The sequence below is a fragment of the Amblyomma maculatum genome, chromosome 3 (assembly GCF_055883805.1).
Source record: "Amblyomma maculatum isolate TAMU_Amacu chromosome 3, ASM5588380v1, whole genome shotgun sequence".
NCBI classification, from domain to species: Eukaryota; Metazoa; Arthropoda; class Arachnida; order Ixodida; family Ixodidae; genus Amblyomma; species Amblyomma maculatum.
This window is the reverse complement of record NC_139346.1, coordinates 56,348,192-56,492,370: the sequence shown is the minus strand read 5'-3', so window position 1 is coordinate 56,492,370 and position 144,179 is coordinate 56,348,192. Positions and strand designations below refer to the sequence as shown.

Sequence of the window (144,179 nt, the reverse complement as noted above, 5' to 3'; positions counted from 1 at the left end):
GTTGTTTAATTAAGATTCAGGAAGCACGTCTTTCTTTACTGACTGCAAACTTCTTCATCTGCTTCATCTTTTTTTTTTTTGCCCTCAGAGCTCAGGGAAAACAGAAAGATGAAGCGGATGAAGCAGTTTGAAGTCAGTAAAGAAAGACGTGCTTCTGGAATCTTAATTAAACAACACAATCTGGCTTGATATTCCTGAAAATGAAATAATTTGTAGTCAAGCCAGTTATAACGCAGACAGCGCGACAATAACTATAGGGGTTGAAGTTTGCATCTTCCTTTCGCAAAGTACCTGTTAAACCGTAAACGTTTTCTACATAAAAAACGTCAAATACTGAATCCCCGGCATATAACATTAGGTTTAAATACATTTTATCGTAAATTTATCAAGCTGTTTTAAGCCTTGCTTCTTTCGACCACTTACTGCTACCTGCGTCAGACGAAGAACACGGAGAAGCTATCCGATTTGTTGTGAACCTTCTCCACGAACAGGCAGCAGCACAGAAGCGCACTACCTTTGATGAAGGGATATTGCGGACTGAGGAACACTTATCGAAATAATCAGGTGAAAACTCTCTCAAGTTTTCAGTTAGAAGAAAAAAATCTGCTTTCTCTTATAAATATCCAATATCCGATAAACTTTTTTTACAGATTGAATAACAAAACAAATTACGTAAAAGTCAGCTTCTTGACGCAATTAATGAATTTAGCGATTTATGATAGCATATGGGACTTCCCTTGGAATTGGGTACACTGATTGACATCGGCAGCATCCGAAACCGATAATAAACACGCCGTGAAACACGCAGAAATCAACCCACCCACTTTGCCATTTCTGACCTGTTAGAAAGAAATAGGTGTACTCCATCTCTTGTTTCTTTTTCTTCAAACAACAGCGCTCCCCTGCCCATATTTCTTTAGGCCATATGCAATGGAGTTTGCATATTTACTGACTGAAAAATATTATTTAGAGATTAGGAAGGAGATGTGTGGGTGGGACCTATATAGCTCGAGACTGCAGCGCCTGCAGCCGCTGTTTTCCGTACTGTTTTGACGTCCCAGCGTCCTAATGCCCAGCCTAAAGATGGTAGTAAGCAGTTTTAGAGTCACATCGCACTGTTTATCCACGTCACATGCTTGCGCCTACCGGTGCTAGTAAGCGCGCTCTGTCGAAGCAACGCTTGGCGGTCCTGAGCTATCTATACTTTATCGGGAAAGATGGCAAAGGGTAGCATCGGTCAGAGGCGATCCTACAATTAATGGTCAACGCTTCTAGATAGGGTCAGTTGTAAAACAGCGCGAGCGCGCCGCATAACGGAGTGGGCAGGAACCTTCGCAGGTCAGGAATGGTCCATTTTAGGCACCATAGATCAGGTGCTGTGAAGGTGAGCCGCTGTCACGAAATCGGCGCCCATTTTCATCAAGCCGGTACAGCGCTAGGCGCGCGCGGCGTCGCGTGGAGAGCATGGGGAGAAAAGCCCCTTCCCCGCGCGGGAGAGCGCGTAGCTTTGTACGCGTTGCCGTCACCCTCTTTCCCATTGCCTGGGGAGGACGGTGGTTCATCGGCCAGGAATGTGCCAGGCCTTTCGAGAACTTACTATGGGACCTGGCCAATGACGACGCGCGGCTCAACGGGAGGAGAAGAGGGAGCTATAACCAGCGAAGCTGTGTGTGTGTGCGCGCTAGCTTTGACGCGTGCTAACAAACAGACGCGGCGCGCCCTATTTAAAGAGACCGCGCCGTTTGATGAGTCAGTCAGTCAGTCAGTCAGTTTGTCAAGTGTTTTGCGACGTGCTCGCCTGGTTTCGACTGGACTCCCGGGGATCACCCGCTGCTGGCAAGCCCACGGACTTTCAAGGGAGCGGCGCTCGTCTCGTATGGCGGCCACATCGTGACTCTTGAGGCGTCGGACTGCAACAGTGCCCGGTGAACAATTTGGTGTTTGTTTATGTAGCTCTCTCGTGCTTGATCTGTTGTAAAGTCTGTGTTATTGAATCATACTGTAGTTGCATGCTTAGCGTTTGTATTCTGTGAACCTCTCGTCTATGTATTTCAAGTGATCTTGTGTATTCCTTTGTATCGTCTCTTGCTGTGCATAAATTGTGTTTGGTTTGTTACTTCTGACCCCGATCCTTTCCCTGGTTTGAACCGGCGACCGCTGGGCACCAAACGACCACCCCCTTCTGTCACCACAAGGTAGTTGAATTCCGGCTGAGCTTGCCACGCAGGTCGAGGGCATCTCCTTTGCGACCGGAACAGCTACCCCCACTCACTCAAAGGGTGTTTGGGAGTGTGCGCACCGTTAAGGGCGCATCGTTAATAATACCCCCTAATTATTAACGGGTGACAGCCGCGAACCCATCGTAACGCAACCGCAGCAACCAACGCTACGGATGCGCAACGATGGGCTACTGGCGACAGCTAGGCCCCGCTCTTCACCGCGTTGTTTTCAAAAAGACCCTATTTAAATACGTTGTGTAATGCGCGAAATGCGGTTCCGAGATTTCATTGGCACAACCAGCTAACTGCTGTTTTTAGGCACCAAGAGTAGCAATACAAGGGTCGGCACGGTAGTGCATTAATCAAGCATTTTCGCTCCAGGGAGACTTAACAAGAGAAGAAAAAAAGGCTTCGCTGCAGAGGCGAACTTGCAATTCATTCTTTTAATCAATGAGTTACTGTGCGTGCGTATGTGGCCGCAGAAATGTGCTCACAAGACGCGGCCGAAGAGCTCCACTTGTGGCCAAAGAATAGCGGCACATAAGACAAAAAATTTGCCGACGATTACGTTACGTTAGGAAGCATGCAGAGTGGGTCAGAGAAATAACTCAAGTTTCTGACATTCTAGTAGAAATTAAGAAGAAGAAATGGACATGGGCAGGACATGTAGTGCGAAGAGAGGATAACCGATGGTCGCTGAGGGTAACAAACTGGATTCCAAGGAATGGAAAGCCTAGCATGGGGCGGCAGAACGTTAGATGGGCGGATGAGGTTAAGAAGTTCGCAGGGGCCAAGTGGATGCAGTTAGCACAGAACCGGGTTAATTGGAGAAATATGGGAGAGGCCTTCGCCCTGCAGTAGGTATAGTCAGGCTGATGATGACATTACTTCCTTATGCAAAATTTTAGAGCAGCTCGCATCTGTTCCAACTTTTCAGTGGATTGAGGCAAATAATTAGAGCAAGGCATGTATTATAATTACAGACAAATTTTCATTTTCCACACATATTTCATCAAGAAACACTCCACTAACAGTTCTTGATTGTCATGACAGAAGCTTTGTGGTCGTAGAAATAGATGGATATATGCTCGACTTGCTTCACCAATGCCTGGTTGGGAAAGACTAGGTGTATGCAAGTATTTCCGGAGATTGTCACAGCCATGGGAGGCGTTACGAGCGAGTGGAACGGGATGTTCTCCTGCATAAGTGGTGAAAACTTCCTGGTTGTCTGTACACTTACTTTGAAGTCCCCCACTACTAAACGTGGTGTGGATCGATGGGCGGTTAATGGGAGTCGCAGGAAGTGCACGAAGTCTTTGATCAGCGCGGTAGGGGCGCTGTAGACAGCCACTACCAGTAAGCCGCTGGCAAACTTTGCGGTGCACAGCACGCGAACTTCATCTGACGTGCCGAATATTTCGATCGGTATTGTAGCCACTCCCGCCGCTCTGTTGTGTTTTCTGTGCGCGCCACAGCAAATCTGGTATCTATGATTTCTAGAGGCTTTTCGGGATCCATCTAGATTTCCTCAATGCAAAGTACAGAGGCATGCCGCAGATTGCGATCATTACGTACTTCCTTGGCATGTGGGGGCAAGGGAGCGTACGTTAAGCGCGGAGACCAGCCCCGAGACCAGGCTGTTCAGTCGAACGTTACTAGGTCCAGTCATGGCGAGCTACTTGGCGGTGATGGTTCAGCCTCGCTTGAGGTGAAGTTTAAACTCAAAAGTTTTCGGCGTGCAGGCGATCGCTGGTCGGAGTAGGATACGTCAAATTGGTGACGTCGCGCCAGGCGCATGCGCAGAAGGCGAGAAGCAACGAGGGGAGAGTGTGCGCGTGCGGGATAAAAAAACTAGGAGGGAGATCCGCGGGGAATGGGTGAAATGGAAAGCATCATGGGAAAACTGGCCGTCACGTGACATGGCAAGCGCTAGGCGGTAGCTGGTTTCGGTTGCATTTTCGCGCGCTCCGTTCTGGGGGAATGCATTCGCTACGAGACGCCTGCGCAAGAAACCTGAGGCGCGCTGCGGGCGGACGATGGATGGAACTTTGGACCTATAGACGGGCCGATGCTCTGGGGGTTACCGCCGCCACAGTCCACCCGTGCATTTCTCGACGTGTGGATGGATCTCTTTACCTGCGCCATATGAAATGCTTGCTGGACTCGGCGCACAAAGCACAAGAACAAGAAACACGAGAGGACGAAGCACTGATCATCGCTTCGTCTTGTCGTCCTTCGTGTTCTTGTTACTTGTCTTTGTGCGCTGAGTCCCACAATCATGGAATCAAGCCAACTAGCCAAACAACAAGCACTGCCATATGAAATGTGACTGGCCGGGATGCTAGACCTAGACGGATATATAGTATACTGACCGAGATATCGCTCCAACGGGGAGTATCCAGTTACGCGCAATCCTCGAGAAACGAAACATTTGCTTGTTATTGCATGCGCGCATATTGTTCGAGGCGGAAATCTCTGGTTTCATTCAGGAAATGTCGACCTCAAATACACGTATTGCAGCAGCCAGTTCCCCAGGCATGCAACGTTATTTGGAATCCGTAGCCTTCCTGGCGAACCCGTGGATGAAAAGGCTACCTGCAGTTCCCACCAGTGTGCCTATAAACATAGAGTACAATGTCACATTTGTAAAAAAAAAGTAACTTATGTGTTACGACGAGACGCACAACTTTCAGCAGTTCACTCCAATAGGCTTCTGCTGGGGCATCCAAAGTCACTAATGAATGCCATGTACCCTGCTACTTTTGAGTCTTTCAACTATGTTGGCTAACTTCTCAAAATTCATCGCACGCCGTCAGAGGAAGTTGCCTTACGGAGGCTGCGCAGGCTCGCGACTCGGTGTGGCCCGCGTAAAATCCACCCAGCTGCATTCGGCGCCGGGCGCCGCTGGACCACGCCGGAAACCGCCGAGCGCGCTGGCGTCGAATGCCGCTGGAGTGTAGCAGATCATGTTTTGGGTGACGTGACATCGCCATGTCGCGCGTGCTACGACGGAGTATAACCACGCCTTAAGCTCCTGCTTCGGCGGCACGCACCTTTAGATTCTGGCGCCAATGGCAACAGTGGTGAACGGCTACGGTCATGCGTTTCGGCTTGGGACTGCGGGGAAAATGGCGCCAGGAGCTCGCGCAGCTAGAGCATTGCGTTGCCCCGGCTGCGGAGCTGGTTACGAGGGGCGAAGGCGACACCGACAACGCGAAACAAAGAAACGGGCGCCAAAGAGCTGTGTTTTACAAGAAAAAAAAAGCGTTTGCCAAAAAAGGATACACTACAGAGATCAAATGCCGATAGTGCAACAATTAAATTCCTGCACTATAAATAGCGTACATCTATAAAAATTAGAAAAATCAAAGGCTAGTAAAATTTCATGGTTAAAATAGCACTTCGTCACCACATAAACAAAAACAACGCCAGGTGCCGCAACCGCAAATTGCATCATCATCGTCTTCTTTTCAAGCAGGGGCTTTGATGAAATGGGTAAAGGCTCAAATATTTAAAATAAAATTTTAAAGAACTATGTCTCAGGGGCATTTAAAAAATCAATTGAAATGTTTACCTGCCCATAAACACACTGAACATTATCACACTACTCTCCTTATTTTGAGTCAAGAGTTACCAGCATGCTCCGCTCGGCAACTTTGTCTCGGCTGCCATCACAGCGAGTCGATGCACCCCCGTGTTCGGAGCGGGCATTGCATGATGTCCGAGCCTGTTTCTAACCCGGTGGCGCGTTGACTCGCTCGTCTTTCAACGCGCCCCTCCTTGTTTTGCGATGTAAACCACGCAGATACTTTACAGCGCAAACCAGCAAGGGACGCTTTTAGGCTCTCAGCTGTGCTGCTTGTCTGATAAGGGCTAGCTTGCCTGTAGGGCATGAGGTTGTTTTCGCAAGCACGATTGTTCTGTCTTCAAACGTCTACCATTATGTGTGGTGCCATAATGTGTTCTATTTCGGGACTGCTCACTTATATTTTGTCTCTTTAATTTATTTTCAGGCCGATGTAAGTACAATAACGCATGCACTGCTGTTACAATATTGCAAGCAACTCTGTAATACGCTACAAAATTCCTTTATAAGCAAAAAAGCTTGCTATTCGCACACAAAACGTGCTAGAGGTTGCTGATCAGCCTGCCGGCACCAAGCTTCTTGGACTGGAGCTTCTTGGACTGGAGCTTCTTGGATCTTAGAGTATGCATTGGTACTGGACCGATCATCATCATCATCAGCCTGACTATACCCACTGCAGGGCGAAGGCCTCTCCCATATTTCTCCAATTACCCCGTTCTGTGCTAGCTGCATCCACATGACGCCTCTTAACCTCATTCGCCCACCTAACTTTCTGCCGCCCCCCGCTGCGCTTTCCTTCCCTTACAATCCAGTTTGTTACCCTAAGCGACCATCGGCATGCATGCGTTAATTTTCGCGGACTGTAACAGCCCCATTATTACAATACAGCCGCCTAAAAGGCACTGCTACCATAGAAATCAGTCAGCAATAACCGAAATCGTGTTCCGCTGTACGGAAGTGCTTACTAACGGCCTATACAACCATAATACAGAACAACTCCAGAACTAAAATAATCGGATGCAAGGAGAAAAAGGTGAGTGCCACCGCAATCATCCTCCCGCTTCCCAGACGTCAACGAGCAGCTGGAGCGGCCGCCGCACAGCGTGGTCTGCTACGTTGGCCCCGACCAAGACGTGGGCGCCGTGCCTGAGGCCTGCACCCACGTCGTCTACCGGAGCCTCGTCGTCGACGTCTACACACTCAAACTGGTCGACTCCGGCCTACCTCCGAACCGTGAGTGCTTGTAGCCTGTGCTTCACGTGAACTATAGGCTCCCAAAGCATCACTGAGTGGCGCTGCAGCGCCTGATGTGCAGTGCCATATATGACAGAAAAGCACAAATTGGGACGCTGCCGACACCGCTCGCTGATTTATCCGCGTGCGAGGCGCGCTTTCATTGTACGTGTACGCTCTCGCTCAGGTACATCGCGATGTACCGCCTACATACCTCCTTGGAGATTGACGAGACTGCCGCGGATGCTTATGAAACAAGCTTATTTGATTTGATTTGTAGGGTTTAACGTTTCAAAGCGATTGAAGCTATGAGAGACGCCATAAGGGAGAACTCCGGAAATTTCGACCACCTGGGGCTCTTGAACATGCAATGACATTAAAAAACCCCAGGTGGTCGAAATTAGAGTCATTTAAAAGCAATAAAACAGACGACTGACTAAATCGACCGCGAAATGCATTTTCCACGTGAGCGAAAACATAATATAGCAAATATTGTCGAGTTAAATCCGCTTTGTGATTATATTGTTGTATATAATATATTGAATGGGTAAAACTATTATCAGCACCATGAAATGAAGTGGCTGGCTCGTTGACATTGGTTTTAGGCTACAGCATATTCGATGGATATAGATATTTACAGGGTATTCAGCGCAACACCGACGCACACAAGGGGACACCACGCGTATATAACATTTTTGTTCTTATATTACGATGTTACTAAAGAACTCACAGTCGAAGAATAAAGCCAGCATAGATATTCTGGCAGTGCCTTTAAAGAATCTAGCCAATACTTTGACGCCGAAGCTCCCCCCTAGGTATAGTCAAAGAGATCTGTCTTACATGCGTCCAAGCTGGAAACTGGTACTGGCAAACTTCTTGGATGCAAGTAAAGCAATGTTCATGTATTGCCTTGTGCGTGGCTGTCTCCCCATCCACAGTAGAGCGTTCGCACGAGCGAGCTTGCATCCACTTCGCCTGTTCTGTGGTGGTCGTGATGACATGGTGCACATCTTTGCATAATGTCTTCTCCCAGCAGACCTCCTTCGACGAGTGGCTGACTTGTTCGATATTCTAGGAGTGCCGTAGCAGACTTTAAGGTACCTCAGCCCGTGCCCAGGCATGCAGTGAAGCAGTTCGTGCTCTTGCTTGTTGAGTGCATGTACCAAGTCTGGTCTGCCAGGTGAGCCGCTGCGTATGGACGCAGTGTCCGAGGCCTTCATGAGGTACTCGCACGAGTGCGCAAGGAGGTCTGGTTTCACCTAAGCCGTGAGCAGCGTCCCCTCGGCGAGCAAGAGTTTGTGGACATGTGGAGCAAGCCACCGATTATTTGCACGGTTTCTGTTCATACAATAAGTGTTGATATGAAGCACTTCATTGTTACAGTTGTCCTTCAGGTCATCCGAGGTCCACAGCAGGTCCGGTCTCCCTGTGCTAGGCCTGCTGTCACAGTGGCGACCTTAAACACAGTTGGCATATTGTTAGGTGTAACTGCTAGAGCGCGCCACCACACGACTACCCCGTGCCAGGGTACGGCCGTCATCCCGAAGCAAAAACCTCCGTCCCCCGGACTTCCGGGAGGAGGGGTACTTGCAGGGAATTACGTATGAATGATGACAGGCTGATTGGTTATGTGGGACCTTGAGATGCGGCGCCTGCCGGAGCCAAACCTCCCATCTGACAACGGGCACGAAGTCTAGCAGACTGAAAAGCGTGGGAACGCTACGGACATGCGTGCTCCGTACGCTGCAGGGGACCGAACCGGCTCGCTTGCGCAATGAAGCCGGTGATAAAATGGGCTGTTCCGTGTGATTGGTGTGTAGCCACAGGTACCCCATTGTAATGAGTCTGCGACATATTTCTGTCCTTGGCTACTTTGCGAAAATCTGTAAATAAACTTCTCAGCAAAGGATATTTTAAAACTAAAAAGGCTCGTTCCTCGGTATTTTTCGGTCGTTGTAGAAATGAAAGGCAGCTTGGTGTTCTTTAGGGCACATTCATACACCCATTCATAAAGCCACACAACGTGGTGGGAGAGAGCATAGAAAATTGGCAAAGTAACAGACGGGCAACGAGTGGCAGGAAAATCATCTCGTTCAAACTCTAACCGTGATATTAAACCTTTGCAATATTTCGATATCGTTTCAAGCATTCTTGATCGACTGACAACATTTCTGAGTTTCCGCAGAAGGGGGAACTTGGCTTCTTAGTTTCCACGAAAAAAATGAGACTTCTCAGAACAAGGCTCTTAGATGGAAAAGCCGGTCTTGCGGAGAGGCTGACAAAGAAATCGGCACAGTTTCACACATAAGTCTCGTCCTTGAACATTTCACATGCTGTTGTGGCTGCCCACGACACAACGCCACTTCGCACATCCGTTTTTCTTCGGCGTAAGCGTTTCTGTATCGCCAAAAGCCGCCTGCCGCCACTCGTTCGCCGCGCGTACACAGGAAGCTAGCGGAACGTCTGCTCTGGTGATGTTCAGAAGTTTCACATTTTGCCGCCACGCGAGAAATGCGGCGCTGCTGTGGAACGCGAAGCTTGACCTTTCGTTCCCTATTGGAGGTTCTCACGCCTATCAATCAAAGAGCGCTAGGATGGGACAACAGAATAGCAGTACAAACGAGCAGTGCGGTTTCCAAACGAAAGCCGAATTTCGTTCATATTTAGCTAATCAGAGCCAAAGCTTAATCACAGAACAGCAGAAAATGTGAAAAATCTTATTTAAAAACAAAAAATCTCATTTGACCTTGTCAGTTTTATGGTTTAACCGGAACTCCAGGCATATTTGGGCGATTTTTGCCCTTTAACACTTTGCATGCATTGCAGTTTCTTCTCTCGAGGACTACAGACCATTTTTCGTCACTGTAACATGTTCAAAAGATCAAGAACAGAAGTCGGAACACAACTGGTGTCCAGAGTTAATTTTTCGCTTGACGCAGCGATGAGATCACCTCTGTTCAGCTCTTTGACCATTAATTTCTTTTTAGTTGGCGTAACTTGAACTGCATTGCGATGAAACTTTTTTCGCTGCCTTTCTGGAGCTGCAGCCATTCATTGAGATGCGTTGTTCATAATTCTGACCTTATCCAATGCCCAGGGGTAATTATTGGTGTCGCAGGCGCTTTATTCCAAGCGAGAAATGAAAAATAAAATTTGAATGCAGTTGACGAACGGGGAAGCCATATCGATCACCAATGATGGTATCTCCCTAAAAAGGCTGGCGATGCACCCGTGACCTCGATCGCGCTCCAATCTCTGCAGAGGAGCGCGCCATCCAGGCGGTGGCGCAGCTGAGTGCGCCCAATGTGCGGCCTATGGTGTCGGTGTCCATGGAGCCAGGCTACCTGGCCTCACTGTCTCGGCGAACCGTGTTAAGCGGCCACGCCGGTCGGCTGGCGCGCAACGTGGGTCGATGGCTGCTGCAGCGGGGCTACATCGGCGTTGACCTCGACCTGTGGACGCCCGTCAGCAAGGACGAAGCGAACGCCTCCTACTACGCCGCCATTGTGTCCGTAAGTGCCCGTGTGTGTGTGTGTGTGTGTGTGTGTGTGTGTGTGTGTGTGTGTGTGTGTGTGTGTGTGTGTGTGTGTGTGTGTGTGTGTGTGTGTGTGTGTGTGTGTGTGTGTGTGTGTGTGTGTGTGTGTGTGTGTGTGTGTGTGTGTGTGTGTGTGTGTGTGTGTGTGTGCACGAGCGAGCGCGGCAGGTTTTGAGATTCACTCTAGAGTTGCACTCGGCGGCACAATGTTTTGTACCGTGGCACGGCATACAGCAGCCGCGTTCCAATGAAGTTGAAATGGCAGGTACCCAAGTCCTTTGCGACGGCAATATTCGGAGCCCTCAACTGCGGCGTCCCTCATAAGTTATAACATAGATTGCTTCGAAAAACTAAACTTTATTAACCGACGAATGAGTTCTTCGAACAAAAAGAGGCACACTTCACGACATCAGAAAACTGCATTGCAAGATGATTTCATTGAGGTTGTTTCCGCTCAAGGCAGATAATGCAAAGATAACTCAATATCAAAGAAGACCGTCGCAGAAAATCTGCACAGATTGTGGCCGTGGTTAAAGTCGGACAGGTCTTTGTGTGCTAAGGATATGCTCCCTGTGGCCGTTTGAGCCCCTTTTTAATCTGTCCAAGGAACTCAACTCAATACTTCGTTTACTTGCTTCGGTCATCGTCCCTCTAATCTACCGTGCTTTGTGAGAATAGAGCGCTCAGGTCTGATCCGGATGAGCCTTGTTTACCGGGCTTAAAAACACAAGCATTCATTATCAGAATCCGCCTGCCAGGACCATCGTATTAGGTTGCCCCTAGGTCAGGCAGGCAGGTCTGTATGGCTTGGTCAAATCGGGACTTTATATGTAGTTAGTAGCATACCCTATCGCGTCATACCCCTAAAGCCAGATCTTGAGTCTGCCCCCAATTTTTGATTGCCGGCGTCACCTTGACTACTGTGTCACGTGAGGGGCGACACAGTTCCTTTCGAACGGTTAAAGCTACGCGCAAGTGCTTCTAGCATGCTCGAGACTGCAGTAGGCATTATAGGCGCCGAATATTGAAAGTGCATTGTAGTCTTGAAATGTAACGTCTATAGTGATAACAGCCGATTGCATACTTAGTCCTACCGCCGATGCCAAGCTATTCTTCTATGTGGGCTCATATTAACCCAATAAACAGTTTAATTCATTTATATCCAGTATCCTACATGTAAGGCTGCACCTTATATGGTATAACTGTGAACATTTATGGTGCAAATTATCGTGTCAACTGGTTTAAGAGACTCTTAAGCCTTTCGTCCGCAAGCATTGCATTCTGTGCGTTTCGTTTCGAGCGTTGCGTAGTTTCAGAAAAAGTCCCTAGTCTTTGCTTGTCGACAAGATTTTTATCAAGCCTTCAAGTCGCACGATTTATGAGAAATAAGATATTGAATTCTATGCAAGCAATCTCAAGCATTACCCCACGAAATAGGTAGCTCGTATGCCTAATTTCCGGCACAATAGGACGGCTCGAAAGTCGGAGTAGGTGAAAATATTCCCACCAATAAAATGATGATTCTAAATCTCAATTGAAATCGACTCAGCTCGCCATCTTCATTGAACCCTTAACGATACGTGCCCATCGAGCAGCTGCACAAAAGCTATTTCCCACCAATCACGTACAGAGCGCTTTCTGAGACGTACCAGCTCTGCTACAGAGATAGCTGAAAACAACGAGGCCTACCCTCTTCTTTCTACACGGACGTCCCCCGGATCGTCATTGACAAACTAAAAAAGGCAGTAAGAATATTATTTGGTACGTTATGACTAATCCGCTATGGTACTGTTTCGTATGATACGGTATAGTCTGGTATGGTATGGTATGGTATGGTATGGTATGGTATGGTATGGTATGGTATGGTATGGTATGGTATGGTATGGTATGGTATGGTATGGTATGGCATGGTATGGTTTAATGTAGTAGGATATGACTGGCCCAATATACTATAGCTGGTCTTGTATGTTATTATTGGTTTCGTATGGTATCATGTGGCATTATATGCATTCGTATGCTGTCGTATGGTACGCTATGCGGGGCTCAATATCCGAAAGTGGCACATATGGGCTACGAGGAAGTCTCTAGTCATGTCGACCGCCAGTGATCATTAGGCACACTCCCATCGCAGAGTATACGTGCCCTTTTCGATTCACCTCCATTTAGACGCGGTCACGACGGCCATGATTGCACTCCCGTCTTCAGATTCGGCAGTCCAGAGCACGAGCTACTGAACCACCGTTGCGGAGCGTTATACAATTTTTGCTTATTTTTGTTCACTGAGTTATTTTTCTTTCATTTCTACAACATTGCGGCAGTACTCAGCTCATGTAGTGGTTCCTGATTTATAAATTGAGTGATTCGTTGTCCCATATTATTTGTTCATTGAATTCTTAATTTATTATTTCTGTGGTCAAAATATACCGAAATAGACGGCAGCACTTCCACCCTTCTCACGTGCAGGCGATGAAAAGGACGCTGGACACCGGTCGCCTGCTGCTCAGCACCAACGTGTACCCGATGCCGGGCCTCATGGAAGACATGCAACTCGCCAGGCTCAGGAGGTGAGCTCCGAAATGCAGCTCCTATCCTTTGTCCGCCGGTCCCGTACGCAGATCAATTTATACCAAAAAGTGACCGCTAGGACGATTCTGCGTTTTCAAAACGCAAGCAGCAGACGACCGCTTACTTCGCACAAGACGACCTGGTCGCTTCTGGGAAAGAGAGCAATGGTTAGCCTTGACCGCCTAGTAAAGAGCAGAGACATTAGTCTGCCAACCAAGATCCGTATAACTCGTGCTATGGTCTTTCCAGTTGTGATGTACGGATGCGAGAGTTGGACTGTGAAAAAGGCTGACCGCCGAAGAATTGACGCGTTTGAATTGTGGTGCTGGCGAAGACTCTTGAGAGTTCCTTGGACTGCCAGAAGATCAAATCAGTCGATATTGTCGACCGTAAACCCTGACTGCTCATTGGAGGGTCAAATTATAAAGTTGAAGCTCAGCTACATTGGTCATCTGATGAGAAGAGAGGAGTCGCTGGAGAAAGATTTGATGTTGGGAAAGGTTGAGGGTCGCCGGAGAAGGGGTAGGCAGCGAACGCGATGGTTAGATGGCATCCTCGAGGCACTGCAGATGAAGTTATGTGATGTTAGGAAGATAGTGAGAGACCGGAAAGCGTGGAGTGACATGGTCCATAGGGTCACGAAGAGTCGGACACGACTGAACGACTGAACTGAACTGAACTGAACTGATCATATTTGCAACTAAACGAAATACTCTTTATTCCTGGCCTCCCCGAGTACAGAATCAACACCAACTATATATACGAACGTTCATTTGCATCCTGTATATTTTACGACCTTCGTAAACGCAGTCGAGCGCGCTTACCACTGCACAACCGCGGCGGGGCAACCATTTCATTCTTCTATTGTCCTTGTAGAGAAACTGCACTTCTAAGTGGTAATTTTTGAAAATATTGGAGTCACGAATTTTTCTTGCTATGCTTCGTTTCTCCTGTACTAATCAATCTACGACAGACTGTAGTAGTAGGTACGAAGTGTCTTATAAAAATGTATTTATGAAGTACGAAACTCGCTACAAAAGCATTTAACTCAGTAGAGACCTCGACGGTCATGCAGGCATTGCGAAGTCAGGTTGCAGACGAGCCGTGTGCAAAAGCACTGGAAAACATATTAGCGGCTACCCAGCAAAAATTGTTCTGCATAAAGAAAATGACAAAATTCCGATAACGGCTTATCTTACTGAGCGTTATCAGTGACTGAGTATATTTTGCGGACATTAAAGTAGTCGGCGCATATTCCTTTTGTAATTACCACAAGAACAAAAAAAGGTGAGGACAGGACGGGTGCTAATCACTATAATAAATTATTTGCCGCAGAAATGAGACGTATTTTCTAATGAAAGCTGGGCTCGTATATTTGCATCAATTTTATCTGAGCGTAAAATAACTCGGAGTGCTATTCAGCGGCCAGTTACTTCGAAGCTTTGCGTCTGCGGGCGAAAACGGAGCTCAGCAGGTGGTCCTTCTGGGTTTTGTTTTGTTTTTTCTGACCACATTTTTTTTTTTTTGCTCGCTGCTTTCTACGAGGCGTTCTTTCTCAGCGCGATTTAATATAATGATCTCGAACACGAGTTAATACATTCCTGTGGTACACGGCGAAGAATTTCCACCAGATGAAGGTCACCACAACTTTCAGAAAAGCAATCTACCCGAAAGAAGAAAAATTGCATAATGTTGATAGTCGCTTCCCGTATTGAGCAGCAACGTCTTTTAGTTGACCACTTGAACATATTGCCGCATTTTTTTTTTATTTTTGATCTCAGGAAGAAAGTGTCAGTGCAAAGCGTAGCTTCGATTTTTGAAGGGAATAAGCTGTATTCGAGAACAAGAAAATGAATATGAAAACTGCATTTGCCTTCGTGAAAAGAATATTTCATTGGAACTGAGAAAAACTTCGTCGTGTTACTTCTTTTGGCAAAAGTGCTTTTCCTGCATTCTTGTTGCTGACTTTTTTTCGAGCAACAAGAGCCGCATTTAACTGGAGAAGATAGGATTCAAAAATCTTTCCGCCCATGCATTCAATGCCCGGATGTTCTTGTCGGTACGAGTACGGAACAGTAACCACAGTTTACAAGTGAAAGGGGGTGTATTCGTGCCTCTGCGAATCGTGGCTGAAAATGAAACATGTCGACGCACGGGATGTTCGTTCTTACTCGCAAAACGCACCGGCGGTGTCAACACATATCTCTAGCTAATGGGCTTTTTCTAGCATTTAAAAACCGAGTTTTCCGTGAAAGTCGGCTCTCTGGGGTTTAAAACCAGTACCATATATACGGACAAGTTGTCCTGAAAGTGCCTTTTCAGGCAACACTTCTAAGACCAGTGATTTTTTTTATATTCTTTCTTGTTCCTTTTTTCCTTTATCGTTGGAACTCATTTCTGGACAAGGTTTTGACAAACGTTCTTTCTTCTAAGAGCATTACGATTGAGCGCCGAATCAGTTGGCTGTATAAGAAATGCGGAGGGCCGGTTTTTTTTTAATACCTAATGGGACACCGAAAGCGGACACATCAACTGCAGCGGCGCCTTATCAAACACCGCGTAGTATGCTTTTGGGAAACAGCTTAGTGCGGAACAAGCTTCTCCTTCAAGAGGAGAACGCAATTTGCGACGCCCACCTTTAGTCTAATCGCGTCATTCAGTCGTCGCTACCGGTAGGTAACGCACCTCTCTCGTAATCCGAGTGCCCTGGATTCGATTGCTATTCCTATCTACATTGGTTCAATCTTTCTTTCAGCTTAATGTCCTTCCTTCGGTTGCATGAAGCTCACGGAAGAATTTGACTTTAATTCGACGATCTGTTACCTGTTGATGAATACTATTGTTTCATCGAGATTTTTGCGCACGGCCAACGAGCCGAAGACAACGACAGGTTTTGTTTTGTTTTCTAGGCATGGTGTACGACGCTGTTGAATTAACACGCGTCGTCTGCATCAAATTTGTTCAATCGCTCCTCAAAGAGCGTGATCTGCGCATGCTTTACTGATGCATTTTCAAGCCCCAGGCATTGTTACTGTGGTGTGGTAGACGTAGCCGGTATAACAAGCAAAACTATTTATACATCCGGTAATGGCGCCCGTTTTCGCTCTGCTTGCCGCGGTTGCCCATGCCGGGGTCTCCCCGCGGTCCGCCTGGTTAGCTTTCCGCTTGGGGCGCTGTCGTAAGTGGCGCCCACAACACCCCCCTTTCTTGAAAAGTTTGATCTCAGAGGTCCAGGCGTTCTGGCCGCTTACAAACACGTCCACTTCTTGTGGTGTTCGTGTACTGCAACGGTTGCAGGTGTCTTGCTGTACGTCTTGCTTGTCCTCTGTCGGTTTGTACAACGTAGGACCTTGGTTCTGACGTTGGCTGTGTTACCACGCCGTGTGATGCAGCTCCAGCGAGGATGCGCACCGCTGTGCCTGGTGGTAAGCGCTCTCGGCTCCGTACCTTGTGCCGGGTGTCGTATGATCGTTTTGCACGAGCTCTGTAGGCTTCATTATGTCTGAATTTGCTGTCGTCCCACTTCAGGGCTAGCAGCTTCGAAGTGGTTGGTACTGTGGTGTTCAGACGACGACCCATTAAGAGTTCTCCTGGTGAAAACCCTTCCACGCTGGGTGTGGCCCTGTAGGCAAGCAGCGCTTCGTGTATAATGGAATACTTTCTCAAAAGCTGCTTTGCTGTCTGCACAGCCCTCTCAGCCATACCGTTGCTCTGCGGGTGGTAAGGGCTTGAGGTTGTGTGTGAGGCTCCCCAGTGATGCACTAGTTCTTTGAACTCTGTGGAAGTGAACTGCGGCCCGTTGTCTGTGCGTATTGTCCGTGGAACACCGTACCGTGTGAACATTGGCTCCAAGACTAGGGCTATGTTTTTTGTAGCTGTCCTCGGCAGCTGTTCTAGCTCGAAAAACTGGCAGTAGTAGTCTACTACTACAACATACTCTTTCCCCACAAGCGTGAAGAGATCCATGCCAACTGTTTCCCAAGGGTGTGTTGGCAATGGGGTTTGAAGCAGGGGTTCTGTTTCTGGCTTTCTGTGCATTCTGCAAATTGGACACTTTTCCACGTACTCTTCAATGTACTTGCCTATGCCTGGCCACCATACGCATTCTCTTGCCCTCGCTTGGCTCCTCGTTGTGTCCAAGTGGCCTGCATGGAGTTTTTCCAGAACCTCTACTCTGATGTCTGGCGGGATGATTATTCTGTCGCCTTTGAATAGCAGACCATCTACGAGCGAAATCTCACTAGCCACCTCGACGTACCTTTTCAGGTCAGGTGACAGCCCATGCACAGTTGGCCATGATGTAGTGCAGAAGGTAGCCACCCTGGAAAGTGTTTCGTCTGACTGGATGCTTGCCCTGATTCTGTCCAGCATTTCGTTTGAAGCAGGGAGCTTTTCTAGTGCTAATTCTTCAAACTCGCGCACTGCACTCTCGAGAGTTCTTTCTTTGTCAGCTGGTTTCCCAGATGGCTTCCGGGACAGAAGGTCGGCTGTGTACAGCTTTTTGCCGGGAGTGTGGGACATGGTGTAGTCGTACTCCAAAAGGCGCATCCTGAAACGTTGAAGGCGAGGACTCAGCTCGTCAAGTCGTTTAATCGTCAGCAGCGGTATTAACAGCTTGTGGTCCGTTTTCCACGTGAAAGCTTGATCCCAGCAGGTATTTGCGGAAATGTTCGCAAGCCCATGTGATTGTCAGTGCCTCCTTTTCGATTTGGGCATATCTTTGTTCTGTATCCGTAAGGGAGCGTGATGCATATGCCACAGGTAGGAGCTTTTCATGAGACTGCTGTAGACGTACAGCCCCAAGACCGTATGAGGAAGCATCCACAGACACTGTGTGAGGCGACTGAGCATCGTAGTGAGTAATAATCGGCGTCCTGCTTAAAGCTTGCTTGTGTTTGTCAAAACTCTGCTGCTGAGCTGGGCCCCAGTGCCAGTCGGTGTCTTGGTGGAGCAAGTCTCTGAGAGGCTTCGTAAAGTCTGCTAGCTCTGGAAAAAATTTCGCTAGGTGGTTTGCAGAGCCCAACAAAGACCTGACTTCTGACACATCACATGGTGGGTCGAGCTGGACTACGGCCCTGACTTTTTCCGGGTCGGCGCTGACTCCTTTTGAGTTTACGACGTGTCCTAAGAATGTTACTTCTGTTTGTCGAAAGGAGCAGTTGTCGATGTTGAGGGTAACACCTGCATCTTCCAGCTTCCTCAGCACCAGCAGTAGGTTGGTGTCGTGTTCCTCAGTTGTCTTCCCTGAGACAATGATGCCATCTTGTAGACAACTCACACCATCTAGTCCTTCGAGCACACGGAGCATTTCTCGTCGGTAGACCTCTGGCGCTGTGGAGATTCCAGAGGAGGGCTTCAGGAACTGGAACCTGCCAACTGGTGTGATGAAGGTTGTGTATTCGCGAGAGTCATTGGACAGTGGCACCTGCCAGTACCCTGCTTGTGCATCTAGGCGGCTGAAAACTGTTGCACTTGCTAATTTTGCAAGACACTCGTCCACCGTAGGCATGAGCACATGTTCGCGTATTATTTGTTGGTTGAGTTCACCATAGTCCACGCAGATGCGCAGCTCATTGTTCTTTTTTCGTGCGACAACCATTGGAAAACACCACTCTGTTGCTCGCTCGATCTTCTGGATGCCTCCCAAGTCTTCCATCCTTTCTAGTTCTTTCTTCACAAGTGGAAGCAGTGGAAGAGGCACGCGCCTAGGATAACTGACTGCGTATGGCTCAGCATCCTTTTTGACTTTGATGCGGTACTCAGTCTTCATGACTTCAAGCCCAGACGTTAGCTTTGGGTATGACGCCAAGAAGTTGGGGACGTCAGTGCATTGTGCGAGGGTTTCTTCTAGCTCAAGAGGGCGTTGTAGAATCCCAAGTGATTCTATAGCTGGTCGACTGAGTAGCGGTTCTTTTAATCCTTTGATGATGAAGACTGCTTCTTGGACTTCAGTGTTGCGCCAGGTGACTGTTGCATCGATGTAGCCAACAGTAGCTATCGCTGTCTGACCTGGGCCTATCAACAGCTGTTGCGTTGACTTGATGGGTGCCATGACGGTTTTGTCGTACTGGTCGAGTGCGATTGCAGTCACATCCTCGCCGTTGTCAACCTTGAAGGTAAAAGGCAAGTTGTTCACGGTAGCAGTAATCCTCCACGGCGTGTTCACTCCCATTTTGATTTCGCCTAGATATAGCTCTCCGAGATCTATTGGTCGTTGTCGGATACTCGAGGTCTCGTCCTTCGGCTTAGACATTCAGACGCGGGCGTAGTGGCCTTTTTTCCCTCACTGATTGCACGTCTTGTCTATCGAGGGACGCTGTGTCTTCGTGTGGTCACGCACACCACCACACCACTTGCAGCGTTCGTCTCCCGTCTTGTGTGTACGTTGAGGGCGCGACTTAAAAGGCACCTTCGCTTCGTTCCGGCGAGTTTTGACGTTTGTCTGGCCGCGAACTTCTCCCATGTCGAGAGCTGGCTGTTCGATGGAACGAATTTCCTTGTGTTGAAGTTTCACGCTCTGAATTGCGGGCAGCTGTGATTGCTTTTTCGAGAGTGAGTTCTGCGTAACGCTGCAGGCTCTCGCTGAGTTTTACGTCTCGCAAGCCGACCACGAGCCTGTCCCGAATCAGTTCGTCTTTGAGAGTTCCGTAATCGCATCTTTCGGCCATCTTGAACAGTTCAGTCGCAAATGCGTCGGCGTTTTCACGCTGCTCTTGTTTCCGAGAGTTAAATCGCGCTCTCTCATAGATGACATTCTTTCGAGGTAGGAAATGCTTTTCAAAAGCACTCACCACGGCGGAGTAGGATGCCATCTGTTCGTCTGTCAGTTTCAAAGCAGCGAGCACGTCCTCCGCTTTTTCGCCCATGGCGTAGAGTAATGTGTTGATTTGTGTCGTCTCGTCCTGTCCTGTCAGACCGGAGATGAGTCGGTAGCGTTCCCACCTGCGGTGCCACCGTGTCCAACTTTCAGGCTTGCTGAAATCGAGCTTTGTCGGCAGTTCCACGGCGAGCGGGTTGAACGTCATTCTCGGAGCGCCGCTCGCGCGCTCGTCGTTCGCTCCGCGAGTGTCTGGCATGACACTGCGGCCGCTTTTGTTGGGCTCGCTGTCCTTCTGGGTGTCACGCTGCGTTGGTTATCCCGCCACTGCCACCATGTGGTAGACGTAGCCGGTATAACAAGCAAAACTGTTTATTTATACATCCGGTAATGCGCCCGTTTTCGCTCTGCTTGGCGTGGTCGCCCATGCCGGGGTCTCCCCGCGGTCCGCCTGGTTAGCTTGCCGCTTGAGGCGCTGTCGTCAGTGGCGCCCACAACAGGTACCAGCATCGCTTTGGGGATCACTATCATCACAAGCACTCATCTATTCGTTTTTGTCTCTTTTTTAAACGTCCAGATTATGCATATTATGAAAAACATACAGACGGTTTAACGCAGGTAATAACGAAATATCGTGCAGCAGCAGAACGTTTTGGTGTGATTTTGTTTGTTGTGACATATCAGGCGCTTTTTTGTGGAGTTAATGAGGCGCGGTCATGCCACTTATTGCGTGTCCTTGACAGAGATAATCTTCTTAATGTTTTTATTCGCGATGACGTTGGGTACGAATCACAATTTGCATGCAAACACAATATCGTGGTCAGTGAAGCAGCCTGTAGTGGCCTTAACCTCCACCGCACGAACATCATTTTGAAATACAAAATCTCTGCAAATATTCCATTGCCCTTCTTGTCGATTTCCTCCTGACGTTTCTCAAGTACCTAAATACTGCCTCTGCGCGTCCGCACGTTTCACTCTCTCAGCCGAGACATCGACCTCTGTTCATTTCTACTGCGCTGTCGTCTTGCCCGTTGTTCCCGTCATCGACAGACAAGCAGGACGGGCCCCTAGTTGCCTTCCATGATAAGCCGAGAAGCAGCGCTATGACAGAAAAGTAGCCAAGTGCGCCTATCAGTGAAAGCAAAACAGGGCGACCTCCCATCTGCCCCCAGCGCCAGCTTTGGAGCAGCTGCCTCATCGCTTTTCTTCTGAACCGGTTTCGCCCCCATGTCGAGCATTACCCCACTACCTTTCTTCTCCCTTAGTACGCTTAGCAGCTTCTCCTCTGGTCCCTGCACCACGCAGTATGTTTTGCTCACCAGACCGCAAGCACATGCATGCTCTGCGTCACGGAGCTATGTCCCTCCTTCTTCTGTTCCTCTCACCTACCCGCACTTGGAAAAGTCAAATGTCAAATCGGCTTAAAGGTCGTATTTTCGGGAGAATGCGAGCAGTAGTGCAGCAGCACTAACAGAACCGAACGCGGTTTGAGGGCGAACCTCAGTTGGCAAGACAACTTTTGGGTAAGGCTACTTGCCAAGAGCCCTATTCTCTACAATTCGCCATTTTGTTCATATTGCGACATACGCAGGACGTGTTCAGCAGGGCGGTGTCAGATTACTTAAGCACACAATCCGGTTGCGCATTCTCACAATACAGAAAAAAAGCGACAGGAATGAGAACAGCAGTACCAACCTGGCAAGGGTACCACGGCACAGAAGTCTTGGAAAGCAGGCAACTCATAAAAGAGTTGTGAAATGGTTCGTACGATTAATAAGGTCATAAAAACAATCACGCAGAATGAACAGAGAAAAAATAATGTATGGGTATAGAAACATCAGACGCTATTCGGTCAGTAACAGTAAAACATTCAAAATATTATTCACGCACATCAGTTCAGAACCCGCGTATATCGGAAGGCTAACAACAAATGGCAACCAACCCTTCACCGCGAAGCATCCCTCATCTGAGCAACGGCCAGAACAAGTCCGACTTTTAAAAGGCATGGCTTGGTGGTTTGTCACTGCCTCTCGCCGCCAAGTTCCTTGCAAAGCCACCACACCATAAAGTTCCTCATGTTGTTGCACTCACGAACTGAGTAAACAGAGAATTCGAGAGAATCGCGGTGCCCTCTAAAATACCTCGCCTCGCGCAGCTAGACCGCGTAAGAGGGAGCCGTCGAGCTAGCAGACCGTCGGGGCTGCACTTTGCAACAACCGAGCGGATCGATGATTTCTCTATGAGAGCGAAGTGTTTCTAACGGTGCCCTCTTACGGCTGTAAAACAAGACGTCTCAGCTTACTTCACCACCCAGAGTAATTGTCTGCAAAACTTAGTGAGGCTATTATATTCCACGTCAAATTCGGAGTTTTTACGCGCTCACCTCGATGTGGTTCCAAAAGTGGCGCCGAAATTCTGCCAATTACGGTAATGGCGGCACATGCTTACATCATGAAATATCATTTTACATCACTGTGATGTGTACGCATGACGTATTTCCCGCTACACAAGACTTCGGGAAGAGCCCCTTGACAGTGAGCAATATGCGTTTCACCCCATTTGTAATAGAAACACAAGCGCTTTTCTCTTTATTATCTATACTTTCTTTGCCCTTCACAGTTACTTGTATGGCCACACCACTGATGGCCACACCACTGTCCATCTTCTGGCGCCACCAAGTGGCCGAGCCATGTCTTGGCACGTGGCTGAGAATCGTCCTCGTCTCTCGAGCTTCGTTTCATCAAAAAGGGCCAGCTCGGTATTTCTGCTGCTTGCTACGTGTGTTCGTGAGATTTGGTGGATTGTGCTGGATACGATCCCAAGTACATTGCCCCCGAAGAGGTCAGTGACGCTGCTCATCGACGCGCGGCGCCACTCCCGTCCATAAATCGAGCCGTCGCCTCCGAAATCTATAACCTGAATTTGAACACTGGTCACATCGCTGCGAGCAATGACATTCATGACGGGCAGCCAGACAACTCAGCATTCCAGCAACGCCCCACCGTTCGTCCTTCTCGCACCTCGATCACCGCCATCATTTCATGGTGACCGGTTCGAGAATGTGAAGACTGGTTGGCCAGTTTTATCCTTGTGGCCGCATTCAGCCAATGGGACGATGAGCGGAAGCTAATGAATGTGTACTTCGCATTGCAAGACTCGGCCAAGACGTGGTTTGAGAACCACTAGGCGTCCTTTGTCAACTCGGAATCCTTTCGTAGTGAGTTCCTTACAACAATCAGCTCGATTGCGCGCAAAGAAAACGCAGAGATTGCAATTCGTTCGAGGTCTCAACTGTCAAATGAGAGCGTGGTCATGTTTGTCGAGGACATGACGCGACTTTTCAATCGGGCTGGCCTTACCATGCCCGAGGCAACGAAAGTACGGAACCTCATGCATGGGGTAAAGGAACAGTTGTTTGCTGGCCTCATTCGCGACCCTCCAAGAACTGTCGTAGATTTCTCGAGAAAAGCTGCCAGCATGGAACGTTCACTGCAGGAACGGAGTACCCAATATGGCCGTCAGGCAAACGTAGCGGCCACTCCCTACCACGCGTCCGTGCCAGTAGCCAGGGACGTGGCATTGCGGGAGCTTGTGAAGAGTATTGTCCGCGAAGAGTTGCAGAACCTCCACTTGGATGCTTCACCTGCAATGAATTATTCTGCCAAGGACGTCATTCGTGATGAAATCCGGTGAGCGGTGCAGCCACCCCCAGCACCACAACCAGAGCCATGCATTATGACTTATAGTGATGTCCTACGTCGACCTGCCCCCGAGCCACATCGGTTCCGCCCCGTTGCCGGACCTCCGCCTCGCTGCCTGCGCCCCGTCGAGCAGCAACAAGATCTGCGCCCCGCCGAGCCGCCGCAAGACCAGCGTCCCGCTATCATCAAGGCGCATTTTTGGCGCATGCCGAACAGACGGCCGCTGTTATTATTGCGGCGAGCCTGGCCACATTCTTCGCAATTGCCCATACCGGAGAATAAGTTTAAGAGGATTTCCACCAAACGCGCCTCGAACCCGCTATGGCGAAAGACCACAAGAGATTGAGGAATACCTACTAACAAGATGCACCCGACGTCACCGCAACGGCAGTCGCGATCGTCATCCCCGAGGCGTTTAGCTTCACTCCGCCTCTGGTTCATTCAGAGGCACGTCCCCTCGCCAGGAAAACTAAACACGGCGACCTCCGGGGGTGAGGCCGCCGCTATGTCTCAGATTAAACAGCCTCCACCCGATGATTTGAGCGACGGCCCGAGCGGCAACTACCGGATCCGACGAACTTACCGACGCGCTTCGAACGCATTGTTTCCGGGGACATTTTTGTAAGCGCCGACAGTTGTAATGTGACCGCACTCGCGGATACCTGCGCCGAATTTTCCGTCATGAGCAGCCAGCTAGCCACCTGCACTCCGTAAGGTTCTGGCGCATTGGTCTGGGCCAATGATGCGCACCTGTGGTGCCCATGTGATGAAGCCGATTGGCGTGTGCACTTGCCGCAAAGAGATCTGCGGTTTTCATTTCACTGGAACATTTGCCGTATTATAAGAGCGCTGCAAAGGTCTGATTCTAGGCATGGATTTTCTTCAAAAGTATGGTGCTGCGATAGACCTTCAGGAGCAGCTCATGGTATGGCTTTTGAAACGTCATTACGTTTTTATTAAACTTTTGCTTGGTCAGTGGCCCTATAATTTTTTTATGACAAACTTCACGTGTGAATCCCAACATTTGACGGCGAACATGACGGTCGCTTATTTTGAAGAACCTGGAGAATGAACAGGTCAGTACGCTTTATCCAACACGTCAGACCTCGACAATGCGACGTCTACAGCCATTCAGACTGATGTGAACCCGCACCTCTTGCCCAGTTAGAAACGCTGCATAGAGAATCTTGTCAACTTGTTCCGTGATTGTTTTTTATCAACCTCTAAAGTCCGACAGACGCCAATAACGAAGCTTCGAATTATATTTGCCGACGACCAACGTCCACTATGTCAGCGTCCTTACCGGATGTCTTCAAAAGAACGTGACGCCATCCGTCGACAAGTAACAGAAATGCTCCAGGACGACGTTATCCAACCGTCGACAAGCCCCTGGGCTTTGCCTGCTGTCCTCGTCGCGAAGAAGGATGGAACTTTGAGGTTCTGCGTGGATTACAGACGCCTCAACACTGTCACAAAAAAGGATGTGTACCCCTTGCCGCGCATAGACGACTCCCTCGATCGCCTTCGCCATGCCACTTACTTTTCGTCCCTTGACCTCCGCAGTGGTTATTGGCAAATAGAAATTGACGAGCAAGACCGTGAGAAGACCGCTTCTATTTCGCCGGGTGGTTTTTATGAGTTTAAAGTGCTCCAGTTTGGACTGTGTTCAGCCCCTGCCACATTTCAACGAATGATGGACACCGTACTATTTGGCCTGAAGTGGCAGTCATGCCTCGTATATCTCGACGCGTTGTGATTTTCTCGGACACGTTTGACGAGCACCTGAAACGTTTGCGCTTTGTTTTCGAGGCCATCCGATCCGCTGGTCTCTCTCTAAAACCCGAAAAATGCCACTTTGCTTTTATTGGGCTGAAAATTCTAGGCCACATTGTCACTGCTCGAGGTGCTAGCTCTGACCCAGAAAAGACGGCCGCTGTCGCTTCATTCCCAAAGCCAGCGCATAAACGAAGCTTGCATCGATTCTCGGCCTCTGGGAGTGCTATCGTCGCTTTGTTCATAATGTTTCCAAGATCGCTGAGCCTCTAACCCGCCCGACAAAAGACGCCAAGCCGTTGTTCTGGGGCCCCGACCAAGAAAAAACCTTCACGGAACTCAAGTCCCGTCTCAAATGTACGCCTATACTTGGCCACTTTGACGAAGAGGCCGACACGGAACTGCACACAGATGCCAGTAACGTTGGCCTCGGTGCGGTCCTTGTTCAGTGGACGGTAGAGAACGCGTCATTGCTTACGCCAGTCGCACTTTCTCCCGTTCTGAAGCTAATTATTCAACTACGGAAAAGGAGTGCCTCGCTGTTGTGTGGGCAGTCATGAAATTTCGTCCGTACTAATAGGGTCGTCCGTTTTGTTTCGTGAGCGACCGTCACTCGCTGTGTTGGTTGGCAAACCAGAAAGATTCATCGGGTCGGCTTGCTCGAAGGAGCCTTCGGTTGCTAGAACTTAACGTTACCATCATTCACAAGTCCAGCAAGAAACACAGTGATGCTGACTGTCTGCATGGCCTCCGAGATCACCCCCGCGCGCACGTATCGGCCGGAGAGAGCGTAAGTTGGAAAAGGGCGCGGCGCTCGCCACCTATGCATCAAGTGTTCCGCCACCGCTTGGCGCAAACTATAAAACACGAGTTTCCTCAGCTTGCGTTCGTACCACAGTCCATCTGCCAGCCTTAAAATGCCCCGGGCAAGACGGCAGCCAACAATTTCGCTATCGTTAAAGTACTAATAATATAAGGCCCACATGCTCAAAGTTAGGCAGCGACTACCCGAAGCTGCATGCCTGCCCGAAGGATGCATGCGTGCTCTGGCGCTCTCTGCTGCGGTTCCGCGTCTTTTTTTTTTAATCAGTGAGTATATACACGCCGTACATTTGCAGGTTCATTAACTCGCTAAATACAGTATTTACGAGTGCGGCGACTTACATAAACATCCATCGCACGAATGCAATTCTCTAAATGGTTCCTCAACAGCCACATGATTATTCCTTACTTAGATGCATATCACGATAGCTATTTTTTTTCTCGCACGATTTTAAAGCAGCCTTGGAAGATCGTAAGCACGCAAGTTTGATACATTCATTACGGAAAATAATTTACATGTGTTTTTATAATATGCCTCATGGCAAGCTTGCGTAATAAAAAAAAAGTTCGATAAAGGTGAAGGGTAATCGGGGGACGTTCAGGCACCTCTGCCGTCATATGAGTATATGCGAGGATTTCGGAAGTGATCCCGATAAAAACGGGTCAGCTTATACGATCGAGAGTGAGGAGAAGCTAATACCTCGTTTGTAAACTACGCGGCTAGCCATAGCATAAATGTGCGATATTATCACGCGAGTTTCAGCTTATTTCTTGTTTTCACTTGTTTGCATATGCTACAGACTGGGTGCAGTGCTTTTATTTTTTATTTTTACTCCTATGCCTATACACGCAGAGGGCCAAGCCCAGCAAATGAGTTAATTCAAACGAATTATGATTAGTCTATAAAATGGCACTATCATACACGCCTGCCACACTAGTTAGCAATTTTTCATTAACTTTCAATGATATGCGAAACTTATTAGAACATTTTTGGCTCTAAACCTCCGCCGGTTGTAATGATACTAACCACTTTCTGAACAAAATTACGAGGCAAACACTGTGAGCAATTTAAAAAAGACGTACATGTTTCTTTATTTACAAAACTCATGAGGTGGACAAAGAAAAAACAATATCGTCAAGCACAATCAAGAAGTACACACACACAAACATTTCGTTATTTACAAAGTTCAATCACCACATTATGACTACTTGCGTAGTTTTCTATTGGCAGAAGATAAAACAGGCAGACTAAATACGCAGCTCCTACCTTGCTCAGCAGAATTTCTTTTTCCGGTAAGCTGCTTGATCAATTACTATTTTTCCTGCGTTGATTAGCTGTGGCCTAAGCAACTTTTCTATGATTATTGAAGAGAGCACCTCTCGAAGTAAGCAATATAAGCTAGCGACATGTACGCTACACATGGAATGTAGCGATGTACGCTCCACTGGAATTTGTTATATTTGCAAGCAAGCGCAGAAGACTTAGGATTAAAAAGGGGGGGGGGGGGGGGGGGGGGAAACGAATGTCTCATCAGTTCACCAAACTGCGACAAGACCTTGCAGCTGAGAAACATGCATGCCTTTGACCACTCGAGCATACGCTCATAGCGTTGATTGACTGGCAGCTTCACGAGTGACCGTTAGGCACTCAAAGACTACCACCTACACGCGGTAGTCTTGACGAGTAACTGTTTCACAAGCAAAGAAAACTATCTACACGAGCACAGTGCGCAAATTTCAAGTAGAACGAAACGCATTATGTGAACGCAGCAAGAACATCAACACTCCGCTTCGGTAGTAAACACAACACTTAAATTGTGAAACGTTTCGAACACACCTTGCGGTCAGTTTTTGCTGGAAAACCAGCTAAAACTGAAAGGCTACGTGACACGCTCGTAATAAATTTTTTGTCAATGTACACGCTCAAACAAAACGAGATAACCGCCAGTGGAGATACGCCGCGAGCGGGCTCGACGATGCATCGACGCATAGGCGCGCACTGCCGCCTGGTGGCACCTGGAGGAACTGACAAACTTACAACATTTGGCTGTGGCGCGCGCCGATTGGAACGGCCGGAGAGAAACGCGCGCGAGTGTGATCTCGGAGGCCATGGTGTCTCTCCCGCGCCCCTACTCCCTGCCACACGGATGGCTCCAACGACGATTTCGCTTTCCTCGGTATTATCACGACGTCCACCTTGGCCTGGAAGCAGCGGGCTGACTGAACTTTTTCTCCTCATCGAATACCTCGAAGGAACCGTAGATCAATCAAGGGGAAATGAGGGTGCTCGTTATAATACATGAAGGAAAGAAGCAAAGTTAATGAAAAATGAAAAGAAGGAACCGTGTTATCTTCTCCTCAGCTTTTCAGGTGCGGACTGTCGTCATTTTGCTTGCGCGATGGTGTGCTCTACAAGAAGAATTACGGTCCAACAGAAACCGCTTATCTGCTTGTAGTACCTACAACGCTTTATGACGAAGTTCTTCGTGCGTGCCACGACGCCCTTTCTTCCGGCCATCTCTGTTTTTCTCGCACATTGTCACGAATACCGGCAACATTAATAGGTCTTCTAAAAGTCCGTTTTCAATAGCACATCATTTTTAGGTCACCGCAAAAAGCCATTTCGACAGCTCCTCATTTTGCGCCAGAAATTTGACACACGTGACTATTTTGAGAACCAATCAGAGCAACAATATGGCGCAGAACGATGACCATACGGATCAAGAATAGGCCCCCAGGATGACAAGTGTTCATGCCAAAACGTTGGCTTGGCTTGGGTACTAGGCTTCCACTCAACCCTTGTTTAGTTCTCTTCGACACTATGCACCCTCTCATTACACCATTAAGAATGTACATAATATGTATGTCGCGTCATGAGAGCGTGATGGATACGCAACGCCGCTGGTCGCGCTGGTTCCCCACTGGAACTAAGTTCACTTGTTTTTCCCGAAACGTCAGCAATTGCTAGTGCGCCTCTTGCGGAAACCGTATGCTGCAGTCCGTCGAAGACAGCACTTTTCATGTAGCACATCGTATACTTTCAGAGCGCGTCAGGGGTGCTGTTCACGTAGTAAACGCTCTATTTTGTAGGCGTTCTCGTGAACCGCATGAAGGTGGTTTGGTCTGGTTTGGTTTGATTTCGGTCGGTTTGGTTTGTAGTGTTCAACGTCGCAAAATGATTCAAGCTATGAAGGATACCATAGTAGAGGGCTCCTGAAATTGTTACCGGCTGGAATCCTTTTTCATACACTGACATCGCACAGTACATGGGCACCTTGGCTTTCGCTTGCAAACACCGGCCTCCGTGACTGCCACTGAACCCACTTACTTGAGATCCACAGTCAAGCGCCGTAAACACTGAGCCACCGCGGCGTGGAACCACGTGAAGAGAGTTTACGTAAAGCGTGTCTCGTAGAAAGCGCTTTACTAGTTTTTTTTCTCAAGGTTACTTGCACCTTTCCTATACAGAAGCTTCGCTCCATAAGGCAAGCATTCAAAAATAGATAATTTGTCCCAAAAAGTTACCTGGGCTGTAAAGAAATGGATGGCTGTCACAAGCCCCGCCTTTGCGATCAACAGAGGCGCAGGATCCCCTTTAAGGCTACCCGGCATTCCTCTATGAGGTTTGAGAACACATTTTAAAGTTAGGCCGGTCAACCCTTAAAGTACGTGTGCAGGTCTGCGATTCCGGAATAAGCTCAAAATGTCACTTTCTTTTACAAACAATACAATATTTAGAGCACAATAAAAAATAAAACGCCACGACAAGATATTGATAAAAGACTAGTTCAATGACAAGAGGGAAAACGCGACAATGAACAAAATTCTGCGGTAAAAAGAATACTCTAAAGAAAATAAACCAATTATTCCAGATATAAGAAGTATGGGCAATAGGTTACATAGAAAACACAACGTAAAGATACTAAGTTAGGTAAAAGGAAACAAAGGCGAAAACAATATTCTATTAAACAGTCTGTGGCAAAAAAGAATGCTCACGCCTTTATTGTTAGTTGAGGCGTCGAAAGCTGGGTTGCTCGGTAGCGGCGGGCATACAGATGAAGAGAACGATGCGTCGATCGCGGGCCCGATGAAACACAAGACGCTTTCTCAGAGCGGCCGCGAGAGAGGCCCGGAAGCCTGAATCTTCCCAGAGCGCATTGACGCGGGCATGCTGTGGTATGTCATTTTATACTCTCGGCCAGCTACGCAGTACCCGCGTCAAAGACGCGTGGTCGCCGCCCCGCCGTCATGTCAAAGCATGCTCAGAAGAACGCCGAGGTCTCGTGAGTTTCGCTCTATATCTGAGGTAGAAGATACCGCAACTTCCGTTGTATAGGTTAGGCAGCTTGTGGCAATGGCAACCATTCAAGCCACTCCAAACAGCATCCAAATAGCTTCACTAGGCTAAAATACTCCCTCTTCTTTTTTTAAAACTTCACCTAATTTCATCTAGAACACCCTGTACATGCCACTGCCGTTGGAAACTTACTGGAATGTTGCGACGATTGTCGGAGAAGACCTGCTTAAGATTTTGCGAATAGTAACTGTATGTATAAGAGGCATGGCTGCTTACATATACGCAGGCATTATTGAGAACACAGAGAAGAAAAGTAAGCGCGAAGCTCTCTTTCATTCCTCTTTTCTCTCGTCAACTCTGTCTGTACAAATCCAAGCAGCTCAATTCTCCTACAGCGAATGCCTAACAACCTGATTACAGGTATGTTGAAATGTTGATTTTTTTACTGCAGCATATTAAGTAATAAAAGGCAATTTTTTCTATGTTCTTCTCACATTTAAAACAGTGGAAACATGATTATTCAGTTATATTTCAGCATCCACAGTACGTTTATCGCATCTAAGGAGATAGGCGAACGTGTTCTTCTGACATATTCTTTATCGTATCTGTCGTTTTAAAGTCAGTCTATCATTTGATGATGAAATGTGTTATCGGGCTCAGAGGAACAAAAACTCCTAAGGACATCTAAATAAATTATGGGCTAGGAATGCGATAGCATTAACCGCTAATGGTTCCTTAAAGTCGAGTTCTATGTCGTTATTTCGTTGTTTCTGGGTCCTGCACGCCTGTCTGCGCAAAATGGGACATCACTTGGGTTCATCTTGCTGGTAGTGTGGTGCTTATATGTTTCCTTGAAGCTACCTGCAAGCAACTGCATGGAAGCAATGGAGGTGCACCGAAGCGTTCATTTTAACTTCCGTTGATTTAATGTCGCTTCCTTCAAGCCAGAAGGAATTATTCCGTCTGGTGACGTCACTTCCCTCTAGCCAATAACCAAATTCAGTAACATGACAACACACTTTTTTAAACTTGCGTTTCTATAGCCTATGTCCGTTAACCTCACTAGCACAGGACGTTCCGAGCTGGGACCGATAACCTAAAATAATTTTAATGAAGCTCCTGAAAACGGATTCCAGCACCTCTCTGTTAGCTGAGGCACCGATTAGTTCCTTCAATTATTATCTCTGATGTTGTGGCTGTAGGAAGAAAATGAAAATGCACGAGCCTGCTACTGGCTCTGTAGCTGAGCCACATCCGCTGCCTCGTGCGGACAGAAGAAAGTACCCAAGAAAAAGAAAAGGGAGAGAAAGACGCGTGCCGCAACAGCCGTCGCCCGCCACCTAAGCGGTGGCGGGTGCAACGACGGCCTACAACAGATAAAAATTAGGTGGCTGGCTATTCCCTGCAGCAAGCGGCGCTGACCTACCCGTACCAGCCCAATAGGGCCAGGAATAGCCACCCTTCACGACCTCCTCTTCCTTATTATTTCTATTTGTATCAATTCGGTCCGCGTTTGATGGTGCCTTCCGACGTAGGCGTAGCAGAAATGATAGGACTGCTCTTAATTAAGTCTGCTTAGAGCCGCAAATGACGAAAGCAAATTACAGGACTTTTCATTACCTGCATCGTCATTGTCATCGCTATCATAATCTTCGTCATTACAACTAAATTCGCCCTCATTGTCATCGCTACAATCATCATCGTCATTGAATCATCATTGTTAACAAGCTACACAAGGAAAATTTCGACCTATTTTCTGTGATTCATTTTGTAGGTAGCGCGAAAAACGAAGACCAAGAGTAGAAAGACACAACACGAGCGCTTTTTCACAAGTAAACTTTTTATTGAGAAACACGGAATAAATACCCATCTCACGAAACAAAACATAAAAAAGCAAACGTGATAGCATCAAGTACAGGAAAAGTGAACCAGATTCAACTCGCCCATCTTTCAACCTTACTACTATTTCCTACGAGCCTGAGGGATTTGCGCGTTCGGCTGGGGAACGGAGGGCTAATCGTGCGACGTTTTTTTTTTTTTTTTTTTTTTTTTCAAGTGGCAGTGCGAAGGACGCCACGAGTGAGGCAAGAAAATTTCGCCTTAAAAGGCGCGCCTACATAGCAATATCGAAATGCACGTTTTGAAAATGGAGGTGTTTTAAATTACTGGACTCCTCCATAGCGTCACTCTCACAGTCACTATCCGTTTAGGAGGTTAACCGCCGTATAAGAGACCCCTGTTGATTACCGAATTCCAGAACAGTAATTGCACAAACAAGTATGCCGATCATCCTGAGATGACTTTGTTTCCTTTTTAATCATTTTGCAGCGATGTACACTTGATGGTTCTGAACCCGTGCGTTGGCACCTCGGAACCGTGTCCCCTGAAGGGGTCCCAAAGCTGGGTAAGAAGGATGCGTTTTGAACAGCAATTCTTTTTCTTTTCCTGGCGTCAGGCGCTAAGTGGAATACCTGATCCGCTACATTTGCATGTAATACAAATTGTCTCAGCTAAGCGCGCTTAGCAATTTCAGTACTTGTTAATATTCATCGAAGCTAATTTATTTACTTAGAAATAATATACTAACTAATGCATGGAGCAATGCGTGTGCTATACTACAGCAGAGGAAAATATGAATTTTCAAACGAAACAAAAAGTTTCGACTGCCTTGGATTTGAATAGAAATGCAATACTGGGAGTAATAGAGCACAACCAAACTATCAGGGCAACCGTGACCTGTAATAGCTATATAGAAATACTTCTCAGTGTCGTGGTCAAGACTCTGCATTTCCTGAGCGTACACTTAAAAGCTCTAACGCCAATTATGTTCATCCCCCCTCTGTAACTACACACCGAGGCGTAGACTGATTATCTATGGTAGCGCCAGATATCCCAAAAACAAATGGTCAAAAATAAAAACCACGTCGCCGTCGTTGATAAATGCTGGCGGCAGTTCGTTAACACCGTGTCGCCATATAGGCTATATTACCAGCATCTGATATACAGGCTCTTCTAAGTTGGAAAATATTGCTGGCTCTTATTGGGTATCAGTGAGCTCAAGTGGACCGGAATGGGAGAATTTAACTCCGGCGACCATTATGTCTTTTATTGTGGGCACGAATCCAAGAGAAGGAATGGGGTCGCTCTCATAGTAAACAGAAGAATGGGCAAAGCAGTGCTAGGGTACAACCCCAAAAACGACCGAATGATTTCACTTCGGATCCAAGGTCACCCTTTCAACATAACAGTTATCCAAGTCTATGCACCGACCACTGCTGCTGAAGAAGCTGACGTTGAGAGATTTTATGCGGACCTACAATGCTTTTTAAACCGCACCCCATCATCAGACGTCGTTTTCCTCATAGGAGACTGGAATGCTAAGGTCGGGAGTGAAGAAATATCCGGATTTACAGGCAAGTTCGGCCTTGGTGAGCCAAATGAAGCTGGGCAGAGGCTAGTAGAGTTCTGTCAAGAAAACAACCTGACCATAGCGAATACTCATTTTCAACAGCACAAGAGGCGCCTGTACACATGGATTTCACCGGACGGTCTGTACAAGAATCAGATCGATTATATTATTTGCCGGCAGAGATGGAGAAGCGCTATACAAGCAGTAAAAACAAGGCCTGGGGCCGATTGTGGCACCGATCATCAGCTTCTTGTTGCCAAAATTAAGCTTCGATTGAGGAAAACGCAGAAAACTAGAAGGCCTTTCAGGTATGATCTGGATCAAATTCCATTAGAATATGCTGTGGAAGTGAGGAATCGATTTCAAGAATTAGATCTAGAAGACAAAGAGCCCGAAGAGATGTGGACTGATGTTCGTGATATAATACAAAAAGTTGCTACTAAGGTAGTTGCAAAGCAAAAGAAATGCAAAAAAGCAAACTGGTTATCTGAAGAGGCTTTGCAAATAGCTGAAGAAAGGAGGATGGCAAAAGGTATGGGGGAAAGAGAAAGATACAAGGTTCTCAATGCGGATTTTCAGAAAATAGCAAGGAGAGATAAGAATGCCTTCCTGAACATACAGTGCCAAGCAGTTGAGGACAACAGCCAATTAAGGAACACAGGAGCTCTGTATAAGACAATCAAAGATATCAGAGGAAGCTTCTGTGCTAAGCTGGGCGTGATAAAGGACAAACGAGGCAAGGACCTCACTGAAGCCTCAGAGATAAAGAAGAGGTGGCAGGAATACACAGAAGAACTGTACAGGAAGGACCCGGATGTGCAAACCCAACATAAGACGGTTGTGATTACTGATCTCGAGCCGGGCATCCTGAAGAGTGAAGTTGAATGGGCCTTAGCCAGCCTTGCTAAGAACAAAGCTAGCGGAATTGATGGTATTCCAGCTGAGTTGCTTCAAAACCTCAACCACGACGCTGTTAACACACTGCATACATTATGTCAGAAGATTTGGACAACCCTGCAGTGGCCACAGGATTGGAGGAGGTCAGTTTACATCCCCATTCCAAAGAAAGGCAGTGCCAAAAATTGTTCCAACTACCGCACGATCGCGCTTATTTCGCATGCTAGCAAGGTGATGTTAAAAATCCTGCAAGGTAGGCTGCAGCAGTATGTTGATCGGGAGCTTCCGGACGTGCAAGCTGGGTTTCGCAAGGGCAGAGGAACTAGAGACCAAATTGCCAACCTTCGCTGGATCATGGAAAAAGCAAGAGAGTTGCAGAAACCCATCTACTTCTGCTTTATTGATTATGCGAAAGCGTTTGACTGCGTTGATCACAGCAGATTGTGGCAAGCTCTCCAAGAGATGGGAGTTCCAATTCACCTCATCTGTCTCCTCAGGAACCTGTATGAAGGGCAAGAGGCCACAGTCAGAACTGGGCATGGTCTTACTGATTGGTTTCCGATTGAGAAAGGGGTGAGGCAAGGCTGCATACTGTCGCCCTGCCTATTTAACCTATATGCAGAGTGCATCATGAGGAAGGCCGGTCTGGACGAGCCTTCAGCTGGAATGAAGATTGCTGGAAAACGTATCAACAACCTTAGATATGCGGATGATACCACTTTAATGGCAGAAAGTGAAGTGGACCTCAAGAGACTTCTGATGCGCGTACAAGAAGAGAGTGAGAAGTTTGGGCTTAAACTGAACATTAAAAAGACAAAGATCATGGCGTCTTGCCCTATCAAGTCCTGGAGCATCAATGGACAAGAAGTGGAAGCTGTGACAGATTTTCAGTTCTTGGGCGCCAAGATTACCTCGGAAGGAGACTGCAGCCGTGAAATTAGGAGACGCCTGCTTTTGGGAAAGAGAGCAATGGTTAGCCTTGGCCGCCTAGTAAAGAGCAGAGACATTAGTCTGCCAACCAAGATCCGTATAACTCGTGCTATGGTCTTTCCAGTTGTGATGTATGGATGCGAGAGTTGGACTGTGAAAAAGGCTGACCGCCGAAGAATTGACGCGTTTGAATTGTGGTGCTGGCGAAGACTCTTGAGAGTTCCTTGGACTGCCAGAAGATCAAATCAGTCGATATTGTCAACCATAAACCCTGACTGCTCATTGGAGGGTCAAATTCTAAAGTTAAAGCTCAGCTACTTTGGTCATCTGATGAGAAGAGAGGAGTCGCTGGAGAAAGATTTGATGTTGGGAAAGGTTGAGGGTCGCCGGAGAAGGGGTAGGCAGCGAACGCGATGGTTATATGGCATCCTCGAGGCATTGCAGATGAAGCTATGTGATGTTAAGAAGATAGTGAGAGACCGGAAAGCGTGGTGTGACATGGTCCATAGGGTCACGAAAAGTCGGACACGACTGAACGCCTGAACTGAACTGATTGGGTATACTGGCAATATCTGATATACATTCGTGTATGTTGACAAACACTCGCTCATTTAGGTCGGGCTTCAGCATGGGATATATCTCGCCGCACATTGACCATCGCTGCCCGATCATTTAGGCCACATGATCAACATTACATGTATATTTCATTGGATACATTGTAGATACACTACGTTATTAGATACATGTTACAGTAATTACCAATGCAAATAAGTTTATGAAAAGGGGGGAAAACAGCTGAAGAAGAACAGGTAAATGCAGATTATTTTAATGATGGTGAGAAGATTACGCTGAAAAAACTGGCCACTCGTGTTCATTACTTTTATGAGAGAATAATTATTCATTTTTTGTTTTGGTGTGTCGTGCAGCATTCCGCGCTAGCCACCTTCTACTCAGCCACGGGAAACCTGGCGCACATAGTAATGGCCGTCCAGTTCACCGGCAGCGTAAACTGGACAGTGAGCCACGCCAACGAACTCCTGGAGAAAGTGAGCGCTATATCAGTAGGCGAATATGTCTACTTAGGACAGGTAGTAACCGCAGATCCAGACCATGAAAAGGAAATATCAAGAAGAATAAGATTGGGATGGAGCGCATTTGGCAAGCACTCGCAGATTATGACTAGCAGCTTACCGGTATCGCTCAAGAGGAAAGTGTACAACAGTTGCATCTTGCCTGTACTCACCTATGGGGCTGAAACGTGGAGGCTAACCAAGAGAGTTCTACTTAAGTTGAGGACAACCCAGAGGGCTATGGAACGAAAAATGGTAGGGGTAACATTAAGAGATAGAAAGCGTGCAGAGTGGGTCAGAGAAATAACTAAAGTTAATGACATTCTAGTGGAAATTAAGAAGAAGAAATGGACATGGGCAGGACATGTAGTGCGAAGAGAGGATAACCGATGGTCGCTGAGGGTAACAAACTGGATTCCAAGGGAAGGAAAGCGTAGCAGGGGGAGGCAGAAAGTTAGGTGGGCGGATGAGATTAAGAAGTTCGCAGGGGTCAAGTGGATGCAGCTAGCACAGAACCGGGTTAAGTGGAGAAATATGGGAGAGGCCTTCGCCCTGCAGTGGGTATAATCAGGCTGATGATGATGATGATGATGATATCTCTCTTGTTTATTATATGTAATCTGCATTTTAAGCCGGATTCTAGCGTTACATATAGGACATCGTGTAAGCAACATCCACCATTGGTCCGACCATGCGACGTAATAGCGCATGAGTTGATGATGCGCGATGTGGCACGATGTCGCTACACAACGCACCGGATATCTGCCTCCTGGGACAAATTGGATGAATTATAAAAAGTCATTTACACAGAGGTTAAGCTTGATGGATACGGTAGCAGCGACGGGTCGGATTTTGTGAAATGCGATCCCAACGTGCGTCTTTAATCATTCAGAATGCGACGTCCGGATTGTGGTGCTTCAAGAGACTCAAGGAAGTAGTTTCAGGCACTCAGCGGCACAATAACAGCACCACCTTGATACTAAACTTTGTGTTTCACGATTGGCAAGCGTATGACCATAAGCCTACGTCTAATGGTTCTAACACGCAGAGAGCACTCGCGCATTTATCTGGTGGCACTATTGGGGAGCCTGAAAGTATCTTCCTCGTCCTACTGCAAAACAGCCGAAGTCCAAACAGTCTAGGGCTCTGTTATGACGAACAGCAGCAGAGTTGAAGGCAGCCTTCTCACTTTTCAGGTAAAACGCACGACACACTTCCGCATCCAGCACTTCCTGTAACATCAGCCGCTATTGAGAAAGAAACCTAAAATTACAAGTGCAATGTAACCTGCTCATTTTAAGGCGAAGGTGTTTAACGGCGAATGACTCGGCAGTGTCTACGTGCGTGCGTTAGCAGCGACCATCCGAGAGAAGTGCCCCACTTCGCGAGATTCCGCGGGACACCGCGGGATTGCACATGTCAGTCATCCTGATGCCGTCATCAGAAAAATAATAATCATGTGTCCGCCGGGAATCGAACCTCCATCCCTCGAATCCCCAGCAGAGCTAAAGTTAAATTGGTTCACAGGAAGGGAAAGGCGCAGTAACTGTCACACTTGCTCTGTGGACACCCGAACCGCGCCGTAAGGGAAGGGAGGAAGGTGGGAATGAAAGTGGAAAGAGAGAAATAGGAGCCGTAGTGGAGGGCTACGGAGTAATTTCGACCACCTGGGGATCTTTAACGTGCGCTGACATCGCACAGCACACGACGCCTCTTCGTTTCGCCTCCATCGAAACGCAGCCGCCGAGGTCGGGTTCGAACCCGGGAACTCCGGCACAGTAGTCGGGCGTCTTACCACTGCACCACCCCGACCCCAGCAGAGCGATTGAACCAACTTCGCAAAGCCCGGGAACGTGACGTGCACATAATCCTCCTTGCCTACCGTGAGGATGATAGTAGCGGGACTCCGCGAGTGACAGATACTGCACCTTTCCTTTCCTGTAACCAGTTACAGAACGCCGGAGAACTTTGAGGCGTTGAGCGGAACGCTGGTTGTGTTCGACGACGAGCGCGCACAGGGTACCGTGTGCTGCAGCAACGCTCTGGCTTTCACATTTCTCCACTGCAGGTTCTGCAGTGCTCTCGGAATTTTTATGCATGTATGGCACCATAAATCATGACCGGTTTAATGCAAACTTACCTTCTTTGCTGTTCTGTTCGATCCTTAATTAAAGGCATGACCTATGCAAATCTTATGTCGTTTTTCTAGTGCCCTATATAAAAAAAAAGAAGTTAAAATACAGAAGCAAATATCCTGCTCCATGAAGAGGGTTGAATTCCGTCGACAACCGACTCAATTAGATTAATCCGCCGATCATTACTATTCATAGTTTAATTACGTACTCAGGTCAGGCCAGCGTAGTAGAAGTAGCACTGGTGTCCAACCGGTGTAAACACCCCTCAGCTATTGCTCTCATGATAATAAGGTAGGGAAGTATGGCGGGATGGTTTTTCCTACTTTTTTTTGTTTAGTGCTGCGTTCTGGCATTGTGTGTGTGTGTGTGTGTGTGTGTGTGTGTGTGTGTGTGTGTGTGTGTGTGTGTGTGTGTGTGTGTGTGTGTGTGTGTGTGTGTGTGTGTGTGTGTGTGTGTGTGTGTGTGTGTGTGTGTGTGTGTGTGTGTGTGTGTGTGTGTGTGTGTGTGTGTGTGTGTGTGTGTGTGCGTGTGTGCCGTGCCTGTGCGTGTGTGTGCGTGTCCGTGCGCGTGCGTATGCGCGTGTGTGTGCGATCGTGTGCGTGTGCGTATGTGTTTGTGCGTGTGTGTGTGCGTGTATGTGTGTGCTCGTGTCCGTGCGAGTGTGTGCGATCCCCCGCCCCCCCCCCTTCCCCCTTCAAAAAAAAAAGCCTCCCCGGAAGAAAAGGCTCATCAGGAATCGGGTGCTAGGTAAAAATGTCCACTAAGCAAACAATGTCCGTCCTTAAAAATGAATTTATGAAATTAAGGTCGCAAAAATTCTGCATTTTATTATATTCTTCACTGACCACCATTCGGGTCCTGTGGCCTCTGAACGTGGGCTTGTTTACGGTCACTGCGACAAAACACGTTGAAAAAGCTCACCACAACATGCCATAACGCTAGTTTATTCAGAGATTGCTTCGTCCCCAGTTTCACGCCTCTATAAGCAGTCATTAAAAAATGTCTAATCGGTTGGTAATCCTTGACCAGTGCAGAAAATTGCAACTGGCTCTACACGTGGTAGTTTCGGGCAACCGCTCAAAGCAGAAAGCGTAACAACCATCACACGCTATCCGATGAAAAGGTTCAACTCTTCCCGAGGTGATGGTGTAGAATTCTTGCTACGCTTCCAATGGCGATGGAGATGGTATAGGGAGGGCAGACAGAGCTTAACCGGTCGCTAACCACGATCACCCTATAGCATCGCTCCTAGCATCCGCCTACCAAAACTTCTGGACAGCGCACTCCTTCCCCTGCAAACAGATCGAAAACGAGGCGCTGTCACTCTCTTACCGCTGTTTTTTTTTTTTTACGAACACGCTGCGTTAGTGTGATGTTCTATTACTTCCCAGAAGAAAGGTAGGAGCTATGTAAAATACACAGCTTGCCACGGGGAAACGCAGTCTAGGCTGTAGCGTAAAGACTTCAGCGAGCGGAAATAAAAAACAAAATGTGAAAGCAAAAAAGAAAAATTAAACAAAAGTAATCTACAGGCTAAACCAATAAAACAATATGTAACGTGAAATCAGTAAAGGTCAGTGACACTAAATTCCCCCCTCCCCCACAAATGGGGGCGTAAGGCAAGGCGATAGCCTGTTGTTGAGGCGCGTTTCCACTCATTTGGGGACATATTACTTAATGCGCAAATAAGGACTTTCTTGCTAAGGACGTTTATTTGTGATTTTGGATACCGGGGACGTTTTTACCGGAATCCCGTGCGTGCGTATGGGGGGCGAAGGGGGGGGGGGGGTGAACAAGCGATTTATGCCGTGAGGATCATAGAAGACATCTTTCTTAACTCAGGGAGTGCGCATTGTAATATTACGTGCAACTATAAAATATATATATATATGATTACTCAAGTTTCTCCCGACGATCTATCAACAATTGGTGTAACGTCAAGAGATAGGAAGCGTGCAGAGTGGGTCAGATAAATAACTCAAGTTACTGACATTCTAGTCGAACTCAAGAAGACGTAGGCATTGGCAGGACTTGTAGTGCGTAGACAGGACAACCGATGGTCGCTAGAGTAACAAAATTGAATTCCAAGGGAAGCATAGCATGGGGCGGCAGAAAGTCAAGTGCGTGGATGAGGCCAAGAAGTACGCAGGGGTCAAGTGGATGCAGCTAGCACATGACCGGGTTACTTGCAGGAATATGCAAGAGGCCTTCGCCCTTCGCTTCGCCCTACAGCAGATATAATTTAGTTGATGATGATGATGATGATGCGCATGTACAGCCGCCCTGATTTTTAACAATATAGCGCGAGCATCGACCAAACTGCTGGCCAGCACCTTACAACGGCGATAAGCGTGCAACACGGCGAGAGTTCGTGCATGCGCAAGAATGTGGAACGTCGCAAACAGATATTGGGGCAGGGCGTGTGTCTTTGTGATCCGAACAGCGTTGCAGAAGACACTCTCTCTTCGTGCGCGTGCGCGAACTCTCGCCGTGTTGCACGCTTATCGCCGTTATAAGGCACTGAGTAGCAGTTTGGTCGACGCTCGCGCTATATTGTTAAAAATCAGGGCTGCTGTACCAAGGAACCAATGCATAGTAATGTGGGCCGCGTTGTTATCCTATTTTATGGCTACTCTAACGATTTGGCATTAAGTTAGACATTTTCTCGTCAAATCCGAATGAGTGGTGTTGTACTGCAATCAGCACGCTGCCGAAAGCACCATGAAATTTTGCGCGTAGTTACAACCGGCACCGTAAAAGGAGCTACAAACAACAGCCAGCATTCAGAGCGAAAGAAACATGTTTGTTATCGATTTTATTTGAGGATCTTTTTATTACTACTCATGACGGAGGACCAACTCGCCCGACAAGAAGAGCCGCCAAATGAGAGCCACTAACGCTTTCCCATCATGCACCTATACAAGGACCGAGCTATATGCAATTAAGGCCTGGCCTTCAAAAAACGGGTCCGTGAGTGATGGTCTCGCCCGACAAGTCGTAAAAGCACCGGTTTATTCCGGATAAACGAAAAAGCATTCAATAAAAAGAAACAACATTGGGCACTACTAAGCTGCAAACAGGCTGTTCATGCGCGGGACAGTAGGACACCAAAGATAAAGCAGAAAGAATGACAGGGCTTTACCGCGGCAAGACACAACACACTGCGGAGCGAATAGGCTGATCAATAGGGCCTAAAGCGCTAACGGTGGCACAACAAGCATTCCCCCTCGCGTGGCAGAAACTCACGCAAGTACGCTAAGCCATTCCTCCAGACACTGCTTCCGTCTTCTCGCAAATCTTCGTACCGTCGTCCGTGCACATTCCGCTGGCCCTTGACGCACGCTGGCCGCCCCACGCTGGTCTCCCGCCGAGCAAAAAACCCCGAGCCTTGCTTTCGACGCGCTTATCTACCTTCGTTTCCACACCGATAACATTCCGCCCCCTCGATTGCCAGCTCGATCATGCGCACTCGCGCTAACCGGGCAAACACCAATTCGAGCAGAAAAAAAAGCGCGCGCAGTTTGAAATAGTAAAAAAAGCCGCAGGGCCCCACAGTGTCCATCCTATCTTATTGCGAAAGCAATACTATGACAGCCAAAACGAGACCTTGGGCGGCAGCAGCTACGCCGTGAAGAGGCGTTTAGCTACGGTCTCCTCATAAATACATCAGCCTGCCATGACATTTGAATTGACGTTACCCCTATGCCACTGGCAGGAGCTGCCAACTCGGGTCGCTCTTTTCATATGGGAGGGTGATACCAGAATCAGCCCGCCAGAACCGTTCGCATTCTCGTTACCCCTACGACACGCAGGCACGTCCATACGGCTTGGTTGAAGTGTGACTTTATATGTGGGCTGGGAGCTTACGCTCTCGCGTCATACCCTTAAAAGATGAGCTTAAGTGTCAACAATAATGTAGCACCTTACAATGATATGGCGTGATGGGAGAATAATGTAGCAGGCAAAAGAAGATTCCGTCGTTGTTTCCCCAATTCAACTAGGGTTATCCAGAGCTCAACCAAAACTAATTTTTTTCTCACTGTTAAACGGCAGCAGTGACTTTTCGCCGGAACGTGCCGTACGCACTATAGCTAATTTAGGGTTCTCCATAGTGTTCTGCTCGCAAATATAATTAAATAAATCGGTTATTTACGCCACACACGCCTTCACAGAAAACCTTGCGCGACGATTATGCAATACGCTGTACAGTCCGTACTGCCGGCCAGAGCTAATGCCTCCAGAGAGCCGGGGGTGATGGTGGAAGCAATCCGTTACCGATTTCTGCCACCACTTTCCACAGCGCATGCCCAGATTCCTTGACACCGATAGATGGCATCACATGTTGCAAGTCGGCACATAGACCTGCTGCGTCAGGACTAATCAGCTTGTGCGCAGCAGTCACGTGCGCTACGGCGTCACGGTGATGGATCGCGGATCAAGCTATATACTAAATCTCTCTAATGCTTCGAGACAGCCGGCGGCGATGGCGGAAGCGGAAAGCGCTCCAAAATATATATGAATACCATTTTTTTTTATGCAAGAGCGTACACTGCATGTTCGGTCGAAAAGGCATCGCCGTTGCCGTAACCCAGAATTGAGAAACTGGTGACAAGAAAACAATAGGCGCGTGACTTTGCTTTAACATTGTGGCGCAACCGTTCGTGTAACATTCTGAGAGGTGTCATACTATTTCACTTTCCAGTTAGCTTCCACCCGCTAGTCAACCTGTAGGAATATTTGTGATAGAGTTTCGAACCGATGGCCTATATACCACCAATTATGCCGCTGGTTGTAAGTGCAGTTATATACGGAGATGGACAGACACTGCGCCTTCCTGTCGCCAAAAGGTAAAACAACTAGATACCTTAAAAACTTTGCCAAACTCTGCGCCAATCTCTCCGTTAACAAAATTGGCGGAAAGCAAAGGCAGTGTTAAAGGCACTATTTCTTGTACTCTTAAGCACCAACCTATTTTTGCGATTTTCTTTCCTGTGCCCAACCTTCTCAGTCGGACATTATAAAGGCTTGTCTAATGATCTACCCTCCTTTTGTAACGCAAGAGGTCAAGTGTTAAAGGAGCCATAGAGTGGGATTTGCCATATGGATATGTATATAACGAATCAGTTTTCGAGTTTTTATCGCCTGCTCCTGTCAGAGTAGGAATGTGTGCGTGAATCATGGTCGCTGTTATTTTGTTTCTTACTTTATCATGCCCCAGAGCTCGTCCAGTATCGAAAGTTTAGCTATATTGAAAAGCATGACATCACGTTTTCTGGAAAGAAACTAGTGGAATTCTGTCAAACTATGTCACGAGGCCAAAATTTGGGGTCACGAGCAAAGCAGCAGCTTCCTGCTTCTTTGGTTCAGTTGGTGCAGCGCTAGGCTTGTAGAGATATGCGCATCCCGTCTCAAGACCATGCAGAAGTCTTGCATTACCATGCATCACCTTTCGGTGGAACGCAGGCTCGCTTCGTCCGCTGGGCGAAGCTTCGGGGTGTGGCCCTCAAGGGCTCCTGGACGGCCAACACGTCGACACCGCTTCTACGCTCGCTCGCAGACTACGAGGCGCCCCGCGACGACTTCCTCGACTGGCCGGTCACCTCGGCATCCTAGAGGCGCGCCAGCCATAGCTCGGAGTACACGGCGCAGCAACAAATGTGCCCGGCGTCCGCCTCCATCTTTGTTTATTGTGCCTATTTCAGGCACTTTCATTTTTCCTCAATCTAGAATCGATGACCATCGCGACAAATGCGAATGTATCATCTTCATTAAGAGAAAAAGCTTGCTTTCGATCCCTATATTAATTTTTCTCTGAGCGTTGTTCCTTCGTTCTCGAAGGATATTTTTATTATATTTCCGGCACTTTTTTAACCTACTTCTTTCGCTCTACAAAAAATAGCTAGCATTTTTGTTAGCTTCGTGCTTATTGAAACTAGATGTCCTGATTTGTTTTCCGTTTCAATTGATGGCACTTTAGAATCCTTACTGGGGCTTTTTAGTAACGGTACATGATATGACATCGTTTTAAGCTCGAACCACAGCAGATGTAAACGGGCGACATGAACGCTCAATGCATCCTAATAAACATGAGCAAAAATAGTAATGAATTTATTGAATTTAGAGAAAATATTTTTGATTGAGCTGTCTGCGTTCTTTCCACGTGGATGGAGAAGACTTTGTGAGTAAAACGAACTGATGAGACAGATTCATTTGCAAAAGTGTCCATACGTACGGCTACGCCGATATAAGAAGGCGTCCTCGTCAGCATTATCCTTTTTTTTTTCGTTAGGAAAGAAATAACCGCAGAAGAGACATTATTGCCGAAGATCCTGAAAAGGTGAATGTCACCAGTACACAGCGAGTTTGATATCTTATTGTCAGAATATCTTTCTGCGATACTTGCGATCTAGTCCAGCTGGCATGAGGCTCACTGATAGCAGGAGCCTTCTCGCACTATACAATCAGTGCGGATAAAGGTCTGGAAATAGTTAATGAGGATGATTGAACAATCTCCAGCACTTCCCATTTCCCCCGTTTCAAAACGTGAGGTCCTATATTGCTCATGTCGGCTGATGTACGGTTCTTTGTCGCCTTTCATCCGTTCAGATGCGCGCCAACCAAGTACAGGAAATTGAGTTATCGGCGTTCAATTTGTGTACAAAGCGGCGGGGAGATTCCGTGCGATGAAACTAACTCTGCATAGCAATGGAGTGCAAGTATGGCTTGTCATTTTGACGTACGAATATACTTCTTTAGAAGCGGTGCGCTTCTAAAGAAGTATATTCGTCGCAACAAGATGACTCCTACTGCGTTAAACTAGCAGCTGTATATCTGTTTTTCTTTTTTCACATACAGTGCTGTATTCGATCATCAGTTCACGTATAGTTACTTGAAGCATTCGTGATTTCATGCCAAAAACAGACGACTGCTCTAAACTCGTTTTCTTAAAGAGACGCAATATGGGGGCGATCAACTACTGTTAGCTCCACCATAGAACACTGTACACTCATGCTCCCTTATCTCAGCTGCTTTAGAAAATGATGAAGAAGCTGAATTAATATTTCAAATGCGCAAAAGAGGAATGGCATGTGAGTATGTGACAAATGAGAGAGCGGAGAAACTCTAATGAGAAACTATGCACTGTCCAGGTAACACAATAAAGCTTTTTTTTCGTAATATCATATTTGTTTGTTTGTTTGTTTTATTTTTCGTCATTTGCATCTGCCTGAATCGCAAAGCGTTGTCTGGGGCGTCAAAACGCTCAAAAGCCTTAAGGTGACATCCTGAAATGACTACATGCAGCGGAACCTCGCACCACTGGGCTGTTCCAGCGTCAAATTTTCATAAATCTCCAGATTTTACGTGACACGTGAGTGACTATAGACACAGCTGAAGCCCAGCATTGTGCTTGGAACGTCGCAAGTATGAAGGAAAGCTAGGGTGAGAGGGAGGGAGATGCAAATAGAACGGCAGGTCGCACAGAGGACGAATGCACTCCACCCGAAAACACGTCCCACGGCAAATGAGCAGCAGCTAGCGCTCATCGGCCTCATTACCACGGTGTCCAGATGTTTGCCTCGAGTTCTTTTGTTGTTTTTTTTTCGCTCTCTTCTGAAGCGGGATACGCGTCTACCGTGAACTGAGCTGAACCCGAAGCAGCTTTTGAGAAACACAACTTCAAATTCTCTACACCACTGCAAGGTTCGTGGTGGCGTATAGCAGTTTCGACCGTATTCTTCTGTGGAAGTTAACTGACTTTTTTTTTCTCTCTGTATTGTTCAGTTCTTCAGATTCGGACATTTCTGCAACAGAGCAGCATCCTTCTGCAGTTCCACAGAAGTAATCTAACATCTAACATTAACTCGTCAGACAAGAAGAATAAGCGGCGCTCCACTTGTGCTCTTATATTGGTCATCCTTCAAGGCGCAATTATTTTTATGCGAAACAATACTCTCTCAGTGCCAGGGATTCACGTGAAAAAAAAAAAGAAAGTCCTCTCTGGATGCAGACGAAGCAACGCAGCGTTGTAGTAAAGCAAAAATACTCAACAGATAGGCAAAGATCCTTTTTCGCAATCTTAATTTTAGGTCGACAAGTGGTTTATCATCGAACGCCGGTCCACAGTAATGATATCGAATTTAATTTGGGGCATCTTGCGGAGAAATGAAACTTCAAGCGATGATTGGCCTTCTCTCAAATCTAATCAGACGTTTTCGTTATGACTGGTGTTAAGAACAAAAAAAAAGACTATAGTAAGACTTCGGGAAAGGGACAAGAAGGAGACAACCGGGTACCTCCCGGTCCAAGAAGATCACTTGGCGCTTATTCCCTGGCCAGCGAGGTTCAAGCAGTGGTCGAAGCGAGCACATACGGCACCAGCCCGAACCAAACTCAGCTGCGGAGATGTTTACCAAGGCGCAGGCCCTGGCCGTAACGCAGATGTTGGCAGTGATGTTCTCCAAGCTGCCGGCCCAGGAAGACTACTACGACTTCAGCGAGTTGTCCGACTACTACGACTTCATCATCGGTGAGCGTTCGTGTTTTATGCAGTGCGAAGCATGGGCGGAGGAAAACAGGCAGACGGTGCACGTAAGCTGAGCAGTCAAGTTTTCTTCTCGGAAACAAGAGGGCGTTCCTGTCCATGCATCATTTGAAACGAGTTTCTTTTTCTTTTTTCAGGCTGAACACCGATAATTCGGTGCAAAGACTTAGGGTGTGGAAGTGAAATAGTACTTTCGAAAGTATTGGCGGTAGCAAATATACATAACATGCTCATAAATAAGCTTCCTTATTCCCCACTGTAAGAACTCCTTATTTTTCGAGAGTATAGTTGCAATCGCTTCTCCCTTTGTTCGTTGTCTACAATGAGTTCCGTTAAGTATTAGTTGTTACCTGCTCCATAAAACTGTGTTTTAGTTTGATTGTGCCTTCGGGGCACTGTGGCGTTGTTTTTCTTTGCTGCAATTGATATTGCTGCGGCTCCTCCTTGAAGAAACATTTTCGCATTAAAAACACTTTTGTGGGTTTTTATATTATTTACAACCAGCCCACTGCCGCAGGTGGCATCGCGGTGAGACGTAAACATACCTTTCAACATCTACTTGAGGGCACGGAGGCAAAGGCCGGATGGTGGCTGCAACCAGAACTAACAGAATAAATTGAAGTACTAAAACTCATAATGATAACAATGACACATTGTAACGCATTATCAAAGCGTGATAAATTAAATTCCTATGTTTATTTCGTTTTCTCTCGAGTGTCGAGTAGTAGCATTATTAGCGCCATTTGTCGGACTCAGTCTTCCAGTGCGGCGAAAGTTGCCGCATATACACCATGCACGGAACTGAGTGACCATCGTCTCCTATGATGTTTGTAAATATGAGGACAACCCCTATCCTTCTCTTGGCTTATCGGACTGCTGGCCATGCTCTGGAGAAGCGACGCCGCGCCAGCTGCTAGACACATGCATAATCAATGTCTCCGGAGAATACCGTAGTCAACGGTAACTTATTATAATGACTCAACTCAATCGGCGATCCGGAGCAGCTTTCACAATCTGCACAAGAGCAAGATATCCATCGCAATTTAACGAAAATTGGAGATTTCAATACAAATCGTAGCTTCAAGCCCGCCCTTAGTTTTCCACATCGTCAACAGGTGTACAGATGCACCAAACGTAAACCGTAGCACACGAGCAGAGGCCAGACTGGAAAACACTGTATGCCAGCGCGCTCTCTCAGCAGTGAATGGGCTTCGTCGAAACATCCGAATGACCCACATCGAATGGCCGATGCTCGCCTTATCGCCAGCACGAGCACAGCCGCGCTGATACCACGAATGATAACCAGGACAACGCATACGATATATGCATACTATTCTTTCTTATGCGTTCGCTTGGGCCAAGCAAAATTTTGATGGCTCTTCAGAAAACCATGTACGAGCGTATACGCGACTTAGGGCAAAAACTCGCCGCCAAGTTAAGCTCGAACCACAGCGGTCACGCAGACAAAAATTGTGGTGTCCGTTATGAAGAAGGAAGTGTGCGCCGCCGTAGGCCATTATTTCTGCACGGAATGCCCAAACAATAAATCGTTACATGAAGCACTGAAAGCGCCCTTGGCGAGTAGTGAGCGTGGATTTCCTCGTATAGGCGATAACGCGAGTATCAAGTTGTCGAGATGGGTCAGCCGGATGTGTCGACGTCCCCTCGCTCTCGGCTGCGCATCAGCTGATATAGTACGCTGGCATGCAGTTTTTTTTTTCTAGTTTGGCCAACGCTCACCTGTCCTATTTTACTTTTCGTACACCTGTACGAAAATATTTAGTTTCTAGGTATACGCAGAAATGGTTTTCTTTCCCGCTTTTGATAAGAGTGAAATAGGAACGCAAAGAAAAACTTACCGTCTAAATGACTTCAACTTAATGTCCCAGTGGTATAGTACTTGCGTGCGGGCTAGTTGGTTAGATGGCGCTGAAGTCCTCTGGCGCTGCATAGTTACACACAAGCACAACACACACACACACACACACACACACACACACAAGAGATTACAGCAAGACGTTCACACCGATGATGTGCTCACTACTAAATGGCTGTTATTTGTCATACGAAGAAGACGACAGCATTACAAAAAGACTTAAGGGTACAATAAGAAGAATAAAACAGAATTTTCAGGAAATATGCGATGAAAAATTCTGAAGGAAAAATAAAACAAAAATAATGACAAATTGAGTATATCCTCTTGTCATATTGTCCCTACAAAGCTAAGCGCCACACACGGAACACTAGCGCATTCCTCTCCTTCACCCGAAATTGTCTTAAATGTGAATGTCTTGCTGTAATCTCTTGTGTGTGTGTTGTGTTTGTGTGTAACTATGCACCGCCAGAGCTCTTCAGAGTCCCAGGGGTATCTTGGTTTCGATGGTGGAAATGGCAGACCATATGGTCAGACAGCATGCTAAACGAAGGAAAAAATCGGGGCTGTGCATATATTTAGGAACAGATCATTAGAAAACAATCGGTCTGGTCTGTGCATTGCGTACATGTGGCAACTCTCAACGACAGCGTCGATTCCCGCCGTCATATATCGCACCGATCGAGTGAACATCAGAGGCTCGCGTGATGGTAATAAAAACCAAGAAAGATCCGCGTTCTCTCCGCGTAAAACAGAAGAAATGCATGCAAATCAAAGAAATTTAATTTAGCAACAAATGAACAATTTCGTGGCAAAGTTTCGAGAAGAATGATGCGTTGAGGGCTCTTCATGATTGGCCATAATTACACTTCTCTAGTGCCTTCATTTTACGGCTTCAGTTGCGAAAGAAAATCCAATCGCCGTTACCGGCGTAATCAGACGAATATGTTCTCACAATGATGGCAGTTGGGCTGTGAGGAAGACAGCCAATGATTTCCAAAACTAAAGTAAGAGTGACCTAGACCATTTAGTCTAGAGTCTAGCGCGCAATGCACGATTTTGTTCTTACACGTCTGTGGATAACGATTAAATAATTTGTTTGATGCACATACATGCTCTGCGCGTCACATCGATTGGTATAGGTAGACTTTACATTTCATAGCGAAGTAAAGAGCGAAAGAGAAGTAGTGTCGATTAATATGGCAGCACCTCGGAATTAAATTGATAAATCCGTGTACGTGAAGCCTTGAGCATGAAAAAGTAAGCAATCGAATTTTTTTGCGAATATCAACATCCGTGCAATGAAGGTACAGTACCACTGGGATGCCTAGGGACCAGTTAGTATAAAGGCAGGCGTTAATCAGTCAGTAGAATGGCTACGCGGCGTCAGAGCGACGCTCAATGGCTTCTTTGTGACGGGAGTCACAAAGACGCGGGTATTTAGTTTTACATACCGGGAATACGAGTGTAAACATCGATCTTCAATTTAATGCGACAGTACTCCGTGGTAGCAGCCAACACTGAGTACACCTGGTGACTTCGACCCTTTCGATCTTTACTCACCATTGATGGTGCAGCTCTGACCATGTGTGTTTCAAACACTACATGGATATGTATTATATCAGACGGCTAAATTATCGCGATTGTTTTTCCTAAATTATACATTCCGCGCTGGCGGCTTAACGGGGTGCACATAACATTACAGAACATACAGGGAAGTAAAATCTGTGCTTTATATCACGTAGGAATTGAAAAGAGCGAAGGGAACAAAATATAGACCAGGCTCAAGCTGAAACCATATAAAGATGTAAAGTAAAATTCGTAAAAGCCGGTGATGGTAAAAACAATTATACAGGATAAGTCGTGCACTACAGGATGCGAAACTTGACGTTATACTACGTTTGATTGCACCCATTCGGAGAAAGTGTTCGTCCGAATACGTTTGTACCCGGGACATTTATTCAGGAGCCGCTTTTCTCGGGGATGTGTTTACCGGAACACGAGCTGTCGCGCCATCCGGCAGATCGCTACAAAAGCGAAGACATAATGTGGCTGGAATAGATATTGTTCCATAAAAAAATAAAAATTAGATCAGATTTGGTTGGAATGATTGTACAATTGTAGTCAACGTCTTCATTACATGGGCTTCGAGACAGCCCGCTTGGGGCTAGTATTCCTGCAGCCATCAGATGCTACGGCTCTTCCTTGTACGTGTGAGTCAGTCAGTATGCTCAGTGGTCTCATATGATGTACTTGCACAGTTGGCGGCGGCTCTGCGGGTGCCTTGCTGGCCAACCGTCTGTCGTCGCGACCGTCGCTGCGTGTGCTGCTGCTGGAGGCGGGCGGCGTGGAAGACACTCTGAACGCGGTGCCCCTCATGGCCACGCTGGCGCTGCAGGGGCAGCAGGACTGGGCCTACTGGACCGAACAGCAAAGAAACGCCTGCCTCGCGCTCACTGACCAGGTACCCGTCGGCTATGTTTATTCCTTCGCGACCCTCGCTAATTCGTGTAAGCCAAGCGTCTTCTACAGTCGAGTGGTGCTTGTAGTGCACCCAAGACGATAACGCTTGTTCAGAGAACTTCATAGGGGCTGTGCACAGTAAATAAAGCAAAAATGTGAGTAACTTGCATACATAATACCGACTCTCGCGCGCAGTCGAATGCACTACAGACGCAGAGGAACAGCGTCTAATACAAAGTAGCTGTGATGAAGCTTTGTTTCATTTACTCCGGCTCACACCATCACAGCGCTCTAGGCAAATGTGACTAACTCTGTAGATTCGAGCTAGAAAGAATCGATATCCTAATTTGACATGTACCAAATGAAAAAGTAAGTAATGCAAAATACAAAACTTGGCGAGCTGGTCTGGATTCATACTTAGCAGCGTGAGAAAAAGGACAAAGCAGAGGACAGAAGATGACACAAGCGCTGACTATCAAGCGATTTTTTTTTATTTCCTGGAGGGATAGCTATGTAGCAGCCAGACACAGCAAAAGGCACACAAGGAAAAAAAAGAACACAAAACATACGTCGCGCGTGCACAGAGAAGACGAGCCACGTCATCTTTTTACAGCTTTATAGCCATATTTGTTTTACAGTTGACACCTCTGCTGTCTTCTAGTCCGCACGCAGTAGCCGCGGAAGCTTGCCTCCTTGTCTACCAGGTTGATATAGGGTAAAGGTACATACATGTATGCCTTCTGTCTAATCAGATATGCCTCTCCCATCTCTCCCTGCAAACCTACCGGGTTGATAAAAACGATACTTCTCTAATCCAAATTAGGAAGCTGTCTTTGCACTGTCTGCAATGCAATGCCTGCAATACCTGGTGTGTTATGTCGTACAACCTAGCCTAGCATTGTGTGCTTTGTCGTTCAGTAAAGGTTTACACTAGGCAGCTCAAACACATTAAAAATGCTATACCACGGCTTAGCCAACGTTCTTCTCGTTCTCGTTGGCGTGTCATCGTTACGAGTAAAAACAAAGTGTTTGCAAAAAAAAAAGCTAACAATACCATGCGGTTGTAACACAGACGAAAATGACTTTCAAGTCGCTTCTCACTATAAAATCCCAATTGATATGCTACATGGAACAAATATAGAATGATCAATGGGATTTTGCAGTGAAAAACAAAAACGTCAAGAGAGCCCAAAAGCACAAACTGCCTTTAAGATGACAAGAAACAGTACGGCATTAAATACACTGAAAATAAATAACAAATAACATTCACAAGGTACAACTGTTTCCCTCCTAAATTTTGACAAGTACATACGTAGGCGCACGAAATTGCGTCGACGTGTTGTATGCTAAGAGACAGAGATGGGCCATTCCAGTTATCAGTTACAACAATCTAAATTGCGAAAGCGCACGGTGCCCCTTGAAAATTTTCGCACTTTTATACATCTTTATGCACTGTCTAGTCTCCTGACACGGTTTATTCAAGTCGGCTTTCAGAGGACTTTTTCCGCAAGAAGCGCATGCCTCCTTTAAAATTCACTGCATTGTCATCTTTAATTATTTGTCCTTGAAGTTAAACTCGATACATCTCAAATTGATTAATATAGGAACTCAAAATAATAATTATAAACTTCGCAAATAGCAAATTTAAACGAGAAAGTCGGCTTTTTTGCCATGAAGTATACTCACTAGTAGAAGTTATAGTTTCCGCAGAGCGTTCCGACGCTGTGGCGCAGTGATTAGGCCCCTCGATTGCTCTGCCCAAAGGTGCATAATCGGATCCCGGCCGCGTCGACCACTTGGCGTTCTTTAACGTGCACTGAGAACGCACAGCGTGCGTGCGCCTCGCTTTTCGGTTAAAGCGAAAAGCGAGGCGCACGTATGCTGTGCGTTCTCAGTGCACGTTAAAGAACCCCAAGTGGTCAAAGTTTTCGGAGCCCTCCACTATGGCGTCTGTCGAAGCCTGGGCCGCTTTAGGATGTTAAGCAACACGAACTAAAGCAAACTAAATCAGTTTCCGCAGAGCGAAAGAAAACACTCTTCGGGTGGCATGATAGTTACGATCAGGCATGGACCAGAACAAAAAAAAAAAAAAGGAAATATTATCTCTCCCCTGATGGTCTCAAGAACCATGGAGTTTATAGATTCGCGTCATCGGTTGATCGCAGGACGTCGAATACTCTTATAGTGCACTTCAAGGAATCGAGCCACACGGATTACAGAAGCTGTCCCCGCGCAACGACTAATGCATGCTCCTGTAGAAAAACAGCTCAAACCAAATAGTTCTTGCCGTGTAGATGGTTAGCAAGAAAGACTGATGTTAACGTGGACAATTGAAAAAGAAATAAAATAACGTTTTCCAGCCCGCACTGCCAAAAGCTCAACGGGCTTAAACCAATATAAAATAAAAGGTGGGCAAAAAAGAAAATTTTGCATGCAGAAAAGAAAGAAAACCAACAGAAAATAAAAAGGGGGAGGGGGAATGTACCTCAAAGCTATGGAGGTGTTTGAAGACGGCGAGAAAATTTCTTTTCATTTGCCGTGTACATATTTATCATCTTTCTTTTTTTCATATCTAGGTTGCCTTCCCATTTCTTTATTTTACTATTGCTTGATAGTGTGCCCTTTGTATGTTATGGAAAGATGGAGTGTGATAGATTTAATAGAACAATAATATTTGCATGCAAATTAACTATTACTGATTGGAAGGAGAAGCGATGTTCAATTATATACATGTCATTTTAATATCGCCCTATGGTAAATTGTTTCTTCCTTGTAACTCTATGGAAAGGGGTTCTAAATCGTCAGTCATTACTCAGTGTTATTTGGTATAACTGCCCGAAAGCTGCATGGACGCACAATAAATCATCAACACTCGCCCTCTGTTATCTTCCTATTCCCTCAGTCCAGTGTTTGGCCCACCGCATAGTTTAGGCCTATCGTCATCGTCATTCTCGCCGGAACCCAGCACTTGAACTTCGCACGGTGCTCATTTTTGTCGAATATAGCTATTTCTTTTCAGCCGTACTCATTTCGATGTAAAAGAAACAAAAATTTTTTCGAATGCACGCGTCAAAACTATCGTCTCCCAAGCTCGGCCTGCTGCAATGGTCCCAAAGAAGCTGTTAGATATTTGATGGTCTGTACAGATAAAAACTTCTCCTTGTCACATGCCCGAACCCGGAAAAAATAATTAACAGCGTCTCGCCTACTTTTCACCTCGCAAGCTATGTTTAGTTTTGTTTGAAACGCTCTATATCTAAAGTGTATGTCAAGGGTTTAAATTAGCCTTTTCGGGAAGAAACAGCAAAGAGAGGTTTTCCATGTAATGATGCTAGAAAAGGTATGCTTAGAATTAAAATAAGACAGCTCGAGTACCGTTCTGAATTAAATGTGCGGTGTAGAGATTTTAGCCTGAGAATATATTGCTGCGAATGATATTCAACTCTTTTATTTGTTCTTTTTTGACAGCCGGCGGCATGCGGCCTTATCATTGTGATTCTAGCGCGATGATAGATTCTGTCCTTTGTTTTTGTTCATGCTTGTTGTCGCCAGATAGTGCTTTGACTGAAGATAAAGCGCACGGGAAGACGCACACAAGAGAAGAAGACACAGGACACGACTGGCTGACATTAAGATTATGGGCAGAGGCCGTGACAAGACAGCGCGTGAGCTGTTGGAGGCATTCCATATCGGGAAAAGGGGAGATAGGTGTGTCAGCGATACGTCGGTGCGGCTCTGGAAGGCAGAGATCAGTTTTCTTGATCGGGTTTTGTGATATTCCTTGATAATGTTTTGTAATATTCCTTATATTTTTTTCCTCTGTCTTTATGGGATTTTTATGTACTGCGCATGAACCCTTTTCAGCATATATTTGCTGTTATTGCTGCAATAAACCAGATGTGAGTTAGCGCGTGTCCTGTGTCTTCTTCTCTTGTGTGCGTCTTCCCGTGCGCTTTATCTTCAGTCAAATTACAATGCACCATCTAGCCCAACTTCAAGTTTTGTTAAGATAGTGCTTTATCATTTTCTTTGTCGCGCAAGATGCGTCGAGAGGAATCTAGAAGATTCCTGACACTCGCGTGTATTTCGGCGATGTTTAAGATTACGCTAGTCCCGGTCTGCGGCTTTATCTCGGCGTTTCCTTGCCGCCTTTACATTGAGCGTTGGTGCGTGCTACAAGCGTGCGACGACCGACGAGCACGTTTGTTGTTATCGCCGTCGACGATCCAGTTATTTTGCGGGCGCAAGTCAGCCCATTAAAGAGTTTCTTCAGTGAGCTCCCAGGCTCTTCATTTGTTGTCATCGGCCTTGTCACCACCACGGGACAATATGACGGCCACCAGGTCTATGCGGAATCGAGATTAAGAGGGCTCTCGAGCAACTTGTACGTTGCCCGCGACATTATCGCGTTCGCCATTCCTCCATAAATCAGTTGGCTTTGGTGAAAGCATGTCTCCTTATCTACTGATATCATCCAGGAAGAGGGCTTTGTCGGGCTGGTTGATTCATGTTGAACGGAAGGAAGAAACGACTGAAACGGACGAGACGTGTATAAAGGCGAGACAGCTCATGTGTCTGTCTCGCCTTTCTACCCGTCTCGTCCGTTTCAGCTGTTTCTTCCTTCCGTTCAATATCATTCAGATTCGTAACAATAGGCCAGTTGACACGCCGGCACACTTGCGCTCGCTGCACTACATGCGCAGCGTTAAGTGAGGCTCTCTCTCTCAGCTCTCGCGAATACCGTAGAGTGCGAGAGTTGCATCGCAGGCAAAAGTGTTGACCATTTCAAACTTATGGTAATGGTTGTTGTGCCTCAAAAAGGTGTCTGTGTGTACACAAGTTCATGAGTAAATGCTCGTTAAGAAATTTGTGTGTAATGCTTCAGTTACGGTCGCGGTGGCAGCACCCGCCACCGTCGTGACAGAAGTCACTGATCTGTTCAACCAACGCCGCAGCGAAGTCCATGGCCCCGCGGCAAGGCACTGGGAGGCTGTTCAGTCATCAACTTCATGCTGTACGTGCGCGGTCACCCTGACGACTACGATCGCTGGAGCCGCAACCACGGGGCTACGGGCTGGGAGTGGGAGAACGTACTGCCCTTCTTCAAGAAGTTCGAAGACCAGACGGACATCCGCCTCGCCGCATCCGGTATTCTTCAACCTGCATCCGTGTTGTTTCCTTTTTTGGGCTCCAAACGCCCCACAGCTCTTTTGTAAATGAAGCAAGCTTTTGCTAGAACTGTTGTCCTTTGAATTAACTGAAACTTAATCGAAGTGCAGAGTAAAACTACGACGGGACGGAAAGGCTATATAATTAACGATCGTAAATCACAGTGGTAGAACAAGATATCTGTTATTTACTGTTTAATCTAGAGCTGACTTTGACGGTTTACGATCACAAAATGAAAACTGTCCTTCAATAAACAGCACTGGTAATGCCAGGTTCTAGAGTTTTCAAGACAGGACTCGATAAGCAAGCGCTCATTTCATGTGAACTGCGCTTGCGTGTGCACTTAAAAACTATTGTGGTATTTAGAGAAGCTTGTTGTCGCGATGTCAGACACACAAGCCTGGCATCATGCATAGATGTGTTACCTCAGAGTATTGGTTCTCCAACGAGTTTCTCTAAAGCGGCGTCCTCGCTCAGCTGGCGAATGTAGTGTGCCCGTCCTCGTGTTCCACGCCCTCTCGCGGTGTGCAGGCATGTACGGAGTGGGTGGCGGAATGACCCTGTCCAGTCCGGCCTCCAACACTCCTCTGGCCAGAGCGTTCCTGGATGCCGGAAAGGAACTGGGATACGATATCATCGACTACAATGCGGGCAACATGATCGGTGAGGGCACCTGCTAGAAACGTGTATCCTGTTTTGTGCTTTCTAGCTTGTTTTATTGGTTACAAGACCGTCATTGAGGGTATAGCTGTGAATGGTATAACTAAGCATTCGCGCATAGTATCCCAACTCTATTTGCGCATATTTTCTGGTCAGCGATGTGAACGTGGCCGTTTCTAATTGTTCGCGACTTCTCAGACGGCCAACCTGGCACAAGCATTATTCCTGACGCTGTCTGGGTACATTCAAAGCTTATGCCGTGGCTACGCCACATTTTTTATTCCCCCTTTTAGTTTACCTGCAAATGCGTGGACGCGGTAGCGATAAAAAAAAAAAGAAACTTCTAACAGCACTGCAGAATCTGCACTGCAGAAATGCGAAAGCCTGAGCGTTGCTGCCACACGCGGTAAATCCGCTCCCTCTGCAGAATTTTTGTTAGCAATGCCATGCTCCGTATTCCGTGTTTGTGTCGTTATTGAAAGTGTGCCTATCTTCACGACCTCGAATGACATGATTGGTGGAAACCCTGGAACCGGAAGTGTCTACTACTATTGGTTCCTGCGCTAATACTAATCATATGACTCGAAGTAGGGAGACAGCGACACTTTGGATAACGACGACAGTTCGGAATACGGACCCAGGGCTTGTGCGGCAAAGTGGAAATTCCTTTCCTTGGCCGCGTGTTCTTTGCAGTGCTCCATGTAAGTGTGGGATTGGTGGCACGTCGTCGCTCGTCGTTGCGCTCCTCACGTTGCCATGGAGACGACAGGAACGCTAGACAAGGAGAGCATACCTCGTGGAATCTCGCGGACAGATTTCTCGAACAAATCTCGCGCACGCGAGATTTCTACCATAAGCCAAGACAGGTTTTCGCCTTTTAAAACTCGAGAAGCAGTGACGGACAAAGGTTTCTAACCGTTATCTACGCATTAAGCACTGCATTTGGGTTATCTTGCTTTCCGGCAATGGCCAATGCAAGAAAGCTCGCTTTTACCTATGGGATAAGCCTGTTTTACAACTATCTTCACCGCTGGTGCCATTAATTTGAGATTATATCCAAGTGCGCCGTTCGCTTAGCGCTCAGCTTTCGCACCGGGTATTTTAAAATCCATACATCAATTTTATTATCTACTTCTTGTTCCTTTAACTCTCGGGAAGACAGCGTGGCCCATAAGAATTTACCGCTGTTTACGGACGAGCAAGAGTTTATCGTGATATTTTAGAACAAGCGAGTTTCTAGCTGGGCTGACCCTAGCAGCCGTCCTTCGTCAATCGCTCCTATACTGGGCGAATCGAGGCGCACCATCCGGGTCTGAATCTCCGTATAGCCCACTAGCTAAAATCTCCCGAGATTATGTTCAAACAGCCCAACATTAGGGAGGCGCTTGAACTCCGGCGGTAAAAGTATTACGTGATAGTTTTTTTCGCGTACACGGATGTTTTTCAATTTTTGGTTATTTCTCTCTTTTTTTAAGTTTTCGGGGTACTTTTAAATTCCATAGCAAATTAGCAAATATTTATTTTCCATTTTGAGTAGTTTGACAATTTGAATCCATTTTTTTTTGTTTTTCAATTGCTCCAAATAATCAGTTCATCAATTACAGGCTGTATTTTTTAATTAGAAACATCAATCATTGACTTATTACTGTAAGCATTCCGACGCCCATTAACCTCTTTTTCTAATTCTTACCTAATTAAATCAAGTATTCAACTAATTACAATGGTTTATTAACTCTTCATCTCTTATCATACATCAATCATCAATTTTTTACTCAGCACCCGAATGTTTTCCACACACGGTGCCGAGTAGTAACGTCAAACGAGCCGCATAAGCTCTCGAAGCGGAAAACTTAAGGGGACACTCAATTATCATTACGAGTGACAATGGGACAGCGTACTGCCTCTCTTAGGCAGTTACTTGGTGGGCACTTTCCACAGCCTGTGATGGCCTTGCTTCTGGCTCCATGACAGCTGAGAGCTTGGCACAACCCCGCCGCGGAGCTGTTGCGAGATTCGGCCAATAACGTGATGCGATCGTGTTTCCTCTGGCCATGTAATGTGCCCTGTGACATCACAATCTGCGCCAATGAGGATTCTGTGCGGCGCCAGCGGACAACGCTTTAGATGGTGCCGGGTTTCCCTCCCCATGTTTCTTATTAGCAGTCCCTAACATGTGGCGCACATTGTGCGCTGGTTCATCCTCAGGCTTCTCGGCCTTCCAGACCACCATACGAAATGGGTCACGTTGGAGCACGGCCAGTGCCTTCGTGCGACCCGTGTCCGGTCCCGCCGGCAGGAAGAACCTGCACGTCTCGCTGCACTCCACTGCCCACAGGGTGCGTCATGCCTACGTGATTCTCGGGCTTCTCTAAGTAGCCTATATGAAATTATAATGGCTTCGTACTAAACCAGTACATGCATAGCTTTTACAATGTGAGATTTCATGAAATAGTCATTAAGTGGTTGGCTGTGTAGTTCAGGGTACTAGACAGTGTTTAATGCGTTTTATACGGGATCAAGCTATTTTGTTCTAATAAAGGACCTATGAGCCCGCTTCTTTAGCAAGCACCAGTGTCACTGAAAGCCTGATTTTGGATCGCGGCTCTTACGCACCAGTTCGGTAGTTGCGCCGCTTCGCCCTTACCGCTGTTAACCGAGCGGAAGAAAGTCCCAAGCCGATAAATAGTCACGAAACAAAGAAAAATTTTCAGAAGAAGAGGAAAAAGAGACACGAGCTCTGAGCCGTTCACTCGTGGATCTTCTTCTTCTTGTCAGAAATTCTCTTTGATTCGCGCGAAAAATCGAGAGTACATTGTACAGCACATACATGCAAGAATTTCTCAGATTCTTCGCTCCAATATATCGCAAAAATTATTACATAGCTGTACTGAAATTTCGCACTGGTATTATCCCCTTTAGAATGTCTTTAAACCTTTCAAGAACTGTCAGTGGAGAGCTTATTTAGGGCGTAGTGTTTTTTCGCGTGAACCGTAAGCTTTGGTTGAATTAAGTGAGGTTAACTGGGCTAAGAGCATCGGCTACTGGTTTATCTAGGGCTGTGAATTTCACCAGCGCGCCGTTGCTATTACGTCACATGCATAGATGGCGCAACCGGCGACGATGTCGCATGGGCTTTTTATGAACTTGTGCATGTTCTGCACAAAACAGAGCTATGTGCAACAATATGAGCATGCTACCTTGCTCTGTGCGTGCTCGGTAGGGATACGAAGCAGAATTGAACTAATCATTGTTCGTTCTGCAGTATATTTTGCAGAAGGCGCTTACGGTTGCTCAAATGATTCTCGTTGTTTATAAATCATTCATGAGATATGGAAGCATGATGCAGTTTTCTTTATTTACTTGTTTATGCCATTTCGGGGGAAGAAAAAAAATGTACCTAAAATAGTCCTATTTTGATATTTGTCATCCTTGATTGTTGCAGAATTAGTGCGTTTCACTGGGAATTTCAAGCTTTTATGACTGGATACGTAGAGAACTGTGTGTAAGCTGCAGGACCCCCCTTAAAGTATTTTTCTGACCATGGTGCTACTGGTGGCCTGCAGATTCTGTTCGACGGCAAGAGAGCCATAGGCGTCGAATTCTTAAAGGAGGGCCGCAAACTCACCGCCTTCGCCACCCGAGAGGTCATCCTCTCTGCCGGAGTCATCGAGTCTCCCCATCTGCTCCTCCTTTCCGGCATAGGGCCCCGGGAGCAGCTTGAGAAGTTCGACGTAAGTTACTGCGGGCATCGTGCGAACTGAACGCATTTAACACGCATGCCGCTGTAGAACCGAGAATGCACATTTTGTGCTTTGCATTTTCTTACAGCGTGTTGCCACTGGGAACGTTGTACTTTTCGGCGCGATCGTCGAAACGCATGCTCTAAAAAATAGTATGATCCTTCATATGTATCGTGGTCACACACTATATGGTGAGTATTTGCACACTGCGATATTATAAAGATTAAAAACGATTTTGCTTTCCGAAAAAAAAAAGCATTTACTAGCCGGCTCGCAAAACCTTTTCTACCGAACAAGAAAATATTGATCAGCAATTGGTGAAGAGCCTGCGGGGTCTAACGGGGATCTGAATTTCGATAAAGTATTCCCGTGGCTCATTTATTGCTGCATGGATTTCAAACATCAGCACCGAGTGTAGTAAAAACTGTCTGTTTCGAAATTACACTATCCGCCTCGGCACTATTTTCTAGTGAACTTGAGATATCAAGTTACAGGCAAGCGAATGTACAGAATTACATTTGTGGGCTCCGTCAGTTGGCCCGTCCTTCCTAATGGCTCTACCACAGTGGATCGGCGTTAGGACAAAACTTAGTATGGGGCAAAGAAAAGGAAATGAAAATAACGTGTCCTGTCTAGTGCCGCTAGGCACAAAGGTTTTTCAGACAGGAGTAGATTTGGGCATTGTGAAAAAAGACCACGAAAAAAGCGCGCAACTGCAGGGCTTGCAAGGGTATAATTTTCTTGTCAACGCTGATTGCAGCAAGGGCGCCGGTACCAGTTGATACTGACAATATAAAAAGTACAAACTATTTCAATTAACCTTTTATTAGCTACTAGCGCGTCTACTGTAGAGATATTTATAAATCGCTACACCCGTATTGCTGCGAAAATGATGTTTTTGTGGCAAAAAAAGAAACAAAATGAATTCTTCTTTGTAACCACAGATCCCGGTGATCGCCGAACTTCCGGGCGTTGGTGAAAACCTCGCCGAGCACGTCTATCCTGGAGGGCTGAGCGCCACCATCACGCGAAAGATGGACATCGACATAACGCCGTTTGCCGGACCTCTGCTCTACTACACCCAGAACAAAGGTGATCCTGCACAGCAGACCGCGAAACCGCCGAGCGTACGTTCTTCGCGGGTGTTCATTAGCGGATACCAACGCAAAAGTCCTCCCTCCCCACCATATTGCTTCATTATCTTGAAACTCCTTTGCAAAATGTGTGTACCAACACGTGTCATAACCCGTAGATAAGTTTTGCTTCTCAGAAACGGCATTCGACAGTGATCACCACCCCCTTTACGCAGTGAAAGCTTCGTAGTCTATGTCAAAAGGGCAATCTGCCGAATAATCGAGTTGCCAGCTGTAGCTCGATGTGTGGTGCGGTATGTGCACTGGACGTCATCAGTAGCAGCAAAATCCCTCAGACGCTCTTTATGAAAGGCGAAAAAAAGACAGAGGAGAAAAGAGGAGAGAGAAGGAGAGCGATTTGGCATTTTTGTGCGTGTCTTCCGCATCTGTTCTAGGTGGCCGTCAGTTGAAATCATTGACGACCTCTTGCGCTCTTGTCATGACATTTGACTGTACGTCCTGGTCGGGGTTTAAGGGAGCAGCTTCCCACGCTCCCTGAGGGAGCTACAACCAAGTCTCGTGGAGGCGCGTCCTCCACTCTATTCCATATTATGCAATCCGGCACTGCCGGCTTATCACGAAACAGGCAGTAAGGATTTACCAGATAATTAAAAACGTTCGTATACACCCACGCATTCGGCTCCAACCATTGCAGTCGCATTCACGTAGTGGCTTCATTTCGGACGAGCGACGAATGCGGAGGAGGCAGACTCACCCTAGGATTTCTGCAATAAATAATAACGGTGTGGGAGATGTCCACCGTCTCCCTTTGCAAGGCTTCGGCGTCGACGTCTTACTCACCATGCTCGGCTAATAAAATTTCGAGCATATTATAGTGAGCAGCCTCGTTCTCGGGGAGCCCTTGTTGAGCCGGGACCTAAAACAGGTCAGTTATTTCCCTGCCTTTTAGCATCGTCCGGGTAATTCTGTACGCTGTGGTGAAGATCCATCCTCTGGCAATGATCAGAGTAAGTTTCCAGGGAGACGGCGGTGCAGCTAGTACAGGGCAGATTTAACTCCTCCTCCGAGATCAGATTAAGGGACACTTAATCTGCAGTGAGCACGGAATTATGATGGCGACATGGGGAATTGGACAGCGTGCGTTATCCGTCCGCGTATTGTGTCTGCAGGACCTTGGACCATTCCTGGAGGCGTTGAGACTGTGGCGTTCGTACAGACCGAGCCGCCGGCCAACGGCACGGCCGCAGACGTGCCCGACGTCGAAATCATTCTCTTCTCCATGTCACCGGCCTCCCAGGAGGGCGAGCGCTTCATGTTGGATATTGGCCTGGACTCTGAGGTACACGCCCATAGTGCCAAGTGCACCTCTTATGTCTATCGGGTATAGCCGTGCTGTCTCCGTATGTACAGTTTACGTTATTTGTGCTATACATAGTCTGACCATTCAGTGAATCTCAAATGGGGTTTATATTCTGCGTATTCCAAACGAAATGTGTCATGATTCGCCAATATATCACTCTTTCACGATCGTGTCAAGTAACGGTACCGCTCCGATATGCAAGAGCTTGAACCATTAGAAACAAACAACGCTTTAGGCAGCGATTTATTCATGAGAAAGCATTACTTCGCTATGTTCACAGATTTCTCTCTACAGGCCGCGTCCATACACCGCGTCCACAGAACTGTCCGCAAATTCGTGTCCGCAGCAGCTGTGAGTCATTGAGAAGTGGTAGAGGTTAATGAGTGGTGTCAATCGATAGAGGGTGACGTATTGTTGTGTCCAAACTAATTAGGCTAATAAATTAATTAGGTAAATAATTAGAGGCAAAAATGTATAAGTAAATTAGGTGAAAATGGTCTCATTAGGCAATGGCTGCCGCCACATTTGCATATATAAAATACTAAAATAGTTAAGTCAGTCACTTAGGCCGCCGTCATGAGTGTAACGTCACGCAACCAGAAGTAGAGCCGAAAAAGGGCATAGGAAGGGATTGGCACGCAATATGAATGTACCAAAGACTAGAATGGGTAAACAAGAAATGAATCAAGCAAGCAGAAGCAACCAACATCAGCATCTGTGCTTTCGCATTACTCCAATTCAAATTTTGCACTGATCTTTATTTTTTTTTTTTTACATAAAGACATTCACTTTTACAAACCTGTAGAAGATACCTCGGTGCGGTCTGTGCTCGTGAGTTGCGCAACCAGACAGACATTAGGTACGTACGTAACTATACAAACAGTAAACAACTGCCTAATTAACTTCTTTATTCTGACAGCCAATATTATATCGTAAAATTGGACCCCGTCAACCTTGACTGTGAGCCTACTTTCCATATTTCGGAACTGGTAATACACTCATCAATATGAAACGAAAAAACTACCAATTTCAAAGTAAGAAGTATGTTTTCGAGAGTCGAGTGTATATAAAATAGGGTTTTGGTAGCGTGGCGTTCCTGAAACAAGTTACCACAAATACACAAACGATGGCTCTATTTAATGCACACAAAATTGCGAGGTGCCGTTTTATAATTATCAATGCAGTAAAAATAATTGAACGAGCTTTATAAAGCCCATTTTGGCGTTGAAAATTTCCCACCATGTTCTTAAGCAATTGTAATAACAGGGCGCCACCTTACATGTAGCAACTCAAATGCGCAAAATATTTATGCTCAGTAATTACAACTAATTTATTTTATTTAAATAACGGTCTGAATATTCAGCTACCCAGCTCACTGATGTATCTCGCACAACCATTAACTTAAAATCCTGACATCTTAAAAATATAACCTTGTAAAGCAATGTGAGCTTTTATGTAAAACTGTTTCATTGCTCCGCGCAGTCTTTTCAAACTGTACAGAATAAAATGGCATGCTCTGTCAACTTCATCGGCGCCATGCAGCGTGGCGTAGTGGCAACGTGAAAGTGAAACCACCTAACTTGTAAAAATGTGTATTCTCTATTTTTGTTAAATAAATCAAACGCATTAAGGCTACAGCTGCAATATCAGAATATTAAATATTATTCAGAAGGCAAAAAATAAAGGGCGACGGAAATCGTAGCTCCTCACCTAAGCTCTATCACGCGTGTGGCGAAAGAAAAAAAGTCGGGTACTTATAGTCAAGCAAAAGATCGAACCTGAATTTTTTTCAAGCGCTTACATTCACGGCTCCTGCACTTTGCTCCGATGCAATAGCTAGCCTTTGCTTTAGGCAAAGAATTTAACCATATAACTGCGCTCCTTCCGTGACAAAGAAAGGCTATTATTTCTACGGTCTTCTCTATAGTGGCCATGCCGTACAAGTATGAGTAACTGCAATAGCAGTTGCTCATACTTGAAGACTACAGGAAACAAAAAGCAAGGAAGAAAAAAGGCTTTAAACGTGGAGAACATAACTGGTCACAATTGTGGTCACAGCCAGCGCAACGTTATGCAACCGCATCCAGACACGCGGGAACAAAAGTGACATTTGTAATTTCACTTGTTAGGTCGAAATATACCGTTCAGCACTGCTACTTTGCTACCCTTTCCTTTTTTACAATAGCGCTGGAGGAAATTTTTTCCGCAACCACATCACTTTTCTCAAGGAGTTATTGCGTAAAAGCCAAAGCAAATTAGTGAATCGTGACAACAATTTCCGCACAATATATTATACTTGGACGAAACAAAAAAAAAGAGGATAAATCGAGCAGGGCCGAGCGCTTTTTCTCTAGAGCTGCTCTTAAATCAGTTCTAGTACCATGCTTTTTGAGAGCGTATTTCTCTATGCTTATTTTCAAAGCGGTACTCCCTGGTTCCGTACATCCTCAATCTATACATGGTTTTAACGAACGATTGCTGCTCTGGCTCTGTGCAAAATGAATTAAACACGCGTCACCTGCGTCCGCGCTACCACGGTGCTTTTGTAGCCGTCATCATCATCAGTCGGACTGTACACCCCCTGCAGAGCAAAGGCCTCTGCCATATTACTCCGCTTTTCCCGGTCCTCTGCTAGTTGCATCCACTTGACTGCTTCGAAGCTCTTAATCTCATCCTCACACCTAACTTACCTTCGCAACCTGCTAAGCTTTTCTTCCCAGAGAATCCAGTTTGTGACTCTAAGCGAACGTCGGTTATCCTTCTTCGCACTACATACCCTGCTCATGTTTCTTCCTTCTTGATTTCGACTAGAATGTACGTCATTAATTCAAGTTTGTTACCTAACCCGCTCTGAGCCCTTCCCATATATTAACGTTACACTTACACCTACAATTTTTCGTTCCCTGGATCTCTGCGTGGTCGTCAATTTAGGTAGAATCTTTTCATTTAGCCTCCCCGTTTCTGTCTCATAGGTGAGTACCGTTAAGCTGTTATGTGCATTTTAAACAGCGCGTCATTGATACCTTAAACGCCGCAGAGCTAATAAGCACGCATCGTTTATACAGATCCGAAAATGTGTATTTCGATAAACTGTCATTCCGCCTGCTGAACCTACAAGCTTGCCTCGCCTTTCTTCCCTTTCTTCTTGGGTCTTCTCATCCCGACCTGTATGCATTAACAGAGGTTGTTTACGCTTCATCCTGATTTTTCAACTCACAACTATTTCACCAATTCTTTAGTTTATTTTTAATTACATTAGCCAATTTCATTCACTAAACCGTGTAGCTACAATTTTCGATGCTGGTCTGCTATTTGTACAAATGGTACAAATATTGAATGAAACTAATATTTCAACTCGTCTCGTTTCCATTGCTCCCTTCGCAGGCGTACAACAGCTACTACCTCCCTCTTCGTGGAAGCCACGGCTACAACCTGGCTCCCATCCTGCTTCACCCAAAGTCCCGCGGTGTGGTCCGCCTCCAGAGTGCCGACCCTAGCATGCCGCCGGCCATCGACCCCCGATACCTGTCGCACCCGGACGACCTCGGGGTCATCGTCAAAGGTAAGCAGGAACGCCCTCGCTCCCAGCGCACGCGTGGGCGCGGTTCCCTTATCGCATGCGCCAGCATAACTGCCACCGCCTACTACGTATGCCTTTCCTTTGAAGCCGTCTGTCACCCTTACCGACCATCGATTAGTTTGCTTTTGCAATACATGTCCTGTCAATGCTCATTTGTTACGGATTTCGGAACTAGAATGCCATTAACCCACGTTTGTTCCTTGACTAACTCCTCTCGCTTTCTGTCTCTCCACGTCATACCTATCATTACCTCTTTAGTGTCTTGCTGCGCTGTCCTCAATTAGCTTTCAAGCCATTTGGCTAGCCTCCGAGTTTCGGGCCGAATATACTGGAAACACGTAATTAGTGTATGCAGTAATTACGAAACAGCCTGCACCCAGTTCGTAACCCCCTCCTCCCTTTTTTTTGCTAGAAACAACAGCGATAAAAACTCCAGCAGCAGATAGACTACTTTTACTCAGTACATGTAACCAAATTCGGTCGTGGACACTGCCTCTGTTGATTAAAAATAAAATTTAGTATGATCACATCAAAGAATGTTTCGTAAAGCATTTTTATTACTCAGTACATGTAACTAAATTCGGTCGTGGACACTGCCTCTGTTGATTAAAAATAAACTTTAGTATGATCACATGAAAGAATGTTTCGTAAAGCATTTTTATTTACTTTGAGACATGCAGGAGCCACAATCTCTGTATCCGCATTTACGGTACTTTGCGTTTGAAAAGTGTCGGCAAGTTGCTAAACTCTAGCCCGTCTCTGATTCATACCACTCTATTGTTTTCTCGTCAATAAATCATGAGCTAACGGTTCTTTTCCTCCCATCTGCATACCCTACAGCTCTACTTTATAATTTGTGGTCCCCAATCTGTCGCTGCGACTCCAGCGCTCAATAACTTGGCACTGCGATGATGCAGGTGAACAGGAGGTTCCTACCGTAAGCTCTGTTTACATTTCAATAAAAACTCGTGCGTCGAGAAAAGGTCGAGAATGAGAACAACACCCGGTTGTTCTGTCTGTTCATTCAAAATGTTTCATTCATCTAATGTTTCATCCTACCAACTAGCCCACCAGTCAGCGCTACTGAGCTCTGTTTGCGACTGCATGTGAATTTTAATTTTCTATGGAACTTGATCTTTTAGTACTTATCTCAACATACTTCTCATACTAGTGTATAGGTGCGCTTAAACGAGTACACTAACGACAGCACAAAGTTTTTGTATTGTCGCTAGTGTACTCGTTTAATAGCACCTATATGCCAGTATGAACGCCCCACTAGCCCAATTTAAAGCTTTGCTAACATATTTCTCATTTGCGTGCCTGCTGTAGTAAACTATGCCGTAGTTTTATTAATGCCTGCATTTCGGAACTTTCATGAAATAACCAGCACAATGCTACAGCGTCACGAGTTAGCCTTCAGAAATATCGGCGCACGCTGAACAAGACGCTTCGTTGCGGAAGCGATTCGACGACGCTTTCAGATGTAACTGCAAAAGCGACTACGGAAATTTACTCTCGGATTGCTATCAAATGGATGTTTTCATTATTGAGGGACAGAAGAAAATTCGTTACGTTAGTGTTCTGGTGCCACTAAATACACAGCAAAAATAGCAAAATTCCTGGAAGGCATTTGGATCGCTCTTTAGTGCGGTAAGGCGAAAGCCTTTCCTGTGACTTTTTACATTCATTTATTTACAATACTGCCGGTCTTCTTCCAAGACCACAGTAGAGGGCTTTTAGTACATTTCGAGCAGAGCATATGTATATATCTTTCACGGAAAGCACAACAGGACATAAAAGTACACGTACGCGAAAAGAGGAAACATTACATGGGCTAAAATTACGTACAGAGCAAAAGGATCAGCAATAAAAAAAAAACTTCACAATGCAGTGCACATCGCGTAAATCGCAAAATTGTACGCGTGACCGTATTCCTATCAACAGGTAGCAGGTACGGCTCTTGCAACGCTATCATGAATTTGTTAAATGATCTACTTCTGATATGAATGAAGATAGAGATTGCACGCTAGTAATGCGATGATCTAAGCGATTCCATTCACTGATAGCGAGAGGAAAGAAGGAATGCTTTAATGTGTCATTGTGACAGATATACTCTGTTAGTGTGTACGAATGTTTTTGCCGAGATGGTCGCGATTCAGAAAAGGTTATGCATTTTTCCCAGTCTATTTTATAGTGGTTATGTAATAACTGAACCAGAAACTTCAAGCGCGCTTGTTTTGCCCTCGATGATAAGGTAGGAAGGCCGCATGAATCTGCAAGCAAAGACGGAGAATGGGTTTGATTCTTTTTCGCACGTCTTCTGCATATTTTTACGTATTTTGTACAATTCCGACGTCCGTGGCTCTAATTAAATACCTAATTACTCCACATCAAGGTAATTTTACACGTATTTGCTCACCTTCTACTTCATACAACCATTAGTTTACTCATAAATCAGTTCATTTATTTACAATGATGGTGTAACATCCTCCGTGGACGCACAAATTCTGTTCCCACTCATAAGCCTATAAAGGCTTTCGCCTTAGAACTGTCATCCCACTGGTGAGCGCTTGCAGTGCCATGACGCTGTACTTAACAGCAGGTACCGAGCCTACAAAAGATTCCTCGAACTAGACGTGCCGTCTATAAGTGCGACGCCATTTGTTAACTAGCGGGCACATTTGAAGTGAAGATATTTTACTGTATACGTGTGACTGACTCTAATTACGGGCTTTGTATAGTGCTACGTTATTCACAGAAAGCAGGTCTGTGCAATCTGTTGTTCACTATTCGTTTGCCCAGTCGGGAAACAAGACAATATGGCACACACTTAGCTGGCATTGTAGGCGAATAAGAGGGAATTATTCTAAAAATTCTTCTACATCAGAAGGGGGGCGAAAAAGGGCTGGTTTGTACATGATCAAGGGGAGCGCGCGCAAGAGCACACGTGTTCACGTGGTACCGGAAACTCAAACTATTCAGCAGTCTCAGTGGCGGATATACCACTCTGACGTTGCTCCGGTCCCTTCTTTCCGCCACATCTCGTTGAAGTTAGGTGGACGCACTACGGAGAGCATCTCAAGGAAACAACTTGCGGAATACAAGCGGACTATGTTCACAGGATCACTCAGCGTATATTGCTCCACTAATGGCAGAGCGGCAAGCCGGCACGTGATCACCTGAAACGAACCCCACGCTTTAGGTGACTCCTCATACTCTAGGCGGTGAGTGAAAAACAGTGGGAGTCGGGATGTTTTATCTCATTACAACAGCAAAATCCGCCACACAGGACCATAATTTTGAGATTATAAGAATGCTCAGCGCGTCTAAACGGAGTTTTCGCAAGTAAAAGACGCCCTCAAAGTTATGTTTAGCGCATTTTAAGGGAATAATTATCAATTACTATAGTGCGGTGCAAATGCTTAAAGAAAGTGATTAAGCACGTGCAGTTAGGCGACAGTGTAATTGTAACTGTCGTCATACGCGTTCAAAGACAGGCCACTGGCCAATTGCTCTGCAGATAAAATGGCGACCAAGACAACTCATTGTGTTCTTACCTGTGTTCACAAATTTTCTATCTTCCGCTAATTGCGCTCGGCTAAGACCAAAATTCAAAAGGAAACTTTTTTGACAATACCAAAGGTAGTGGCTGACTTTTTGAGGGGTGCTTGGCAACGAAATGCTACCGGCAAAAATTTGACAACACAGATGATATTTGCTGCTGATGCAAGCAAAGCATGGAAACGATAGAACATGTTATTATAGAATGTCGGGCACTTCAACCACCCGACGGCCAGGCAGGGATTCGAGAAGCACTGCGGTTTCGGGACATCCATGGCAGCCTAAATTATGAAGCAGTGAAATCAAGTAAGAGACTACTTAAAGATTGGTGGAAAAGGTCAAGGGAATAGTGTTGAATAGCGTAGAGAAATAATCAATTCACATAGAAAAATATTGAGCACTCGACGTATTAGGAGCTAGGTGACACTTTTTACCACCCCATTAAAAGGGGGATGCTAATAATTATTTATCTATCGATGTACAGTTTGCAGTTCGGATATGCGCGCCACGCACAGCTCGTAAGGATTAATGGTACCTAAAGGTACAGGCACCACATTTTTAACAAACTCGTGGTACTTTAAGCAGATATGTTCCGGATGTTTTTTTTTGGCCCAGCACACATAAAGCACGGTAGAACATGGTTGTACAATTTTTGAGGTTCCTGCAGGACGGTTTTATATGCGGCAAACGACGCTATGCCAGACGACGCATGTGTTGCTAACGAAGACGACTGTTATTCGCCTGGCCAATAACCGATTTGATGGAGCTATCGACTGACTGAGAGGGCCGCGCCCTCGAAAGCGAGATAATCACTTCATTTAATGGCAACAAACTGACCTTCTAACGACCTTGGGCATTAATAAGAGGTGTACGTAATACTTTATAAATTATTATCGTTAATAATTACGTTCACTTATAATTTTGTACTGCATTGACTACTTTCTGGAACGCGTAACGTTGCCAGTAACCCGATTAGTTTTCTTCTGTGATCGATTACCAAGCATCGTTTCCATCGTATTCGAGAAACTACTTGTAGCCACCAATTTAAGCGTTTATGCTTAAACGTTTAAAAGCTGAATTTTTATGGTAAACCCTAGCACTATAGAGTGCAATATTCGCCGTGGTACAGAGACGATGGCTAAGGTGAGCAAACGCAGCGCGCGCAAATAAGCCGAGATACCCATGTCCGAGCTGCCGGAATTCGGCTAGCCCCGTGTTGCGCGGTTAAAATTTCGAGAGTACCGTAGCATCCATAGTGCAGAAATGCGAAAGCCTAAGCGTTGCTGGTGCACACGGTGCATCATGTTTGCTCATTACCATTATCAAGTAAATGCACCCTCATTATTATTACTAATGTCATCATTGTCATTATCACTAATTACAGCCTCACTGCCATCGAAACTATCATCCTCACGGCAGGCAAGGAGAATTATGATGTGCGTTTCACGATCTCGGGTGTGGCACAGTTGGCTAAAGCGCTCGGCTGTTGATTCAAGTGGCGGAGGTTCTATTCTTGTTGGAGACAGGATTTATTTATTTATGTTTAACTATCGTCCTCGCGGTAGACTGGCAAGTGACGTCACCAGATGATGGTGTCACATTCTCGCGGTATCCCGCGGAATCTCGCGAAGGGTTACACTTCTCGTGGCCGGACGGACAGGGTGAGGCCGCGAGTATCAGCCATTAAATTCTTTCGCCTTAATACATTTTTTTTTTCACAAAGGTCCAATATAACGTCATGTGTGAACTTCAGTTTTGTCCCCTCATAGTGCGAACAAGAAGCCGCAATCATTTGGTTAGCCATGCGCCGGGTTTTTGTTTTCTAACCATAGGTGCATGAGTGTATAATGACTTCTTGGTCGCTTCTTCGGTTGGAGGGTGGACTGGAAGGTTCATTTCAGCAAAAATGGGATCATCGCTATGTTTTTTCTCTTCTTCCGCACCTCTACGAGGTGCTCGCCGACTTGGAGGGCGACATGTAGTTCACACATACAGTCATCATCATCATCATCATCTATTGACTCTTAAAGACCCCTACGAGGGATATTACATAAGGGGGGGGGGGGAAGACATCGCGCAACAAGATATGACATTTTAGGTCAAAGCAAACAAAATGGGTGAAACACTGGTTATAAGGCAGGCTTCAAGAGTGAGACGAAGAGCGACGAATCGGCATAACAAAACGAAACTCAGCTTTATATAACAATAAAAACATGAAGTACAGAACGCTATTTACAAGGCGACTCAAAACTAAGCGCAGCTCCACGAGCTGGGACGCTAACTGGAACATGAGCTCATGGCTCTCCTTTCATGACTTCGTCTAAGCGTGGCCTGCCCACAACCGTTACCGTAACTTCGTCGAGAACCAGCGATCGCCGCGCAGCGCGTTCTCAAATAACCTGCGCTAGGGGCGCGCACATCGAGGCACCCTAACCGCCGCCGAAAGTTCGAGACGCGAAGGAGCGCGAACAACGCCGCGCTCACAAAGCTATGCTGCTATCCTCCGGCTGGCTAGAGAAGCCTGGAATTCTCGTGAAGCCATTGCTGTACGCTCGGGCTTCTCAAATACACGAAGTAAGGAGGACCGGGTTCGCACTGTGGGATGTATGCGTGGGTCAGCGTGCCTTTTCGCCCGTGTCGACGGGGGCGAGGAGGCGCAGCGCGGTGGTCGGGATTGTGCAATCGGCAGCGCTTGGAGATTTCTGACAATTTCTATCTGCGCCGCTTTCCTCAGCGTGCGTGCCGTAATATTTGAAAGCGGACCACCGCGGCTTTACGCCTTCTGAAAGTTAATAATCATCTTCAAGGACGACACCACAGCTGACGCACCTCTCAAAAGCTACCGGAACGTCACTTTATATAGGAGCAGTTGCAGTTAGGAGAGCCCCTACCTGCCCCTACTATCGCACCACCATTTTTCAATTGTAGCTTATTGCTCCCCTTTCGCTTCATTTTTTTACGTCTGTCCAGGCATGAAGGCTGCCGCGCGCATTGTGGAGACCTCGGCGTTCCAGCGCATGGGCTCCCGCCTCTGGCCACGCCACTTCCCAGGGTGCGAGATGCACCAGCTGTGGACCGACCCGTACCTGGAATGTGTGGCACGGCACTACACCGCCGCTCTGTGGCACCCGTCCGGCACCTGCAAGATGGGCACCGGAGACGACGCAGTCGTCGACCCCCAGCTCAGGTAAAGAGCGTAGAAGGGGTTCTTATTTGCTCAGTTGCCTGTCTCATGAGCAGCAACCGAATGACGCTCGTTCCCGGAGAACGGATCCAATTTACTTTACCTAGCTCGAAGTAGCCCTTTTCTGTGTTCTACTGTAAGTGCTTTTCTGACGCTCTTTCCTATAGTGTTCCACTTTGTAGCTGCGTGAACCATATTCCTAATCACATGAAAAAAAATTACAAGGGTTCAACGCTGCTGAACCAAATATTGAGCGAAAGCATTAGGTGCGGGTGACCGAGCGTTCTTCTTCTCTTTTTCTTTTTCCTCAACTCACATATAAAGCCCCACTTTAAACAGGCCGTGAGAACGTGTCTTAGTGGTCTATGGGCGTAACGTTAATTCAGGGGTCCTAGCAGGCTGATTCTGACATAACCGTCCCATGTGAAAGGAGAGACCCAAGTTGGCAGCTCCTGCCAGCTTGGGGTCGTCTACGGGGGTCGTCTAAAGGTCAAAGGTCAATGGTGGTCACCGCCGTTCCACGCTGAAGGCTCAAGCTGCGAGCAGTATTGCTTTCGCAATAAAAGAAACTATCCATAATACACAAGGTAATTGCAATAATTTTGCGCGCTATTTATCAACGCTAAAGCTGCGCCATGGATTACAGAGGAGCAATATAATTAAACCTTTCGAATTACTTGGACTAGTGTGGGTTAAGAACATGCTGGAAAATTCGATTGCACCGATGTTTCTGTTCATCCACTGCTGGAAGGTTGTACAGTGCTATTCAATTGGTCCTGGAGATGGGAGCATGGCCTGAATTGCTTTCTTCTTGCGCGGTATGTTGTGACCGCTGATCCAGCTCTTCGGGAAGGTTGCATTTTTGTAAGCAAAGGCGAAAGTACACAGGCAGTTGATTTCGTGACGAAGACAACTGACTCTTTTTAGACCACAGCTGTTAGCTGATCATTACCGACGCAACGTGAGTAGGCGTAAGTACGGTAGGGTAGTTGGCAGGTTACATGGCCAAGCACTGATTGGTGGGCGGGTTGCGTGGCGTAACGACATTACATAGCATGGCAGGCGCTGCCAACTTGGGGTCCTCCTTTGAAATGCGAGAGGGAGATTGGAATCGAACATATCGGGCCAGATTTTGGGTGACACGCAACTTGTAGGCCACGCGAGCACGGTAGTACGCCTTGGTTAAGACAGGGCTGGGTCGGGTGGCCTTTCATGCGCTGGGATGGCTTATGATGTATATACACGAGTACGTGTGGCGTAATATAGGCTCAAATTAAGGCATTAGTGATTGAGCGAGCAGTACAGTGCACGTACAGGTGCGAACATATGTAAACGAAGCACGCTTGTACGTTCTTATTAAAATCACGCATTCTGCATTGGAGATTAGAAAACAATGTTTGTACAAGTGAAAGGGCACTTGCATCTACTGCCGGTACGCACTTACCATGACAGCCAGTTGCAATTATGCAAAGCATGAAAATTTTTAGAAGGAAATATCGTGCTCCGTTTACTATTGCCCACAACGGTACGCCAACGAGAATCCATAAGGCAAGCCGCAGAAGGGCGCCATTACTCTATCGTATACCCTTGAAAGCGAAACAAATGTTCCTCCAGTTTTCCGTTCCACTTATTTTAGAGCTACTTCAAACTTGTTTGAGAGCATGTAGCTGCAGTTGATTGGATGGCATCAGTTAGAATTGAAGAGGCAAACTAACGAAAAAGAGCTTACCATTCCATGCTACAAGTTACATGTGTGTGGTCTTACGCACTGTGAACAAAGGGTGGGAATCCCGAATATGGTCGCGGCGAGAGGTAACCGCACGCTCTGACAAAGTTTTTTGCCAGCTGCCAAATAGTTATTCCTAGTGAAAGAAGCAAATCCCGCACGGTAGGTCCAGTTTATATCAAGCGAATTCGTCCTTGCATTGGTCCAAGACTGAAGACTGGCTCACATGCAATCGACTGAGCGAACTCGGCCGTGAGCGGCAGAGACAGAGCGAGAATTTTTCAGTGTTTTGAAACTGCGTCGCTCTCCCCACTCAAGACGCCGCGACAGCTGAAAAAGGGTGTTTGTGTCGCCGCGGTAGAAGTCGCTGGCGTTTTTGCTTGCATGTGGAACAGTCTTACATGTCTCTGGCAGATGGCGCGGCCAAGCTCGAAAACCATGCGTCGCTGTCAGCACTCCCGACCGGCTAGTATCCTCTTCCACCGTTGGCACTTGAAATAAATTGAAGCTGCTGCTATTGACAAGCACGGACTTCGTCTGTTCAACGATCAAATCCTAAAGAATAAGGTTATAAGACACTGCTTGACCGTGATTTTGTCACTATATTTGTAGCAAATATGCTTTCACTTCATTCTCAGAATCATCTCTCCAAAGTTCCTCGCTTTTTTTTTTTCGGTGGATCAAAAATACTTTGAGAACAACTATTTATTTGCAAATGGAATCTGCACTTTTTAATTTTCCGTTCTAGACCTTCTAAACGGAACCAGAAAATATGGCCACTTTTGCAATGACCGGCTTCCGATTTCAGTACCTTTCTATTTGCAACGAGGGCAGGAGGCATTCTGACGCTGAACGTGGCCCATAGCGTATGCTCATGTTCCCATAGTTTTAGTAGAAATGTTCCGAGGACAAGTTATTAGTCTGTTTCTTAGGCCTCCTCGCTTTTCGAATCGGGAAAGTTGCATATGAGAACTCACTGTTGGGAATACCTGTAAATATATTTGCTCTTCGATGCGAGTAATGAGTTCGGGTGGTGTTCCGTAGTATCCATTACATGACGACGGACAAAGATCAAGAATGCAGTGTCTCTGCTCCTCAGGAGAGGCCCTTCGGCCAGTGTCATCTAGCAGTTCTTATTGCGTCATTATTCAATCACTATCGTGACACTGCAGGTGAATGGGAGGTGCGTCGGTTAAATCAAATCAACCCAGATGTCAACACCCCAGGATGGCGCCGTTGAGTAAAGGGGCCCTTTTGAGGGACATTTGCGGCTGCGTTTTTGAGTTTTATCCGCAGTTAGCATTTCATTCCTGTGCAATTTTCCCAGTGGCCGTGGTACAGTCTCGCTTGCTCATCAGCTCCAGTTTCTTATTCTTCCCAGGTTTTCAGCTTTTGTAGTCACTGGGTAGCTCCACAAGGCTCTCCACGCTAAAGAAGTCCTTCAAATTCGCCATGCTTCCCTAAGCAGTTCAACAAGTAATTATTTACTGTCTGGGAAGGACGTGTACTCGAAGATAACAAAACCGACTTAACCCGGTGTCACCCGTTAATAATTATGGGGGTATTATTAACGATGCGCCCTTAACGGTGCGCACACTCCCAGACACCCTTAGAGTGAGTGGGGGTAGCTGTTCCGATCGCAAAGGAGATGCCCTCGACCTGCGTGGCAAGCTCAGCCGGAATTCAACTACCTTGTGGTGACAGAAGGGGGTGGTCGTTTGGTGCCCAGCGGTCGCCGGTTCAAACCAGAGAAAGGATCGGAGTCAGAAGTAACAAACAAAACACAATTTATGCACAGCAAGAGACGATACAAAGGAATACACAAGATCACTTGAAATATAACAGACGAGAGGTTCACAGAATACAAACGCTAAGCATGCAACTACAGAATGATTCAATAACACAGGCTTTACAACAGATCAAACACGAGAGAGTTACATAAACAAACACCAAATTGTTCACCGGGCACTGTTGCAGTCCGACGCCTCAAGAGTCACGATGTGGCCGCCATACGAGACGAGCGCCGCTCCCTTGAAAGTCCTTGGGCTTGCCAGCAGCGGGTGATCCCCGGGAGTCCAGCCGAATCACAGGCGAGCACGTCGCAAAACACTGACGAACTGACTGACTGACTGACTGACTGACTGACTGACTGACTCAACAAGCGGCGCGGTCGCTTTAAATAGGGCGCGCCGCGTCTGTTTGTTAACACGCGCCAAAGCTAGCGCGCACACACACATAGCTTCGCTGGTTATAGCTCCCTCTTCTCCTCCCGTCGAGCCGCGCGTCGTCATTGGCTAGGTCCCATAGAAGATGCTCGATTTTTCTGGCGCATTCCAGGCCGATGAACCACCGTCTTCCCCGGGCAAGGGGAAAGAGGGTGACAACAACGCGGCCTCGCGCCGTACCGGCTTGATGAAAATGGGCGCCGATTTCGTGACACCCGGCCGAGTTGCCGTAATAGGAATTACTCATACATTTATTTTAACCCTTCAGATGCCTCACCCAAACAGAAAAAACAACGTAAGTTGCTGTAGTGAGAACAGTGAAGAGTGTTCAGTATGAAAAATATATATATTCTATTTCACTTAAGAGTGCGTTGCATAACAGATGTGCAGGATGATCCACTTCCAGCTATAACACGGCCACTGCTTTCAAAGCATCATTGCATCCGACCCGCCCACTCCATAAAGCTAGGCGGCAGGCCATGCGAAGCATCACCTCCGCGTCCCACTGTGCATACATCGCTTTGCTTTGATAAGCGCCTGCATCGGGCGCAATGCTGCTTTGAGAGCAGTGACCGTGTTATAGCTAGAAGTGGATCTCCCTGTACACCGCTTCCTAATAGAACAACCCTTTTCTAGACTGCGTCACGCTTGGCTAAACCACTGAATAGCTTTATTAGTCTGTCATAGGGCCCCGATTATTCTCGTAAATAATTATTTAATGCTATTGCAAGTAGGCTTTTTTAGATCTGTTCATGACAGCAGGGGCAATTTATGCGATGATGTAAGTGTGGTAGCAGTCTGAAAACGTACTGATAATACTTCCTACGGGTATTTTTTCGTCCTGCGCTGCATTACAATCCGATGAGTCTTGGTCTTGACGTCTATACACCTTCGTATGTTCTGTTCAGTGAGCAGTTCCTCTTGTTTTCATGTACCGTCTTTGCCAAAAGTAACCAGGCTGCGTGTTCCGCTTCTCAGACGTGTAGTAGAGAATTCGTATCACTTCTGAGCTTGTAAATCTGCGCAAAGTAAAGGCGAGCTCCTGTCCTCACTTATTAACAAGTTTTGACACTCTGCGAATTCATGTTGCCTTTAAAATACAAGCTACAAGCAAAACTTGCAGCCTGGTTACTTTTGGCAAAGACGGTACGTACACGTTGAAGTTGACACGTCTGCATACAGTCAAAATTTCATTCAGCGTATCCTTGAAATCTGGAACATGCGAATATCATACCTCTCACTGACACATTCTCAAGGTTCACAGTAATTTACTTACGATGAAAAGCAGAGAGCATGACTTGACAGACAATTATCTGGTCTTGTACCGACTCCTTATTAAAAGCCTGCTTCTTCCCGCGAACTGATTCGCGGTTGCGTGCGCCCTTTTCCTGCGCAGGGTTCTAGGTGGCGTGAAAGCCCTGCGGGTGGTTGATGCATCCGTGATGCCCGAGCCTCTGTCGGCCCATCTCAACGGCCCCGCCATGATGATCGCCGAGAAAGCGGCGCACATGATACTACAGGACGTGGGCACGGACGTGGATCGCCTGGTGCCCGACGCGGCGGCTGTCGTATGAAGCCCATCGCAACAGCGTCTGCGCGCCGCCTCGCAAAGCACATCTTCAAGCTCACCAATGGCCTGCTTGCGCTTTCAGGGGAGGCAAAAGAGCATCGCGCTGTGTCGCCGATGCCGTGATGATGCACGGCGCAAGGAACCCACTGCACTGTTTTTCTTCACGTTTCCGATGACCGCCAGTGCAAGCAGTTTGTTCGTGTCTTTGGCGCCCAGGCAGTGCTTTTGTTTTCACGTGGCAACGCGTCGCGTGCGGAGGAGAGGCCGTTGTGCAGCCGAATGAGAATTATCGTGGGTATTATGGGCATGCTTCTTGCCCGTGTGACGAGGCAACTTTAGCGGCACGGACGTGTGCTTTTCGCACGGAGTATGCTTTCTCGTGCAAAAACCAGTCCATGCTAGCCAGTGTTTTCAGTGTACCAACGCAACCGTTTTGCTATCGCCTTTGCATCAGCAAGAGGCAAACTCTGCATGGCAGGGAACTCGGACTGCGGGACAGCTCCGGAGGAGTGCAATAAATTCTGCTGTTGATATATGGCAGATGGCTACGTGTGGATCATGTCAACACCTACACTTAACACCAAAGCAACCTAATAAATGGAGGCCAGCGCAAAGGAGGCAGTTTCGTTGAAATGCATACCAACCTTATCATAAGTAAAATTCTAGATCTGTGCTGTGACTATGCATAATAGGTTGGGCTTTTTGTCGTATTTAACGTTCCAAAGTAACTCGGGCTATGAGAGATGCCGTAGTGGAAGGCTCCAGAAATTTCGACCACCTGGGGTTCTTTAACGTGCACTAACACCGCACAGCACACTGCCGAAAAGCGGCTGCCGAGGCCGGGATTCGATCCGGTATCCTTGGGCACAGTAGTCGAGCGCCATAACCACTACGCCACCCCGGCAGGGTACTCCGCATAATAGGGTACTGCTGCTTGCTGATAAATTGTCATCCTTTAAAATGCTCGAGCATTATATGTCTCCAATTTGCGGCTTTCTTCCTCCATAATTTGGAAATTTCATGTATCAGCAAGGGTACAGTCGTGAGCAAACGTGGTATACAACATCTAAATGCCATATAGCGACAGCGACACGGACAGCGACATATTGATGTCGATAAATAGGGGCATCACCATGATTGCCCCTATTCCAGACAGCTGATGCTAGATGGCCTTGCAATGGAGGTTTCCTGAGCTCCGACATCGGCTAAGTGTTGTATGTCATTTTTGCAATACTGTACATGAAGAAAATACCTGGCTTGTTGCTGTGAAACCTTTGTGATCGAAGTCTGCATCCTTCAGAAGCACGACCAGCCAGTCACTGTTCCACCCTACACTAGCTATTATAGGGGCGGTTCACCTACTTGCCCACTCCCTCAAATCAATTGTGCCCTCCAACCTACTTCAAACCTAAACAAAATACGTCCAAGTGTTTGAGTCTCGGCCTAAAGAACAAATCCGGTATAGAACAATATTTTAATGCAGCTTTCTCGCACCAGGTTTCATGATCATCGTGTCATTTTTTATTTTCATTTTCTACTCAAGGTTTATAACAACACATCTTGAGTTTGTGATTTTCACAACGCCAGAGCCAATCATGCGTACCTGAAGCCAACAAAAATTGGGGTTTCTGCTAGCTGCACACTATATATACTCCAATTTGTAACTACTAGGGCGCAGATGATGAGCCTGTAGGCCTTGCAAACTGACAATATGACTGAACACAGAACATTGTCATGCCGATGCAATTTGTGAGCACCTCAATAGGTCCAAACAAGATATCTTCAGAGTTACTGCCCACCTACGTGTGGGTGTGGCTTGTTGTTCTCGTCGTTTTACAGAAACCAAGCGCCTGCTCGTATCCGGCTGTGGCATGATAGCAATAAATTTTAATGCTCAAGCACGTGTTGTCCAATCGCGGTAAGCAGTAGGCCTTGGTGAATATAAGGGTTGTGTGCAATGCCCGGCGATTTTAGCAAGGAAATCAATATACTTTGAAGTTGTGTTCTGATCCGTAACGAAGCGAACAGATAGCTTCTCTTGAGTGTCTTAGGCCACTTGGACATCTCCATAGCCTTTCCTTTCCTTTCTTGTAGCGAAAGTTACATTGGGTACAAACTTGCGATTTCGCTGTGAGCGCACTCCAAGAAGGCACAGAGCCGTTACCTAGCAACCGCCGCAGCTTGATGGCGCCGCGCCATCTGGCAGTCAAGAAGCAACAAGAAGATGTTTAGTTTTTAATGCAACAACAAAATAACTAGAAAACCAGACTAACCAGGACTTATGCTGGGCCGGTCTCTTCGTCAAAACAAAAATGGTCTCCACCGTGAACCGAACGCCCGGGATTTTTTTGCAGTAACAAAAAACCTTTATTTACATATATATGTATGTACAAAGCTGCATGCAACTCAGCCAATAGCCGAGAACATTGATTGCTTCTCGCGTTAACGTCGCCCTTAAGAACCATGAGAGGAGATTAAAGCACAATAGAGAATTATATCGAGAGGTCTGGTAAGAAAGGATCAGCGAAAATTAGACCTATTAGCCCGGAATGCGCACCAAAAGGCAAAGTAAAAAACCTCAGATAAGACAAAACAAAAACACTCGGGCAACGCTGCGTGTAGCATTAGCGGCACCCAAACCGTTCGTACTGGCGTGTCTTGAAGACAACCACAGCGCGGCAGCCCCGCAGTAGGTCCTCGTGCAGGCTGTCCTTGGAGCCAGACGACTCGAGAGCGCTCACTGTCCACTCTGTTTTGTCACCAGGTGCCGCCACGCTGGTTTCGGCCAACGCACACACGCCACTACATCCACGCGCGCACGCCTGAGGGCATGCAACGCAAGCACTATCACAATGTCTCGAAGCTCTGGGCAATCACAAGGCGCGTCGAGACACAAGAGGCCCGGCCTTGTGATATCAACATCTATGTCGAAAAATCCCCGTACTTCGTCCCAGAATATGTGCGCCGTGTTGCATTCCATAAAGATATGTTGAGCGGTCTCCCGCCGGCCACACAGGAGACAGTTTGCGCCCCATGGTAGGTAGAAACCCCGCTCTTCCTGACGGGCTTTCACAGGCAAAACTCCTGTGTCGTGAGTATCGGATCTTAATTATTGACCCACCTGCTCACTATACGTCTTCTCAGCAGCGTTCATACGCAAACGCGGCTCACCCTTGTGGATCAAATGATACACAAACACGGCCAGTGTACAAATCACATGTGGATCCCACAGGTGTGGATCCCACAGAAGTCGATAGTCGTGGCGTTTCGGCATGTCGTTTCATCATACGCCTATTCCATAGACTGAACAGTTGAATAAGAGACCGATGGCTGTCTTCCATACCGCGACACGATGGTAACCCGTATTCCGACGGGCCTCAGTTTCCGTATCTACAGGAAAACCGGCGCATTGTGGAAGATACTTAGATTTTTAATTCAGTGCACCCAGTCAGTCATAAGCGGTCAGTGGTAGAATCTCTAATCAACCGTGCCAGGGAAGTACGCAGTGAATACTCAGCTCTAAATTATGAAATGAACTTTCCTTCCGCTTTGCTTCATCCGGAACTCGAAGGAAGACAGGCTCCATGGACGCAGCCTGCTGCCAAGGAAAGCAAACGTAGTGACGCAACAAAAAAGGAGCGAGCCTCTGTCGTGTGTGGATCAGAGGCGCTTGCACAGATGTTATAGAAGCAGGGCAGACACCAGAACGCCCCTAACACTGCATTCAATCTCGGGCGGAGGTTTCGGCACTAAAACTTATAGAAGGAGGGCATACACCAGGACGCCTCTGAACACGTTTAATACCCGACTGTCCCCTAGATTCTCAATCTGCCAACATGACGCTCAGTCTCTTCCACGAGTGCTCAAGACCCAAACCTCGTCTTCGTCCTCTTCGTTCTGTTTGCAGATTCCCTCACGAATCTGCAACACGCTCCGCTCCCTGAAGTTAGACGGCTCGAAGCTGGGACAGTGTCGCATCAATGGTCTTTGATGACCATGATGAAGTCAATGATAACATAATATACTCCACGAAGGCCGGCTTCCAGATTGCAGTACGTCTGGCCCAAAGGTGTTTCCCACTGCATGGTAGCCGTTGCTCTGCGAATGCTAACATTGCACTGGGACCACTTAAAATCACTCTCCTCAATTAATTCCACAACAGGACACCAACTATGCAGAATAAGATTGATTCGTAGGGCGTTACAGTGGAATCCAAATCGTACACCGCAGCCCACACTCTATCTAGCTTTTTCCTAACATCATTCTGCTGTACGCCCCCCAGCCAACTGCACTGATTCGTTGGCGTTGAGTGACCACGATACATTGTTGATTGCTCTCGTCTGTCGGTTTCGCGTAGTGGTCCACTTGATAGTTGTAACAGTTCGATATCATCGCTGATAAACCTCACACACACACACTCTAGCACAACACAGCACTTTGACAAAATGCTGAGGGTTTCCCCTGTGTTCTTTTTCTGCGCATTAATCTTGCTTTCTGTGCCTGTGAAACCCTTACCACGATTTTACCAGGCTGTTCGGCGATTCGTTGTTTTTCTTCCTCCTCCTTACGCACTGCATAAGTGCTTGTGGCATTTCCCCGACCTCGTACTTTCGTTTGTGCAATAACACTGGAGACAAGATTTTCGTTTGCCACCTCGGCCTCTTTCGCAAGCTGTACAAACGTCGGCGTGTCTGCTAGGATCGCTGCCGAGGTGTCTATCTTCCGCACGTTATTTTCAAAAGTTCCCCTTCTGAGTTCTTCGAGGGAGGCTCTCTGTTCGCTTTCTTTGTCTTGCACAGAGCCAGTGGATGGACTTCCGTCTTCTGTTATTTGCTTCTGGATTCTTTTGAATTCTCGCTCGAACGGTATGTCATCAGGCATAGGATCAAGACGCTGCGCTCTTTCAAAGTCTTCTTCCGTTGGCAATCCGAAAACACTTTCACTTGTAAACTGCGCAGAATCGTCCGCCCGCTGTTCAATGGGTGCAGCTGGCTCGATGCTTTCTTTGCTCTCTCAGATCCCCGCCTGTATTGGTTCGTAATTGTAATACGTCTCATCCAAAGGTCTTTCGCACAGTACAACAGGCGCTCCTTTGTGAGTGCTGACATACCTCTGGGCCGTAAAATCATTACTCCTATCGATGAATTCCAGCGATGCCTCGTTGTACTGTGCTTCTACCGTAGGTGCCTTTGAGGTTGACTGGAATAAACGAAAATCGGGCACTGCTGTGAAAACGGTGGCACTTACGAGTTGCCTCTCTTTATGCTCAATGGTAGGATCGGCAGTTAAGTCGAAATTTGGTTAGGTGAAAATTGCCGTTAAAGCTACGTTCGCAGACGATGCTGCTGCTGCAAGAGCTCATCTGCTGGGCTCGTAAAATGACGGCTGTCGGCAGCATGAGTAGGCGCCTGAAGCCCTCGATGTGGCTGTTGAGGAGTCTCATCATGCACTTTCTCATTCAGAACACGCAGACCGTTTTTGCAGTATTTTAGTCTGGCGTGAATAAGCATTAGGTCAATAATAGTCCGCTCGTTCGATTTTAGTAGATTACTTGCCTCATGGCAGAGCCAGGTCTGAAATCCTCATTGAATCACACGCTTCCTCATGATGCGGTCCATGGCGTATCGTTGAAGCCCTCTTCTTCCCTCTCCGGTGGGGATCGATGGCGGAGCTCCTGTTATCTTCCTGAAGGGCCGTTGTCGTTCCTCTTGCAACCTTCAGGAAGGATCGATGGAGGAGCTTAGACTACCCTCCCGGGTTTTGGCACCAAAAATCATAGAAGGAGGGCATACACCAGGACGCCTCTGAATACGTTTAATCTCGACTGTCCCCGAGATTCTCAATCTGCCAGCATGGCGCTCAACCTCTTCCACGCGTGCCCAAGTCCCAAACCTCGTCTTCGTCCTCTTCATTCTATTTGAAGATTCCCTCATGAATCTGCAACAGTTTTGCCGCAAGCACGGCGTTCATGTTGCCAGGATATAAAATGAGCTTATATGCGTGGAATACCAGCTCCCTCGTGGCAAGTTTTATGGCGTGGTTTACAAACTTGCCTGCGTCGATTGTTCATCAGTTACGTAGACAAAAATATTCTGCGAGACGCCTGATCGAAGGATCATCAGTACGACGTACTGAAGAAAATGTGACAGCGAGCATTACTGCGGAGAGCGAAGAAAGCTGGAAACGAAATTGGCAGGGACGAAGCAGAGATAGTGATAACGGGAAGGAATGTATCAGCACGCCACACGCTCGAGTAGCTCATCATCCAGACTACGCCTAATACAATAAGCAAGAATAAGTACACGTTGCACTCTATCTATGCGAAATTTCTAAAAACGATATTAAGTGCTACAAAAGCAGTCAGTCCCTCAGAAGTGCAGCCAGTTCATCATTGTGAACAAGGAAGCCGTACCACTTCTGAACCGTAATTTTTTCTCCACCATGGCCAGTGACAGTGAACATCAAGTGCGATCAACACTAAAGACCACAGAGCACGACACCAGTTTTCCTCAACAGGTAAAAATGTCATCTGTGTGGCAAGATTTCAATGCAATTTGTAAGTTTTAATGCTTCAATATGTCCCAAAATATAATTTAGGCACTATAGACCCCTTAAGAGCGATAAGGCGAAAACCCTTGGGGTTGGTTCTACTACAGGGTTAATTTCAGAAAACCCCAGCAATAACCCAGTGCAGGACAGCGCCTTCTTCCATGCCGGATCCGAGGCGAGTAGCTCCACTCGGCGTGGCTAATGATGTGTGCTCATTTCGCATTCGGTCTTCAGAGCTGGTTTGAAAGGCTTCACGTCCCAAAGCGACTCAGGTTATGTGAGAAGCCATAGTGGAGGGTTACGGAAATTTCGACCAGCTGATGTTCTGTAACGCGTGTGGCATCACGCTACACACGGACACCTTGCATTTCACCTTCATCGAAAAGCGGCTGCCGTGGTCGGGATTCGATTCAATAAAAAAAAAAAAGTCTGTCAAGGTTGTGAATCGAACCACTTAGCATACTAACAGGCTCTAAACTATAACTCGCACCTGTAGGTCCCTCTGAAATCGGCGCCACTTGACCGTCCCAAAGACGCGTGGCCTGTGCGTGGACACTGGGCCAGCAGCATCTCATGTGATAGCCCTCTTTAAATACCAGCAAAAAAAATATGCATATATTGAGTGCATTTTGTTACAAACATCGTAGCTAGCTATTTTTCAACAGTAATCATAACTTTTGAGTGTACAATTTGTTCATCAAGTGAGTAAAAATAAAAGGTCTGCTAATGCACCTCGATGGAAGCGAAAAACACTGGACGCCAATATACTGAGCGATGTAAGTGCACGTGAAAAAAATTCCGTTGTTCGAAATTTCCGGGATCCCTCCACTGCAGCGTCCCTCATAGCCGCTGCGAAAGATTTGAACCTGTGCGCAAACCAAAGCAATCCTAAATTGGGAACGTTGAAGAATGAAATATACTAAGATTACGCCTTACTAATCAGCTGTCAGCTGTTTTACTGGGGCTAGGGCACTCCGTCTTTTTGCAAGATTGGTCCCATATTTATGGGACGTCTTTCGGCTATTCCAGGTCATCGGCGCTTACATGCTAACGTGTTCATATCTATATTAACCACGTATGCCGGCAATTTCTTTTTCACACATGTCCTATTATTTGTTGTCGTAGGTTCAGACAGCAAGAGGTGAGACCACAGATGCTCAGGAGTACAGTGATTTGTTTGTCTTCGACAAATTAGCCTCAAAAAATTTCCTAAGACAACGACACTATAATTTCACGCCTATTCAGGCACGCGTAAAAAGTTGAAAGTTGTTCGAACACGGCCACACAGACTATATTTGCCGGCTGGGATATACAAACTTGGTTTCGCCCCTAGAAGTGCAAAGAAGAGTTGTAAAGCCTCCTCCATGCGGCATCCCTAATACTTCCGGGCGCCAGGCCAAGGACGGCTGTACACATTCTTAGCCGGCGTTTGGTTTCGAACCAACCATTTGTCACACCTTACGCAGGCACCTGTCGCCTCACAAACATGAATTATTATTATGGTATCCCCAAGACCTAAGTGGTCCCATGATGGGCCACTTCTTGTACTTGTCCGAAGTGAAGTATCCTTTCATATTCGGCAGCTCTTCAAACCTCTTGAGGTACTCGCAGATCGCAGGGTATTTCTCCACGGCCCCCGGCTTGAACTCGCGGTGCCAGTCGAGTCCCTCGTAGAGCAAAAAGTCCACATATGTGAGGCGATCTTGCAGTACCCACTTCCTGCCGGCCAAATGTTTCTCCCAGGGCTCCAGCGTGTCCTTCAGGTTCTCGGAGTACGATTTAAGCCCACCCCGGTAGCGCGGCTGCGGTATCGCCTCGTAGGCGAGGATTAAACACAGATCCTGTGCCTGCTGCTCCAGCACGTCCAGCTCTGTGGCCTCTTCTTCGCTCCTGCGCCATGACCATGAGGAAATACGAGTATAAACACAACAGCAAGCACGGACAAGGAAAATAACTGAGGCTTATAAATAAATAGATAATGGTGCCTCTACTGTGTCAGTGGTGTATAACAGGCTTCCAGCCAATGGCTGCTAAATATGGACGCCCTGGGCGAACAAAGGAGTTTTATGGCGAAAGCCCTCATAAGCTCGCGAGTGCGGGCAAAAATACCCGTCCACAGAGAGTGCCACACCGCCCATGTCGAAGAATGACACGATTTATGAGTAAAAGAATGGTTGTATGTATTATAAGGTGGAAACATATCTCTAATTGCAAACTTTCGTGGATGTGGAGTAATTAGTTAATTAAAGCCAAAAATATCAATTCTATGCCAAAATAGCCATTGACATCGATATAGTGTGCAGACTTCAAAACAGCCACGGACTTCAAAATCGCGCAAAATACGTCAAGACTGTGCAAAAACGTTACACAGATTTAAAGGAGTATAGACACGTACATTTTCTGTTCCGATATTTTTGCATTAATCGATCCACAGTGGTCCAAAACAGAGGGACTGCGACCCAAAAAGCCCCAGCACAAATCAATTAATTTATTACCAGTGCATTTATCAGGGCCAGTTTCAATTTCGCTCTCTCCGGACACGAGCGCGCGATGACGTCAAAGATATGAGAACGCCACACGAGCGCGCCCTACCGGCAAGGTTGGTGATCGCGTAAACACAAAATCTGATGACGCATTCGGGTCGCGTTTTTCGTCTGCTTGCTGTCGCACGTGCAAGAAAATATCGTCGTCGAGCAGCGCTTCAGCGTAGCATATTTATTACTGTGACGTTGTTTCTCCCAATACCGTGGTTGGTACTAACATTGCCGGGCACTTTAATCCCGACCCGCTCGCCTTCGACTCAAGCAACGAAGCAGGAATCAGGAGCAGCCACGAAAGCTTGGTGGGTTGACGCGCAGGAAATGTCAACTGGTAGGAATGTTGAACAAAGGAACCGTGAAGATGCTGCTTTATCAGTCCGGTTGGCCAGCGCTGTGAGCCAAGCTGTTCTAAAAAAATGTTTTAGTAATGACGCGATCAGCCACCGTAGCCCATAAGCTCTCCCAATGGCTCCCGTCCTCACGCCTGTTCACGCGCTGATTGGTCCCGACGAGGCAGGCCTGCGTGCCGCCGTCCAAGCATGTGGCGCCATCTTGCGCAATCAATGCAGTCTGGGTGCGTAAAGCCGTAGCCGCCGCGTTCTGCTCGCAAGTTATAGCTGCCTCATAGCATCCGCTATCGGTAATCATAGCTATCGCGGATCGCTGTTCATTCGCTTACATAACTATTTGTACAAAGGACTATCAGTCACGAATAAACTGCGCGGATTATTCGGCCAATACGGAGGTCCTGGTAGAAATTACAGTGATACAAGCGAACTTTTTTTTCCTACAGCTGCTGCCCGGTGCGATGCAGCTGATGTCTGCTAGCTCCGCTGCTGAGGGCGTCGCGCAAAGTTAAGTTAAATTGGTTCACAGGAAGGGAAAGGCGCAGTAACTGTCACACTTGCTCTGTGGACACCCGAACCGCGCCGTAAGGGAAGGGAGGAAGGTGGGAGTGAAAGTGGAAAGAGAGAAAGGGGAGCCGTAGTGGAGGGCTACGGAGTAATTTCGACCACCTGGGGATCTTTAACGTGCGCTGACATCGCACAGCACACGGACGCCACTTCGTTTCGCCTCCATCGAAACGCAGCCGCCGTGGTCGGGTTCGAACCCGGGAACTCCGGCACAGTAGTCGGGCGTCTTACCACTGCACCACCCCGGCGGGGCCGCGCAAAGCAAGAAAATATTTCGATGTAAAACCAGCTAGGGCTAGCGACGTAGGCGGGGTGCGCCGCTCCCCGCCTACGTCGCTAGCCCTAGCTGGTTTTACATCGAAGCGCCAGCGAAAGGCGCTTCGGAACGGGCTAACAATGTAATAAACGTCGGAGTTTAGCGCCGCTTTACTGGCAAGCCCATCGCGCAAAGCAAGAAAATATTTTACGAGATGGGCTTGCCAGTAAAGCGGCGCTAAACTCCGACGTTTATTACATTGTTAGCCCGTTCCGAAGCGCCTTTCTCTGGCGCTTCGATGTAAAACCAGCTAGGGCTAGCGACGTAGGCGGGGAGCGGCGCAGTATGTTACCGGCGCGCCATCGTGAGGCACCGTTGCCGTAAGCCCTGCACTTGTGCAGGCAGGCTGTTGGGGCCTGAGTTTAGCAGTCAGTCTCCATACGGACACCGGTTAGGTAATTGTAACATGCACCAACGAAGAAGCCACCGAGTAAACCCAGCAGAAGCGTAGTTCTTTCTCACGACGACACATGGCCGGACTCGGGCCATGTGTCGTCACTGCTCTTTGCTTTGTCGACTCCTCGTCACAGTTTTTCTATTACGTCATGTTGTTTACCTATGTACGCGTTTTCGTCACAGAGATGTCGATGCCAATGGGTTTTGAAAAACGGAGTACTTGCCTGGCTTGTTTGTAAAATCAAATTAAAATATCTTCGCGGAAACGTGCGAGGTTGGGATTGCTTGGGGAGCATCTCTGTATAACCAGGAAAGCAATCGTATTCCTTCCGACGCTTCAAAAAATGGTGTCTATACTCCTTTAATGTCTGGCCTCGTCATTGCGTTACAACATCAAAAAACGTCAGTCAAGAGTAAAAGAGAAAAAATGGTTAAAGAGAAAGAACAGTAAAAACCGTAAATTAGACAAACCCAGCACAAAAAGGAAAAAGCAGAAAGAGTAAGAAGAAAAAGAGTAAAATGAGCAAAAAGAAGAAAGAGAAAAGAAAGAAACAAATGAGTGAAAAATGGCAATTGAGCACAAAGAATTGCAAGAAAGGCTTTAGACTTACCGAACTTGAGAGAGATCTAAGTGCCTCCCATAAATTTTCACTCACCCGAAGGCAGAACCAGATTTGGGGGACGCTTAGTTCAGGCCTTTCAAGGTATGAGGCAACAGCGTTAAGGTCTCCCATCTGTGCCTCTCACTGCGGGCCCTCGTTTGCATACATACACTCTACTTCTGGCTATATATCCTTTAAAAAAGTTGAATGCATAATCTCTGAATACTTTTTATAGACTCTGTAACCATCCTTCAGACTTTTTTTTGTCTATAGACAGATGTCTATAACTGCCCTAATGTATATTTGTTTAGACAATTCATACACTATCAATAGATAAAATTCTACAACGGAAATATTTCTTTACAACTATAGGGAGTTCGCATACAGTCTATAGCCAAAAGTCTATAACGGCATTAATTTCGTTTTGGCCAAACGCAATCTTGACTGTCTACAGATTAAAGTTCCCTAATAGGTATAGACACCCAAATGTGATGGCATGTTTCATCTTGTTACTGATACGTCAGACATTCCTGTATATGGATCACACGTGCTTTTCGTCTATGACCCCCGTAAATATTGTAACATAGATACACGCACACAAAGGGTAGATGTATTCACAAATATTTACAGAGGGGTAGCATACCACAGCATAGACGAACAACTTAGGCCAGCGGCGCCCGGCACGAACCACACACACTTCGTCTTCCCCGCGTTCCACCCATGAGCACAGCACTTTGTCCTGGTCATTGTCCCTTGACAATATTTTAATTGAATTTAATTTTCTCACCACTTTCGGTTCTGGCTTCAGCAGCTGAGACTGTGACATCACAATTCAGTCTAGGCAATGCGCAGCATGAAAAAAAAAAACAGCGAAATAGCGATGTAACCGCTGACTCTTCATTTGTTGTAGTTCCTGTATATGAGACAAGTCGGCTTTGGCGTCGCAGTAAGTTCAAACGACAGAGCAATGATAAATATCGCTGTCTTTTTCATCCCTCACGTGATCTAGACTTGACTTCGACGTCACAGGAATTACTTGGTTGTTAAGCGTTGTTAAGCGTTGTTAAGGTCGTTAAATTGGAGTTAAGCATCAGTGACGGCTGAACAAGCTGCGCTTTCGGTTCCCCGACAAAATAAAGTAACAATGTACGGACATGTACGTCATGCATGTGTACCTCCATTTTTTTCTGTTTGTCCCTCCTCTTTTTCCGAGTTTATATCTATGTCGCTAAGCATCAGTTGCGTCAGCAACAAGCACGGATGGAAAGCGGTAGTAAATTGCAATTCACAGAAATGGCAGAATATCGATACTGCAAATTTCTCCTGTCCGATGATATTGTGCTTCCTTTCTTTCTTTTCTGTATGTATCTACGTTCTATATTACGTACATGTCATTATAAATAATGAGTCAGAGCCATATTTTACCACTAATGAGGGCTTTCAAGTTTTACTTCAATGTTTCCATTTCCTTTGCATTGTGGAGTGTTTTTTGCGCCATGCTGTAGCCATTGTTAAGAATCTTGGACCTAGTTAAAATGTCTCTGCGCAGATTCAGATTCTTTTTTACTCATAGCACAATGTCGAACTGCAATCGAACATCAATTGTTGAAGTATATTTGCCGCTTCTCCCTGCCCGTTATTCAATTACAGAAGCAAATATTTGTAACAGATGTAAACTTCTCTTAGGATTCCAAAAGTTTCGAAATCTCAATCCTGAGATTCAAACTACTACAGAGCACTACCATAGATACACATAGAATTTCTGTTAATACATCGCGTTAAAGCGCTTGAAGGATATAAAGCTAAAATTTTAACCAATTGCAAAACGTACATGGTTCTGCCTGTTACATTATTTCTACGTGGACTTCTTTTCGGAAGTAACTGAGTTAACTTCATGCCGTCCGTTCCTCATGGCAAGCAAAATACTAAAAAAAAAAAAACAATCTTCGTTGCATCGCTAATTCAGTTCACACGTTTTATTTTAATAACATTACTCTGCGATTCCAGGCAATATTATTGTGAAGTGGGAACACTACCCAAGATTTATGCTACTATTTACATTACTCCCGCCGTGATGACTCAGTGGTTAGGACGGTCTCAACCCAAGGACGCGGGGACAATGCCAGTCGCAACGGCAGCTTTCGACGAACACGAAATGCAAAACCGCCCATGTGCTGTCAGGGCATGTTAACGAGTCCGATGTGTAAAAATATAATCTCCTAGGCGCACATCATAGCTTGAGTAGCTTCGGGACGTTAAACCCTATAAACCAAACCAAACCTAACTGTACTCCAGATTTGCTCTATGTTGTTTTCTTTGGATTGGTACAAGAGTCATCCGAACCAGCTAAGCGACTGCTATGTGAAACCAATTTTTTTTTTCTCTTTTCAAGCGTTCAGAAAGGCGCTCCCAGTACGGTTACCTGAGCGTTAGCAAATATATAGGTGAAGACAGAGCCAACCCCATACCTAGCAGTCATGCCATACTTCCTGCCCAGGTGACGAAGAATGGCCACGCTCTGGGTGATCCTGATGTCACCATCGATGTAGTACGGCAAGTTTGGAAACTTGAGGCCCAGAGCAAACTTCTCCCTGAGCCACTGATCGCGACCGTAGTCCGGCGGCGTACCGTGATCGTAGCGCTTTTCCTTGAACACCACGCCCTTGTAGACGAGCAGGTTCCGGATGGCCTGCGCAAAACCTCGCACGTCCCAGTAGCCGAGGACAGGAGCCATGCCTTCCGAATTGTGACGCTCTTCAAACAAGGCCAGCCCGACCTGCAACTAAAGCAAGGTGCATGTAGCAGCGTAATTTGCGAAGTGATCACTGCATTAAATTTGGATAAAATACGAGCAACACCGCTGTGACGGCACTGACCACCCGATATACGGCTGTATCTCATTTGAGGATGCATCACGAACTAGTTGCTGCGGAAAAGATATCCACTAGCAGCGCATCAAAAGAGCAACGCAGTCAACGCCGACCTGTTGTTTCTGATTTATTTATAGGAAGGGAAAGGCGCGGTAACTGTCTCACTTGTTTTCTGTGGACACCGCAACCGCGCCGTAAGGGAAGGGAGTGAAAGTGGAAAGAGAGAAAGAGGAGCCGTAGTGGAGGGCTACGCAGTAATTTCGACCACCTGGGGATCTTTAACGTGCGCTGACATCGCACAGCACACGACGCCTCTTCGTTTCGCCTCCATCGAAACGCAGCCGCCGAGGTCGGGTTCGAACCCGGGTACTCCGGCACAGTAGTCGGGCGTCTTACCACTGCACCACCCCGGCGGGGCGACCTGTTGTTTTGGTCGTGATATGTAAGAACCATTTTGAGAGGGAGTTGGGGCTTCATATCTATACTGATTTTACAGACTTACCGACAGCGCGTCCTTTGGCGGAGGTTGCTTTTCCTGGGCTTCAGTGTGGAGCGTTTCGAGAAGAGCGCGCACGTGTGTACTCAAGGGGAACGGCAGTAAGGCAGCGTAGGCCGGCACAGAACTCCTACCAGATCATGACGTTTGTAGTTTTTTTCAAGGGTCTCTGGAGAATACCTTAACGCATCCAAAGTGCAAGAAAAAACTGTTGACAGCAAACAAGCCTCAGCCAGCATATTTATGCGTATGTACAAACAAACAAAGCTTTCTACCAGAAACGCTGATAACAATGGGAAAACAGAGTCCGGCTTGCGTATACCTGAATGAAGCTCGCATGCATCAGTTTCCAGATATATATGTTGATTTAAGCGTACTTAATATAAATCAGCATGCTCATCGTCATCCGTAAAACATGCACAGCCACTGATGGAAGGTGCGGTTATGACTATTTTTGCCTCTGGTATTCTTTCCAGTAGTAAAAGCGACGCCTTTTCCCTCATTTTCCAAAGTCATAAATTTGCGTAGCTACATGCTTGTTTTTGCTTTTGTGTTTACTTCAGGTCTTCTTAAACTTTGCAAAGCAGATGGGCAACGCGGGAATTTAATTAGGCATAGGATGCTGAACGGAGTGCTAGCGTGACCAACAAGTGAAGTGGAGGCAGTGGCCGAGATAAAAAGTGGTGTAAGAGACCTCCGCTAAGTAGGACTTCGCACCAGCCTCATGGCTCCCCATGTGTCAAAAGCGCTGAGTTGCAGAAGATTCACATAAAGTGCAACAATATTGCCTTCACGTGAGACCAAATAATGTTCGTCTCCTGGTCGCTTGCAACAGGCTCGACGGGAAAACTGGATAAAAGACCCGTTCTGGTCTTCGTCCCAAGTGTGAACGACGCACCGCTATGTTGATGCAGTAAACAGCCTGCAGCCTCTCGAAATCGAAAGGCCAGGGCTTCCCTAGAGGACTCGTGAAAGAAAGTTGCACAGTTATCACCGCCGTGGTGATATAACTCCGAGCTAGAGCCGCACCTACCACTGCCACCTCCTTCTATGGTAAAAGCTTCTCCTGGTCGCAAGAGGTAGAGGGAAACGAGCGTGCACACGTCGCGCCATACCATACATCTTCTGGATTAACCCTCATCACCCCATTCACCTGATCACCTCCAGCCCCTCACCCCATACGAGATACTCCAATACATTCATTTAGCGAGAAAAACGTTCCTAGGACCTGCTAATGGAGTGGATAAATCGAAAGAGTGTCACATCAGTCGTTTATAGAAACACTGTCTCAACCTGGACTACACGCATTTAGTCCAGATTCCTTTTGAGCTGAATGCACATTTTTTTCGGCTAGAATGCAGACATTTACCATATCGCACACACTTGTCAAGAAAACTGGGCCGTACTATAGTGCTCTAGAAGATTGGGCAGTGTGTCGACCGCGCCGCGAAATACATGGGAGCGAGGGGCCGCTTTTGCGATGACGGAGGCGCCGCAGCGCAGAGGGCGCCACCAGCAACTGGTGTGTCAGCCGTCCGGGCGCCCGCGTATGCGCGCTGTGCAGTAGAGTGGATACCGCGCGCACTGTACGCTCTTGTTTGCTTGTGCGTCGTCTCGAGCTGTTCGCGACAAGATTTTACAAATATGCCGGTTACCGGTGCTCAGTACTGTTAGCAACCACCTAATTTATTTTCCATTTTGGCCGTCGGTAACACCTCGGGGAAGTAACATGACAGGCGTTGGCTCCGAAGAAAACAGCTTGGAGAGGGCCGGCGTACGACTCGCACAGCACGCTTCACTCGCCGTACAGCTTGCTTTAGCACTCCTAAAGCACCTAATTCACGTCCAGAAATGTAGTCGTTTTGAAAAGAGGGCTGTGTGGAGGCAGGATGTATGAAGAAGTGAAACTTACAACACGTGCGTTCGAGCGCTGACTAAAACTGGTCACAGTAACCCCATTATCAAAACAGTAAAAAATGGTATATTCCGTTGTTTTTCACGCCAACTATGCCGACTACAGTACGTCACTGAAGCCACAAGAGAGGTCGGTATTCAGTTGGAATGAAATAAATGTGGACTACCCCGCATGGAGGTAGATATATAGTAAAGTAAGGACATGAAAAACGAACGACACCACGCCAACTGGCCACTGAATAACGGAACACAGTGGGTCAGGAAAGGTGGAAGAACTGGGAGGTAAAGGTTTCACAGGAAAATAAAAAGAAACGTGTCGCCTACCAGGGAGGGAGAAAGGGGTTGGTGGAAGGCACGCAGCGCCGTGAAAAGAGCGACCGCGAATGTGAATAAAAGTTCAGAATTTTCGTGCGGCACGGCAAACGCATGACGAAGAAAACAGGCAGCTAAAGACGAAGAAAAATGGAGATATATTAAAAACAATAAAAAGAGAGGAAACAACCGAGCATAAGAACCAAATGAAGGCCCGGGAAGAGGAAAGCAGTGCACAAACAGGCTGCAATCGAACGTGTATATAAAGATATAAGCGTCGAAATTTAAGAGACAACAATTTGTGAAACTGTACACTAATCTAAGAACACACCATTTTCTTTTCTCTCCATAGTCTGAAACATTGTTGTAACGGGTAGCTTTATAAATACCCAGAGATGTGCGCTATACTTAAAACATTTAATCTCAATGCATTATAGTTTAACAGTGAAGTAATTGTTCCAGAAAATGTTTCCATTCTAGGGTGCGCAAGCCACCGATAATATGCAAGTCATTGCCTCCAGAAGGTCGCTCTAATCCTGTTTTATGTACATACAAAATAAAAAAAATTAATAGCTTTGAAAAAGAAATAACGACGGAAAATAGAGGACGCAGAGGCTATAGGGTACGCTTAATTCGCTTCCGCTAGATCATCCTTCTGCGAAAGAGAGGTTGTGAGGCCGGCACGGTTTCTCACCACGAACAAATAATAGCGCCATAGGTTCGAAGCTAGGTCGCAATTTACTCAAAAATTTGGCTCGGATGCACGGTCCTTTTCGACCGCTTCGCACTTCAGATTTTGCAAACTTCCTGTAAAATGTGAAGATTCAAAAAGTTTACCTACTTGGAGCACCAGAAAAGTTCCCACTTGAAGCAATGAAATTTAATGGGTTTTTGCGGCTTCGCTCTTGCGAAGTAAGCGAATCACGACAAGAGTTCCCAAAGGGAAAATAATTAAATTCCTTTGAAAGTATTTCACGTGTAGTATCAACCTTGTTAACAATTATAGTCTGGTTAGTACTGCAAAGAGCACCCGCGACAAGTAGCCCGATTATATATAGTCCGGTAAGCAGTAGTTGCAAGTATATCCAGTCGATTACTCATATTTCCATACCACACACTCAAAGAATAAACACGCATTATGTCCGCATTTGATTTCGCATTATATTAATTGCTTGCGTATTAGGTGCTCGTCATCTTTTTCGCATTTTTCCACTTTCTCTCGGTGCGCGCCAAGAACTGCATCATGCCTGCCAATTCGACGCTCAATTATAAGTGCTTTTATTTTTGTTTTTTGTTTGTTTGCTCTGGTACCATTTGATGCCAGTAACTGAGCGTCCGCACTGAAGTGCCCACTATGAACGTATTACGTATGTGACGGTTTTAATTTTTCATATTTTATTTGAAGTAATGCCCTAGCTGTACTTGACATTCTGGTTTTTTTTTTTTTGTTTTTTTTTTGTTCGCCCTTTGGTTAGTGGCACGCAAACAAATGTCCGCGATATACGTAATTGTTAATCACGAACAAAGAATAAATGCTTGAGTCGTGTATACCTTGTTTATTTTTTTTTTTGCCGGTAAATACCACAGTGCTTTAAATTAATACGGTAGTGAATAAATGTGTTTTGCTCGCACACTGTATTTGTAATTTCTATAAGCGGTGATTAGGGCGCATAAAGAACACCGATTAAAGAGATATATTACAGATTACTGATGATTTAAGATAAACGTTGTTATGTATTAATAAGCGCAAGCTGCAAAATGTAAACAGGTGTTCGCAAATAAAGTTTGTAAAAAATAGGTGTTCCTAAAGAGGCCTTACGAGGCACAAGCTTTGATTCGCATGTGCACTGTTTTTCTCCGCGTGTCAATAGCGCTCCTGGCAGCAGCCTTTATTCCCTTAAGAGAAGAACGAATGCAAAACACCACGCTTCATTGCAAACGTTAAGTACAAATTGCTCATCTGGACGATTTGTAACTGTCCGCAGGAAGAAATGTCGAGTTTCAGATAGCGATTCAAACATTGCGCGCTGCTCCGAAGGACTACCCAAGCGTGCACGATGTCTCCCGGTAGACGTAAAAGAATGGCAGGGATCAGTTTAAGCACCTGGAATAAGTAGCCCCTTTATTAATTATCACACTAATTGCGTAGCGTCTGAAAATCGTTCCAAAGAGAACCGCAACCCTCCTCTGTACCCCCGCTATCCCGCGGACGCTACGCGCCGAGCGGCGAACGTGGCACCCCTGTTGCACTTCGCGCCCTCTCGCGGGAGTCGGTTCTTGTCATCGCAAAAGCGGCCCGCTGTCCGCCGCCGGTCGTCACACTGCCCAATATTCTAGAGCACTATAGCCGTACTCCACAAAGAAAACTCAACGTGGGCTGGTTTGGAGGTTGCCCTGTCCAGCTCGAGCTGGCCGCGCGGCACGAAGTTCCTTGGCTGCGAGAGCTCGGCCAGCGTCGACAGCTAATGTTGTTTGCGGAGTGAGGACCCGAACAAACCTGACACTAAACCCTAAACTATTTTCTCAAAATAAATGTTTCACTTACTACTATTATATGTTCTAGCTAAATGCAACCAAGGTTTCAAAAAATACGGTTGACCCCAGCCCAGTGACACCATTTCAGAACTCCTATGCTAATCTGCGGTATTTTTTCTGTCGCCAAAGTTGATCAACTAGTAAAGACTAATTACCCATTTTTAATTACTGCCTTGAGAGAAAAAGTGCAAATGCGAAAGTTGTAGATGATCTCGAAAACCTGCTTACCACATTGTTTTCCTCACGCAGAGACTTGTGCAGTTCTATTTATAGGCCTTCAAAAAGTGCTGAACGTGCCCAGCTGTTATCTTAACTAAAGGGCTGAAAAATATATATAGAGGGTGCACAGCAACCATAGTTCTGCATAAAGAAACTAACAAAATTCCCATAAAGAAAGGTATTAGGCAAAGAGACACGATCTCCTCAGTGCTATTCACAGCTTACTTAGAAGAAGTATTTAGAAACTTGAAATGGGAGCAGTTAGGGATAAGGGTAGAGAGCCCTGCAGAGAAAAGCGGATTTGTTATCTGGGACGCGCCTCGGGGCTTTAAAGAAGGAGCATTTTATTATTATTATTATTATTATTATTATTTATTCAGCCAGGCATCGTTTTCGGCTGGTAAAAAAAAATTAAGTAAATTTTAGTTTGATAAAAACAACGCAGCTAGGCGTTTTTCGAGCAGGTCTACAACTTTTGTTGGGGCAATTTTTCTCTCAAGGCAATAATTACAAAATAGCTCATTAGTTTTTACTAATCAACTTTGGTGAACGAAACAAACTGAAAATACTTAGCATAAGTGACACAGAAGAACAGCTCTTATTTGGTTTGAGTGGTCTGGGGCTCACGGCATACTTTAAAAGATTGGGCACATTTAGCTGGAACACCCGGTATATATCGCATATGCATAACTAAGGCTCCTGGCGATATTTCGGGGCTTCCGGCCCACCTCCGCTGCCACATGCAAACGACCATTTTGTCAAACCTTTCGGCTGTTTACCGCGTGTTGCAGCACAGGCTGCTTTCTTTATGAGAAAAAGGCTAAAGAGGGGGGGGGGGGGGGGGGGGCGGACGCAGGTGGAACCCGACGGGAGGGCTTTCGTCCTGTGCAGGTTTCGCCGTGCAACGCTATCTAAGTAGCGAAATAGCTGCGACTGAGCCATAGGTTCAGACGTCTCGCGTGGAGACCTCGCTGCCACAAGGGGGAAATCAGCTGGAGAGGAGGATCAGATAACTACAGATTTGGTAAAGGACGATGGGTGGGGGGGGGGGGGGGGGTATCGTGCTAGAAAAACTGGCCACCCTGTATACGCAGTGCCTGGTGTCATCGACGGTACCGAAACCATGGAAAAATGCGAACATTATCCTCATTCATAAGGGAGGGGACTCTAGGGACCTTAAAAAGTACAGATCAATCAACTTACTGTCTGTTACGTATAAGGTATTTACTAAGGTAATCGCTAATAAAATCAGGACAACCTTAAACTGCAATCAAGCAAATGATCAAGCAGGTTTTCGGAAATGGTACTCTACTATCGATCATATCTATACCATCACCCAGGTGATAGAAAAATCGCTAATAGAATCAGGACAACCTTAGACTGCAATCAAGCAAAGGATCAAGCAGGTTTTCGGAAACGGTACTCTACTATCGATCATGTCCATACCATCAACCAGGTGATAGAAAAATCGCTAATAGAATCAGGACAACCTTAGACTGCAAGCAAGCAAAGGATCAAGCAGGTTTGCGGAAACGGTACTCTACTATCGATCATATCCATACCATCGACCAAGTGATAGAAAAATGCTCGGAATATAACCAGCCCTTATACATAGCTTCATTGATTACGAAAATGCATTTGACTCAGTTGAAACCTCGGCGGTGATGCAGGCCTTGCGAAATCAGGGGGTGGACGAGCCGTATGTGAAAGGGCTGAAAAATATATATAGAGGGTGCACAGCAACCATAGTTCTGCATAAAGAAACTAACAAAATTCCCATGAAGAAAGGTATTATGCAAGGAGACACGATCTCCTCAGTACTATTCACAGCTTGCTTAGAAGAAGTATTTAGAAACTTGAAATGGGAGCAGTTAGGGATAAGGGTAGATGGAGAATACCTCAGTAATCTGCGATTTGCTGATGACATTGCCTTGCTAAGTAACTCGAAGGATGAACTGCAAATAATGATTGATGACCTAGACAGGAAAAGTAGAAAGGTAGGCTTAAAAATCAATATGCAGAAGACTAAGGTAATATTCAACAGCCTCGGGAAGGAACAGCAGTTTACGTTAGGTAGCGAGGTACTGGAATTAGTAGGCGAATATGTCTACTTAGGACAGGTAGTAACCGCAGATCCGGACCATGAAAAGGAAATAACAAGAAGAATAAGATTGGGATGGACCGCATTTGGCAAGCACTCGCAGATTATGACTAGCAGTTTACCGGTATCGCTCAAGAGGAAAGTATACAACAGTTGCATCTTACCTGTACTCACCTATGGGGCTGAAACGTGGAGGCTAACCAAGAGCGTTCTATCTAAGCTGAGGATAACTCACAGGGCTATGGAACGAAAAATGGTAGGGGTAACATTAAGAGATGGGAAGCGGGTCAGAGAAATAACTCAAGTTACTGACATTCTAGTGAAAATTAAGATGAAGAAATGGGCATGGGCAGGACATGTAGTGCGAAGAGAGGATAACCGATGGTCGCTTAAGGTAACAAACTGGATGCCAAGGAAAGGAAAGCGTAGCAGGGGGCGGCAGAAAGTTGGGTGGACGAATGGGGTTAAGAAGTTAGCAGGGGTCAAGTGGATGCAGCTAGCACAGAACCGGGTTAAGTGGAGAAATAGGGGAGAGGCCTTTGCCCTGCAGTGGGTATAGTCAGGCTGATGATGATTATGATAAAGAATCGCATCAGTCCGCGGAGAAAGCAAACCCTAAGACATACTTGGACAAGCAAACACTAACAAATACTTGGACGCGCAAATGTTGAATTTCAGCTTAATGGGGTTATGCATGTAGGAAGGCAAATGCACGTGAGGTGCACTACGAGATGTCAGAGCACATTAATAAACGCCAGGAAAAATTTATTCCTGGCTAGCTTTTCGATAGCTTAACTGTAGTTTTGGGACGTTTACCACTACGCCCAGAAAACTCAACAATTCCAGCCTTAATATCCCCAAATGTGAACACGACACAATTCACGCAAAGCATGAGCAGGGCACATGTAAAATCGTAGCAGGTTACGCACGGTCGTGACGTCAACAGTGGTACTGTGGTCCAGATCGGAACCTGATCGACGCCTGATATAGTATGTAGCGATATCTACCGCACTATCACTTTGGTGCCGCTTCCTATCTTAGCATGTGGGGAGGGCTGAAGAATTTTTTTTCCTTCGATTTCTAGTTCTCTTTTCCGGCCCTCCCAGCGGTTAAAGCAGCTGATGGCAAAGGGAAGGCGAAGCGCATCACACGCACTACAGCTGAAAAAAAAAAAAAAAAGAAATTCTTAGTAGTTTTGTGAACACGCAGATTATGGCCCGTTTATTCATTGGTTTGGATTGTAGGGTTCAACGTTCCAAACCGACTCAGGCTGTCATAGTGGAGGGCGCCGAAAGTTTGATCACCTGGGGTTGTTTAATGTGCACTGACATCGCACAGGGCGCGGGCGCCTTGCTTTTCGCCACCATCAAAAAGCGGTCGCCCCGGCGCGGATACGATTTCAGTATTGCAGCACCGTAAGCAATGAGCCAACCCGGCGGTGACCGTTTATCGTGAGGGTAAGTTTAATGTGAGATGTTGCCATGCTCAACCAGATACCGTTTGCATTCAGCCACACAGAGAACGCTGTTGTCCTAAAGATCACCTCTGTTCTGTAAACTTCTGTCTTCTCATTAAGGCAGCTTGCTGCTAATGGGATACCCCAGTGTCTGCAGTGGTCCCCTTAATGTTTCATACGCCGCTGAAGTGTGGCCATCACGATCGGTACGGCGGATACTTGTGCGAGGATGCGCATTAGCATGAAACCGGCCCTCAGATCAGAACCAGCATACATGATGAAATCCAACTTTTTGTCAGTTTTATGTGGGTAGCACGTAAACAAATACGGCACTAGAACAGACAGCAGGCTAGATACAACTTTTCCGATCATTTTTCAGGCAAAGCCTGAAGGACAAGCCGCCTCGTAATTATTAGATGAAGTTAGCGTTGCACAAAGGACCACGCGTCAATATCCTTTTTTTTTTTTTCCCTCGCAAAACGTGCAGATGCACTCACTCAAAACGAAAGGGCTTGTGTCCGAATCCTTCAATGTGCAATTACAAAACAGCCACCCACCTCTCTCGCAGGTTTGCCTCGCGGAAGCGGCGAACGATCCGCTGACTGCGCTGCTGTATATCCTCAGTGCGTATATAAATAAGCGAGGCTCAATGCCGTAACATGTCCTCCACACGCGACATAAGCGCCGCTGTCGTTAACGCCAGCTTATCAGCCAAATTACGCAGACATATTTACCTTCGCTGTCAAGAGGAAGATGGACCCCTTCTTTCCCGTCTGCTATTATCACAAGACCTTTCTGGAGCAATAAACGTCTTTCCTATCCTAACCTTACAACATTCGCCCATTTTCATTATCCACGGTTACCTCGAGAGTGGCAATGAAGAGAACACGTGCGCAGAGAGCAGCTGCAGTGAAGTGCTGGCATGCCTTCCTGTAAACGTTTATACTCTGTGTCGCAAACTATTCGCATTATAGGCAGCTTTCTGTGGCAGTGCAATAAGAAGTGCATCAATTCGACGCGATGTCTCCGCAAAATAAGTGCTTAGCACATAGGCAGCGGCTGTACTTCTCGGCTTCCATTGCTTCCGTGAGAATTCGTATGCCCCATCAGCATAAAAGCCGGTTTTGTTGGCGTTGTTCCAGCGGACAGGGGCACCAAATTCACAAAACTTTATCGTATATCTATATAAGTTACTGGGGCTGCCAGCTGCGTTACCGCTACGGAGAGGGCTGCAAAGGTAGCACGCCCCCGGCTGTGCGAGATGTCATGCGATGGGCGAGGGTTTCGCCAGAATGTGGAAGCTCTTTCTCCTCTCTTTCTTCACACACACACACACACACACACACACACACACACACACACACACACACACACACACACACACACACACACACACACACACACACACACACACACACACACACACACACACACACACACACACACACACACACACACACACACACACACACACACACACACACACACACACACACACACACACACACACACACACACACACACACACACACACACACACACACACACACACACACACACACACACACACACACGCGCGCACGCACGCACGCACGCACGCACGCACACACACGCACGCACGCACGCACGCACACACACACACACACACGCACGCACGCACGCACACACACACACACGCACGCACGCACGCACACACACACACACACGCACGCACGCACGCACACACACACACACACACACACACGCACACACGCACGCGCGCGCACGCACAAGTCTACTTTCTCTCCCGAAAAGGAACTATAGTTACACTACGGTGTAAAAAAGCAACATAATTATAACACCTCGATGTTACCTGGACAGATGATACGCTTCGTGTACAGAAGCCTGAGTGCACATGTGTTTCGTCACCCACATCACAGCCCGATATTCGCTTCCTGTTTCCAGCTATTTCTTGGCATGATAATGCATCTCAAGGGCACACACGAAGAGGTCGGCCGCACAGTGAAGCAGTGGCGTCGAAAACAGCCGTTGTAAAATAATAAAGCGCAGTAAAGCATGTAGGGGTAGCCAGGTTGGCGCACGCGTCTTTGTGTTCTCGTTTTCTGCCCTTCGTGCATGCTTATCTTTCAACCTGCTATCATCACTGGATTTAGAGGCTATAGTCCGCGCACACAGGTTGAGAAATCCGATATATGGATTCTTAAAATTCCAACCTATACGTCACTTCTCAAATAGGAACACAGGTCACACCAGGAGCCGCAGATCACACAGGTACCGCACCAGACAAACCAGGCACCTAAAGGATTACTCCGGAGGTTTTTCGACATTCGCATATTCTGGTAAAAGGTTTAGTGTAGGTTGTCCTCTCCACCATGACCCATTCTACCGAATTTGGACGCATTGCGATAATTTATTCACGCGCAACTCGCTTTTAAAATATGCCCTTTTCGTAGCCTCAGTTAAGACAATTATGAAGAGAACAATGTGTCTGTGACGTCACCAACATTATAACCCTGGGGCCCTCCTCTACAATTCGCCATTTTGTTCAAATTGTGACGTAGGCGTGACGTGTGCATCAGGACGGTGCCAGGTTACGCAAGCACACAATCGGGTTACACATTCGGAAGGAAAAGGGAAATAAATTGACAGAGAAAGCGCGCTGTCGTCTGCTACTATATATTGGCGCCAAGTATAAAAAACGACGGTGCTCCTGCAGGAACCGATACTCTACGGTGCATTCCGTGATTCAGAAGCCTCGGGTTGCAGTGAGATGAGTGAAGTATCTTGTGGCGTTGCGGTATTACTGTGTCATAACATACTTGCGGTCGAACATTCGGCATCAGCTACGCACGGAACGGCTGCGCGAGTTTCAGAAGAGCAAGAACGGCAATGGAATATTCGTAGTTGGTTGATGCAAGCGCCGATGACCTCTCACGTTCACATGTCAGCGGCTTTTAAATGCAGGAACTAAAACGTTTAAGCACTTGGTCGTAAACAGAAGGAATCGACAGATTTCTAAAAACTCCAGCACTGACGAAGAGGCGCCATGCAGCGCAGCCGGTAATTTCCATCTCTGAGGACAACGCTCGCAGTCTCAAAGTATCAATGACTGTTAGATACTGGCTGTGCTATCCACCTGTTTCGAAAAGCCGCGTTATGAGCTACCGTCAGATCACCAAGTCTGCTTAAGTTTTTAACATATTGTGTCGGCTTGAGTTGTGTAGAGCGCGGAAAGCAGCGCAGAGAAAGAGATGGAGGGAGAGAGAGAGAAAGGATTCCACGCACGCACGCACACACGCACACACGCACACGCGCGCGCGCGCGCGCGCACACACACACACGAAGTGAAAGGCGTACGCTGAGCCTTACACCTAGTCGGTTAATTTCCATGCGCTGGCGTGCGATAAGCTCTTGCGAAACGCAAAAGATGTCCGAGAAAGATAAAGAAACAGAAGAGCAGAAGAGCAGGAAGGTTAATTATGCGATTCTCAGTTACCGTACACGTGCAGAGGGGGATAAACGGACAATAAGGAAAGAAAGCGAAATATGACTTAGGAAATCATGGTATGAAGCGAGGGCGGCGCCGCGCGCGCGTATTCTTTACAGTCGAAACGGTAAAATGCAAACCAATGAAGAGAGTTTATTTTCAGGCTATATTAAAAAAAAAGGAATCAACACAAAATGTCACTTAACTACATCATATGATTAGAGCTCTCCGTCATAACGTGCTCCAGAGTACTTAAATTCTTTTTTCTAAATATAAGCAAATGGTGAGCCCGCGTGCCTATTAAAAGAAAACTTTATATATAAAACACATCACATGTGGCAAGCAAACATGTGCCATGTACATGAAACATACATTCCTTTATTAAAATAGAGGCTGTGAGCATTTTTGCTTGCTTTGCCCATCGTGGAAAGGCTGTTCAATTCATTCACATTGCACTGAGTGCATAGTGAAAGGCAAAAGAGGCAGTGTTCAGGGCCGACATTTAAGAAAGTCCTTGGTGGTCCCTCGCTGCATTTCGCGCGAAGTTCTTGCACAACCATCGAATCACATGACCCCTCAAGTTGTACTCACATAAACGATCAGACAGATAATTAGAAAGCATCGCGGTGCTCTCTGAAATTAATGATTTGGTGGAGACAAAGGGAAGAAAACACGGGACTGCTGCCTTTATTTCTCTTTTCTTTGTCTCTGTGTTAAAGAGCGCCCTCGAAGTCATCATGAACAACCTACAACTCGCCCAAATTCCCCTTCTGTTGCTCTCTGAAATGCCTCGTCACGCGCAGATCAAGCACTTGAGTTAGCGGGCCGCATTGCTGCGCTTGGCAACGACGGCGCAGATCGATGGTTTTTTCGTGAGAGCAAAGCATTTGCAACGAGAGGGTAGCTACGACCCTCATGCGGCTGCAAATCTGCGTCTCTATTATTAATCCTCTAAAAGATGACGCAGCTGAAAAGTTCCCTTATGACGTCGTTTCTGTGCTTTCTGCAATTACAAGATGTGTCAGCTTACTTCACCACCCGCCAAACTCTCTACCAAACTGCGGTGAGCTAATAGCCGCCTACACTGCACGTCGAATTAGCCATGTTTTTTTCGCGGCCGCCTCAAGTTACAGTGGCCACTGTACTAAACTGTACTCAAGTGGTTCAAAATGAGACGCCCAACTTTGGCCCCTTACAGCAATGGCAGATCATCTGTGTAATGAAACGTCATTTTGACGTCATCATTAAATGTTTATGCATGGCGTATTTCCCGCCACACAACGTCAGCCAATCAAATTTCAGGAGTCGGCTCTTGACAGTGGGCGGTTCATTCCAGCCCATTCGTAATACAAGCATAAGTGCTTCCCTCTCTATCATATATACCTCTGTTTTTTCTCCGCAGTTACTTATATATAAGCTCCATGCATTATGAATACCTCTGCTAAAAATTAGTTTTCACGCTTAGGTAATTTTTACGTCACCGCAAAAAGCCATTTCGACACATCGAAATTTCGAGCCAAAAATTTGAAACACGGGACTGTTCTGAGAACCAGTCAGAGAACGGCGTCATCTCCGACAGGAGCGCGGCTTTCCATTGTGCTTCCAAACTGCGCCAAAGCATAACTCGCGCTTCATGGAGTCATTACCTACGCTTTCTTAGTTTACTGACTTGTGTCCCGCGCCAGTAAGGACGATTGCTGCGAAGAAAAGTGGAAAAAAGGTGCTCATCTGCGATAACTATTCGCTTTAGATAGAACGCCCATATACATGTACAGCCTTTGTCAAAAATGTGGAGCCCAGGGGATCTGCTTTTGAGCCATTTCGTGCAGCCTGTAATGCGTTTCGAGTTTTCCGAATATCTTGGTGATAAGATATTTTGCCCTACCCTCTACAATGGGAAGGACTTCCACCAACGCTAAATTAGCGCCACTACACGGCTCAGAAGCAGACCCTGTGGCCTCTGCACTTTTGACAAAGGCTGTACGTGTATATGTGCGCAGGCTGCCGGGGATTATCGGGACGGGGACTGCCTCATGCTGTAACACTTAAGTGTAATTTAATCTTGCCAGCCGCATGAGATTTTAGGTGATAGCTTATAATGTGAGGTGACAGCACCTCTCGGCCGCTCCGATTCTGCTTGCCAAACTACCCGGCAGGTGGCCATAGGGGAGAAAACCTGGGCCAGGGGGCGCTGCGCCGCTCTGTGCGTCAGCGCCCTCCATGGAGATCCCGTCAAAACCTACGCGCAGTGCGGCCGCGTCGTCTGCTCCCCGCCGCATAGAAAAGCATGCTGTCGTCTGCTCCGCGCTGCTCTCCAGCACGTGTTTGCGCGCGCGCGCTCGGTTGTTTCTCTCCTCCTCCGGTCGCCGTCGCGCTCCAACAAAGGGGGCAAGAAAAAAAAACCGAAATGAAAAAGTGACGGCGCGCTTTTTCGCAAAACTCGTGAAAGTGTTTTTCTCTCTTCTCTCTTTCGTGTTGAAACGATGGTTGTCGGCTTTTTTTTTTAGGTATCTCGTACCGCTCGTATATCGCACCGCTGTTTGTAACTGGCGGTGCCGCAGCAGCCATCGCAGAACCAAGTCGGCCTCAAGAAACAAATATATGTCATTAATGCCATCACTCGGCGCTTATAAAGGAAAAACGCATACGTTAATCGTCCTATCCTCATACGCGATCCTGCTTCGGGAGCTCAAAACTGCGCATTCGCTAGAGGAGATAACTGAACTAGGGATTGAACAGCATAGCTGTGGAATTAAGAAGACAAAGGTTTACTTGGAGAGATGTCTCCGCCTGCATGAAAAGTCGTCAGGCATTTCCTCACTCTTCGTCTCACGGAGAGAGGAAACCGCCGAAAGAATGGCATGCCTCGGCTTCTCGTCAGTGATCCAGGTCGTTAAGAAACCTCTCATCGTTAAAGGTAGATAAGTCATTGATTTCGGATCGCAGCGCCACAGCAGCGAACTCCCCCTGACCGCTGTCAGCAGGAACCAAAGGGTAAGGCAGCATGCTTTGTGCCTTTGTAGGGAACGCGTCCTAAATGCGCCGAAAGCAGGCACCACGGCGCCGGCAGCATCGCCTAAAACGTTTGTCCCCAAAGAGTTGAATAGGCCCCTTTCAAGTGAGCAGTCATAAATGGAAAGGAAGCTCCCCAACCAGCGCCCGGAGCACTCGTCGCTGTGTACACGCGTATCAATTCTCAACGAGAAGGCTGGACCCTTCATTCTCTGAACAACATGGAAGAGACATCAAGAGGTGCCGCCTCAAGTCCTTCAAAATACCTGTCGCTTGCCTCTGCCTTCGAGTACCGAATTCGCGTTCATGTTTGTTTTTTTTTTGTCTGAGCCTGCCAACAAGCGCTCTTTGAAAACAATGTCCGCGGCGATCAATTAATCATAATTTACCACTTTCGAAAGCACCGATAAAAAGCGTGCCTCCAGCCAGCCTCTATGTCAGCCGGGGCACAGAAAAAAGCAAAAATAAGAAACACCACTGGCAAAGAGCGCCGGCTTTGCGCGCACAGACGCACGACCATCCCCCCTCGTCCTCACTCTCCTTCTCCCGCTCCGCGTGCACGTGCGACTGCCTGTAGCACGCGCTCCCGAGCGAGCGGGCTGCGCAGACTCCGCAGACAGCCGCGCGCAGCGCGGGCGCGGATGCGCGTAGGTTTTGTAGTTCCTCTCCGCTCCGCTGGAAACCGAGCGCTGGCGCCGCGGAGCAAACTCCAGCTTTGGTTCCCTATAGCGGTCCTCCAGTCCTGCGCTCGAGTCGAGCCTCGACCAGCTGACAAAGTCCGAGTATATCATCATCCCTTCCCCGGGACGACGCCTCCAAAGATACTTTATGACATCGACCTCCAGGTGCAAGGAAACCCGATTCCTCGAACAGATAACATCAGGATCTTGGGCTTGTACCTGCAGGCTAATGGCAGCAACAACATCATGCTCCAACGCATCGACCAGTATGTGGTACAGATCGGACGCCTCCTTAAGCGAATCTCCAATAAACATCATGGCATGCGAGAGTACAACCTCCTGCGCCTCGTTCAAGCTTTCATCTGCTCCCGCCTCCCTTACATCTGGACGTCTCACTCGTGCCGAAAGCGGACGGCTAGAGGCATCACTTCGAAAAGCATACAAGACGGCCCTAGGTGTTCCCATGTCCACAGCTACCCATAAGCTCATGGCTCTCGGAATCTCCAATACCGTGAGCGAACTGATCGAAGCAACCCTCACCGCCCAGTATGAGCGGCTCTTACTCATACACGGTGGCCGAGCGGTACTGCGGCAAGTTGGGATCACCCCACCGAGATCGCCCCAAAGTTACGCTGAACTTACACCGGAACATCGCCTAACGCATTTCTCCCATTCCCAAACGGATGCACCCAGAACACCATGCCGAGAGACGGACCGACCGGGCTCGTCAATTCGAGAAACGATTCAGCGGACGTCCGGACGTCACATATACGGACGCCTCTTACCATCCATCGAGGCCAGCGATGGTGGCGGTAGCTCTCGCCCCTCATCGCAGCTGGTACATACTCTGCAGCATTCGCAATGCAGAAACAATCACCGCAACTGAGGAGGTTGCCATTGCGCTAGCGCTAGCCGACCCTAATACCAAAGTCGTCATCGGTGATTCTCAACAGGCTATTCGCAACTACGATGCTGGCCGTATCTCTTGCCAGGCGTTACACATTCTACGTTCTACAGCACCCTCTTCAACATCTCGCTTACTTCTTTAGGCTCCAGTCCACGAGTCGATCAGCGAAAACGCCCAGACGCACACTCTCGCTCGAGATCTCAGCTGCCGAGCCGAGAGTATGATCAGCCACCCTGCTTCCGCTGACACTAATATATCACGCGCTTGTCTATACTCACCACTTACACGGACATACTCCAGCACTACCGACTCCAAAGATGCACATATCCTCCCGCACACCGCGATCTAACAAGACGCGAGGCCGTCCAATGGCGCAAACTACAAACTGGCAGCTTCCCACACCTCATCTTATACAGCAGGATCTTTCCGGAACAGATAGCCCCCATGTGTAAACACTGCTCAACTCCGGCCACTCTCATACACATGGCGTGGACTTGTACACACTACAACAGAGACACCCCACAGACTTGGAAGTCCCTCCTGCGTACTTCTGAGCCATCAGACCAACGCTGGCTTATCCAGCGCGCGGTGGAGGCCGCGGCATCCCAAGGGATCCCCGCCGACCTCCTATAAGCCAGCTCAACCGGTCCTGTGACTGGTCCCGTTTTTGGGCGCAATAAAATAATTCACCACCACGGTACCACCACCGCCAGCCGTAACGTCAAGCAGTTGCATGTTGTAGCTGCGCTCTGCATGCCTTTGTACAGTCCCTTATTTAAAATGTGAGCCACTTCTATTCCACTTTTGTGCCCTGACTCATTCTTGAAGTTCTAGCTCAGCCCTCACAATGCAGCTCGTTCGGTCGAAAAGGCGTCGGTAGTTGCCACCGCGTGACAGGAATAATCGGAGTTGGTATAAAAAACTCGTAGCATGTAATTTGTGATTCTAGTGATTCATGAACGATTGGTTTGTGGTAGGCGATGAGAAGTTGTTGAAATCATTTTAATTGATGAACAAAAGAAATGAAAAAAGATTTCGAAAATGGGGTTCAAAGGTGTCAAATTGCTCAGAATAAGATGGCTTTGATTGATGGTGCTAATAAGAATATTTATAGTGTAAATGATTAATTAAATAATTGCGAAACATTGGCTGTGGGTTAGCTCTGGTTAAACCTGGTAGTGTGGCGAGAGCTAGATACCCCTGCCTACGCTTAGGTTTCACTGAAAGACACACTGTTTACGTAACAGCTTGAACTTTATTTTTAAATCAATGAGATCGCTGCGGCGGTCAGTAAAGTAGTGAGTCTTTATTTCCACTTTGTCGATAGCGTGGTTTGAATCAGCAGAGTTTCGCTGAAGCACTAAGTATAGACTGCTTCCATAGTGCGTGGTGGTAGCCCATTGTAGTTTGCTCAACTCCAGTTGAAATCGTTCTCCGGTGGCTTGAAGAAACGTCGGATCTCCCTTGGGGTCTTTGTTGATATCGCCCGTGATGAACACCAACCCCTGTTGGGTACAGCTAAACAGCCCGTTTGCCACGTCTAGGGCGGTTTCGGTGGTGGCCTGTGGATATATGTACACATCGGTTATGATGCTTCCACTTTCACAGAGTTTGACACATGCAATTTCTCCATGTTCACCGAGTACGTGAGGAAAGTGACTCAAGGCCCGAACGCTGTCCGTCATAAACGCAAACCCTGGCGTTTCGCACCTGGTCTACTCTCCTGGCTGCAGGAACGAGTTTAAAGCCCGGAATCAACGGTTCCCCATCTTCAGCGACTCCCGTCTCGGTGAAGACAAGCACTTGATCCCATTGATCACACCACCTGCGGCATAGAGGAAGGAAAGAACTTAGGAGAGGCCCTGACGTCATTTTTTGAAGCCGGCGCGGCCGCGCCGCGACCGGACGCTGCAACGTCTCTCCTCCTCCTTTACCCTCCGCATTCTCTTTCTCCGCGACGCTCACGTACCTAGGGCCCTTAGCAACGCTGTTGCTAGTGGCCCGAGTTTTCATAGCAACAGCGTCGCCGTTGCTAATGACCCGACTTCGCTAACCCTAAATTTTGACGTCACTTCCACCACACTTTTTCCAATGCATTGGGAATGGCAAGGACCTTTCCTAAGTTGTTTCCTTCCTCCATGACCTGCGGGCTATGACGTCACTACGCGCATGCGCACAGCTGGCGGAGCTGTGGTGCCACAGCTTAGCGCGCAATCAGCCATGCTGACCTCGCGAGACGGCTGGCGCAGTGTAGCTTTCGCTACAAAATGAAAACTGCGTTCAAGGGTGTCAAACTGCTCCCAATGGAAAGCCAACGTTTGTAAATGCTAATATCGGCATTAAAAAATGTATATAATAAAAATGAATTTAAAAAGTGAAAACATCGTGTGCGAGAAACGCCACAGCATCATACACTTAACGGCGGAGCTTATAAGTTTCCATCTAAATTTTTAGTTGTCCGAAATGATCTAGCCTCCACCCCACCCTCCCCCACCGCCCTGTAGGGACACAACAGAAAGTGCGATCAGCCATCATCAAAGCAAAACCCTTCCACCTGAAAGGCTTGTGCACTGGTTCTTTTGCAGCGACTGCTGCTTAGGTGCACGGATGGAAAGTGGAACATGCGGGACTTAGGCGCCCACACCTGGCACAGTAAGTCCTAATCGGAGGGATATGGAAGAGGTAGTGGGCACGTCAGGCATGGTGATTACGCCGACGATGAAAACTGCAGCGACGCAGATTTCTGTGTTCATTAGGTTCACAAAAACGTGATTATACGTACGGGGCCGACACTGTGTATTTCTTTGAAGAATTTCTCTGCGCCGGAGTTTGCGCGACAAAATTTGCTCGCCGGCGGACACCTTCACCACAAAGCAGATAGGCGGCCCGTTGAAAGATGGCGCGCAGAGAAGTGCGAGTAGGGAAGACGCATTGCCAAATGGCAAACCTTGCGCGGCAACCTCACCTGACTCATAGCACGACGTGCTCACGTCGAGCCGTGTGCAGAGGCGAGGTCGGACAACCAAGGGTCTACGATGGGCTCTATTTCAAATTCAGTTTCTAAAATTGCCGCGCCGCTTTTAGGAAGCGCCTACGCCTTCAAGACAGGTTAGAATGTAACTATATTTATATACAGAGGCACGCTGGAACGTTCCCTCCGATCCGTGGTAACCCGGGATGACAAAAACCCCAAAGGATGCCGTATGAGCAGTGGACCACGATGAGTGGCAGACACCAATTTTGCAACCAATAGAATATGACTGCCGCAATATCGTTTGCACTTTAACTGAACGCCGTTGCCACTCATCCAGCCATCACTGGACGTCGCCTTTGTGTCAAGCTTTCTGTACATTTCTTGCATTCCGAATTCGTGCAAAAAAAGCGCTGGAATTTGTGCGCAGTAACGCTCTAAAAAACGAGCTTTTCTTCATTAAAAAAAACTTTTGTGACATTGCTTTAATCACGGCTTCCGAATCCCCATTAAGACTAACCACAGGTAAAAAGTTAATTCACATGCAAGCGACTGAGCGAACTAAGCGGCAAGCGGCAACAACAGAGCGAAAAGTTTCCAAAGTGTTGAAACTGCGTTGATCGCGCCACCGCGAAAGCTGAAAACAGGTTTTTGCGTCGCCGCGCCAGAAATCGCTAACGATGAAGCGCTTCGCGCTTTTAGTCGCGTGTCTACGTCCGAGTGTTTGGACTACAACAAGCTCCAGCAGGTACTCATGATTCACTCCCGTATGACAGAGGAAGGGTTCAGAGAAAAATTCATGTCTGCTATCCTCGGAACGAGGAAACGTGTTCACAATTCATGACGCGTCTACAGAACTTCCTAGACAGATGGATAGAGCTGTCGTACACAAAAAAATAGTATGCAGATCTCTCTGACCCGATTCTAAGGAAACAGTTCCTAACTGCGCCACTGCGCTACAAATGTTTTTGAAAGAAAAGAAGGGCACATCCTTCGCGGAAACAGTAGCAAGGGTAGAAAAGTATGTAAATACCCATGGCTGGTCGAACTTCGGAAAGCAAAGCACCCCGAAGACTAAGGCAGAAAACGCCATCTCCGAGACTACGAAAAGAAAGGAAAATTTGCTTCAATCATCGGACGAGAAGAGTCACGATGAAAAGAAATGTTTTATTTGTTCGCGCACGGGACACCGCCCCGAAAATTGCCGGGCTGCCACCTCCGACGAATCGGGACCGCCCAAGAAATGACACAAATGTGGCAAGACAGGTCATCCAAACTGGAGATGCTAGACAAATGGGGCACCAAAACAGAACAAAATCGGGAGTCCGCTACATTGAAAATGGATACCTAGAACTTAAGGATGGAGGGAAGTTCCCCGTCATTACCGCTGGTTTCACCAGTACAGAATACGCAGCCAGGGAATGCTTACATGTCGTAGCCAGCATGATAGGGGGCCAGATAGTTCGAGTCCTGAGAGACGCAGGCTGCAACACGGTGATGGTAAGGAAGGACTTGGTACGGAAGGAAGGTATCACCGATACGAAGTCTCCAGTTCACTTACTTAACCACTCAGTCCTAATGCTCCCAGAAGCTTATGTCGATGTTGACACCCCATACTTTAAGGGACAACTTTGCTCTAAGTGCATGGAGAATCCCTTGTACGATTTGGTGCTGGAAAACGTGGAAGGTGCTAGGCCAGCAGACGACCCCGATCCAAACTGGCACAAGACAACAGAAAGTAAGACTAAGAAGTAGACTGAAATAAAAATTGAAGAATTAGCGCCTGACGGCGAGAGAACCGCACGCATTTCAGAAGCCACTGAAGCTTGTCCGGTAGTGACTAGAGCGCAGGCACACAAGCATGAAATGCTGAAAAAGCTTAAAGTCCTGCAAGGCCTCACTAATGTATGCCGCGAAGAGTTGGTTCAAGAGCAAGGGAATGACGCGACCCTACTCTCGTGCTTCGATCGTGTGGGCGGGCCACAAGCGAACAAGGGAAAGGGTAGCCACCAGTTTTTCCTTTTCACTGCCAACGGCCTCCTTCAAAGGAAATATGTCGCTGAGTCCGGCGGGGAGTACATTCAGGTTGTTGTACCCCAAAAGTACAGATCAGCTATTCTCAAGCTGGCACATGATGGGTTGATGGGAGGCTACCAAGGCACGAAAAAAACCCTGCTGAAGCTTGAGACAAAATTCTTCTGACCCACAATGCAGGCTGCCGCTAAGCGATTTGTTGCCTCTTGCGATCTATGTCAATGCACAACTCCAAAGGGTCACACCACACGAGCACCTTTTGTCCGAGTGCCCGTCATTGAGAACCTGTTTCAGAGAGTGGCGATCAACATTGTTGGCCTACTCAACCCGAAGAACGCTCAAGACAATCGGTACATCCTGACCATGGTGGACTATGCAACTCGGTACCTTGATGTAGTCACGCTCCCTAGCTTCGAGACCGAAAAGGTAACCGAAGCTCGTCGAAATGTTTCCCTGCATAGGAGTGCACAGAGAGGTCCTCAGTAACAGGGGCACTCACTTTACGTCTGAAGTAATGAAAGAGATTAGCAGTCTGTTGTCAGTAAAACAGTTGCACACCTCTCCCTACCACCCGATAGCGACGGCCTAGTCGAACGGTTTAACGCACATTTAAACAAATGCTGAAGCTCATGTGTCAGGAGAGTCCGACCGATTGGGATCGCTACCTGGCTCCACTCCTGTTTGCATACAGAGAAGTACCCCAAGAAAACCTCGGCTTTTCCCCATTCGGACTCTTATATAGGCGAAATGTGCGTGGGCCTCTGGCTGTACTTAGAGAGCTTTGAACTAATGCAACCATCTCTGATGAGTTGCAAACTACGTACGAGCACGTGCTTGCTCTACGGGACAGACTGGAGAATACCTGTAAACTTGCCCACGAAGAGCTAGAGCGCGCAGGAGAGCGTTACAGCCGCTGCTACAACATCAAGAGCCGCAAACACTCACTCAAACTGGGAGAAAAGGTTCTTATTCTTCTTCCCAGAGCATAATAAACTGCTCATGCAATGGAAGGGTCCTTTCTCGGTCACCAGCTGCAGGGGCGATGTCGACTATGAAGTGGATTTGGGCCATGCCACAAAAATATTCCACATCAACATGCTCAAGAAATACCAGCAAAGGAAAGAAGACATCATCATGCCAACTGTCGGTGCAGTAATTTCCGCAGCAGGAGACACAGACGCTGGAGAGATTGAGCTTCCTAAGCCCTCACCAAAACCCTACAGAAGATACAAGAAGCTTCACGTCCGACAACAAAGAGGCTTTAGCACTCGTTTGGGAATTGAGAAGTTTCAAGTCTACCTTTACGGGAGGTTTCTCGTTCAGATGAACCACCAGCCTTTGAAGTTTGTAAAAGAAACAAAGTCTACAAACAGCCGCGTTCTTTGCTGGAGTATTAAGCTTCAAGAATACAACTTCCGTGTCAAGTATATTAAAGGCAGCGAGAACGTGGGAGCAGATTACATGAGCCGGCTGGAATAGTTATTCAGCTTGCACTACTACCTAGCTGCATTGTGCTGATTGTGTAATGAAACTCGTACACAATGTGCCTGTCATTTCTGCTCGCTTGATTGTTATCAGTAATCCGTGAATTGTGCATGTGCTCAAGACATGACTAACTACAGTGTTGTGGTGCTGTGCGGGTTCTGATCAGTGCATATATGGTGCACGCCATGAACCGTAGTGAATGACGAATGATCTTCAGTGCATTGGACGAACCCAATCTACTGCACCCTTTTGCGGGGCGCAATAACGCCGTTCTCGACGCTTGTGGATGTCAAGAATATTCCGACGCAACACTCTTTAGTGGTAGTTTAACAAAAGTTGAAGTTGGGCTAGATGGTGCATTGTAATTTGACTGAAGATAAAGCGCACGGGAAGACACACACAAGAGAAGAAGACAGTGGTCATATTTAGCGCGTGTCCTGTGTCTTCTTCTCTTGTGTGTGTCTTCTCGTGCGCTTTATCTTCAGTCAAATTCTTTAGTGGGGAGCAGTGTCACAAGCTGCCTCACCTATACATATTCTATGTTGAGGCAGACAAAAGTAAAGAAAAATAAAGTGCCTCTGCCTGTGCCACTTAGTATAACGGGCACCTATACAGTGGAAGTTGCAGGATTTTCTGCCTCAGATATAGAGCAAAGCTCACTGGACCTCGCAGCTCCTCTAAGCAGGCTTCGACATGACGGCGGGGCAGCGACCGTGCGTCCTTGACGCGAGCACTGCGTAGCCAGCTGAGCATATAAGAACGCATACCGCAGCACGCCCGCAGCAGTGCGCTCTGGGAAGATTCAGTCTTCCAGGCCTCTCTCACGACCACTCTGGAAAAGCTTCGTGTTTCACCGGGCCCGCGATCGACGCATCGTTCTCCTCATCTGTACGGCCGCCACTACCGATCAACTCAGCCTTCGACGCCTCAACTAACAAGAAAGTCGCAAGAATTCCTTTTTGCCACAGACTGTCGTTTAATCGAACATTGTTTTTACCTTTGTTAACCTTTACCTCACTTAACTTTTTACGCTGTTTTCTATGTAACCCTTGCCCATACTTATATCTGGAATACTTGCTTTATTATCTTCATGTCTTCTTTTTATCAATGTGTTTTGTTCATTGTCGGGTTTTTTTCTTTTCTCATTTACCCAGTCGTCTTTTATCACTATCTTGTCGTGGTGCTTTATTTTTTTATTGTACTCTATTATGGAGTGTAATTTGGACTACTATCTATAAATATTCAATTGTTTGTAAAGAACAGTGACTTCCTTGAACTTATTCCTCAATCACACACCGACACACATACTTCAAGGTTGACTGGCCTAACGTTTAACTGTGTTCTCAAACCTCATAGAGGGACGACGGGTAACCGTAAAGGGGATCCCGCGCCTCTGTTGACCATGAAGGCGGGGGTTTGAGACAGTCTGAACTAATGTTTTGATGCTAATGAAAGCATTTTTTGGATACAAGGTTGACCACTGGGCGAGTTGGTAAGCATTCATTTGTTTTCTTTCCTTCAATAAATCTTCAGTTGTGAGCCCAGCCCTGTATTGTTCGCTTCTATTCTGCATCTTGTCTTTTGGCTCGCTTAAAATGAAGTTTTTTGGACACCATTTGAAGATTTTTGTTGGCCGTTAGTGCTTCATTTTCGTGTAATTTTTGTCTTCAACTTTGGGAACTCAGACAGAGGCTGGTTTGCGTATCAGCTGTAACCAACCGAGTGCTGAACGAAAGAAACTAAAACAACAAGTATGTGACCTGAGCACAGCGAACAGGAGGCTGAGACATCAAAAGGCAAAAAGTTCAGATATGCTGGCAATGACTGAAGCCAAGGTTACATTTTACACTGGTATATGAATGGTTACTCCCCCTTCTGCATTCCAAAGTGACAGCTTGAACATTGGCATAGAATGAGTCCAGGTACATTTAGCCACTCAATATAGTGGTGTTCTTAGGTCATATTATGTGGAAGCACAACTTTCATTATGGGTTTCAATTTTAACCAGAATTCACTGATATTTATTTTATTTTCTTTCCAGGTCTGCTGAAAGCTTTTTTTTTTTCCCCTTCTCATGTTAGTTGTTGCAAGCCTGCCCTGCAGTCAAATTATGGTGCCCCAAGGAACACAGTTTTTATCACTGATGCATCTGAGGCACGCTTTTTCTCGAAGGGACCTGGCATACTGCTTCTTTTTGTCACGTAGCACTGTTACGGCTATTTTGAAGCTTTGGCTGGAGCCTATGAAAGCTTTGTGCAAGCAGCTAATACGATTTCTGGATCCGGCTTTTGCCCAGTCCTGGTTGACGACAAAGGGCAGCCACTTCTTTCTGAAGCTGTGTTGCATCATTGACTGCACAGAAGTGCCAATGTCAGCATTGTGAGTGCAGCAAGGTTTATACAATACTGTATAGAAGCTTATTTCCGTACCCAATCTGGAAACAATTTTTTTTTGCTTACAGACCTATCAATTTAAGCACGCAGCAAGAAGTATGAAGCAATTATAAATATGACTCAACATTGAGGTTTCTTGTGTGCGTCAACCCACATGGCGCAGTGATGTTTATTCCCCAGTGTATAGAGGCAGAGCTACAAACAAGCAGATCACATTAGAAAGTGGTATGTTTATTTATTGGTACGTATTTTCACTCTTCATATTTTAATGTTAGCATTATGAAAAGCTTCACTTCAAACAACAGCTGTTTTCACCTTTATTTGTACAGGATTGAAAAAAATCCTATGCAGTGAAGCCCTAACGAAATCAGCTCTTAACATTGATTACGAACTGAACATCCCCATTACAAACAAGTACTGTCATCAAGGGTTTACATGCATTGCATGCTTGTGAAATGTGTATTGCAGAAATGAGGTTTCAGATTTTCCCTTTTAAGGTCTACTGAACTTGGTCGATGGTGACCAGGTTCTGGCCTCAATCAAAGCAGAAAGCTGGTATTGTTGATGTGTCATCATTAATAGAAACTGTCTTCTATGTCTGTGCCCTTGTTAAATGTGCTAGTCTTATTAATGAAGGTGCTGGCTGATAGAGGTTTCCTCCTTCACAAAGACGATATTTTTTTTTTTTTTTTTTACAGGAGCGCACCTCATCACACCTGCTTTCATGAAAGGAAGGCAGCAGCTCCTGGAGATGGAGGTGGTGAAGTCCAGGTATGTGTCTTCATCTAGGATCATCGTTGAGAGGCCACTGGTCACCTCAAGAAATAGAAGGTGCTGCAAAGAACTGTTCCTTACAATCTTGTCCTAAATTTGAAGACCACCTGACTATTATTGCTAAGCTCACAAACATGACCCCATCCTGGACGCGAATGTACACATACATTTGCTATAGATTTGAACAGGTGCACAAAAAGCAAAACAGAGCATGCAAGAGAAAAACTGCATGCCAGCACTCTTATCAGCAGATGTGCAGCAGAGAGTGAGGGGGTGTTGGCCTATTTTTGCAAATGCAGAGATTCACGCTGTGCTCAGCGGCGATTGTTGCTTTGTAAGTACAAAAAGTATAATGCTCGCCAATTGATTGGGTGAGTGCGGTCAGGATTAAACCACGGTGGTCATGAATATTGAAAGTGGTGGCATTTGTGATGAAGCAGAAAGTGCCATGCAGCCGAGTCACCGAGGCCTCGCACAGACAGCCAATAAAGCAAGCATCATAACAAGGAGATGGGTAAGTTGGATGCGCCGTGCACTCTGGCTCTCTGCTGCACATCTGCTGATATAGCGCAATGGCATTTAGTTTCAACCTGCTCGGCCATCGCTCACATGCTGTTTTACTTTTAGTGCACCTGTATATATGCCTGGCCGCTATAAACTGCACAGCCTAGGCAGAATAATTTTACCAAACAATCTTTTAAGTGCCTGGATGTGCCTGCCCATGAAGCTCCCTTCTATTTGCACCTAAATCAAAATTCCTCCCTTATTCACATGCAGATAATGGTAGCAGACTACACTTTAAGAGATTCAACCGTAGCTGTGCCTCAGTTTGGTAATAGTACTTGTGAGTTACTTTCAGAGCACCTGCAGCATCCAAGCAAAAGTCTGCTTTGGTTTGCTCTTCCTTAAAAATGTCATCAGGGTCCACATCCTGAAGGCTATACAAACACTTCACTTCAAGAAGCGATGGTAAGTGGCATTTACAATGAAAAACCCCATCTGGGTTGCACCCAAGATGGATTTTGAGGTGGTACCATGAATCCACACTCCTCTAACCTGGCATCTATGTGCTGCATTTTAAAGGCATTGAGGGCTCTTTCCTTGACAAGTGGCTCAAATTCAATGCTGTAGTGAATGGCAGGGCTGAAAATCTGCGTAGGGTGCAGTAATCTATTAATTTAAGAAGTGCATCTGACCCGTTTAGAACAGCACACATCTTTAAAAATGGAAGCAGTAATCCGTCATTTACGGTGGAGGAACCACACAGCATTAATTCTTTGCTGTCTTGTAGCAATTTCAATTTCTAAACCCGTAGCCGTGGTGATTGAAATCATTTCGATTGCTGCTTGGTAATTTTTTTTGTAACTCTTGCTTTGGAGGTTTGAACTCGCAGAGTGGTCTGTTAACTCTTATTTCATACACTGCTCCCTGTTCTTCCGCCTCACTCGGGGTTGGCCTCATTGCGCCCTTTTGCATTCTTGTCTACAAGAGTGAAGTATCTTGCCGTCCAACGACTCTGCAGAGCGAATTTTTTAAATGTGATTAATCCAAATCATGAACATGAGATGAAGCACAAAAATCTGAATATAACCTAGACAGATTTAATGAGTTTGGTATTGAGAAATGAGGAGCCAGATGGTTTCAGAAACTGTGCCACTACTAGCAACGCATCATGACTGCATTTTTAAAAGGGCCATATAATGTGATGCTTATGTAAACATTAAAGGAGTAACCTAATTCCTCAAGTTCTTCGGCATACGTGCTATGAAAGAGGATGATAAAGCTGAAACCCATAGAAAATGCTGAAACCATCTCAGACCTCTTTCCTGTGGTAGAAAAAGGATGTGCATCAAGATTTCTGTGCCCTCTACTCCATAATGTGAATTAACTGCCCAATATATCATCTTGCACACTTATCTCCACTGCACCACAGGGTGGTGCAGCGGTAAGATGCCCTACTACTGTGCCGGAGTTCCCGATTTCGAACCCGACCACGGCGGCTGCGTTTCGATGGAGGCGAAACGAAGGGGCGTCCGTGTGATGTGCAATGTCAGCGCACGTTAAAGATCCCCAGGTGATCGAAATTATTCCGTAGCCCTCCACTACGGCTCCCCTTTCTTTCTTTCCACCTTCACTCCAACTTTCCTCCCTTCCCTTATGGCGTGGTTCAGGTGTCCACAAAGCAAGTGCGACAGATAGTGCGCCTTTCCCTTCTTGTGAACCAATCATTATTATTATTAAGCACAGACAGCCAATATGAAATATCACTTTTACAAGGGTTTCCAATTAACAGCTATGCTAACAAATAAATTTGTCACTTTCGCAGTTTTGCAATAAAAGTGCCAAGTGCAGATGCAACTTGCGCTTGCTCTTCTTAGTGCTCTGTTCTTGCACTACCTGGCTCTTCATGCCTCTTGTGGTGCCTGTATCGCAGCTGTGCAGCAAGCTTTGGCTCCACCTGTACCATGCAATGGGCTTGGCATTAGGATAATAATGTCAAGTGCTGTGTTTGAACCTATGCACAAGCAGTGCAAAAGCTGCACATATGTGAATATTTATACATGAACATACTTTTACCTTTTTCAGCCAAGGCACCAACCACTGGCACAGGACGTCTCTAGGTGCAAGGGTGGGATGCTCGTTGTCCCTTGACCACGCCTCCAGCTCACAGCGGCACAATGGTTGCAGGCCCGCCCCTGTCTTGAGTGGAAGCAAGATTGGCACACACATTTATCTTAGTTCATGGTTTAACGTCCCAAGTGGCTCAAGCTACGAGTGACACTGTAGCGGAGGACTCCAGAAATTTCAACCACGTGTTGTGGTTCACATTCCTAGGGCTCACTCCACAACATTCTGTCCCAATATGGAACAGTTCAGAAAGCAGGTTTGTCTCAAAATCATGTACGGCCGTGACCTTCACAAGGCATTGAAAAAATTGCAACTGGTTTTGTAACATCTCTGCTGCTTCCTGTTTGTCCTCTGTGCACGAGATGATTGAAGTGGAAGAAGAAAGTGAAGTTCTTTAACCCATGAACTTGCGAACTTGTTTGTCATTGAAAATGACATGTTATACAAGAAAATTTGTACCTTAAGTTGATGGCACCATTTCTTCCATATTCAGTGAGTGAAAATCTGGTTGACAAGTGCACATCAGGAGTTCCATGAGAGTGCAGCTATTGCAATATGTGCACCCCAGCTGCTCATACATTTTTATCAAGCCTCAATACTTACCACATTGCATGCAATTCCTTCTTCTTCAAACAACAGTTTATGCGCACACTGCATAACACCCAGTCTTCAACCTAAAATGTTAGCGGTACATACATTATAAATTAGGACTATTCTTTTAACGCTCACATTTACTGATGTGATTGTTCATTTTCGTATTAAACAGTGTGTGTCTTATGTAATGCTGGGAAAGTGCAGCTTGTTATGGTAGTAAACTGTGACTGTTAGCAAGTGTTAATGGCTTGATTTGATTTCAGTGCAGATCTCTTTCATGAACATTAGGCACTGATTGTGGTGTTTCATGTGAAATAGAGGCAGCTTTTTGCAGTGGCAGCAAGAATTGAACCTAGTGGTTCTGCCAGTGGTTGAATCAGAGCATTGGAAGGAAAAAAAGCTTAAACGAAGGCTCATGGTTATGCAGTGTAAGATGAGGAAAGGTAAACTAGTAAAAAGGGTAACGAACAGAAACACTGAAAACATGTTAAATATGAAGACCAAGGATGAATATGAAGCATTTGGGAAGACATCGAAAATTCAGCACAAGAAAGAACCAAGCAAGGGATATAAGAAGCAGATGATGTGGCATTGATGTGATGTATTCGGTGGCCTTCACCATCTCCCATTGAAGGCCGAATGACAGCATGGACACCACCAGCTACAGCTCTGGTCCAGTTGTCCGTGTACAAGCCTCGTCAGTGCCTCCAGGATGAAGCATGTTGCTCCAGCTATTATGAATAAGTACTATTAAAAATACCCACTTGTGATTTATGGCCTTAGGGGCGACTGGTTAATTAATGTGGAGTGTGCATGTGTTGCGGCTATCCTATAAAGTGCTTTGTTGCATAACAAACCACCTAGGTCATCTCTGCTGCTACCCTGTAAGCACTGCAGGCTTCATAGAACAATTTCTTGAATTGTTTATTTGTGACTGTATTGTGACATAAAATGTTTAAGATGACAAAATGAGCCACACAGCTCATCTTTGCTGGTCCCCTGTAGAGCACTAGCTTCTTCATGGAACAATTTAAATTTCTTAAAATGTTTATTTGTAACTGTACTACTCAATCCTTTGTCAATATTACCCCATCAAACGTACCCTCTAGTCAACATTTTCAAGTTTCATACATCTTGGTGCAAAAACTGCCTGGAGTGCTCAGACGAGGCTCGAAGGAGTACACTTGTGTCATTTATCAGTTGTTTAGGCCTTGAAACCTGGCCTTATTGTGCAGCACATCTTCATAAATATTTAACTCTCGTCTTAAGAGTTGCATCGGGACCGCCAGGCATAGCAACTGCCACGAACACATAAGTGCGTCCTTCGAGTGCTCTGGGCAGCTCCGCGGTTGACTGTAGAGCCCTGTTTAGAAAAAACTGCTTGTATGCAAGGCAGTTTTACTTTCTACAGTTCTGTAAATGTAATTCCACAACACTGCTTGAAACGAAGTTCCTTCTAGACACTCCAGCAATGCGTTTGCTGTTAAAGGGAGATTCTGAAACCTGTAAAACCTCAAGTTACACGCCTGATGTCTGAGGCAGTCTGAAACTCTTCAGGTACCTTCCTTAATTGTACTCGAAGAGCTCTCCTTTGCATGTCTGAACAACATTCTTTTCACCTGTATTCTGCCACTGCAGCTACGTCAGCCAGTCCAATGCCTTGATGCAAATTATTATAGCATTTCAGCCTTATGAATGCAGTGCATGCTTTCGGGGCAGAATTCATGTATGTGCAGTATACCTTAAAACTGCATATGTTTGTCAGTTGTACCTTTGTACAGCAGCCAAACCAAAATTCAGTTGCTTGCAACATTTTTTTTATATTCTAGAAACTTGAAAATAAATGAAGTCGGGTGGGCTGACCCCCCCCCCCCCCCTTCAAAACTGTTCTAAAAAAAATAAAATATTGTGTGTCTTGTATACACTGCCAAGTCACTCACCCTGTCATGCCCGTGTAAAAAACATCTTCAATTTCTCCATTCATAGCCACCCAGCACTGATATGTAAACCCAGATCTTTGGGAGGGGCTCAGTGAACCATTCAGGATTACATGGCCCAATTTTGGGACGGCACCTAGGATTGTGAGCACCTTGCCTGTAGGAAATGAGAGACGAGTTACTGTTAAGCAAGAAAGCCTCGCAGTTAACATCTCACGAAGGCTAATAGTTAAAAAAAAAAACATACCTACCTGCTTGGACATACAGGTAGCCTCTAGCGATTTGTAGGCCTTCAGCTCCTCGCCGTCGCAGCCTTTCTACAAAGTATGCAACAATGTTTTCACATGTAACGTGTAGCCACAGTTGATGACATTCCCAGTACTTAACATCTTCCAAGTCCGATGCCGCCAGGAAAGGTGTGCTGTAACATATTTTACAAATGCATGTAACAGCCACACAAAGAACAACAGGCAAACATTCTAGTGAGTGACAAAGCAAAGTGAACTGCAACAGACGGACTGCACACATGCACAGAGCTCTAAAACTTTTTAATCATGAATACGCTACTGTAAATTTGAACGTATTGCTCGTAAAACACTTACCGACCTTTCTGGTGCCCGTGTATAGGCTGTTTGAGCCATGAACAAACAAAATATTGCATAGTTTCGCCTCACTTCAAATACCGCGCTGTATACCCACGGCTCCCAAAACGACCCGGAAGTCGAAGTATCTAGCATGCCTTGTGGCTCGTTCAGATTGGGCGCCACCTATTGGCCTTGTCTAGTGTGAGGTTGGAGAGTATTGAGGGCACTGAACAAATAAAATTGTTTCAAAAAGAATAAAAAATGAATACATAAATAAAAGTCAAGTTCGACAATTAACATTTTAAGATATAAAAAATGAAAAACAAACTCCTTGCACTTACCTTTCCCACTGGCACTTGTTCAGTGTGTACTATTTTTCCCAGGCGGGGCACAAAAATGAACTGTAGTAGAACGGCAGTTCAGGCGAGTTGGTTATGCAGTTTTGTATAAAATAGCACCAAGATACGAGACGAAGAAGAAGGAAAAGACACACGGCGCTGAACTTGCAACTGCGTTGATAGGAAAAAAAGCACTCCTATAAGGCAAACATCAAGCATGCGCGAATGCACCTTGTGAGACATGCTCTTGCAACGTAATTGAAATTAGTCATATCTGCATGTGCGATTATCGTCGTTCCCCCCTTATTAACATATCCATTTCCTTATACGAGATAAGGCTACTGATTCCTGGCTGACACGATTTCCCTTCCCCACGATATGGTATGCCTCCGCCATTTTTCTTGTGACACGATCATTATGAACAAACAGGAATTCAGTGTCGACGAGGAACGGAGTGCACTGACTCTCTAGATAATGCTTAGCTAAATTTGTTCAACATTTACCTAAAAACTTTTGGTGCTCCGAAAGCTGTACATTGAGGCACTGACCTGTCTGGCCCATGTATGTGCGGCCACAGGACATAGGAATCTGGTATACCACAGCAACCTTACGCGGGACGAACTTGATTTTATGATTAATTTTACAACCGCTTCTCTCGCCAATTCGATCTTTCTTTCTTTGTACCGGTGCTCCAACCTTGTCGACCTTATTATTACCCAAAAACACAACACTGGCACCATTATTCCCCCCCCCCCCTTTCTTAATACTGTGCGAAAGGTTATGAGCGTATGGCATCACACCTATATTTTTCCTTTTAGTATCATCAGGACTGGAGCGCTGCTGCGAGTCACTTTCAGGGGGGTTTCAGTTTTTTTAGGATCTTTCCTGCACAAGAAATTTGTAAGGTCTCAAAAACAAAGTGAAAGATGCTGAGCTAGGTGTTCTTGAAGTCTTTTTTGCGGCCAAGACACATAAGCCTGAGATCCCTTTCAGGGAAATGGTATCCGAACACCTCTACAGGCAGATGGTTGTCTCCACGTATCTGAATAAACAACTCTCAACACTGCAGGTGAATGACCCGTTGTTCCCAATTCAAAGGAAGTTGTTAAGTTCCTGCTTTATGACAACCCTGGAGGCTGTTCTGGTTTTAGCGTTAATGTCGAAGATCTTTTCTTTTGTCTACTGCATGGTCTTCTCCTACAATATGCACAGCAATCCATTGAAGATCAAGATGGTGAGCACGCTTTTCAAGATAGATGAGAGATTTCTACCGCCTCCTTTCTGACACTCCTTTCTATCTCAAGAATACATACGTCGCATGGAAGAACCAAACATTCTTACAAAACTCCGGTGCACCTGTGCTCAGTAGCATCTTCCTTAGCCAAGTCGATAAGAGAGTGGCGAAGGATTTGGCTGGTGACAGTGTACGCATTTTTAGGTATGTTAATGATTATCTTTTGATCACAAAGTCCCTTCAACCAGAGATTGTGACCTATGTTTTAGATTCTTTTGGAAAAGAATCTAAAACATCTTTAAACTCGTTAAACATCTTTTATGTTGATGTTTAACGTTGATGTTTTGTTTTTAGAATAGTTACAAGATGAACCCTGTACCATGTATTTCTGTTTTATATTATTGTATTATCGACCAATGTATTATGTCACGGTTGTTCCCCCCCTTATGTAATGCCCTAACAAAAGGGCCCTTAAGGGTAAATAAATGATGATGATGATGATGATGATGAAAACAGGTCCGGGCTTAAATTTAGCATGAAATTCCTCAGAGTAACACACTGCAGTATTTAGACCTACAGCTGGCCTTTGAAACATCCCATGTGTAGTGGCAATATTCCCCTCGGAGCGAGAAGCCCCTGCAGAACTACAAATCTTGTCACTTGAAATTAGTTAAGGGATAGTAACCGGATGCATGAATATGCCCTTAAGAAGTCTTGCTTTCACAGAATGAGCGAAAGCCTCATTGCCCAGGTACACCACTGCAGGCAGACTGGTTTCTCTGACTATCTTCTTGTGTCTTGTGCAGGAAAGATACTAAAAAAACTCAGACCCTCTGAAAGTGACTCGCAGCAGCGCCCCAGTCCTGATGATAGAAGGAAAAATATAGTTGTGATACCATACGTTCGTAACCTTTCACACACATTTAAGAAAGTGGGGGCAAAATATGGTGTCAACGTTGCGTTTTCGGCTCCTGATGAGGTCTGAAAGGTTGGAGCAGCAGTACAAAGGAAGAAAGATGAAATTGGTGAGAGTAGCAGTTGTAAAATAAATCATAAAAACAAGTTTGTCCTGTGTAAGGTTGCTGTGGTATACCAGATTCCTATGTCCCGTGGCCTCAAATACATTGGCCAGACAGGCCGGTGCCTCAATGTACGGCTTTAGGAGCACCAAAATTCTTTAGGTAAATGTTCAACAAATTTAGCTAAGCATTGTCTAGAGTCAGTGCGCTCTGTTCCTCGTCGACCCCAAAGTCCTGTTCGTTCATAATGATTGTGTCACAAGGGAAATAGTCTAGGCTTACCATATCGTGAGGAAGGGAAATCGTTGTGTCAGCCAGGAATCAGTAGCCCTATCTCATAAGGAAATGGATATATGTTAAACAGGGGGGAACGATGATAATCGCACGTGCGGATATGACTCGTTTTAATTATGGTATAAGAGCATGTCTGACAAGGCCCATTCACGCATGCTTGATGTTTGCCTTTATAAGACAGTGTTCTTTCCGATAAATGCAGTTGCAAGTTCAGCGCCGTGTGTTTTTTCCTCCTTCTTCATCCCGTGTATTTGTGCTGTTTTATACGAAAACAAAAAAATGAGTATGTTATGAATTTCGCACTGTAGCCGGGTGAGTCACAGCGTCTGTCACCAAAGAGCTCCACATCACCGTATGCCCGAGATGCCAGCAATTTTTTTTTTATGTTCATCCCAAACCTATGGAGAATGCAATAATTTGCTTGAGTTTAAAAGACTATTTTTTGTTCACATAATAGTAGCAAAACAAAAGAATTGGCATAGAGTTCATGGCAGTTGTGACAACAGGATTTCAGCTGACGCACAGCGATTCAGTAGATGTGTTTGAATTTTGTACAGGCCTGAGAAATAATGAGACACTAGTGTTGGTCAGCAGAGAGAGTTGCATCTCGTCACCCAGTAAAATTAGCCCTACTAGCAGTTACTGAAGCTCATTTAAGTGTCCCCCAGGGCTATTCTCTTTTCCAGTTTGCCAATCTCATCTATCCTGACACGTGCAGTGGTCTGCGAGGTGGTTAACTCGTGTCTACATCTATACTTTACACTACACAAACTCCAGCATGAGCAAAGCTGACGTCCTGTTTCTGATTAGTTGGTCACACCTGTTGAGAATACCAGACACAGCTGCTGTTGTGAAGCAAGTAGTCATTTTTAAATAATGTGTGACCTTTACCAAAAGTAACACCGCTATTCTTATTGATTCGACATATTTTCCCCACAATTATGACCAAAAGAACGGCTTGCAATGCCACAGCTTCACATCATGCAGGTTATCCACACAGCCAACAAGATAGGCTTATCGACAGCAACTGCTTCGACACTTGCCGACTTTGCCCATAGCCCTGGCAGTCAAGAAGCCTTTGTATTAAAGGGACAGAACATTAGCCAAAACATGTCTTGAGGTTGCGGTGGAGGTGAAAAGGCCTTGCCTCATATAGTACAGATTGAACAATAAATACACTATCAAAGAAAAGAGGATTTACAGTTTTAATTTTCCACTGAATATCGCATAAAAACAGCTGAGGCGCTATCTAGCAGAGAAACCCTATTACTTTCTCTGTAGTACCCCATGTGACTACGTGTCAGCAAAATGTTGCTGATTTTCGTAAGTGCACACCGTTCTTTTTTTCTTCTAGGAGTGCTTGTCATAATTTGTTATATTTTACACTCTCTCCACTGCATCCTAAAATAAAACCCACCCCTCCTTTCGCACCGTGAGAGGCATGCTTTTAGATTTTGCCACTAGATGGCACCACAGTGTTTGGAATTCCGTGAATGAAGCGACGATAGTGCCTACTAAAACTTTCGTTGACAAGGCATGCGTTATTGTGCCGTAACAGGAGTGTGAAACTGAAAAGGACGTTAATCTAAGCAAAAAATTCCCAATTACTGTTTGATGAGTGACATTTTCTGTGTGTCTTTTTTGTCGACCATCAGTCACCATCGTGGTAGCTGCTCATGGCTTCCAGCGTCGGACTACATAAAAACAGACGCATGCACTGGTAGAAAAATTTTTGGTAAAAATTTTCTACCCTGTTTCTATTAAAACCACCATGGGATAGAACATTTTAGACCAATTTTTTGCACTGCGGTGAAAAAAATTTGAGACCTAAATTCCAGTGTTCTGTCCCTTTAAGAGATCATCTGAAAGGGGAATTCAGAGCAGTTCACATTATATGTAGTGACCTAATCCTGAGGAGGAACTTGACACAATCTTTTTCTTGCCACTGAATGTGATGAAATTAGGCAATTGACAATATAACTAAAGTAAAGCATTGACAGTAAAGTAGCATAAGTTTGAAATCAGAAGTAGTCCTGCATTTCGCCATAAGTTCAATGTTTTCCTTTGGCTTTCTTCGAAATAGTGGTTGAATGGACAATGAGTGCATGTGAATGTTGGGGCTTTGTTTTTGCAGTGATGCAAGTACCTAAATAACTGGTTTTACTCTGCAGAGGCAGTGCAGGCAGGTGAGGCAGATTTTCAGGACCCCCATGAAGCCTGCGTGAACGACGTAGCAGCTGCCATCCTCCATGTCTCCATCGTTATCGCCATCCGTGTAAAATGAGGTGGTTTTTGTAAATTCTGTAGGTTTTGCTGTAAAGTACCTACTCAAATACTTCTTTATGCTAGTTTGCATAGAATTCTTTGTACTGTTAACACTGACAACTTGCCCACAGCATCTATCCCCTTACAGCATTTCAAAGTGAAACAGCAGATTGCTTTGTCATCCAGAAACTGCAAAATACGAGTTGTCTAAACGTGATGGCCATTTTCATAAAGTCCGCTGTACTTACTCATCTTTGACTGCGTATGTCCATGTCGAATCGTCGGTTCATACATATCGTCGTCCCCTTGGATATGTACCAATGTAACATCATATCATACAAACAGCTGGACTCCGGATCTTCCTAGCGGGGCCATTTCACAGGTGTTGATGCAGACTTTTGAAAAGCAGTTTGAACTGCCTGGTTCCTTGTTTCTTTGATAAGAGTGTTCACCTGAACTTCTGAAATATAGAAAAATTAAGTACTGCAGTTAAGACTATGTAATATCTCTGTAGCAACTGTCACATCAATTAGCGTGGCAGTTCATATACTGTTGCTCAAATATTGAGCAGATAGGCATTACAAGTCAGTGTAAACATTTATTTTGTGACTTCAAAACTAATTTTCTGCATAAGCATGAGCTATAACAGAATGAAAAATTACAAAAACTTGTAACTAGTATTCAGTTACTGTAATTAACAAGCCTTTCCCGTTTATCCTTCTGTTCTTTCCTTTCCATTCAGCATTATCAAGTACAGTCTTTATCAAGAGTATACTGCCCAAGGCCTTCTAAGTCCCATAAAATGACTCACTGGACCACTTGTGAGGTATGTACCTAAGCCCAAAAAGCATGAAGATGTTTTTTCTTAACACCTGTGAGATTGCAAATGCTAAAGATGTGCACTGAGCCTCGTTATGGGAACCGTGCAGAAATCCAGGGGGTAGCATTCCCGGTGAACAGGCAGCACCACGAGTGGGCGCCGGAGGATTTTTGCAGTGGCCGGCACGGCAGCAACAGGCGGCCGTGGAAATATAATCAGAGTTTGCGCAGCAAAATGGCGGCAGTTTCGACCAGCTAGAGTGATGTACAGGTGCAAACAGAACTAAACGGAGTGCCCAGCCCAAGAAAAAACTGAGAGTCAGCGCTGCCTAGACGAGCCAACCGAAAGCAGAAATTCGTTGTGCGCATCTGTGCTCCCCTTGCCGGCGCGACCCTCCTTTTGTTCCGCATGCCTTGTCACTATCCCGGCGTCCAGTCGCGATAATAATGATCATGATTGGATAGATGCGCTCTTCAAAGCGAGCGGGCATTTTAGATGCGGAGACCGCTGCCTTCATATAGCACAGTCCGCGGGGGCGTCGCTACAGTTAAGCTGCTTTGTTAAGGAAGCGGTAGATGCAATTCCGCTGCAGATGGCCCATGTGTTTTGAACTCTTGTTGGCGCCGGGACTCATTTGTATCTATCTGTCCAGCTGCTCAAAATACTCGAGCTGCGGCCACAAACTGGATTCGTTCAATACAATTACCGTTAATGTTTGGACATTAATACACTCATGGGGTGGAAGGTCTGCAGAATATTTTCGCAGAAGGTGTCTGCATACCATTAACACTGATAGACTCAACTGGCAACTACTAACTGCCCTATTAATTATTAGATACGGCCAATGCCATGATGACTTCCAAGAGGTGGCCACTTCGAAAATTTGGCTAACTGGAGCCTCAAAATTTGACATGGTCCGAACTTCACCACTGTGCTGTCCAACACGATTTGACAATGACAAAATCAGTGGTGCCCTCATAGTTTAAGAGGCTACCCACAAATATAGTCAGACGTTCCCTCAAATTTTGACATCTGAATTTGATGACAGTTTGTATGCAACATAATGTGACTTCACGTTACATTCCTTCACCCGAATGGTAGATGATCTGCTGCTTCCTATCTTCTGGGATCTGAGGTTGCATATCGAAATCTCGTGCAAAGCCTCAATATGGTTGAAATGAAATGAGCGCGGACTTCAGGACTCCACGTGCTATAGCGGCATATCGCAATTTATTCGAAAGAGCCCTCAGCCAAATGCACGCGCCGAGACAGCCTTGTTCTTGAGAGTGACTGGTCGAACGCTTTAACATGCCAGACTGGAATGACGTTGCTGTTCATAGTTCGCAAATATGCCATACACTTCGACACGCAGCAAGTCCGTGGCTGGCGTGACCAGTTGCCAGAAGTCACATTTCATAGCTTCCGTTTTCTTTCGTTTTATCTGACTGGTCGTCAACATGAATTGCGGGAGCTGCCAGTCACAGAAATCGCAAGATAACGGGCCCTGCCGTAGGTCTAATCATCGAGACTTGCCACATCACACCGGCCATACTGCTGGCTGCGTCATGCAGCCAAATTTTAGAAGCAGTCGGTGGTATGTGAACGGTCGGGTTGCTTCCCCCGGACGTTAGAAATCAACGGCTTCGTCACCCAACCAGTGATCAAGGACAAATAACCAAACGGATACTAAACCAAATTTTGAAAATTGAACCTCATTGGAAAGCGGGCCGCGATTTTCATTCTTGCATTGGTCTCGGTGCGTGTGGCTGTGCATCCACTGACTACACTAACTGGTCACGATCGCACAACCCAGAGCCTCATAGTGTGTATAGATTTCTGGAAGAAAGGTTGCCTTGCGGAGATTATTTGCTTTTCACTCAGTATTTCGGAAGACACCTTCTTGAGTTACAGAGAATAAAATAGGCTGATCAGGAGCTGCCCACGGACGATATGTCAACACCGGAAATTCCACTCTCTTGCATATTTTACAGACTCTGTCAAAATTCCCACGTCCAATCTTCGCCTGAAGTCAGTGTGAAATTTGGGGGTCATGTAGTCCACATTTGGGAGCAGCCCACTTAAACATTGAGGGCACCCCTGACCTTGACATTGTCAAATCAGGTGGGATACCAAAATTGGCAAAGTTCCAACCATGATAAATTTTGGGGCTTCAGCTTGCCAAATTCTAGGAAAACACATGAATTTTGGAGTCATCACTGATATGATCACAGCTAAGAATTAATATACAATTTATTAGTTGTCGATTAACTACCTATCGATCTTACTGGTATGTGGGCACCTTCTGCGAAAATATTTTGTAGACAGGTATTTTCTGTCCCATGGTCGTATTAATGTTGAAACATTAACAGTAACTGTATTAAACGAACCTGTGTCTGCGTCGGCACATCGAATTCGAGCACAATTGGTCCGCAGCGAAATACAAATTAATCCCGGTGCCAACAAAGTTCAAAACATAAACTATGCAGGCATCTCCGACGGAACTGCGCCTACTTCTGCCTAAATGAAGCAGCTTAAATGTAGCACCACCCACGTGGGCTTTGCTATCAAGGCAACGGTCCGTGCATCTGAAATGCCCGCTCGTTTCAAAGAATGCGACCATCCGATCATGATTATCATTATCGCATCAGGGACGCCGGGACAGTGACAGCGCATAAATAGTAAAGGAAGGGTCGCGCCGGCAGGGAGAGTGCAAATGCACATCACGATTTCCTAATTTCGGCCGGCTCGGCTAGGCGGCGCTGACGTTCAGTTTTTTCTTGCACTGGGTGCTCTGTTTACTTCTGTCTGCAGGTGTACAGAGGCATGAACAATGCGGGAGCTACATGACACAAGACAGAGAGACACGGACGAGCATTGGCTGCCTGCTTGGCATTTATTTCTAGGCTGGAAACACGAGAAACGGAAGACGACAGAAGAAGCGCGCGCAGTTGGAAAAGGCTGAGCAAAAAACGAAGAAGGAGGTTGGGGGGGGGGGGGGGGGGGGTCAAAAACACAGTAAAATGTGTACAGCATCACACAAAGCCCACATGTGGTACAGCATCACACAAAGCCAGCCTCCAACGCTCCAATTGGGACTGGCTGAGAAAAAAAACGAACAGCTGCAGGGAATTAAGCGGCGGAGAAGGATGGAACGAGTATGGGGAGAAGAATACAAATGAATGAAGCTGGAGCCAAAGAGGAGAAAAAAGCCTGAAAAAAAAAATGCGAAAAGCCTGAAAACTCAAGAATGACTACTGGAGCTTGACAATGCCGCAGGCACTTCTATTAAGCCGAAGACTTTTGAAAAGCTTTGGCTATCTTTCTGGTGAGGCAGTTGCCACTTTTCTCGATGATAAAGGAAAGGATGGCAGATTCACACTGATCGCTCTGTCCACATGGTGTTCACACACACGGCTGCTGATACAGCGACACAGCTATGAAAATGGAAAACTCCATTGCAGCATGCACAATTAAGCGATCTACGCCTTCTAATACACATGCACATTTTCCTCTCTGTCAGGCATGTAGGGATTGTAGCATGCCTACTTCTCTCTTTTGTTGAAAAAACGTCCTGCCTCAAATCTCGACTTGAACGCGTTTTTTTGTTTTTTGTAATAATACTTATTGCCTTTTTAACGGCACTTTCAAGTCCTCTGCCACAAAATTAGGTTGGGACAGGGAAAGGTAACAGGTGGCAACCAGTCGCTCAGCCACTTATTTGGAGCAGGATGGCGTGTAATGAATGCAAGATCTGTTCAAAGCGTCCACGAATAAGTAAAAAAAAAAGTTACGTTTACCAATGCTACTAGTCTGGATTGCTCAGTATGGTACGAGAAACAGTTCATCATTTGGGGTTCAACAGCTCGGTAGACATTGAAATGTCATTAACATAACTAAATAAATAAAGTGTATGGAATGGCAGACAGGGACTTTATGAACCACATCAACAGAGGAGGGCAAAGCGGACAGCTAGTACTTCGACGTCAGATGGGAAAGTTTTTTTTCTTACACGTTTTTGTTTGGTTTGCATTACAAAAGCAATGAAGACTGCGGGAGAGCAGGCAAAAGTTGTAACGACACCTGACGAAGGCCCATCCACCCAGTAAGAAGGCTGTTTACAGCAATAACCTAAAAAATCGCATAAAGTCATACAACATGAAACACAGAATTATACAATAGAAAACAAGTTATATGACAGCATATCGATGAGAAACATTAGACAGGACATTATCACATTACTCCAAGAAAAAAAAATAGTACGGGTATAGAAGGAATACATATACGACTATAAGGCATTACAAGGTCACACGTCTGAAAAATACAGTCTAGCGATCCAAACTTAGCGTCGCTTCGCTTCGTAAAGCTCATTCGGGGACGCGAAAAATATTTTATCAGGCCAGTGAAAAGTAGTGCAACCCAGCGACTTGTGGAAAACCAGTTTCCTCCCCCTTCGCCGCTACCGGTCACCACCACTCCGCCGAGCGTAGTGGCAGCGCCGGCTGGGAGAGGAGGTAAATACCTCCCCTTGGGGGAAAGAGACCAGCGATGGGTGCGCCACCAAGACGTCTACGCGGGTTCCCGCGAGAAGACGAGAGGAAGCTTCTGGATCCAGCCGGCAACGAGAGCGGTCGTCTTCCGCCGCCTCTCCCGGCAAATGCCGGGGGATAGCGGGCACGGCGTACGCAGCGCACACGGGAGGACCCGTCATGCACGACCGCCCATCTTCTGGTTCCCAACAGCGAAGCGACTGGTAAATACCGCACGCTCTCGCCGCCTCCCGCGGCAAACACTGTGGTATAGCTTCGTCCGAAGAATGCGGCGTGCACGGGAGATCCCGGCCGCCATATGCACGGCACGTGCAAATGTCCGCCGCCGAAATCGCGCCCTCATTTCCCAGCCGGTGAGTCAAAAGCCCTTCTTACGTAGCCTTGCCCTTCCAAGGAAAACCTTGTTGATGTATAGCTAGCCGGCATGCTCTGTATTATTTGCAAGTGCAATAAATAGCATTCGAGTAGTAACACTGTGTCGCCCCCGTCCTTGTCCCTTTGTTCCCCTCCGCGGGTCGCTAGCGAGAATGTTGCACCTGTGGAGTAGGAGCGGGGTGGAAGACCGTCCCCCTTTAAACACCACAATGGCGCCTCAACGTGGTTCTCTCGTGCAGAAGCACTTGAGCTAGTTACCCCTCCCTAGGGACAAAGGACGATAGCCGGTTCGCGGCGTGGACTGCCTGCCCGGACGTTTAACATTAGGCCTGAACCGACATAGCTATGCTAGCAAGGCTAATATGCTTTCTTGACGGCGAGGTGAGAGGAGTTGCAGCGAGAACAAATGGTCGTGCATGTGTGTATGTGTGTGTGTGGAGCATTTTTATTTGTGTGTGTGTGTTTGTGTGTGCAGACTCCCGAGACCTTTGAGAGGTACAGCCACGAGGTCCATATATGGAGCACGAGACCGAGCCGTCCACGGAGAACAGCACACCGGAAGCGAGTGAGTGCCTCTACCGGGACGGTGGCCCTACTTTTCTTGTATATAGTTGTAAATATTTCCTCTTCTGTCTCTTTGGCTCTGGGAGCCAGGTGCCGCAATCGGCCGACTGGTATTGCAGCCGTGATTGCCGGAAAGCACCGGGGCGCTCTGACACCGCTGGACGCGGTGGGCGCCGTTCGCTGAGAAGTTGCCTTTGAACGGCAGCGAGCGAGTAGGGCCACCCTGGGTTCCTTGGCGGAGTGAATATCCTCGCGGCGCTGCGTTCTAGCTATTGTCCTTAGCGCTAGAGCGAGTAGGCTTAAGGCTCTTTTGGGAAGCTAGGCCTGTCGCACGTCGGAGGACAGTCTAATTGTGGCATACAGCACGCGCAAATGCGTTTTGCTTGTTATATATTAACCTCACTGTAGCCGAACATCTCGCTGAATAGAGAAAGCTAACTTCGTTCAAATGAACTTGGTATTTTGGGGCTGAGAAGGCGAATCGGAAATTTTGTAGAACCAGATTATTATGCCGGCAAACGAACCGCGGATGCCCGTGCTTCGTTCGGATTAACGGAACGCAGTGCAGTGCCGGATAAAATTGTTTGGCACTCGCATTGGCCCGCATTTTACCAAATGGTCATTTTGCTCAATTTATTCAACCTTTTTGGAGATCCGGAGGGTTGTGCAGATATCAAGTGAAGCCGCCTGGACCTGCTGCCATTGTTTACGTTCCTGCCTGCTGCCCTGCGGCCGTGAATCACCGAAGCTCGGAGTCTCAGGGAACCAGTCCGGCTTAACGGGAGGGGAGCCAACCCCCTGCCTGCCAACAAAGGTGCGTCAGCGGGAACAACACCCTCCCGTCACGGTGGCTTCTGGAACCTGCCGATGGACAGCGGGGGCCCCTTCACCTTGCTGCTCGTCGGATAACACCAACGTTTGGATTGCACTAGTGTCTTGCCTGTGCGAGCTGCCCTGCGGTCGTCATTGCAAGCCGCGTGTGGACCCAGCGGATGGCATCCAAGGAGCAGCTTTTAACAACCATAGGTGAACATTTAAGGAGGGAGAGATGTGGAAAACCAGTTTCCTCCCCCTTCGCCGCGACCGGTCACCACCACTCCGCCGAGCGTCGTGGCAGCGCCGGCTGGGAGAGGAGGTAAATACCTCCCCTTGGGGGAAAGAGACCAGCGATGGGTGCGCGACGAAGACGTCTACGCGGGTTCCCGCGAGAAGACGAGAGAAAGATTCTGGATCCAGCCGGCAACGAGAGCGGTCGTGTCCCGCTGCCTCTCCCGGCAAATGCCGGGGGATAGCAGGCACGGAGCACGCTGTGCACACGGGAGGACCCGTTGTGCACGACCGCCCATCTTCTGGTTCCCAACGGCGAAGCGACCGGTAAATACCACACGCTATCGCCGCCTCCCGCGGCAAACGCCGTGGTATGGCTTCGTCCGAAGAATGCGGCGCGCACGGGAGATCCCAGCCGCCATATTCACGGCGCGTTCAGATGTCCGCCGCCAAAATCGCACTCCCATTCCCCAGCCGGTGAGTCAAAAGCCCTTCTTACGTAGCCTTGCCCTTCCAAGGAAAACCTTGTTGATGTATAGCTAGCCGGCATGCTCTGTATTATTTGCAAGTGCAATAAATAGCATTGGAGTAGTAACACTGTGTCGCCCCCGTCCTTTGTCCCTTTGTTCCCCTCCGCGGGTCGCTAGCTAGGACGCTGCACCTGCGGAGTAGCAGCGGGGAGGAAGACAGTCCCCCTTTAAACCCCACAGACTTCAACCCAGCAATTCATTTTTGACCATAGAATGTCACGAATAGAAAGAACAAGCGGCGAATGCGAATCACGCACAGCAGATCCACCGCGTCTCCGCAGCGCAGCCAGGCGCACCGGCCACTACAAAGATATTCCCGCCGCAAGAAGCGCTCGCATCGGGGCGCGAGTTACTCCTGCACGGTGCCTATAGGGCTTGGAGACAAACTCCTTTGGGTGTGTATTCTTGAGAGACTGTACATCACATTTAAAAATGCAGTGCATTCCTTGGGGAGAGTTATTTCATAGCAAACACTTTTATTGTGTTATACTTTCCACTGCTCTCTCTGCCAGCAAAGCTTTTATCTTTGTGCCCCCAAATCAAGGCAAAATTTAACTTATTTACTTTTGATCTCAGTTGTTCCTATAATGATGTCATCTTAGAACCTAATATCCTTATGGAAGTTGTCACCAGCGTGTTTCTGTTGATGCGTGGGAGTTAGAAAAATAGAATAACTGCATTGTTTTGGGGAAGCAATTCAAATTTGCTTTTTCATCTGTGAGCATTTAATGGTAATGAAACTTATACTTTTGCTGCGACTAGTCAAGTGCGTAATAACATATTAGCTTTTCAAAAGTATTCTTGTCGTGGATACTTGCGCATGTCGACATATGAAAACAAGTCGCCTTGTCAAAGTGTCGATTGTGAACCGAGGCTCCCCCTCAACCCTTGTTCGGTTCTCTCATACTGTGTAGCAACCTTCCCCTCGTTCTACCCTTGATCCATATATACATGCATTTACTTTACTTTGCCTTTACCATTCTACCTCTCCATTCTCTGTTTCTTAACTTTTGATGAGACCTATTCTTGCCACTTACACATATGCCAGGCAGCATAGGGAAGTATAAGTACCAAATGCAGTACAGAAGGCACACTACTGTCTCCCTTATATTTCTAATAAAGAAGAAGAAGTGAGGAAAATTTTAACTAGCAATGAGAGCCAGAATGCATGCAAGGCACAAAGTGATATGACTGGGCGTACCTGCATTCCGGTCAGGCAAGCAAACCTGCACAGCTATGCCATGCATAGCACTGCAACTGCACACTTCTGAAGCAGTTCTTTGTGGTACATCCATCTCTGCAGCCAAGCTTGTGACAGCCCTTGATGAGCCCTGTGACAGTTGAGTAACACTCTGATTTGGTTGTTTAGCTACATTCATGGCATCCACAATTTTGTAATGTAGCACGAGCGACCAAACAAAACACATGTAAATGAATGAAGGGGCATCCTGAAGCTTACATCGTCACGTTCGCGATAAAGCATGCTGGCTACATTATCAACTAGAAACCACAGTTAGCGAGATGCAAAAATGCTGCAGCATTTAGGAGGTATTCACGTGATGTCAAAGCTGACATCAGTGCACAGCTGATGCAATTTTTGCGTCCTGTTCTCACAGATGCAGTCGGCGCCTCAGCTACTCTTGCGCGTCCGTTTTCTGTCACTCAACCTCATGTGAGCACTAATATAATGAAAATTAAACTGCAACCATGAATGAGAGTTCGAACTGCCTGGAAAGTCTAGGCGATGCGGACAGAGACCGGAGAATAAAAAAAAATGACACTGTGTGGCACTGACCCACGTTTGCAGTCGATATGCGCGAGTGTACTGCAAGAGTCGACTTGCGGCCGCCTGCGCATAAATATGTGTGACACTCATGAGTTTCTCGTGCTCCAAGTTGGCTTTGTCACAGGAAACGAACTGAAAGCCGGAAGATCACTTGAAAAATACAGCTCATTACAAGCGGCTGGATTAAAAATCCGTGGCATGATGCAGACGAACCCGCATGTTGCACAATTACATGCATGCTGTAGAATGCTTCTCCCAGCAATACTGCTGAATTCTTGCAGTTCAAATTTCGCATAGAAATGGCATTTTGATTCTGTATACAAAACTTGTTTGAGGTTCTTGCCTGATTCGATCAGAAAAGTCGGATGTTTGCATCATCTGTGGCGGCAACAGAGCAAAAGAAGCTGCTGTTACAGTGAAGGCATTGGTATCACCACCTTGTTGTATCGCGGGCTCGAAATTATTTTTTGTGATGCACAAACAAAACTTTTCAAATTTAGTGTAGTTTTGACAAAACCAAGTCGAATGAGGCAAGTACCTCAAACAAATTTGGTAAGAAAATGTTTTCACTGCCAGATGCCATTTCTGAGTGAAATTTGAGCTGCAAGGATTCAGTGATTCAGCTGAGAGAAGCACAACACGCTTCATTTATGAATTAGTTAAAAGCCTCTACTAGTTAACTTTATTGCACACGCAACTTAGTCACCCTCACTGTTTGTCGAGCCCTCTTTTCGAGACTTTTATTGCTGCAAAACACGCGGGGTGTTGGCGGTGCACTGCATGTGCATGGCTGCAAAACAATGAAGCATACTGTCACGTACATTGCTATGTTGCTCTTTTACCTAGAATACGATGTGCAAATGACTGAAGAACAGTCGTCCTTGGATCGTGGCAACAGCTGGCGGCCAGGACACATCCTGAAGATTTCAGCCAACCCATTGTTCACATAGATTTGATTCCCACCTTCCGTTGATGCCGACATGGTTGAGAGTTGTTTCGTTTGACCAGAGTCGTTCGTATCCACTTTCGCAACCATAAAAAGGCCGAGGTCTTTCACGCAGCTTTTGAGCTTCCGCTGCTTGCGCTGTATACGGCTATTACAGTATACGATAGCTACGATAGCTGCGGAGGCCACTGCTTGTGAAACCGCACGACAGCATTATACATATGTTTGCCCTGTTCTTTTGGTGGACACAAAAATGGCCCATGGTTAACAGTGCTTAAACACACTGACAAAGTAAAGAACACCGAAAAGGTGACACAGGCGCTTTTCTGTGTTCTTTACTCTGTCCGTATGTCGAAGCGCTGTTAACCATGGACCAACACTAATTACCCCAACAACTTGTCCTACAAAAATGGCCAACTGTGCTACAATTAGCCACAATGCACCATGCACGGCATGTCAGTGAATACCCCCTATTCTATAGTGTGACAACTTAGCACAGTTTGACAGGCACAGGGATGAAGAGTGCGGGGTAGAGCTTACCTCCTTATTTCCTTGAGAGGATGTGTAAGTTCCATTATCTGCTGTGTAAGCGTTGTCCTGGAAGCCAATGGAGCCCAGAATTAAAAGCGCAGTAAACTATAAGCATCATGCGACAAGCCGACGACGTGCTTAAAAGATCAATAAACAAGGACAACAAAGAGAGCATCAACAGGCACTCAATGAAGATGCAAACAAAATTAAGGGGCAAACTGTAAGCTCTCTGCCGCCACCTTATTTCACTGATGATGCAGTCAGCTTAGCAGCTGTAGCCAGAAACGGGTTAAAACTTGTTCCCACACTTCTAAATGTGCATGTCTAAAACCAAGAGGTGAGTCTCATTTCAGGAACATTTATGTCAGGTCGCGCATCATGTCATGAAAGAGACGAATACCTAGCAGAGGAAGCCTAGCCGGTAAGCCGCTCCATCAAAGTGCTATCACTTTGATGTGTCAAGAAAAGTGACCACGAAGAGGTAAGATTTACTCACAGAATTGATGTCGTCGACGCGCTCCAGTGAAGGCTGCTGCGAGCTTGTTCCGGGCAGTATGGAAGGAACCGCGCCTCGTAATAGCTGTCGACGCATCCGCGGAATCCCGAGAGCGTTTCTTATGGACGGATCGTATATATAATCTTCATTGCGGAAATGAAGACAGCACACCTTTGCATACAAAGGTGCAACACCTCTCCGTTTCCGCAGCGGCACCGCACTCAACCAAGCAGTGCGCCGTGGCTCATCCGGCGGCAGCTTATGGTAAGCCACCCCGTCGGTAACGGTGCAGTTCCGCTGTGACACAGCACGGCTGTTCGGACAGCCCACAACGTTGCACAATCCGGACGATTTCATTATAGCAGGCTCCATCTAGTTAAACGGCGCTAACTGCTGCCGATAAAAACAAAACAAAAAACATCGATGGCGCAGATGGATGGATGGATGGATGGATGGATGGATGGATGATAGTGGCTCTGCCCTTTGTATCGGACGGCAGCTTGCGCCGCCTAACCAAAAAAATTAAAAGAAATTTATTTATCTCTTCCCCATTTTTAGCTTCTAATTCGGCCGTATCTGCCCCCCTCCCTTTTTTTCCTCTCTTTAGTCTCTTGACTTTTTCCACCAATCCTCTAACCTCTCTTTTGTTATCAGAACGCGTTCCTCATCCATTCGTTCATCTTCCCCAGCAAATCCCAGCGCTCTCTCCAGATCTGCCGCTTTTTCCGCGGGAAGGGCAGGACGAAGTTTTTGGCACCTTAGAACAACATGTTCCGTTGTTTCCTCCTCAGTTCCGCACGCCGCGCATAATATATCTACTTCCTGAAATTTTTTCCTGTACGTTTTTGTTCTGAGGGTCCCTGTCCTAGCCTCAAACAGCAATGAGCTCCTTCGTGAGTTGTCGAATAAACTTTCTTTCTTTATATCCTGTTTTCGAGTTCTATA

General features: G+C 46.6%; 4 protein-coding genes and 1 pseudogene across 15 annotated transcripts; 2 read left to right on the top strand and 3 right to left on the bottom strand.

Annotated features, from left to right (window-relative positions):
* Positions 1 to 3,246: 3,246 nt before the first annotated feature.
* On the bottom strand, positions 3,247 to 3,888 carry LOC146194801 (uncharacterized; annotated as a pseudogene).
* A 6,464-nt stretch (positions 3,889 to 10,352) lies between these two features.
* Positions 10,353 to 44,602, top strand: LOC146194800 (uncharacterized). The gene is made up of 5 exons (XM_084596641.1): positions 10,353 to 10,550; positions 13,037 to 13,137; positions 32,877 to 32,952; positions 36,711 to 36,830; positions 44,453 to 44,602. Exons 1-5 carry the CDS (start codon positions 10,353 to 10,355, stop codon positions 44,600 to 44,602), a joined length of 645 nt encoding a protein of 214 aa, XP_084452767.1.
* Positions 44,603 to 56,851: 12,249 nt separating this feature from the next.
* Positions 56,852 to 80,243, top strand: LOC146194799 (glucose dehydrogenase [FAD, quinone]-like). Its single transcript, XM_084596127.1, has 9 exons — positions 56,852 to 57,015; positions 57,568 to 57,699; positions 59,902 to 60,032; positions 61,260 to 61,427; positions 62,381 to 62,528; positions 63,700 to 63,869; positions 67,275 to 67,452; positions 74,002 to 74,218; positions 79,563 to 80,243. Exons 1-9 carry the CDS (start codon positions 56,877 to 56,879, stop codon positions 79,738 to 79,740), a joined length of 1,461 nt encoding a protein of 486 aa, XP_084452253.1. The 5' UTR covers positions 56,852 to 56,876; the 3' UTR covers positions 79,741 to 80,243.
* Positions 80,244 to 86,181: 5,938 nt separating this feature from the next.
* On the bottom strand, positions 86,182 to 103,570 carry LOC146194798 (glutathione S-transferase Mu 4-like). The gene is made up of 3 exons (XM_084596126.1): positions 103,514 to 103,570; positions 93,522 to 93,829; positions 86,182 to 88,175 (listed from the first exon to the last, which is right to left on the bottom strand). Exons 2-3 carry the CDS (start codon positions 93,785 to 93,787, stop codon positions 87,764 to 87,766), a joined length of 678 nt encoding a protein of 225 aa, XP_084452252.1. The 5' UTR covers positions 93,788 to 93,829; positions 103,514 to 103,570; the 3' UTR covers positions 86,182 to 87,763.
* Positions 103,571 to 112,328: 8,758 nt separating this feature from the next.
* On the bottom strand, positions 112,329 to 143,664 carry LOC146194797 (uncharacterized). 12 transcript variants are annotated; one of them, XM_084597553.1, is made up of 11 exons: positions 143,235 to 143,664; positions 142,748 to 142,804; positions 141,271 to 141,324; positions 140,677 to 140,806; positions 131,841 to 132,052; positions 126,110 to 126,279; positions 125,862 to 126,015; positions 123,277 to 123,399; positions 123,097 to 123,157; positions 120,632 to 120,759; positions 112,329 to 112,604 (listed from the first exon to the last, which is right to left on the bottom strand). In XM_084597553.1, exons 1-5 carry the CDS (start codon positions 143,604 to 143,606, stop codon positions 131,955 to 131,957), a joined length of 711 nt encoding a protein of 236 aa, XP_084453679.1. In that variant the 5' UTR covers positions 143,607 to 143,664; the 3' UTR covers positions 112,329 to 112,604; positions 120,632 to 120,759; positions 123,097 to 123,157; positions 123,277 to 123,399; positions 125,862 to 126,015; positions 126,110 to 126,279; positions 131,841 to 131,954. The 12 variants fall into 12 exon arrangements, with proteins under 12 accessions (XP_084453679.1, XP_084453680.1, XP_084453683.1 ...); XM_084597554.1 differs by lacking the exon at positions 120,632 to 120,759; XM_084597557.1 differs by lacking the exons at positions 120,632 to 120,759; positions 123,097 to 123,157 and adding an exon at positions 112,753 to 112,867.
* Positions 143,665 to 144,179: the final 515 nt, after the last annotated feature.

What these genes read in the sequence shown, in the direction of transcription:
- LOC146194797 (XM_084597553.1), bottom strand. Translation starts at nt 143,606, where the DNA reads ATGGAGCCTGCTATAATGAAATCGTCCGGATTGTGCAACGTTGTGGGC. An exon ending in GCGTCGACGACATCAATTCT is followed by an intron (nt 142,805 to 143,234) that starts GTGAGTAAATCT and finishes ATTGGCTTCCAG; the next exon opens with GACAACGCTTACACAGCAGA. An exon ending in CATATCGACTGCAAACGTGG is followed by an intron (nt 140,807 to 141,270) that starts GTCAGTGCCACA and finishes CAACTGTCACAG; the next exon opens with GGCTCATCAAGGGCTGTCAC.
- LOC146194799 (XM_084596127.1), top strand. Translation starts at nt 56,877, where the DNA reads ATGCTGTACGTGCGCGGTCACCCTGACGACTACGATCGCTGGAGCCGC. An exon ending in CAATGCGGGCAACATGATCG is followed by an intron (nt 57,700 to 59,901) that starts GTGAGGGCACCT and finishes GTTCATCCTCAG; the next exon opens with GCTTCTCGGCCTTCCAGACC. An exon ending in TGCACTCCACTGCCCACAGG is followed by an intron (nt 60,033 to 61,259) that starts GTGCGTCATGCC and finishes GGTGGCCTGCAG; the next exon opens with ATTCTGTTCGACGGCAAGAG.
- LOC146194798 (XM_084596126.1), bottom strand. Translation starts at nt 93,787, where the DNA reads ATGGCTCCTGTCCTCGGCTACTGGGACGTGCGAGGTTTTGCGCAGGCC. An exon ending in AAGTATGGCATGACTGCTAG is followed by an intron (nt 88,176 to 93,521) that starts GTATGGGGTTGG and finishes GTCATGGCGCAG; the next exon opens with GAGCGAAGAAGAGGCCACAG.
- LOC146194800 (XM_084596641.1), top strand. Translation starts at nt 10,353, where the DNA reads ATGGTGTCGGTGTCCATGGAGCCAGGCTACCTGGCCTCACTGTCTCGG. An exon ending in ACTACGCCGCCATTGTGTCC is followed by an intron (nt 10,551 to 13,036) that starts GTAAGTGCCCGT and finishes TCTCACGTGCAG; the next exon opens with GCGATGAAAAGGACGCTGGA. An exon ending in TGAAGGGGTCCCAAAGCTGG is followed by an intron (nt 32,953 to 36,710) that starts GTAAGAAGGATG and finishes TGTGTCGTGCAG; the next exon opens with CATTCCGCGCTAGCCACCTT.